Genomic DNA, 144,179 nt, shown 5'->3' with positions numbered 1-144,179 from the left:
TCTGAAAAGTTGGCATTTGATGTCCCCTAAAACAAATCAGAAAATAAAAAAAATGTGTTTTTTGCAAATTAAGTTTTAGTGACAGTTCGTCACTTTTTAGTTTGACTTTGGGGTAATTCTCCGCCAACTCACACAGCAGTTGCCCCGACCCCTCTTCGATTTGCGTGAAACTTTGTCCTAATGGGTAACTTTTGTCCCTGATCACGAATCCGAGGTCCGTTTTTTGATATCTCGTGACGGAGGGGCGGTACGACCCTTCCATTTTTGAACATGCGAAAAAGAGGTGTTTTTCAATAATTTGCAGCCTGAAACGGTGATGAGATAGAAATTTGGTGTCAAAGGGACTTTTATGTAAAATTAGACGCCCGATTTGATGGCGTACTCAGAATTCGAAAAACGTATTTTCATCGAAAAACACTAAAAAGTTTTAAAAATTCTCCCATTTTCCGTTACTCGACTGTAAAATTTTTGGAACATGTCATTTTATGGGAAATTTAATGTACTTTTCGAATCTACATTGTCCCAGAAGGGTCATTTTTTCATTTAGAACAAAATTTTTCATTTTAAAATTTCGTGTTTTTTCTAACTTTGCAGAGTTATTTTTTAGAGTGTAACAATGTTCTACAAAGTTGTAGAGCAGACAATTACAAAAATTTTGATATATAGACATAAGGGGTTTGCTTATAAACATCACGAGTTATCGCGATTTTACGAAAAAAAGTTTTGAAAAAGTTGGTCGTCATCGATCATGGCCGTTCATGGTCACCCGCGACAGACACGGACGACGAAACAAAGAGAAACGCAAAAAGTAACTTTTTCAAAACTTTTTTTCGTAAAATCGCGATAACTTGTGATGTTTATAAGCAAACCCCTTATGTCTATATATCAAAATTTTTGTAATTGTCTGCTCTACAACTTTGTAGAACATTGTTACACTCTGAAAAATAACCCTGCAATGTTAGAAAAAACACGAAATTTTAAAATGAAAAATTTTGTTCTAAATGAAAAAATGACCCTTCTGGGACAATGTAGATTCGAAAAGTACATTAAATTTCCCATAAAATGACATGTTCCAAAATTTTTTACAGTCGAGTAACGGAAAATAGGAGAATTTTTAAAACTTTTAAGTGTTTTTTCGATGAAAATACGTTTTTCGGAATTCTGAGTACGCCATCAAATCGGGCGTCTAATTTTACATTAAAGTCCCTTTGACACCAAATTTCTATCTCATCACCGTTTCAGGCTGCAAATTATTGAAAAACACCTCTTTTTTCGCATGTTCAAAAATGGAAGGGGTCGTACCACCCCTCCGTCACGAGATATCAAAAAACGGACCTCGGATTCGTGATCAGGGACAAAAGTTACCCCTTAGGACAAAGTTTCACGCAAATCGAAGAGGGGTCGGGGCAACTTTTCCCGATTTCGTGTGAGTTGGTAGAGAATTACCCTTTGACCAACCAACGGGGTACAAACTAAAAAAGTGTCAAAACGAAAAAGTGACCAACCACCGGGGGTTGAGTGTAGCCAAAACATTGGATAATCCAGGTTTCGGATAATTGAGTCTGTAATAATATCGGGGAATTTTTCTCTTCGATGATTTTTTTTCGGAAAGGTCTCGAGTTACAGATTTTCTCAAATTTTCATACCACTTTTGAATGAAGAAGCATGACATAAGGAAATGATGGACAAAAAATACAAATTTAAACATCACGAGAAAAATTTTTAGAAGGCTAGTGGTTAAAATTTCAAATTTGGTTCAGTTTCTAAAACGCGTCACGGAGAGATCTTATGCTGCGCAAAAAGGCATCATTGCCCTTCTGTATAGCTGTTCTTGTCCGGTCCGAAGATCGCGAGATGCTCGCTCGGTCTCTCGAGGCCCGGATGGAGAAAGGCATAGAAAGCATAATAATGGCATCACCAGCAGCAGCATCCCAGAGAGCGGAGAGAAGGAAGAGCACACAGGGCAAAAAAAAACGATCATCTTCGCATCTTTGCAAAGAAAGGAAGAGAAGAGTGAGTGGAAGCAACAAACAAAAAAAGAGCTAAAAAGTAACGGCTCCGCGGTTCAAACCCGGGCCGGGCTGGGCCAGGCCAATGTCGAAGATCTTGATGATGATTAAGGCCGAGAAAGGCAAAAAAAACTCCGTCTGCTTTTGGAAAAGGAGCGACCTGAGAGACGAAGAGACTGAATGAACTGAAACTAAATAAAAAATAAAAGAATTTATAACCTTGTGAAGGACACTTTCGGTCAAACTTGCTGCTGCAATGCGCCTATGTATTGTATGTTGCTGTAAGTGTACCTCACATACGTGTGCCTGTGTGTATGTGTGTAGGATGTGTGCTCGCAAAAAAATATCCATTTAATGTTGCGCCGTGATGGCAGTGGTGCGGATGGCGGATGAAATATTATACACGAGAAAAGATGGAGTCGAGATAGTTTTCGATTTCGACTTTGATTTACGATCTGTCGTTCACTTTTGCGAGGGTGAAGCTTCAATGGTCATTTTTCGTGAATGATGTCAACACCGAGCGCGCACAAGGTATTAGGTATTAGGATACTGGAAGATCAGTCGGATTGATGAAAGTATTGTCGATTTAAAAAAAAAAACTTTGAACTTTTGTAGTTTAGGTTGGTACTAAAAAATGTCTGATAATATGTCCGATCATATCCAGATTTTTAAACGAAAATGGCGTTACGAATGGTCTACGCAGGAAATGTCAGAATCACGCAGTGGTACCAACATTGCAAAAAAAAGTGTTCCATGGCATGACAGCCACACTTTTTTTCTAATGTTGGTACTTCGCTTACAAATCTGAATTATTTAAGAGTGAGTAGGTCACGTTTTCTTACTTAATTCATACTTTTTATTTAGTCAAGAGTTTCGAATGGCCTCACTTTAACATGAGTTCTAGAGTAAAGAATTAAAGTGGAGTTTTGTGAAGTGTGTGAAGTGGAGTTGTTGTTATCTGCTTATTCCAAAATTGTTGAACTTACGGACCCGATTCTGAAATAATGTGATTATAAAAATTGACAAATTTTGTTGTAAATGTTTATGGAAACTGTAGCTTAGATGATGAATAAAAAAAGTTGCGGTGGTAATGCTACAGGCATAACCATCATGACGAAGAACTTCGGACACAAAAGTAAATAATTTTTTTATGGTTATTAATATTTGCTTTTCTTGGCCACAAATTGCCTTCCTCACCTTAGCTGAGGAAAGGCTATAAAATCACTCGAAAAACTAAATTCTTAGTTTGACCTCCTAGACCCACCTTCATGTATACATATCGACTCAGAATCAAATTTTGAGCAAATGTCTGTGTGTGTGGTCCCAAGCATGGGTAAATAACAAGGGAAATGCAAAATAATACCATTCAATGGTATCAATACCAAATGTTGGTTTCGCGAGCCCTTGAAAAAATGTCTAAAGTGTAAGTTAATACCAATCTCTGGTATTATACCAAATTTTGGTATTGTTTTGTTATTGAGCAAATGTTAGAAAAATATCGAATTTTGACATACTGTTACTTACTTATATACTTAAAGACGCAAATCTACTCCAAATTAAAGCCAACTATTTTATTTTGGTCTAAAAAAGTCATTTGATGATCTTTATAAATTAGGGAATACCATACATTGGTATTGTAAAGGAATTTAAAAAAAAATATTATAAAATAAAGGTGATTCATAAAAAAATCTATTTTAAATGATGTTTAACATTCTTAAAATACATACATACATACATTTGAAATTGATAAGAAAAACTTTTATATTTAGACGATTAACTTTACGACAACAATAGGTTTAACGTGAAAAAATTCAAATTTTAGAATGGATTTTATTTAACATTGTGTGCCTTTTGCGTCATAATCGATAAACTCAAAAAAATAATGTCAATCTTTGTTAATTTGATGAAATAACTCTTTCAATACCAAAATGTTGGTATGCATGTGGTATTCGAACTTCGTTCTAAAATCCTTTTAATATTGAATTTGTGTTGAATCCTATTCAGTTGGAATCATGCATCCTCAAAATCTCACAAAAATGCCACGCTGCCTGGGCTATAGCCTTTCTCGTTCTGGTTTAGTTTGTTTCTCTTTCGTTGAATTTCCTGATATTTTTGCCTGCAGCTAAAACATGTTGATGCAGCAGCAGCTCGTTTTCAGCAAGCGTTGATAGCTCAGTTGGTAAACGGGTAGCTAAAATGGTGTCTGCACCTTACCTGTCATGAGTTCGATTCCAGTATTCCTCTAGTTTTCTTTACCTGATATTTTTTGGCTCTCCAAGCAAGACTTCGTTTTCCTGCCTGTTCGAAGAATTTAAATATAGCATCAAAATTCTACCCATATCTCATTGCAATCCCATTAGCCAAATTGAATTCCCGTTGTAATTCTATAGAGAATTCTCATTGTTTTTGTCCAACGAGATTTTTATTTACCCGGAAAGTTGTAATTTGTCTGGTATTCATTTGCCCTTGGAATGGCACGTTTTGGTATTGCTTTGGTCTTCCCCATACAGTTTTTTGGTATGATTTCATGGTATTATACCATCTATTACTGGGCAACCAAGGGCACATTTTGGTATTTGTTATTATGCCAAGTAATACCAAAATATGGTATTCCCGTGTTATTTACCCCTGCTCGGGGTGGGATGTTGATCAAAAAAATTTGCACTGAGTTATCTCGGCACTGGCTGACCCGATTTTGACCATTTTGGTCTCATTTGATCCGTCTTAGGGTCCCATAAGTCGCTATTGAAAATGATAAAGTTTAGTTAAGTACTTCAAAAGTTATGCTAAAAAAATGATTTTAACAAAAGTCCGGAAGATTGAAAAAAGGATGGTTTTTGTAAGAAACCTCGTCATGTTATGCATTTTTAGAAAGGTATTTGAAAGACCTTTTCAACGAGTTCAAAAGATTAAAGATCTGACAACCCTATCAAAAGTTATAAACACTTAAGTGTTATTTATTTACTTTTTAGAGGCCGGATCTCATATATTTCGATGAAAACGTTGTCCGGATCTATCATGCGACCTGTTGTTGGATAGGTAATCAAAAGACCTTTCCAACGAGTTCAGTAGATTAAAGATCTGACGGCCCTTTCAAAAGTTATAAGCACTTAAGTGTTATTTATAAACTTTTTGGAGGCCGGATCTCAGACATTTTGACAAAAATGTTGGCCGGATCTATCATGCGACCTGTCGTTGGATAGGTAATTAATTCAATTCAATTCGGTTTTATTGGTGAATAATCAAGATACAATTAGTTATTTTGAAGTGCATAACAGAGTTTTGGAGTTCCTTACAGCTGTGTGTTGCATCATAATCCATTTAGGAACAATTATTTCTTTAACTAAGGCACTAGCAAGAGTAAGAAAAAACTATTAAAAAAAACTTACAGAAATTGCAAAGGAAAGGGGATAGAGGAAGAGAAAGCTTATATCTAGATCACAGGTAATTTATCCTTTGTAGATGTGTTTGATCATCAATTCCCCAAGGGCCAGGAATTGTTCTGCCTTGTTCCGGCAGCTCCGAAACCGCGTCATCATCTCCCCCGCGAGAGCAAAGAACTCCGGCAGGGTGAAGAGATCTTCCCCGGTGACTTCTTGCTGGGCCGTACTGCAGCTACCGGCAGCGACCACGCTGGCGAACGAACGCCCCCAACCAGGAGGGAACGCTGAGTTTTCTGCTGGAACCGTACGCTGTCCAGCAGCAGGAACGGCTGCGCTCGTACTTCGCTGAGGAGGGTGGGACGCTGCTGCTTTTTTCTTCCTCTTTTCCTGCTCCTCGAGGTAGGCCTTGCGCGCGACGCATCCGCGGTAATTGCCGGTATGGTTGCCGTCACAGTTCGCGCACTTTACGCGCGGCTTGGTTTGTTCTGCCTTGTCCCCAAGTCCGCCTTTCGTGGCAGTGCGCACGCCTCCGAGAGGTGTGACTCACCGCACTTCACGCAGCGGGGCCGGAGGTTGCAGTTCCGCGAGCCGTGGCCGAATTTCTGGCAACGGTGGCATTGCGCTACGTCCGTCGGGTTCTTGGTGTAAAACCGCCAGTTTACCCAAAAACCGTCCAACGTTTTAGTACGCCGCAGGTCTTGGATCTTGACGGTGCCGCGGTCGAAGTACAACAGGCACAGTGTGTGTGTACCTGTTACCGTTGTCTTTCGCGAGAGCACTTTAATCTCCCGCGGTTTTATTCCGGCGTCCGAAAGGTGACCCTTCAGGTCGGAGATCGGACGGTCTTGATAACCCTGCAAGACGACCTTAACAGGGGGCTTCTCGGGGTTGAATGTGTAGAAGTTGAAGTTGCTACGCTTCAATTCTTCAAACACCAGGTCGAAATTCTTTTTGGTCAGTGTGATCACTTGCACTGCCGACTTACCGATTTTCAGACAATATCCGAGGCCTTCCAGCAACTCGTCAACATCGTCCGCTAACGTGTCCAAAACAAAAATTGAGGTGGTCTACGTTCCGCTGGAGAGTTGTTCTTTTTGACGTCGGCACTTTTTCCGTGCACGACCATCATCGTCGTCGTCGTCGTCGGTAGTGCTGCTACCGTCAGCGTTGTTATTTTCTTCGTCGTCGCTCAGCATCTGGAACTCGTTCCTGATGGGGATGTTGGCGGATGTTGATGTGCCACTGGTCGTGGCACCGGAAGTACCGGAACGGGTTCGCACTGGTGATCTCGGAACATATCCGGGATGTAGTAACTTTTTATCGATTCCATCTGCGCTGACGCTCCCCTGCGCGATGGCGGCCGACACGGCGTTGGTTTGTTTACCTTTTTGCACACGGCCGGTAGACGAACTTCGCGGGTTTTTCGAGGCCGCACTCGAACTGCCACGGCCACGGCCGGCCTTTGGCATGCTGGAGAAGCAAACTCGCGGGTAACCACAATCAATTACGGCGAAAAAAATCGAAAAAACGATGGAGCACTGAGCACTAGCTGCATGCTCTCGTGCGTACACGGAGGGAGCTATATAGGTAATTCCTTTCCAACGAGTTCAGTAGATTGAGGATCTCATGACCCTATCAAAAGTTACAAGCACTTAAGTGTTATTTATGAACTTTGTGAAGGCCGGATCTCAGATAGGGTAGAGTAGTCATCAATGAGACACGGGGAACAATGATAAAATGGCTCTCACAAGTCGTAGTTTCAACCAATCAGGCTCATATTTGGGGGAAAGGTGTGTTTACTGGATACACGTCTGCCATTATAGTGGCTTTGGTTACGGACGCTCCCTTGAAAAGTTATTCATAAATGTTTGATTCCGGGGTGTAAAAGTAAATTATGGACAAAAATTACTTTTTCGCTCGTAGGCTGCCATTAACACCAAAACTAATATTTCTTCAAATTTCTTTCAACGTTGCATAGGGATAGTAGGGATAGTCCATAGTTGGGCTACAATGTCCTTTCATTAGGTTTGGCCAAAATTTAGAATATACCCAGTATACAGGACTGTCTCATTGTTCCCCACTCATTGCAGCTCATGGGTAACAATGAGACACTTTGATTTTTCTTCATTAAACTTTTCAAAATCTATGGAAATCTTTCAAAACATGAATTAAATGTGATTTTTGGCATATTTATAGAGTTTTACCCAGCTGTCTCATTGTTCCTGCCAAGTGCGTCTACAATGAGATAGTTTAATAACTCTGGCTGAAGAGGTCGGATCGATCTCATATTTTGGTCAATGTTAGAACACATTATAAGAAAGAAAATGCAACAAAAAGCTCATTAAAACAGGCTGATGAAAAAAATAGAAAAATCGTTGAAAACCAAAAGTGTCTCATTGATGTCTACCCTACCATATTACCTAGCATTACTCTCAAAATGTGAGGAAGGCACCAACCACCTAATGGTGGATTAAGTAAGGTTTTTTTTTTTAAAATAAGGCCGATGCATATATTTAAAAAAAAATTTGTCAAATTTGTTTGCCGAGGTCAAGGGGGGGGGCAAAAAAATAAAAAAATATAAAAATTTAAATAACAAGCCATAATCTTCACATTTAAATGAAAAAAATGTTTTAAAATGCATTTTACACTAGTTAAGTTGTTTTGCAATCATAAGTTTTCAAAAAATCTAAGATCTGACAAAAACAAAAATTGTATCGAAAAAAAAGATTTTGCATCGAAAATTTTCAAAAAATCTTAAGATTTTTTAATAAACCCAAACATGCTAAAAATAATTTTAAACGCAGAAGAATGTATTTTAATTTGATTTCAGCTGGTTGCACTTGAATTTTCATTGAAATTTTGAAGTTTATTGTAAAAATATTTTTTGCCCCCTGATTTTTCGGGCCAAATTTGAAGGGGGGGGGGTGACAAAAACTTTCAAAAATATTTGTACCAGCCTAATTAGACAACGGAAAAAAAATATTTTGTGATTCGATTATCCAAAATTTTGATTATCCGAAGTGAAATTTTGCCAAGGCCTTCGGATAATCGAGCCTGGACTGTATATCAAAAAGAAGAAATTTGATAAAAGATAAATTTAAAAAAAATATATAATCGAGCTATACAAAATAAACTTTTCTTATAAAATTAAAACAAATAAATCAAAGAGATTTTTGTATGGTTTTTTTTTTTTGAAAATTAGGATAGTTAAATTTAAGTTGTAGCTAGAATGTGTAATAATTTTTAGATTTACGACATTCCATGACGAACTAATTTGTTGATTTTAATTTCTCCTAGAAAGCAGAAACATTTTTAATCACTTCTGTTTAAAAAATATTCAAAACTTCCACCACTACAAATTCAAATTCACCAAAGTTTTCGTCAGTGCAAGAACTGTAAATTATGCCAGTAGTACCTCTCCAGTTATTCCGAATGAAGCAGCACAGCCAGCTTCAATTTGCATATCAACACAACACCTCAATCGAGCATAATTTCCATCCGCTAATAGTTTTGCTTTATTCAAACCTACTACGGAAAGAGGCAGAGGCAGCTCGTCCGGCCGCCAGCCCCAGCACCGGGTTGGGCCGGGCCCGTAACCATCAGCCGTTGGCTATGGCAGTAGGTAGTAGTAGTACACATGGGCCGCGACGACGAGGGCCTATCAAAACCAAACAAATTTACTGTTACCAGCCGGATATTCCAACAAGAAGCAGCAGCAGCAGTTAAGGCAGAGCTTAGAGCCGACTACGTCAGACGGAAAAAAGCGAGATAGATAGCAACATTAACACATGGAATACCAAGCAAAAAAACATGGGCCAATTTTGTATATTTTTGGAGTTTAGAAATGTCATTTCATGAGAAATTTATTGTACTTTTCGAATCTTCAATAACGTTGAAGTGTTATTTTTTATTAATAACAATAATTTTTAAATTTCGTGTTATTATAACATTGCCGGGTTTTTTCTTACAGTGCAACCATGTTCTACAAAGTTGTTAAAAAATTTGCTGAATTTAACGGAAAAAATAGCACTATTCAAGGCACACGATTTAGTTATAGGGGTTAAACCTGGTCATTAATGGTCAAAATCATCACGTTTTCAACAATCTTTTTCGTTAAATTCAGATAACTTTCGAAGAATTCATGCAAACCACAAATGTTTATTAGGGTGGTCCAAATCCGGGCTTTCTCGGGGCTTCCCCCTGAATTCAAAGATTGACCCATCACTAGGCTAAATTCCAAACTTGAGCTCATTCTGACCACGGGAACCCCTCCCTCTAATCGCTCGAAGTTTGTACGGGAAAAATCGTCAAAACGTATGGAGAAAAGCAACTGTTTTACTTTTTTACCTGTGGAAGGCGCCATAGTTATCCGATTCTTACCATTTCTCAAATGTAGAACCTTTATTAAATTTAGAGCAACTTTTTCAAAGACACCATATTTTTAGGATTTTTTGCTGAAAAGTTATTAGCATTCGAAAAGGACCGTTTCACACAAGTTGTAAAATTGTTATTTCAGTAAATGAAATGAATTGAAAAAATTACATTTCTCTCTATTTTCAACAGTTGAATAACGGGAAATGAGAGTGATTAAAAATTGAATGTTATAATTTCGACTACTTAAATTTGTGTAGCAAAAAGCTGGAAATAACTCCAAACGCTGTTATGTACATAATTTTAACAAATTTGATTTTGATTTATTTTTTTATTCACAAATAAATTGAAAAATATCAGTTTGAAAACGTTCAAACTGATAACATAATGACTATAAAAACCAGTAACATCATATTTTTCTTAAGTTGGAAGATCAAGTGTTGAGGAGTGAGAAAGAGATAGAGACAGACGTACAAAGAAAAAGCAAACGATTAAGATAATAAAAAATGATAATGCAAAGAAACGATTAAGTCCCTTCTGTCTGCGAAGTGCAACACCTTTTAAAGATCCAAGAAGTTAAGGCCAAGACACGATCGCCTTTTTTCTTCAACTTCTTCTTCTTATCGTTGCTTTTCTTTTTCTTCTTCTTCCCTTGCACGAACCGATTATGGTCCTCGATGATGGTATTAGTGGACTACTGGCTACTGGTTTCTCGGCATGAGTCTCCGTTTAACAATCGCACACGCGGGTTGCCCCCAATGCAATCAATGGTCCGAAGCTGCCCGAGGATGAGATGCTGTGCAGAGAGAACGGGTCCCCAACCGAACTCCTGACTTTGGCCAGCTACTGGATAGTCACTTGTGTTGATCACAGTGGAGTTGCAACATTAAGGTTAATAAAAAACAACATTTTTAAGATGACAACAATTCTTATCAACTATTGATAAAAATAAACGCAAGTAAAATGTTTTTTGTCTTATTCTTCTTTCTATTTGGTTCCCTTTTTACACGTTTCTATTTTCTCCAGCTTTTCGTACTTATCCCGTCCCGCGTGCGCTGGCCATTTGGCTGGAAGTGTTCTTTTTCCGGCGAAACAAAACGCGTAACGCGGTAGCTTATATTTGATGTTTTCTTGAAGCAGTACGTAAAAAAACGAACACGCGGGGCTTTGGCTTTAGACCAGCCCAACCGGACTGGAAGAGAGCAAACGAGAGTGGCTTTATCGATCCACTTAAAACTGTGCAAATTTCCATAGTATTTTCAGAAAAGTTTGAAAAATATTTATTGAATAAAAATCAAATAAAATATTTATAAACAGCAATTCTCTACCAAAACCGAAAATGGGTTTTATGTTTATCTGATTTTTTTGATTTAACTTAAACTTTGTGGGGGCCTTCCCTATGACCAAATAAACTATTTTGTGTAAATGGTTCATCCATACAAGTCTCCATACAATTTTGGCTGCTGTCCATACAAAAATGGTATGTAAATATTCAAACAGCTGTAACTTTTGAGTGAATTTTCTGATCAAATGGGCGTAATATTCAATGTTTGGCCCTTTTAAAATGTTAGCCTTGATTTAAAAATTTTCAAAATATTTTTTTCGAAAAAATCGGAAAATTTCACGAATGTTTCATGCATTAACATTGATAATCGGACCATTAATTGCTGAGATATCATCATTAGAAAATGGTGGGTTATTTTAGTGAGATTAAGCAAACTTCAATTTTCGTGTTTCGTTTTCTTAAAGCGGCTCTATCTCAGCAACCCGAGGTCCAATTTTCAATGTCTCTCAGACAATTTTATAGCAAATTTTCTAGACTTTTCAAAAAAAATATTTTTAGAAATGGTCACTTATGGTCACTATTTTTAAAAATCGAAAAACTGCAAATATTTCGATAAAATCAAACTTTCGGTGGCTATATCTTGAAAACTTTATCAAAAAATCTGTTAAGTACTTTTCGATTGAAAATTCAATTTTTCATTAAAAAATAATGTCAAACTTGTTCTGCATGAAACTTCGATTTTTTCCAAAAATCAGTTTTTTTTTTCAAAAATTCATGACTCCGCGACAGATTTTTTGACCATGTTTCTTTATGACTCAAAAGTTGCGGATTTTGTCCCCTAAAACATATCAAAAAATCTCGAAAATCAAAAAGTTTTAGTGAAAAAAATTTTTTTTTCCGTATACCTATTTTTTCTCAAAAGTCCTCAACAATACCTACAACTTTGCCGAAGACACCAAATTGATCAGAAAATTCACTCAAAAGTTACACCTGTTTGAATATTTACATACCATTTTTGTATGGACAGCAGCCAAAATTGTATGGAGACTTGTATGGGTGAACCAATGACGCAAAATAGCTTATTTGGTCATAGGGAAGGCCCCCACAAAGTTTGAGTCAAATAAAAAAATACTAAAAATAAAAATGGTCGAAATCGGCCGATTTCGTAGAGAGTTGCTCAGCTGTGACATCCATGCGGCCTCAAAAAATCAAACCATCCACAGGTATTTTGTGGTTTTTATTGCAAGTTTCTGCTCGAACCTAGGGAGTTAAAAGGTTTGAATGGAGTGAGCACCCAACCATTATTTTCAGCTCATAAAAATGTGTAAACGTTTTGCTTCCATTGAGATTCAAACCGGAGCTCTTTGCGTGAGCGTAAATTTCTTTACCTCTGATGCACAAAGGCTTGGTAAGAGCGGAGAGGCAAAGGAATAATGATCCATGCCGTCGCACTTTGTCTATATTCTTGCCAAAGTTTTATTGGTGACCAGTTGAAAAGTCAAACTGTCACCGAAAGATTGGTTTGACGGTAGTAGAGTACCAAACCTTTTTTGTAGGATACGAATTGAAACATTTTATTTTTTTTCATGAAATCTTACTTGCTTGCACATTTAAGTTTCACTTTAGGAGGAATTACCCGCATTATTTCGTGTTTCCACAGTTTTCCAAACTCACAAACAAAGTAAAATGTTTGTTTGTCATAGTCTAATACCTCCTTTAGCAGGTCGAATCACCCCGAGATTTTGAATCGGTAAAATTAAAGCTCAGAAAATAAATTTAAATGCCTCTAATTTGTGTAAATTTTTAATTTACTCATTGAAAATCTTTTAGAGACTCAGGAGAAATTTGTGCTATCATGTTTCGCCACTTCTCGCTCTCGTTGTGTGGGAAAAGTTTGCTCGTAAAGAATTGTTTTTTTTTTAAGATAAATCAAGTGCTTTCAATATTTATCACAAGCCATTATGTTTTTTGCCAAAAGACATAATTTTTGAATGACGAGCTTTTGACCACCAACGCTTCACCCATGCCGGGTTAAGAACCGTCATCGAGGGAATCCGAGGGCGAAACTTGTGAGCGAAGACTGTGCAGGGTGCGCGAGCAAAGAAGAGAAAAAGCAGTAGAAGAGTCAGACGTAGTGATCAAGAAGAAGAAGCAGACCACGCAGGGCTAAAAAGACCTAAGAAAGAGGCTACAAAGCGGAAGGGTAGAAGAGCAGCAAAAAAAAAGTTGTTTACCTCTCATCTTGATGTCGAGCATGGAGAGATGCCGAGGCGTTTGCGTAGTCAACGACGGTCGTAGGTCGTTAGGGTGGCATTGAACAAAATATATTATAACATCAACTAAACTGAATCAATCGTTCCAAAATTGTCGAGGGGTTGCCAAAAACAATAAGCTGATTTTTTCTGATTCATTTAATATTTTCCCCACATGAAAAAAAATCCACCCTAGTGGTCCAGCTAGCCAGATGCTGAGGAGGCCTATAAGCCTGGTTTGGGTCTGCTGAGCATCTCGCGCAAGAAAGCTGCGCGCAGTAGAGGAAACGAACAAGTTCTGAAAGACTTCCCGTTATGTTACTCTACAAATATCGGGTATAAATGTTATATTTCTAGATGACTTTTTCAAAACAACCAATGCACCATGGGTTTTCTATAGATTAATTCCAATAAGGAGACATTCAATAGAGGCACTTGATATCTTGGGATGATTCCATAGCATTTATAACATTTTTTTTTATTATAGACATTTTACTACTTTTGTGGCATTCATGTCTTGATTTATAAATAAAATTTGTTATGTTTACTGCTGGATACATAATATTAAAATGTATTTCTGTCGATTGCAGTTCGTTCAAGGAGTTCAATTTTTACAAAATGACGAGAAATCGTCAGTGTTTTCTTCGGATATAAAGTGATAACGGCAATTTGAGTATCAGGGCCAGTACTAGTAATCTTCTAGGGAGTGTGGACAAACCATAAAAGTTGGGATAGGTTAAAAGTAGTTTTGGTATAATGGCACCGCCTTAAGTTCTAATATTTGAAGATTGGGAAATAAGGTTTTGCAGGGATTGTGTGGCAACAAAGTGGACCATTTTTGCTTGGACGATGTCTGAGATATGTACGTAGTTTTATTGTTATATCTATTGATGGACTTAAAATGTCAAAACACTCAAAAAGGAATGGAAGCAATGAGAACTTTTACAAAACCCTTAATTTTCTTTTAAATTTATTCCATTATTCGAATGGTTGAAAATCTCATTATTGCACATTTAGCTTTTAATGTTGTTTTAACATAATATTTAAATTTTAAGGCCTATTTACATTTCAAAAATAAAAAATATAAATCAATTACAAAACCAGGTTGAAGGACAAAAGTATGCTCAAAAAATCTACTGTTCAACTCATCCTTCAACATGTGACCAAATTACCCTCAAAAAGGTGTTCACATACCTCAAAACAGGTGTCCATATTACCTCACAAGGCATGTCCAAATCACCCCATAATTTGCACACTTTTTTAATTTTCGCAATAAAAATGATTATTGTCTTTTAAATTTAACGAAATGAATGTCATATGTTCATACAACAAAATCTGCAATATCAATGGTGCCATCCATATTCCTTTAAAATAACTATGCAGCCTGTGACAGAGCAATTTCATTAGGGTTTTGCCTTCCTCACTGAGGTAAGGCTATAATCCTGCTCTAAAAATGAACTTCGTATAAAAACGTCGTAGACCCACCTTCATGTATACATATCGACTCAGAATCGAAAACTGAACAAATGTCTGTGTGTATGTGTGTGTGTATGTGTGTGTGTATGTGTGTGTGTATGTGTGTGTGTATGTATGTATGTGACCAACAAACTAGCTCATGTTTCTCGGCACTGGCTGAACCGATTTGACCCGAACTTGTTGCATTCGACTTGGTTTAGGGTCCCATAGATCGAGTTTTATACAGATTGAAGTTTCGATAAGTAGTTCAAAAGTTATGTATAAAAATGTGTTTTCAAATATATTTGGATCTCACTTAACTGCATGTAAACTATGTCCGGGTCCATCATCCGACCCATCGTTGGTTAGGTTATCAAAAAACCTTTCCAACGAGTCCAAAACATTGAAGATCTGGCAACCCTGTCTCGAGATATGGCCACTTAAGTGATATTAATATACTTTTTTTAAGCCGGATCTCACTTAAATGTTTGTAAACTATGTCCGGATCCACCATCCGACCTATTGTTGGTTAGGTTATCAAAATACCTTTCCAACGAGTCGAAAACATTGAAGATCTGGCAACCCTGTCTCGAGATATGGCCACTTAAGTGATATCGATGTTCTTTTTGGAAGCCGGATCTCACCTAAATGTATGTAAACTATGTCCGGATCCACCATCCGACCTATTGTTGGTTAGGTTATCAAAATACCTTCCAACGAGTCCAAAACATTGAAGATCTGGCAACCCTGTCTCGAGATATGGCCCTTTAAGTGATATTGATGTACTTTTTTGAAGCCGGATCTCACTTAAATGTATGTAAACTATGTCCGGATCCACCATCCGACTTATTGTTGGTTAGGTTATCAAAATACCTTTCCAACGAGTCCAAAACATTGAAGATCTGGCAACCCTGTCTCGAGATATAGCCACTTAAGTGACATTTATGTACTTTTCTGAAGCCGGATCTCACTTAAATGTATGTAAACTTTGTCCGGATCCACCATCCGACCTATTGTTGGTTAGGTTATCAAAAAACCATTCCAACGAGTCCAAAACATTGAAGATCTGGCAACCCTGTCTCGAGATATGGCCACTTAAGTGATATCGATGTACTTTTTGGAAGCCGGATCTAAAAAATAGATGAAACTTGTGTACAGCCATTGTTGTGAGGAAGGCTCCAACCACATAGGTGGATCAAGTTAGTTTTTAAATTACCCCACACTTCCTAACAACTTTTATCAACCTCACGCTTGAAAAATTGGTTTGAAAAATCTAAATTCAAAAAAGAATATTTTTTCCCGTACAAATTAACATTTAAAATTAAATTGCTTTGCGCAATGTTGGAAATCTTCCAATCGTTCAAAATTTTGGGTTTTGTTTCAGACCCGAAAGGAAAATAATAAATTGCAGTGCAGCAAAAATGATGTTGTTATTACATCCAAATTCAATAAATGTATAACAAAATAAATAAAACATAACTGGTACGCAATATTAAAATAAAATTATAGGCAAAATACACGTGAAAAGTTCCAAACTCTCCCACTTCCGGCTTGGCGCCCCCTCCGAGTGGGCATCGTGGTCGCGCCACAAAGCCGATGGCCACCGGTGCTCTTCTCTTTTCAACGATTTGAGCTGGATTTATGCGTGGCGAAAAGGTGTATTTCTACTCTGAACCTTAGGCCTGAACGCTGATGGTCTCGCAGTTGTGGTGCCTTCCTGTGGCAGCACGCCCGATTCGCTCGGTTCACCGTTAGAACCGAGCTTTTAAAGGCACAGATACAAAGGGCAAGCTCAGAGCTCCAGAGTGGACTCCAGCACAAACCTGAAAGAAGCTGGAGATGAAGAGTGAGAGTTTGGTCGAACAAGAGACTGAAATATAGTATACGTACTTGTGGATGGGTATGTTTAATGATACCAAATATTACTTATGCTCAAAGTAAAATTAAGACCATTGGATGGTAAAAGGTGGGCTAGAGAATCATCGAGATGCTTCTGGGATGATCCAGACCTATTCAGTCAGAGAGCGCTTTGGGGTCTGCTGGAAGCCACAGAAGGGGATACTTTTCGTTAGAAAAACTCAAACACGACGGTGAACCGGGCCACCGGGCCATGTGATTCATCATCGTGGAATGTGAGAAATTTGAATTCTACGATGAAAACATTCCAGAAGAAGCGGAGAACTCTGTCTGGCGATACGTTCCCAGCCTTAGACCCCAGAATTGAGGAATAAATTACTGGCTGAGATGTCAGATGTATCCGTCCATAATTTACGATCTAGTCTAATCAGATAAATTTGAAGATAGAGTAACGAAAGGTGGTTTCATGTTTGGTCCAAGCCGAGGTTGAAAATATATTCGTAATTTGAAGAACAAGGTCATTCAAATCTACGGGAAAGGTCATCGTTACTCACACTGCAGTTTCAACTTGAAGTTTACGGACTCTGCACAACGTGATCGCTATTCTTAAATAATAAATTAGTTTATCCTCCCAGGATTTGTCATAAACATTGGCTAAGATTTTTATTGCACAATAATTTTGAAAAGCTCTCCAATCAAAAATGCATCATAAAAAGTATCAACAACGGTACATACAACAGAGAAACAATCTTGTTTATTAATGGAGATATTATCAGTTCAATTATTTGAATCATTGTGATTTCATTTCGGACTGGGCAAATTCGTGGTGAAGTTTGTTGCAAAAAAGTCGTGCGTGAAGAATTTCCGATCGAAACAGTTCGGTGTATCGGCACTATTTGAGGTTTACATGATAATGAACAAAACGTTAAAGCAATTCCAGCCCAAAACAGAATTTTTTTAGGTACTTTTTTCTCGACCCTCTCCGATTTCAATGAAACTTTGTAGATATGTTATTCTAGGCATATATAAGCCATTTTTGTGTATATGGAGTCAGTTACACTCGATAATGACATTTGAGAAGGGCGTAAGTGTTTCAAATATTTTTGTATTTCGTAATTTAAATATTTCTGTATCTCGAAGCCGTTGCATCGTATCAAAAAGTGGTCAAAGACAAACTTGTAGGAAATTTGACGGGCTTTCCGAAAAAAATACACTGAAATAAAATTCCAGTTTTATGAGATTTTTTGATTTTTAAGTTTAAAAGTCTAATTTGAAGGTGAGCCCACAATTTTTTTTCGTTCAAAATTTTTGTAAAAATAGCCTAAGATGTTACAAAAAGACTCACGAAAAATGCAGGATGGAGCAACTCACCTAAAAAATACAAAAATCATTTACTGAAACTGTTTTTTTTTTCAAAAGTGCTCTAAACATCAAAATTGACAAAATCCGAACACGAAAGTCGATTCTCCAGTCAATTTTACATAAAAGTCTTCATATTGATCATTGTCCTAAGTCCAATCCTTGTGAAGTTACAGCGGTTTTAAAAATAAAAATGTTGAAAAAATAGGTTTTTTGATGGTTTTTCGCAATTTCTATATGACCGACTTGACTTTTCGGTCTCGTAAATATTTTAACCGGAAAGCTCGTCCAATTTACCATAAGTTTGCCTTTGACCACATTTCAATTGGATGTATGGGCTTACAGATATAAGCTAATTACATTGCTCATAACTGAAAACATAATATTTTTTCAGTGTAGTATAGTAACCAGGATAGTAAATTAGCTTATATCTGTAAGCCCATACATCCAATTGAAATGTGGTCAAGTGGTCAAACTTATGGGAAATTGGACGAGCTTTCCGGTTAAAATATTTACGAGACCGAAAAGTCAAGTCGGTCATATAGAAATTGCGAAAAACCATCAAAAAACCTATTTTTTCAACATTTTTATTTTTAAAACCGCTGTAACTTTACAAGGATTGGACTTAGGACAATGGTCAATATGGAGACTTTTATGTGAAATTGTCTGGAAAATTGATTCCCGTATTTGGTTTTTGACAATTTTGACGTTTAGAGCACTTTTCAAAAAAACAGTTTCAGTAAATGATTTTTGTATTTCTTAGGTGAGTTGCTCCATCCTGCATTTTTCGTGAGTCTTTTTGTAACATCTTAGGCTATTTTTACAAAAATTTTGAACGAAAAAAAATCGTGGGCTCACCTTCAAATTAGACTTTTAAACTTAAAAATCAAAAAATCTCATAAAAGTGGAATGTTTTTTTTATTTCAGTGTATTTTTTTCGGAAAGCCCGTCAAATTTCCTACAAGTTTGTCTTTGACCACTTTTTGATACGATGCAACGGATTCGAGATACAGCAATATTTAAATTACGAAATACAAAAATATTTAAAACACTTATGCCCTTCTCAAATGTCATTATCGAGTGTAACTGACTCCATATACACAAAAATGGCTTATATATGCCTAGGATAACATGTCTACAAAGTTTCATTGAAATCGGAGAGGGTCGGGTACAACCGATTCCCTATTTGACATAGAATTGCTCGTTATTAAACATTTAATTTCGTTTTGAAAGCCTTTCCAATAGCATCGTTGCTCGGATGGCACGCCGACGGTAAGTAGGTATAGAGCGACAAAACTCTGTGTCTGATGAGTCTGCAACTTTAACTTTCGGACTCCTACCTTTGCAGATGCAGTTCAAATCTCCTTGGGGCGGTATTGATTTAAAGCAGAGATCTTCAGGGATTATACAGTGAGGATGATTAGCTCCTACTACTCATCTGTTGGTTCATTGTGTAACTTCAGCTGATCCGCCAATAACGGAGTATCAGCTCATTTGCAGTCAACCATGCCCATTTTCATTTAAATAACTTGAAAAGTTAATGTTTTATCTATTGATTTTATATCATATTTCTTCAGAACAGTAACAAAAAATCGATGAAATCATGTACATATTCGTCAAATTTCTTAGGAGTGACAGCAAATTACATATTTCAGAAGCAAAACGAGAAAAGGGCGGATAAGCATTTTGACAGCTGGAACAATTTCTTCAATAAGCATATTACAAATATGAAGCATAAAGATTATTTACTTGAAGTTTTGTTTACATGTATTTTCAGCTTATTTCTTACGTAAGATTAAAATCAACAATATTTTCAAGTTAGTTGAACTATTATTTATTTACAACTGTTTCAAGTTCCAATCAAACATGCAAATCTCCTACCACTCAAACTATGTTTCGACGATCACCGTCCATCAAGGAAGTTGACTTCCCGACGCCGGACGCATGATTCATCCCACCAGAACCCAATGGAAAATGGAATTGCTCGGCGTTCCCATGGAACGAATTCAATCAACTTCGTTATGCAGTTCCTCGTCGTCACCATCGTCGTCGGTCGCTGGTTGGTTCTATGCTACTGATGTCGCCTTTTAAAAATAATTCCAAGCATAATGTGTTTTAAACATTTTTTTTTTATTTCAAGGTAAATCTGATGCTAATAAACTTTAAATATCAGAAAAGAGTAATCAAATCGTGCTATTTTAATAAAATTAGCAAAAGTAGGAGTAAACAATTTCTATGCAATAAAAGTACAAAATAACCAAAGTGATTTTTCGAACAAATAAAAAAAATGAAAGTACTCCAAAGAATTAATGGACAACTCTATTCACTTGCCAGTGTCACTCAGGGAATAAGCAACAAGCAAGCGAAAAGCGAGAGGAAAAAAATATCACAGGAAACAAAAACCGTTCTAATATCCTTTTTCCTGCGCTGGGAAGCGTTTGCGGTTGCGAAAACGAAGGGGCGGTATGTTCGTCACTTTCTGCGGGATTATGGACGGCTTGTGGTTTCCGATCGAATTGGCAGTTCCTGTTTCCTGCTTAGGCAAGTTGTTGCCTCCCCCTTTTGAAATTTAATAAAAAGTGCCGTTTCTGTTGCTGTTGCTTTTATTGAATTACTCACACCTCTCGAATGGCTGGGCTTCTAAAATTTAGTTCGGATTTATTTTTAAGATTTTTTTTAGCTTTTCACACTTTCAACTAATGAATTAAATTATAAAGTTTTAGTGCTTGATCTCCTAAGGTCAGCAATACTTTTCTAAATATTTTTTTGGAATTTACTCATGTCGTTTTTTTTTTGTTTAAACAAATTGCTGAGAATGATCTTACTTGACTGTGAACTTTATGCTAAAATTTCTTGCAGCAGTGGGAAATACAGGTAAAAAAACTATCAAATTTTCAATCAATTAATTTGCCCGTGAAACCGAAGCCAACAGTTTGCAGTCGGAATTCTTGCACGTTTCAATTCGAAATTTCTTACGTTCCATACTAGACAATGGAGTCCATACAAGGGCCCCCGGCGATTGTCGCAATCCAATCCGGACCGGGCCGGACTTTGGTCTCTTTTGGTCGCGCAATGGCCCTCAGCTCAGCTCGGCTCAGCGTATTTGATCAAACTTGCAATTATGCTCACACATCAATCTGCCGTTCCAGGCCTGGCAGCCGGAGTTGCTACTTGCTGACGGTGACAACACACCGGATGTACACTTGGTACGGAGACGGTGAAACCCCACTGGTTGGACAGCACAATCATGATGAAACATGACTTGATAGAGTTTGAGATAGAGTGGTTTCAATAGTGACTCTTCAGAGCTCTATAGGTGTCAAACTGTCGGGCTTTCACTGTACCGTACATGAATGGCAGGCAGAGCCAATTTGCTGAGTGGCTTCATAAAACAAAACAATACACCGGATGCGCGTGAAATACGGTTACGAGTTTAATTGGCGAAATTCAAGAGCTTTGGCCCAATCCGACGACGGACGCCAAATGGGCGTGTAGCATGGCGGTGACACAAAGTGACATTAGCGAAACCGTCATTGGTCAATCGTGCCGATGAGGGACAAAACTCTATGCTAATTAATTGCCGCGGATCACTTCCGGTGGTGCCCCATCAGATATGAGGGCACGAAGCGCCTTCCGTCTCCTTAATTTGATCGATTTCCGGCGACGAGACGGCTAACTTATCTGAAGCAGTCGTTTTATCGACTTTATTAGTTTGCCTTGAAAACCTTCAGCACTGTCGAGTTCGTAAATTTTACAGCGAAATTGAAGGAGGCAATAAACTACTTCAGAATTGAACAAAAAACAAAGCCATAAGTCAATTAACGGCAGTGTCAGATTAATTGAAAATACCAGCTTTGTTAATTAATTAATTGATCAAAATTAAGTGCGAAAGCGAGTGTCTGGCATTTGCTTTTTTTGCACTCTCCAGTGAGATGCACGTTATTCGTCACGAACCTGATGTAAAAAGAAGAGCTTGGCAAAATAATAAAAAAAATGCGTCAATAGTTTTAAAAGCAACTTAAAATGGTCCTAAAACTTGAATAAAACTTCTTTCGAATCATCAATTCAGCATGTATTGATCAATTCATTGTAATTATATATGATCTCCTCAGAAAAAGAACATAAATTAAAAATATAAAACTTTAACCTTCAAAATGCTTTTAGTCATAGCAAATTTATTTCAAGATGTTTGTTCTCTGATTCTCTCCCCCCTCCAACATTTTCCTAAAAAATGAGAAAAAAAATATACTAAAAAATTGAATTTCCTCTAAAAACATATATATTTTTCAATGAAACTCCATGCATTACCCTAGGTCAAAAGAAGTCATTTTGCGTCATTTGTGTTTCCAAACAACGCTACATACAATGTTGCAGGCTGGTCGCACAAAATGAGCATGTGAATATTCGAAATAGGAATCTTAAGAAGGGATTTTCTGATCGAATTGATGCCACGATTTATTTTGGAGTAGAGAGCCTATATGGAGAGATGAAATGTTTCGCTCGTGTTCCAATCGAACTGTCAAAACAGGGTTCCAATCAAGGGACAGGACTTTGCAAGATTCAGGTAGGAATCAGCCTAAAATATCTTTTTTCATAAAATACACAATATTCTTAAAATGTGTAATGATTGAAATTTCGATTTTCGATTAAAAATATTTTAAACTTATGCCAACCATGTTGTTGCAAGGGCTTGTCGTTCGATTGGAACCAAGGCATGTAGATTAGATAAGGTTATGCGGGATTTTCCAGCTGTCAAAATAGTTAGCACGCAACCAAGATTTTATATGGAGATTTTCAGAAAAATGATATTTTGTCCATTTTCCCTGCAAATTTCACCGGATTTTTTTTTCTGTAGGGTGCATGCCAAACTGAAACGAAAAACAAGTAGTTGAATATATTTTTTTGAAAACATATTTTGGTTTGAATAGCGTATTTTGGATCAATTTGGCGCGCTTAACAACCCTACAGAAAAAATGGGAAAATTTTCGCTTTTCTGAAAATCTCCATATAAAATCCGGGTATCGTGCTAACTAACTATTTTGACAGCTGGAAAACCCGCCTTACCTTAATAATCTACAGTATGTAAAAAAAGTATTTACACCCCTTGGGCACTATGCACATTTTGTGATGAAACATGTAAAAAATTTAAAGTTTGACAGGAACCTAGTACTACGTTTTGTTCAGAAACTCATGCCAAACATTTTGCTACAAAAAACTCATGAAAAGATGATTTCTATAAAAAGTTATATAACAAATACTATTACGAAAATAAAAAAGGCGCAAAAAAAGTATGTACACCTTTCAAAAAAATAACATAAATAATGTTATTTGTTGACAAATCTCCATAAATCCAGTCTCCCAACTCCAAATAGGCATCCTTGACTGATTAAAAAAATAATTTGGATTGAATATAAAGTTTACTAACTACTTAGTATAAAAGTTTATATAACTCTGGAAATTCAATATAAAACTTATCTAAACTTAATTTTGCAAACTTTTAATTCAACTAAATGTCAATATATTACCATATAATTGCTAAATAAACATTTTGGAGTGGGTATAACACCGTTTTGGGGGTATTTGTATCGATAGAATAGATTTTTCGTTGGAATTTCGTACCAACCCGGAATTACGTCGTCGGAAAATCCGCCGGCATCCGAACCGGTCCACGATTCACAAGTCAACCTATGTGGAATCGGAAAGGGCATAAAATTTCCGATCTTTTGATACCCAAACATCTAGGTTTTCTTTAAAACCTACGTTTTTAAATACCTGGGCAAAAAGTAAGTTTGATCCACGAGAACAAAAATTACGAAATTCCATACATTTTTGGCAGATTGCTCAAACGAAACCATAACAACGTTTTTGCCTAGGTATTTAAAAACGTGGGTTTTATAGAAAACCTAGATGTCTGGGTATCAAAAGATCGGAAATTTTATGCCCTTTCCGATGCCACATAGGTTGACTTGTGAATCGTGAATTGTGAAATTTGGTGTCAAAGGGACTTTTATGTAAAATTAGACGCCCGATTTGATGGCGTACTCAGAATTCCGAATAAACGTATTTTTCATCGAAAAAAACACTAAAAAAGTTTTAAAAATTCTCCCATTTTCCGTTACTCGACTGTAAAAAATTTTGGAACATGTCATTTTATGGGAAATGTACTTTTCGAATCTACATTGTCCCAGAAGGGTCATTTTTCATTTAGAACAAAATTTTTCATTTTAAAATTTCGTGTTTTTCTAACTTTGCAGGGTTATTTTTTAGAGTGTAACAATGTTCTATAAAGTTGTAGAGCAGACAATTACAAAAATTTTGATATATAGACATAAGGGGTTTGCTTATAAACATCACGAGTTATCGCGATTTTACGAAAAAAAGTTTTGAAAAAGTTACTTTTGCGTTTCTCTTTGTTTCGTCGTCCGTGTCTGTCGCGGGTGACCATGAATGGCCATGATCGATGACGACCAACTTTTTCAAAACTTTTTTTCGTAAAATCGCGATAACTCGTGATGTTTATAAGCAAAACCCTTATGTCTATATATCAAAATTTTTGTAATTGTCTGCTCTACAACTTTGTAGAACATTGTTACACTCTAAAAAATAACCCTGCAAAGTTAGAAAAAACACGAAATTTTAAAATGAAAATTTTGTTCTAAATGAAAAATGACCCTTCTGGGACAATGTAGATTCGAAAAGTACATTAAATTTCCTATAAAATGACATGTTCCAAAATTTTTACAGTCGAGTAACGAAAATGGGAGAATTTTAAAACTTTTTAGTGTTTTTCCGATGAAAATACGTTTTTCGGAATTCTGAGTACGCCATCAAATCGGGCGTCTAATTTTACATAAAAGTCCCTTTGACACCAAATTTCTATCTCATCACCGTTTCAGGCTGCAAATTATTGAAAAACACCTCTTTTTTCGCATGTTCAAAAATGGAAGGGGTCGTACCGCCCCTCCGTCACGAGATATCAAAAAACGGACCTCGGATTCGTGATCAGGGACAAAAGTTACCCCTTAGGACAAAGTTTCACGCAAATCGAAGAGGGGTCGGGGCAACTGCTGTGTGAGTTGGCGGAGAATTACCCTTATGTTAATTTTTCGAAAGGTGTACATACTTTTTTTGCACCTTTTTTATTTTCGTAATACTATTTGTTATATAACTTTTTATAGAAATCATCTTTTCATGAGTTTTTTGTAGCAAAATGTTTGGCATGAGTTTCTGAACAAAACGTAGTAGGGGAACTATACCCTTTCTCAGCCTATTTCTATTATCGGCCTATCAGCACTTTGATCATGAATTACAGCTTATATAAAGTGTTTTTGACTGATCCAAAGTAATAAATAGCTCAAATAAAAGTGAGCAAGCAACTCTCCATTGTTGATACATCTGAAAATGTTGATATAATGGCAGAAACGGCAAAAGTGATGAGAATTGGTCGAACGGCTTAGTGTGATTAAAATGGGTATATTTCCCCTACTAGGTTCCTGTCAAACTTTAAATTTTTTACATGTTTCATCACAAAATGTGCATAGTGCCCAAGGGGTGTAAATACTTTTTTTACATACTGTACCTACCTTGAGTTGAAACTCTGTTTTGACAGCTCGATTGGAATCCGGAGAGTAACATTTCACCTCTCCATATATGGTCCGTTTAGTTTTTGGGATTGGCAGCCAAAACACTATTTCATGTGTGAAATCTAAGTTTTAGATGATGCATTGCATCATCTACTATCCAAAGCAAAAATATATATTTTTTACAAAAGTGGATAATAGCCATTTTTTTCAATTTTGTGCATATTTAGGGAACAATGATAAAATGGCTCTAAGGAATCAGGCTCATATTTAGGAGAAAGTGGCATCTACTGCTACCCTTGTGTCATTATAGTGGCTTTGGTTATGGACGCTCCCTTGCAAAGTTATTCATAAATGTTTGATCTGGGGTGTAAAAGTAAATTATTACTAAACATTAAATTAATCTCTCAAAGGCTGCCATTGATACAAAAACTAATATTTCTCAAAATTTATTTCGTCATTTCATAGGGCATGAGTTGGGCTACAATGTCTTTTCATTAGATTTGACCAAATTTTAAAATACACCCAGAATCCCTGCAGGGCTGTCTCATTATTCCCCTCTTTTTTCAGCCCATGGGTAACAATGAGTCACTTAAATTTTTGTTAACCCTCTACCGCTAAATTTTTTTTTTTCGAAAATATTTATTTTTCCCTTGTTTAGGAGGTCATTTTGAGCAACTTTTGTTCTACGAAAAACTTTACTTCTCTTGTTTTATGTTTTTCTTGTTTTATTTTTAGTATTTTAATTTGCATTTATCTTGTTTAGTTTATGTTTGTTTTTGGTAGTATTTGGCCTATTCTACCACCTTATATAATTACATTTTGCCTATCTAATTTTTTCACGTTTTTCCGTCACTTTTTCAATTTTTTGCATGTTTTTCACATTTTCTGCTATAGAATGGCACCATCATCATTTAAATTGCAAAAAATGCGTAGAGGCATAGTCTGGGGCACTAGAAAAATTACTGCATACTTCTTTTTACTGAAAATATAGGAAATGTTAGTAAAAAACACAGCTAAAGTTGACCCCTAAAAAAATGACATTTTTTAAATCATTGGCAAAGTCACATGAAACAAGTAAAACTTCCAACCCTGAAATTTTCTAAGATTTTAAGAGTTCTTCTTTCCAATGCATTTTAAAAATCAAAATCGGTTGGAAAATTGATTTTTTGGCGATTTTTTAGATCGAAGCCCGTCTAAAGGCGGGGTTAGGTTGTAGAGGGTTAATTAAACTATTAAAAATTCATGACAATATTCCAAAACATGCATTGGACCTGGGTGATGAATAGAGCGAATGCGTAACGTGATTTTCGAATGATCCTACTTTGTTTACATTTACAAAGTAGGAGGCTGTTCAAGCACAAGCATGACTTTTTTCTTACTGGTAAATGAGCTGTTTTATAATAATATAATGTCTTATTTTGTCTAGTCTTTGACATTTTTGGATGGAAAATTGTGTGTTTTCAAGTTTGGATCGATTAGAAGAGGTTTTTCTTTTTATGGATGACGTGTCATTCTGCGACGTCCCAGATAAATTCCCTGGCTTATTTCCAGCTCTTCCTGGTCCAGTGAAAAAAACGTCGCTAATTCTAGCGAAGCTGAACCTACAAACAAAGAAGATGTTCACTAAACCAGTAGATTTTAAAACGGAATCAAAATAAAATTAAGACAGCTTCTGGATGGATACAACCGCATCGACTCCATAAACAACTTCAATTCATAATTATAAAAAAATACGATCTTGCCTTCATCTTTTTAGAGATTTCTGGACTTCAACTCCAGGTTCTCAAGAGCCACAAATTTTTCACTCTTGAAAAAAACAACATTTTTTTAATGATCGATAACAATACTCTCTTCTTTTGGCGAACAGTAAATTGGTTCCACTTTGACAGTTCACAATTGAGGCCGTTTTGCGAACCACTGTTCAGCACCCAGCATTGGACGTAAATTTTTGGCACATGCATCGAGTTTTAAATTCATTTAACCAAGCATATAAAGTTGTTTGGTATATTTATAAGGATTTTATATAATTCAAATACTTTTTAGGTTACTTTTTTCAAGTTGTCAAAATAACTTTTGAATGACGAAGACAAGTCACCTGCAATTATACAACACAAAAACATGATGTTAAGCTCAAAAAGTATTGATTTTCGTGAGTGCTGTAATCTGGGGTGAATCGGGACTAGAGTCTGAATAGGGACAGCAGTTTTCAGAGCACTTAAAGCTTTTAAATTTGAAAATGGATGTACACATTTTGTTGGCCTGAGTCTGTTCTAGCCGAAACCAATCAGAAAAATCAAAATATTGTGCTCCAACATGGTTAAAACTGCTGTCCCAATTCGCCCCATGTGTCCCGATTGACCCCAGTTTACGGTGTCTCATTGTTCCTGCCAAGTGAGTCTACAATGAGATAGTTTTAATAACTCTGGCTGTAGAGGTCGGATCGATCTCATATTTTGGTCAATGTGAGAACACTTTTATATAAAGAAAATACAACAAAGAGCTCATTATAAAATGATTATGTAAAAAATACAAAAATCAATAAAAGTTGAAAACCAAAAGTGTCTTATTGATGACTACGCTACCCTACATAAGATTTTAGGGAAAACATAAATATTAGGGTGGGTACGGATTTTCAAAAGTTCTCAGATCAAGTTCTGGTGTGGTTCCCCTTGTAGGGCATACCCATAGGGACTCTCAGGCCAAATTCCAGCTTATTTGGTTGAAAACTGACTTGTCTCAAGCGAGTTCAAGTTTACATGGGATTTACTATGGGAAATTTTGAATTTTCATTCATTCGCTCCTACAGGCCTGGGGGAAACATGTAGAAACTTCTAGGATGGCCAGAAATGAGCGGAATCGTCTGGAGAACAACTTTCTCTAAGAGACCAGGTCGATTCGTTCAACCCCATCGAGCTCAACGGCAATACATCCGGGGTTTTCGGAACCAACGGTTTTCCCCAGAAAAGTATCAAATTTTCCTTAGCATGCTATGAATGTTTGATGAACACCGCGACGCCACATGTCAAACAGCTACCACGTGGACTAGCATCGCTTATAAAAAATTACTTTTTATTACTTTTTGAACCATAGAATTAAAATTTATGGCGATCCTAATGCTATTTAGCTGTATTCTAAACCTCCAAATAAGAAAAAAATGTTATGGTGCAAATTTTACAATCACGTGGTAGCTGTTTGACATGTGGCGTCGCGGTATTCATCAAGCATTCATAGCATGCTAAGGAAAATTTGTTGCTTTTCTGGGGAAAACCGTTGGTTCCGAAAACCCCGGATGTATTGCCGTTGAGCTCGATGGGGGTTAAACGAATCGACCTGGTCTCTTAGGGAAAGTTGTTCTCCAGACGATTCCGCTCATTTCTGGCCATCCTAGAAGTTTCTACATGTTTCCCCCAGGCCTGTAGGAGCGAATGAACGAAAATTCAAAATTTCCCATAGTAAATCCCATGTAAACTTGAACTCGCTTGAGACAAGCCAGTTTTCAACCAAATGAGCTGAAATTTGGCCTGAGAGTCCCTATGGGTATGCCCTACAAGGGGAACCACACTAGAACTTGATCTGAGAACTTTTGAAAATCCGTACCCACCCTAATAAATATTATTATTTTTTGTTTTCATGTCTGAAAGCTGAAATATAATCTGTAAAGTTTTTTTTTTTTTAGGAGCGAGTCCACGAACAGGGCATACCCCTTTGTATGGGACGTCGTTTGGACCTCACCAATCTGCCTGAAATTTTCAGGAGTTTTTTGTACATATAAAACTAGCATCTGGCCAAAATATGAGCACTCTAGGTCAACGGAAAGTGGGGCAAATCGGGACACAAAGTTTGAAGGTTCAAAAACGTAAAAAATCTTAAAATAGCTATAACTTAGGCAAAATTCAATTTATTTTCAAAATTCAAAATGCATCTTAAAGGGCTTCAAAAAGTCAACAAAATGCAGGGTAGAGCATCCAAATTGGTTATTTCTAAAGGGAGTTATTGGCATTTTAGTGAAAAAATAGCACAATTTTCAAACTCAAATAAAAAAGTGTTCCATCCAGATATCAACTCGGTTCGACCTGCAGCTTGTAGGGGACATCTGGAACTACCATCTGAGACTGAGAACGCTTTGGGTAAGGCAGTTTAGCATATTGAATAGACACTTTTACTTTTAGTGAATTTTTTGGTTGTAAATTTTTGCTCGGGGACCCCTTAGAACCCATTTTATGGTGATAATTTTATCATAATCGTGTTCCTGAGACAAATGTATATTATCATCCATTTTAACCCTTTAAAAAATTAAAGATAAAAAAAATAAGAAGCTGCTTTTTTTTCTGGTGCCATCTAGTATCCTTGGAAACGAACTTGATTTTCAATAAATGTGAATCAAAGTTTTTTTTTAACTTTCCTTTTTTAAAAGGTTAAAATGGATGAAAACAAACATTTTTATGCATGTTTCTAAAGTGAAATTGTCTCAGGAACACGATTGTCGATTATGATAAAATTATCACTAGAAAATGGGATCTAAGGGGTCCCCCGAGCAAAAATTTACAACTAAAAAAATCACTAAAAGTAAAAGTGGCTATTTAATATGTTAAACTGCCTTACCCAAAGCGTTTTCAGTCTCAGATGGTAGTCTCAGATGTCCCCTACAAGCTGCAGGTCGAACCGAGTTGATATCTGGATGGAACACTTATTTATTTGAGTTTGAAAATTATGCTATTTTTTCACTAAAATGCCAATAACTCCCTTTAAATTTAACCAATTGGGATGCTCTACCCTGTATTTTGTTGCATTTTTTAAGTCCTTTCGGATGCATTTTGAATTTTGAAAATAAATTGAGTTTTGCCTAAGTTATAGCCTTTTTAAGATTTGTTACGTTTTTGAACCTTCAAACTTTGTGTCCTGATTTGCCCCACTTCCCGTTGACCTAGAGTGCTCATATTTTGGCCAGATGCTAGTTTTATATGTACAAACAACCCCTGAAAATTTCAGGCAGATTGGTGAGGTCGATGCGAGATGGGTATGCTTTGCTCGTGGACTCGATCTTAAATCTTGGGACACTTGTAAACTTTTCGTATGTTAATATGAATTGTTGGAACACAGATTGGAATTATATATTTGAGTTATAAATATATTCTCATAAATTTTTTGTTATTTTATAAATTTAAAAAAATACTCAATTTTCATAATGAACTAACGGCAAAAATAAGTGATTCAATTTCTGACAAGTTGATTTACTCAAATGCTTTTAATCATGAATGAATATTTGTGAATGTAGAATGTCGAGACTCAATTGATGAATTAATGAATGAAATTCGACAGTTCCCCTTTCCTCTCAAGTAGTACATACCAATACCTATACTAAGTCTGTCGGTCTGTCCCCCTCTCTCTTCGCCCGCATTCAACATCCGCAATCACACACACGCACTGTCGTCGTCGTCGTAAAGGCGTGTACGCACGAGGGACGTGCCGCGTCCGCGCACATTTCCCTTTCCGCTCGTTGCGTGGCCGCGCACACGCCCGCGTTGGTTCTGATTTCTTTCTTCCTTTTAAATTTAGCTGCTGCTGCTTCGAAGAGGAGCACGCGGGCGTGGACCCACAGCGAAAAATGACGAAAAACAGCAGAAATTAAACGCGGCCTATGCCAAGACAACAAAATATCTAACGTTTTGTCGCTACGAAGGTGTATGAATCGGAAAAGGAAGAAAGCGACAATAGTTTCAAACGATGAAAACAACTTTATGCAAAACTCGAAATTTTGTGTAGTTTTTCTTCTCCGGTTTCGTTCTCCCTGTCCTCATTCACCCCCCGACCATCTCTAGAGAAGAGTACCTAAAAGCAGGGTGTCCACTCAAATTGAAATACTGAGAAAACGGTTCAAAAAATTCGCTCCGATGTTAGCGGGTTGCAGACAGGATTTCGCCATGTGATGCAATGAATAGAACCAATTCCTCCTGAACCAAATTCTCACCACCATGACAGCCGTCCATTGACGGCCGCTCCAATCTCAACCGCGCACCAGGGACAAGGAAAGGGATTTGGAAGACAGGAAGTGTTGATGCTCCACTTTTTTAAGGGATAAGGGAAAATCTCCACGATATCCCAAAGAAAGTTTCGCGTGGAGTTGGACGGTTTTGGGAAGGTATAGGGTCCAGGATACGCTACCCAAGTAGCGCACTTTGTTCACCAAGAGATTTACGAAATTTACGATTACTAAATTAGGAAAAGAGGCAAAATTCCTAGAATATAGGAATTTGGTACTTTTTTATCAGTGTTTGTTATCCCAACGTCCCTGAGAACTCACGTTTTTCTGTTCTTGAATATCTCTTCATCCGTTAGAAATGTGCGTGGTTTAAGTTAGTTTTGCAAGTGCAGGTCAAACTTGCATAGAGAACGTTTGTTAAACTTGTCATAAGAACTCTTGATTCTGAACCGGGTTAGGAAAACGTTGTTAGAACCGTTTATTACAACATCCTGCCTATATGAATCAGAAGTTAGTTAGACAAACGTTTTAAGAACCATTCTATAACATATCGTGGCTGACAAGAATGTTAAAGAGGCTTTTCTTAAAATACGTCCCAGGTGTTCTGTCAGAAGATTTTTTTTCTTTATTTAATACTTTATTTGTGAGTAATATCACTTTACGATACTTTAACTACTAGTTTTTGTGATTAATTAGTTGTCACAGGTAGACGTCATTTATGGATGACCCATTTCGCTTGCTACTTTTCGACTGATGCTGGTTACCGGTGCTGCATTTTCAATTTTCCCTTTTTTGATGAAGGATCCTCAGGGGCAAGTATGGAACGCAAGATCACTCCAAATGTCATGTCCGGGCGCGCCTCTGCATCTTTCCACGAGGGGTTATGTTGAATGAGCAGTTCTAAACGTCAAAAAGAAGTCTGCGGTCATCTAGGTTTAACCAAGTTCACTAACAGTTTGCCGAAACTTCTTTTGAACATAAGCTGTTTCTATTTTTAGAACTATCTGTGCTTGTTTCGTCAACATGTTCTTGCTCGGTTTTTAGAACGCGAACACGAATTACACGAGTTGTTTAGTTTACGAGAAATCCCAGCCGAAGCTAAAGGTCAAATCTACTATGTTATCATGTTTAGCAAAATGAAATGAAACATCATGTCTGCAAATTTCATTTTGCTTTTCGAGTTCTACAAGCATGTTTCATTTAAGTCAGAATAAACTTTAAAAAGAACTATTCGTAATGCGTTGCTAGATTTGGCATTTGTGTTACACAACCATGTTGAACAATGGTTTTTATTTATCAAAAAGTGAACAATTGACCAAATTTTATGACACTTGTTTAATAATCAACGTGTAAACACGCTTGTGCAGCAATTGTTTAACAAAAAATAAAAAGCGATGTTTTACTTGCTACTTGGGTATATGCTAGCGTTGCGACCAATGGCATAGTATGCTTAAGGGGTATAGGTTACAATGTGTAGCCGGTACATAAACCGCTAACCCTGATGTACATTTTCTTCTTTTATGTTTAGTAGTGGAACAGCTTCTAATTCCAGCATGCCTCTGGTGTTGCCATATCAGCACTTTGACATTCAATTACAGCTCATTAGAAGCGTTTTCAAATCAAATCGAGTGATAAATAGCTCAATAAGAAGTGAGCAATCACGTTTCAATCAAAAGTTTTGCAAAATTAGTTGTTTGAATAGTTAAAATCAGCTAATTGGATGGAGTTAGGAACGAGTGCTTAACCTCCCAAACATACGACAATTTCCCCTAGTTAGTTATATAAAAGTATAAATGTGTATATAAATAAATCGAGTCAAATAAATCGCTCTACAACATAGCTTTGGCGTTCTCTATAACAAGATTTCTACTCGTCCATAAAATTTTTGACAGTTGACTATAAGAAATTAAAAAAAATAAAATATCGAAGCTGATTTTCAAAAATAAAACGAAGAATGTCGCAATGCGAAATATCAATGAAGTTATTAATTTGTTTTTTTTTTTTCTTAATGGTGCATAACAATCTAGGAAGTTGTAGTATTTTTGTTCCAAAATTGTCAAAACACAAAAAAAGGTTAGTTAAAAAGACTTTAATTGAATTAAAAATACATAAATAACCATTTTACAACGTTTTCTGAATAGTTTACACTCGATTTTACAAGTGTTGTGATAAAAATTTAATTTTTTAAGTATTTGTTTGCTGCCCCTCGTTTTCTAGAAAAAATTGGGAGGGGAAGGGGCCAAAACTTGAAATAAAATTTGCAATGGCCTGGCCTTATGTTTTAATATTCATAAAACTAAAAGTTTGCCTTTATTAAAAATTTTAATAGCCATTTTAATTGTAAGGTAAGGTAAAAATTGGTTTTATTTATAATGGTGTCAATTTTTTCCTTATAAATTTAGAAAAAATGAGTTTGAAAACGCGACTTTCCTTAATTTGACAAGGTTCAATCTATTTTTTAACAAATTTTGAGGCATTTTGAAATTTTAATGATAGTGCTTAATAGTAGTTTATGCAACAAGTTGCAAAAAGAAGATTTTTTCGGCACGTGTCATACATTTATCCAACGAGGTTCACCGAGTTGGATAAATACGACAAGTGCTGAAAAAATCAAGGTTTGCAACGAGTTCCATACAACATTTTTTGCATTTCTGAAAAACACCCATTGAGTGAAATTATAAGTCGAATGTTCATGTAGGTTGTCAATGAATCGTTTAAATAAAAAAAATGTTGAAAAGTATTACTTTTCAAAACTAGTGCTGAAAAGTTCAACTTTTCAGCATCTTTTTCAGTGCTGAAAAGTAGAACTTTTCAGCATTTAATTTGAAATGTGTTTCTATTTGATTCTGTTATTTTTAGTAGATAAAAGTAGGCTGTTTCGTCACGCGAGAATGACAGAAAAAGTAGGAAGTTTCAAGACGTTATTGCAAAAAACACATTTTTGCAATTCCGTCGCGAAACTATTTACTTTTCCTGTCATTTTTGAACAACGTAATGGCCTACTTTTCTGTACCAAAAATAACAGAATCGAACAGCAACACTTTTCGAAATTAATGCTGAAAGTTCTACTTTTCAGCACTGAAATGGGTGCTGAAAAGTTGAACTTTTCGGCATTTGTTTTAAAAAGTAATACTTTTCAACATTTTTTGATTTGAACGATTTATTGACAAAATACATGAACATTTGACTTATAATTTCGGTTTTTCGGAATTGCAAAAAATGTTGTATGGAACTCGTTGCAAAACATGATTCTTTCAGCACTCGTCGTATTTATCCAACTCGGGGAACCTCGTTGGATAAGTGTACGACTCGTGCTGAAAAAAAAATCTTCTTTTTGCAACTTAGTAGTTTATGCAACCAATAAGCCAATATTTCGAGAAAAGTTCAAGAATCAAGTCACCACCCTGCTGGCAGTGTCTGCGTGTCTGTTGTATATATTATTGAGTCTCTAGAGCTGCTGCTGCTCTTTCTGTTGTTGCTATTGCTTGGCATGGTCTTATAAGTATACCGCCATAAATGCGCGCATGACCGGATGTACTTTCCGGCTTAATATTTTCGAGAAGTGGCGCGCAGCACACAAAATCAAGAAAGAAACGCCCGCGGAGCGACTGAACCGAATGAATGTTCAGCTCAGTGTTGCCGGTTTTTGCTACTGCTTGAGTGTTTTTCGGGCGTTGATGTTTGAGAGTTTGGCACACTGTGACAAAAAGAAACAGTTTGCATTGAGCTCTGAGTACAAATTACAGTGATAATAATATAACAATTGAAGAAAAGTTGTTCTTAGGAACAAAAAAAAATCAAAATATTTCTATCTTTTTAAAGCCTTTAAAAATTCATGAATAAATTCTTTTGTTTATATTCCAGTTGCTATGCCTGTACTTTAAAAAAATGGATACAAATTTATAATACATAAAAAAGGGACTGAAGATTTAAAATAGCAAGTAAAAAACCATTCAAAATTACAAAGAGTTGCTGACAAGGTACCAGGAACCAGGATTTTAAAAACTATATAAGAGAATATTCCTAAAGAAATTTCATTCATTCCGCGTAATTTTAACCCCATCTTAAATGATGAACAAACACGCAGAAAAATAATTAAGAAAATCAAGGTTTGTTTCAACGCAAAATCGGTGTTGATTATATTCAACAAAATTTTTGTTGATTCAAACCTCTTACAGGCTGATTCTACAAAACATTTTTCTGCGTGAAATTGTGCTTCCCTCATTCCTCCTCCTCAGCATCATTTCGATCTCAACTGCAAGCATCTCGAGCAGCCAAAGTCACCGTCGTCGTCGTCGTCGTCGCGGTCGTCGAATTCGTCCTCCATCATCGTTTTGTTGTGTTGGTTGTGTACAAACAAGTTAGCACGCCCACGCCGCAATGATTGACGGACGGTTTTTGTATCAATGAACTGCTGTTATTTTTAGAATTTGAATGAAAATGCTTTTACTATACACCTACATCGCGCGAGTCTGCCGCGCGTTCGGCTTCAAATGCAGAGCAAGAAATAAAAAAATAAAATCAAGAAAATTAATATGAAGATGGTGATGAAGAAACTGCACGACGCACAAGATATCACCAATAACATCAATTTGAACTCATTTGAATACAAGTGTTTGTGTGAGTAAATGCACTTAGGGTAAGAAAGTAATAACAAGAAAGAATTTTTACCCAGGACCACAAAACGTTCCAATTAGAGTCGGAAAAGTTATAAGCGATTCGACAGAGTTGAAATGTTATGAAAAATGCAATTGAACTCACAAAACAATACTTTTTGCAATTCCGTCGTGAAACTACTTACTTTTCCTGTCATTCTCGCATGACGAAAAGGCCTACTTTTCTGTACTAAAAATAAAAGTTTCGACAAGTGTTACTTTTCCACACAAGTGCTGAAAAGTTCTACTTTTCAATATTGTTTTGATTTTTTTAGTGAATTATCTGACATTGACAATGGACTTAAAATTCCATTCAAAGAGTTTTTTTTTCGGAATTTCAAAAAATGGTGTATGGAACTTGTTTCAAAACTTGATTTTTTCAACAATCGTCGTATTTATCCAACTCGGTAAATAGATAAATGTACGACTCGTGCTGAAAAAATCATCTTTTTGCAACTCGTTGCAAAAACTACTGTTAAAGCATTCTAAAAATTTCGGAGGGTAAGTTTTGTTTCAGCTCATCAAAAAGACTTTAAAAAAGAAACGGACCCTCAAAGCTCTGCTTGACCCTACCAGTTTAGGCTGCAACATGCGCACTCAAAACTTGGGTGGATCATGCCACCGAACCAGGACAAGGGGAAATAAACCGATTTTTGGGACACTGGTCAACCTATTCTAATCACTTTTTGCAGTTTTACACAAAACTAAATCTCTTTTTTTATTGACCGTCATCAGTGGTGACATTGAAATTTGTATGACCCAATGTCACCCCTGATGACGGTAATCAAGAAAGCGAAGTTGCTTGATGACTTAAATTTGATCTATTTATTAAATACCTACTTCAAGATAGTGTTATTAGAAATGGCATAAAAAAGGCATATTTCTCAAGCATGCTGAGAACAACACCCACCACATTAACTCTCAACAGCGGAGTTTCCCCATTCCAGACAGTTCAACAAACTTTCCGAAAAATAAAAATCCAAAGGGAAACAAAACCCAAGAATAAAACAAAAACAAAAAAAAACCCCAAAACAACAAAACTAAAACCTTAAAACATGACATAAGACAGCAATAGGGGGATGGTGTCGCTATTTTTAGACCACGTTTTCCACTTTTTCTCATCGAAACCGACTGCTTTATCGACTTAATTTTGCTGGGCGAGATAGGACGCCGTCTATTTTTAGACGATAACTCAGCACTTTTCCACTCTTGCACCTCAAAAAACCAGGTGGCAGCACGATGTAACGCCACGTCCCTATGGATGTGTTCCAAATACAAACAAAAATGGGATTAAAAATGATGAATGTTGCCACGAGTCGAATTTAGAAAGCACTTGGGCATTCCATTTGAAACGAAACAGCATTTGAAAATTACCTTCAAATTAGGCAGGGCTGTGTTGATACTATCAAAACATGCAAGAATCCCGAATTTCGTAAAAATCGGACCACCCTCTCAATTTTAGTACCTCCCCAAAAAAATAGACCTTTCGGCGATGTTTGAGCGAAACCCTTTTTTTAATTTATATTTATTCAGATTTTCTTTTCCATGTACATTCATTCAGTTAAAATATTATTGAGTGTCCAATCACAATCGATGACTTTTCACCTCAATTATAAATACTAGCAATTTTCATTTATTCATGAAATAGTTTGAGCGAAACCCTGAAATATGTAGCCCATCAGTATAGGGACGTGGCGTTACATCGTGCTGCCATCTGGTTTTTTAAGCACAAGAGTGGAAAAGTGCTGAGTCATCGTCTAAAAATAGACGGCGTCCTATCTCGCTCAGCAAAATTAAGTCGATAAAGTAGTCGGTTTCGATGAGAAAAAGTGGAAAACGTGGTCTAAAAATATCGACGCCATCCCCCTATGGGAAATCTACTTGACCGAAATGTCAAGCTGATGTATGCGTTTATCTTTACCTTTCTTCATCGGTCTGATGGCCGAGCGGGCTAAGGCGCCAGTCCTTACTATTGGTGCTGGGTTTGAATCCCGTCGGTTGCAACTTTTTTTTGTGTTTACAAAAATTGTACATGCACCGTATACTATTGAATGCCTTTTTTTGACGAAGCACAGCATGCACATCACCATGCTATTGCATGCGATTTTACCATCGGATGTTTTACTGTGTACATATTTGGAGTCGCGAGACTGGATTTATGGTGATTTGTCAACAAATCTACTTTATTTATGTTAATTTTTCGAAAGGTGTACAAACTTTTTTTGCACCTTTTTTGATTTTTGTAATAGTATTTGTTTTAGAACTTTTTATAGAAATCATCCTTTCGTAAGATTTTTGTAGCAAAATGTTCGGCATGAGTTCCTGAACAAAACGTAGTACATTCATCCCACATATTCGGAACACCCACAAATTCGGAACACTTTTATGATAATTTGTCAATAGCATGCCAAAAGTAGCTTTTCTGTCGACCTTACTATTTTTAGAACCTTCATTTGGACATTATCTTGCTATTTCACTAGTAAAAGTAGTACTTTTTGAACAAAAAACTTCATTCCAAGACTATTTTGTCCAGAGCAGCAAAACACTGCCTCCGAATGGCCTGTTTCATAATTGTGGGGCCTCCCACAATAATGGAACACCTGAATTTAACTGATATTTTCACAAAAAAAAAGTTATCAAACCATGTATAAAACATCACTAAGCTTGAGTTTCATTGGTTTCTGTGAGTGAAGTCACTATTTGGTAATAAATATGTACTCCTGGAGAGATCCAAAGTTTGTTTACATTCGTAAGAAAAAAGTGTTCCGAATTTGTGGATTTCAAGGGTCAAAGTAATTCTTCAAAAACTTCATATAAAAGTTAAAATTTGCAGATGTTCGATACAGCATTCGAAAGATCTCAAGAAAAGCTTTCAAATGAAGGTAAAAACGAATCATTAAGTTCAATTATCGATTTGCTATGATTTTTTGAACATTGGCCAATCTGGAAACCGTTCCGAATATGTGGGATGACTGTACTAGGTTTTTGTCAAACTTAAAATTGTTAACATGTTTCATCACAAAATGTGCATACTGCATAGTGCTCAAGGGGTGTAAATACTTTTTTTACATACTGTAAGAATCACTTATCGACATAAATGAATATGTTTCGTTCCAGAGACATCGAATTTTAAAGTTTTGAGTATTTGAGATTACCAAAATTAGCTTCATTTGCCGCATTTGCTAGAAGCACACAGGAGCTCATAACAATAATTACTACTTGGTGTTCTGGGAGATTATTTATTTATTTTATAATTTTAGACAATATAGAAAAACATAATACACTCCTAGTAGGTAGTTCTCGATGTTGAACTGGAGGAAGTTTAAAGCACCAAGCGTAGCACCATCAGCCTACACAGTCAGCGGGCCTTATGTGGGCCGGCTCGATGGATCAAGAATATAAAGTGGGGACAAAATATGAGGACGCGACAAAACCCGAAACCCCCGACGCGGGATGTGCCTTTCCGCATGCTTTGATTACTAATATACGATCGATCGATCGAAACTCGAAACCCATTCACGCGGGCGTTGCGTTGTTCATTGTAAGAAGTCGCATATCCCATATCTACAGGTTGTGAAGGTACGCGTAGAGATACAGGTGGAGGAGCCAACCTGTCGTCGATCACTACTTTGTAAAAACCTGCTTGGAATCGCTCAGATGTTATCCGGTTTCCCGTTAGCCATTGTTTTCTGTTATAAATTTCATTCTTTCGTGTTTTTAATGAATTGAAATAAACCGAACGCATGAAATCGTATATTGATTACATCATTGGAAAGTTATCCGCCGCTGCAGCGGTGTTTGTCAAATTTCAAATGACCTCAAAAGAACTTTTTTGTGCTATGACTGCCGATCTACACATGATTTTCCCATGTTCATAAAAATTCAACCTTGATTTCAACTCAGATAAACGCATGATTTTCCCGGGCGTCCCTATTCGCCATATATTTTCCTAATAGCCCCAGTTAACAGTTGATCACTCTTATTTGTAATCCTCTTCACAGCAAAAAATTCGATGGTAAAATCGCATGCAAAAGCATGCACATCACCTTCGTCAAAATAAACACTTCATATTACACACTGCATGTACAATTTTTGCAAACACAAAAAAAAAGTTGCAAACGACAGGATTCAAACCCAGCACCAACAGTAAGGACTGACGCCTTAGCCCACTCGGCCATCAGACCGAAGAAAAGACGTAAGGATAAACGCATATATGAGCTTGTTATTTCGCTCAAGTAGGTTTCCTATACTGATGGGCTACATATTTCAGGATGTAAAATCACATAAAATTGCATTAAATAATGCAATATTTATTTTACACCCAGGCCTTTTACACGCAGCTGGATTACTACTTTTTTAGCTGTGAATTGCTATACAAAAGCAATCAAGTTAGAATGCTTCGTAAAAGAAAATATTTGGTGGGCAATTATGCGTAAAATGTAACGATTGGACAATTTTCAATTGCAGTTTCTTGTTTTTTTGTTTAAACTTATTAAATTCAAAGAGCCAACTTATCTACATGAAGAACTTTTCTTTAGTAGATCACAACGTACACATAACATTCTAATTCCCACTCATCATACTAATTATCTGGGGAATTCATTCGTAGTTTGTGGCGCACGCCTGTGGAATGCTTTGCCTCATCGTCTGAAAAATCTTACTTCTATTAGTGATTTCAAGCAACAGTGTTTTGAAACCGCCTTGAGTCAGGGGTACTAAAAAACATTCAAAAAGCAAAAACTGAAAATTTGGTTTATTGGACCTTTAAAAAAAAAAAACAAATTTAAGGAACACTTGATAGAAACAGTTTCTTGACCAGTTCATTTTGTTACTTGAATTCTTCTTGTTGAAGTCATTTTCATTTGTTTTTTGTTTAAGTTATTTCTCTTTGTTTATACAATAATCATTTTTTGTACTCTATCCTAATTTTTAAATAGATTTAAGTTTTTTTTGTAGTCTTATCATATTCGAACTTAATGATGTCTCTGTATACGATAAAAGGCTTGCCCTTATGTATATTTTTGAAATAAAGATACAAATACAAATAATACTTGGTGTTGTTTCAAATGAATAACAGTCCAGACTCGATTATCCGAAGGTCTTAGAAAAAAATCACTTCAGATAATCAAATCTTCGGATAATCGCACGGTTTATTCCGTAGAACAAACTAAAGATACAAAATTCGGCAAGTCTGATATTTGACACCATAAAAGAAGAACTCGTTCCCGTCATTTTTCAAGGTTTACCAAAATATTGTCCGTAGAGCAACTTTTCTGTTTTTTTTTTCGATTTTATAAGATATTTCTTACGAAATGTCGCTGTAAATCTAGGCTTCATCCATTAAGTACGTCACGCTAAAATCAGCCAAAATTTACCCCCCCCCCCTTCCCCCCCTTTGTCACGCTTTTCCTATACTTATAACATGCAATGTCACAATTCCTCAGACCCCCCCTCCCCCCCTAGAGCGTGACATACATCAAATTTCTTTAGAATATAACTTGAGGGACAAACATATGACCTCCAATAAAAAGATTCCGATCCAAACTTACCAGATTTCTAGCTTTCTTTGTAAATATATTTTTTTTTTGTATAATTTGTATTGAAAATACAGCAACATATTGCCTGGATACAAATTTGAGTAGGGGAAATAAACCCATTTTGATCACTTTAACTTGAGCTATTTATTACTTTGGGACAGTCAAAAACACTTTATTAAAGCTGTAATTCATGATCAAAGTGCTGATAGGCCGATAATAGAAATAGGCTGAGAAAGGGTATAGTTCCCCTACTAAACAATGCAAACCATAGATTACACTGACCAACAAATTTCTGCGTAGGCTCACCTCGAGGGGAAGCATGATCTTTGGGGTCCCCAAAACACGTGCACTTTGAATTTTCAAAATTTTTTAGGCAGGGCCAAATTAGTGCTGTTTGATTCTCTTACATATTGCATGCAAGAGCGACGAACCGCCTTAAATCTTTAATTCCCATACAAACTTTGGAGAAAACCCATTCGGGCCTGCCTAAATATGTTTGAAAAATTCAAAGTGCACGTGTTTTTGGGGACCCCAAAGCTCGAGTTTAGCCTGCGCAGTTGTTTTTGACATTTTTGGAGGTCAGTGTTGTTTTATTGAAAATTGAGCAGTTCTCTAGGATTTCGGTCATTCGATTTTTTTTGTATTTTTTAATCCGACTGAAACTTTTTTGGTGCCTTCGGTATGCCCAAAGAAGCCATTTTGCATCATTAGTTTGTCCATATAATTTTCCATACAAATTCGGCAGCTGTCCATACAAAAATGATGTATGAAAATTCAAAATCTGTATCTTTTGAAGGAATTTTTGATCAATTTGGTGTCTTCGGCAAAGTTGTAGGTATGGATACGGACTACACTGGAAAAAATAATACACGGTAAAAAAATTTGGTGATTTTTTATTTAACTTTTATCACTAAAACTTGATTTACAAAAAACACTATTTTTAATTTTTTTATTTTTGATATGTTTTAGAAGGCATAAAATGCCAACTTTTCAGAAATTTCAGGTTGTGCAAAATCACTGACCGAGTTATGAATTTTAATCAATACTGATTTTTCAAAAATCGAAATTTTGTCGTAAAATTTTCAACTTCATTTTCGATGTAAAATCAAATTTGCAATCGAAATTTTGATAAAGTGCACCGTTTTCAAGTTATAGCCATATTTAAGTGACTTTTTGAAAATAGTCGCAGTTTTCATTTTTAAATGAGTGCACATGTTTGCCCAGTTTTGAAAAAATATTTTTGAAAAGCTGAGAAAATTCTCTATATTTTGCTTATTTGGACTTTGTTGATACGACCTTTAGTTGCTGAGATATTGCAATGCAAAGGTTTAAAAACAGGAAAATTGATGTTTTCTAAGTTTCACCCAAACAACCCACCATTTTCTATCGTCAATATCTCAGCAACTAATGGTCCGATTTTCAATGTTAATATATGAAACATTTGTGAAATTTTCCGATCTCTTCGAAAAAATATTTTGGAATTTTCAAATCAAGACTAACATTTCACAAAGGCCAAACATTCAATATTACGCCCTTTTAAAATGTTTGTCTTGATTTGAAAATTCGAAAAATATTTTTTCGAAAAGATCGGAAAATTTCACAATTGTTTCATATATTAACATTGAAAATCGGACCATTAGTTGCTGAGATATTGACGATAGAAAATGGTGGGTTGTTTGGGTGAAACTTAGAAAACATCAATTTTCCTGTTTTTAAACCTTTGCATTGCAATATCTCAGCAACTAAAGGTCGTATCAACATAGTCCGAATAAGCAAAATATAGAGAATTTTCTCAGCTTTTCAAAAATATTTTTTCAAAACTGGGCAAACATGTGCACTAATTTAAAAATGAAAACTGCGACTATTTTCAAAAAGTCACTTAAATATGGCTATAACTTGAAAACGGTGCACTTTATCAAAATTTTAGTAAAGTACTTTTGATTGCAAATTTGATTTTACATCGAAAAATGAAGTTGAAAATTTTTACGACCAAAATTTCGATTTTTTGAAAAATCAGTATTGATTAAAAATTCATAACTCGGTCAGTGATTTTTGCACAACCTGAAATTTCTGAAAAGTTGGCATTTTATGTCTTCTAAAACATATCAAAAATAAAAAATTAAAAATAGTGTTTTTTTGTAAATCAAGTTTTAGTGATAAAAGTTAAATAAAAAATCACCAAATTTTTTTACCGTGTATTATTTTTCCAGTGTAGTCCGTATCCATACCTACAACTTTGCCGAAGACACCAAATCGATCAAAAATTCCTTCAAAAGATACAGATTTTTGAATTTTCATACATCATTTTTGTATGGACAGCTGCCGAATTTGTATGGAAAATTATATGGACAAACTAATGATGCAAAATGGCTTCTTTGGGCATACCGAAGGCACCAAAAAAGTTTCAGCCGGATTAAAAAATACAAAAATTAAAATTGAAGAAAAAAGACCGATTTCGTAGAGAATTGCTCAATTGGTTTATAAGAGTAGCACGGGCAAAAGTGCGCATTAGCTTTTAAATACAGTAGTTGTTCGGTAACTGGGCGTTGTTTAACTGGGCTGCTTTTTAACTGGGCGCTCGATAACTAGGCCGTAGCCCAGTTAAAAAGCAGACAAACGTCAAAAAACCAAAACAAACCAAAATGACCGAGGGATTAATGGATGCAATAATCATATTCAATAAATAAAAAACTTTTTCAAACTTTTGTTTAATTTCAAGTTACAACTAAAGAAATATGAAAAGTAAGCATTGTAAATAAATTTGAGTAACTTTTATTTTTAAATTTCATCTGGAAAATATTATGCATCGGTGGTCCCCTCGTTATTTTTTGTTCAGCCCAGTTAACGAGCAACATTCGGTGACTGGGCTACGTTCTCAGCCCAGTTATCGAACAACTACTGTACTTAATTTCAACCTAAAAAGCTCATATTTTTGGTTTCGACTTGTCTTAGGGTCAATTTTATGTATTTAAAAAAAAATGGGAGAAAATTTAAGTTTGTGAAAGTTGTTGGGAAAAGTCACTTTTGGGCCATTCTGATCTAATATTTGTAGTTTACAAAATAAGATTTACACAACTTCAAAGTTTGGAATGCGTTTCCGCCTTTTGAGCGCGGTTTGCCTTATGAGATTCGGCCTTTTGACCATTCGGCCTTTTGGGATTCGGCCTTTTGAGATTCGGCCTTTCGTAGGAGTCCCAAAATTTGCATTTTTGTATGAAAAAAATTCAAACACATTGGATAACTTTTATTTCTGATGAAATTGATTCAAAATCATAAAAAAAACTATTTCTGCCGAAATAGAACCAAAAATATAACTTATGCGAAAATAGTAAGGTTTTAACCCTTTAATGAAACTATAGCTGTATAAGTACTACTAAGTTCAAATGCGGTGCAAAGGTGCGCTCTTAATTTTTTTAGACCAATTGCCTGGTTTTCGAGATGTAAGCGATTTGAGATAAATCCTAGTACTACGTTTTGAAGGCCATGGAAAAGGGAACCATTTGGTATATAGAACGAATCAAAAATATTGTATGGTCACCAGCGACAAAACGATTACCATTAGGTGCGCACCTTTGCCTCACTCTTACTCTACCCAAAATTATTTTTTTCAATCCTCTGCCATATTACATCACATTTAAAAGCATTTTCGAATCAATTACATTGTAATGAATAGTTTCCTGAAAATAGGGTTCAAAATAGGCAAAGGTATGGCCGATTTTGTAACTTTCTTCAAAAATTCTGGATTTTATTACCCTTCACATGACTACTTTTACGTTACGGCATTTTATTTAACACTACTTTTGGAAGCTCGAGTCGTGGCATCAATATGGCGGACCTTCCCGTATCTTCTTAAAAATATTATTTAGAATTTTTAAATCCAAGGCGGCCAAAATAGCCATGATTAAAATTAAAAAAAAATGAATTTGTTAATTTTATATGCAATCAACTATTTAATTGTGACTAAAATAAAGTTACAGAGGTCACATTTTATGTTGAAAATAGTAAAATAAAAAAATACTCTTGGTTCGATTATTCCAATTCCCATACAAACCTCGGGATAAAATACTAAAAGTGAAACAAGAATATCATAGAACAAGAGAACTAAAGTTTCGTAAGACAATAGTTGCTCAAAATGACCTCCTGAACACGGTGAAATGAAAATCGGTTCTGGATCGTTTTTCTCCAGTTTCGCTGCAAAACTCCCACGCAGGGATGGAATAACCGCAAAAAAAAATCATTTTCGCTTATGAACTATCTTAACCCGCGAAAGAAAGAGCAGGCAAATCACGCAAAAGAAAATCGCTCCCGAAATTCTCCAAGAAAATCAATCTGCTGATGATTTTTTTGTGAATTTCCTTATTTTTTTTTATTTAGCTTTATTTGCAACAATGTTCCATCCATGTGACAGGTCATTTTCGACGTGTGATGTTACACTTGCAAGTGTAGAAGTGAAAAGGATGTTTCGCCGAATAATCAAGATGATGATTTTTTCAGATTCCTTTTACAAATCTTTCGTGAGCGAGAGAAGAGAGCCATGCTCCCTTCGGATTTCTTCTCTTGATGACCGTCCAAAGATTTTCTTTTGATGATGATTATTTAATCGCTGCTCCCACGCTTTCCAAATCACCTTGCATGTTATTTCAAGAAAAGTGACCACACCCTAAGACCCTTGTGATGTCCGCGAAAGGCACGACTTCCGGAAATAATGCGCTTCCAATTTTGGAGACCGAAGGGACTCGGTTTGCTCTTGCCAGCAGCTACTGGACTTCGAACAAGTTCTACATGAATTTATGATTATCATTGATGGCCGTGATATTTCTGCAGACTGTTTCAAGCATTCAAACTTGTAATTCTAATAAAATTTTGCTATTGAGGCGCATTCAAGTAGAGTAAATGAGTAAATTGTAAATTTTGGAATTTCGGACTCACGCTAAATTTACACACAAACACAATTAGTTCGCCGTATTATTCCACCTGATTTTGGATTCCTATTCCATCGCACTCAATGATGAAGCTGCCGTTCTCCTGCTCTGTGACGGTGAATTTCGCCTGAAATTAGAAACTGCAAATTTAAATGCGCTCCAAATGTAAACGAACATTTATGCGAACTTACATCCGTCATCATTTGCGCCACGTGAATGGCCGTCTGGGTGTGCAGCGTGAGGGGTTCCGTTTTTATCCGGCTGCGGCCTTCCGCCAGCGCCATCAGCACCACCACCATGTCCTGCACGTGGCGGTCAACGCAGGCGCGAAGCTTATACGCGGATTTAATTACGTTCGCCGCATCTTCTCCGATCCGGAATGCGTCCTTTTGGCGACTGCCCAGCGCCGCTCCACCCATCACCACACCGGTGGTCGTTTGAATGCCCAAGCTAATGGAAAATGTGTGAATTATGAGAGCGGGGTCATTTTGAACTGCATATGCGTGCAGAACTTACATGATTCCGGAACAGTTGTCCGTCGCCATGTCGACACTCTCGCGGTACTCCTCTATGTCGATATCTTCACGATAGATTCGTTTGAGCATGTTTTTGGCACCTCCCGAAAGGTCTTTTGCCACCTTGATCGGAACGGCTCCGGAGACAAAGCTCCAGCCGTAGCATTTGTTAATGACTCCAAAGTCGACCAATGTGACCGGTCGCAACGATCGAATCGATTTGACGTGAACCACGCAATGGCCTCCCCCCTTCGGAAAGTAGCCCCGTCGGAACAAGTCAAAGTCAAACGTAGCGCCAAACTTTTCCATGTTTGGCCGAAAGATTTCTGTCATGAAATCAACCTGCGGGGCCATTTCCACGTTTGTGCCACCCTTTAGGTCCAGCGTAATCGCTCCTGAACCAAAGATCGCCACCGGCAGAACGGCCTGCATCAGCAAACTAACGCTCCCAGCCGTTTCGATGTGCGCCGTAAATTTCCCTCGCCCAATTTCCCCCGGATGAAATTCTATCTCAGTCGAACCTATCTCCAGCCCTTTGGCTTCGGCACTGCAAAGGTCTCGTAATAGTTCAATGCCCTTCATGTGTTGTGCCAACAGGCCTGGTTTCTTGCGGCCACCGCGAATGTTGAATATCCGAATGGGCTTCCGGCAGAGCACACTGAATCCGAGCGCCATTCGGAGAATTTGTCCGCCCTGAAGAAAAAAACAAAATTTAACGAGTGATTTCAACAGTTGAACCAAAAACAAATCTCCAAGCTTACTCCTTCTAGCATGCTTCCGTCGATATCCATGGGTTTGGCCATATTCAGATCGTATAAAACTAACACAATATTTCACAAAATAACGCAACTTTTAACTTAATCACTGATAAATTAAAATTATCAGTCCGGCCCGGTGTCTAATCGGGAAATTTTGCAGATTTGCAGTTGTTTACCCCAGAAACGTCAGTTTCTGACAGTGAAGTTGTAGCGATCATTTCGGAAAAGAAGGTGTGCATCTGCTATTTAGGGAGAATTCTTTTATTACGTAATGCAGGTAGGGGGGCAGAGTACAGATTGTCAAGGCAAACAGATTGGCCAATGTTTGACAGATTCAAACGCGCTGGACACCAACCGCCCTTTAAGCCCAGCAAAACTGGCAGTGTTGCAAGCGCAAAACATACGTTTTTTTACTGTGAACAGACAAGGACCACTGCGACACTTGCGTATCTATTGTAGTATGATCTGTTCCGAGATCTGTTCTCAGGTTTTCTATTTTGCTGCTGCTTACAACCTGCCGAACCATCGTCTTCCGTAGCGCTATTGTTTGAGCGAGACAGTTTTTGACGAATTATTCGAGCAGTTGCCCCCTCTCATTTCCCCAACCAATCCCCCAATGCCATGCCACATGAGCACGAGAGACCGATCCGAGGACGTGGAGATGAGCGAGATTGAGGGGAAATCTCGTTTATTTTTGACCTATCTAGAGATCGTTACCAATCATATAGTCCAATCTTCAGCTCGAATTTTGCCTGAGAGCATGTGACCGAGTCGAAAGCAGCATTTCAAGCTCTTCTCTGTGTATTGTTGCAGAGTTCTTCAACGCTCAGACTCAGTCGCCAACAGATCGTCCGAAAGATTGGATGGGATGGGTTTTTGGGGAGGCTTGGGACTTGACAAATCAATTCCCCCAGCAACCGAAATCCCCCGCGAAGTGTCATTCCCCTCGGGCTATCTGTTAGCTTATATAGTTCGCATGAAATGTGGCAACATGGTGCAAATTTTGCCTCGTCTCCTGCTTTCTTGGAACTGTCACGCGAGAATGCTGCACCATTGTTGCCACATTTCATTCGTTGCAGACCCCTTCCGCAGTACCAAGCATGCAACATTTTCGTAACGCGCGACATTTTTCGTTTTTCTGGATTGACACCTCACCAGAGTAGAGTCCTTAGGACAAAGTTCTTTGTCAAAAGCGCCATGTACATTCGGTGAAGAAAAACGAATCATAACAAAGCGCCCCCTCAATGACAGCAGGGTGATATAGACGTTGATGATTTCAAAAGAAGTTATGTTTGTTTTTCTCAAATAAAATTATGGAATTAATGTTTTATTGAATTTGGATGATCAAGTATTAATAAAAGCAAGTTTTTTCATCGTTTGTTATCATTAGAACATCTTATTTTGCTTTAATATTAAAATGGGAATTGAAAATGGATGCTCAACAATCAAAAATGCGTTTTTCTCAAAAAGGATGGTGTGTACATGATGCTTTTTGAAATGTTGGCATCGAAATGTAAGTACACTCAACCCCCGGTGGTTGGTCACTTTTTCGTTTGACACTTTTTTAGTTTGTACCCCGTTGGTTGGTCAAAATCAAACTAAAAAGTGACGAACTGTCATTTTTTACACGGCCGCGTCCACCGTGAACCACGTGGACCGTACCGGTTGCACCCTATTTCGTGTATAATCAAGAACATTTTGTAAAAATCATTCGACAAATGGTGACTGTATGGTTATTGTCTATGCGGGTTTTCATTTCTCGATCAAGTTCTTGATGAAAGAGGGTGAGGGGGTCAATAAAAGCAGCGTTACGTAATATAAGAACGCTTCTCAATCTGCAAGAAAATTGCAGCAAAAGTATCAGCCTCGCGTCAAACGTTCAACTGTCATTTGCCTTTTTTTCGCACTTCTTCTCCGTGTTCGTTTGTTCGGCGGCTTTTTTTATTCTCTCGTGCGCTTGCATGCATTTGATGCTCGGTTGGCGCTGGTGACTTTTTTTTATCACGCAACAAGAGAAGAAGCCGTGTGTGAGTCAAAAAGGCAGCAACAACGACAAGTCGCAATTTGCTGCTCATCGCCGCGCGCGTCACGTCAGTTCACTTCACGTTCACGCTCACCACACATTTTCGCTGTTCGAAGTTTGGCTGCGGAGCTACGACACACGGTAAGTCGCGGCGAAAAAGTCCACGCTCTTTCTTCTCCCGATGATAGAGTAGAGTGGCCGGCAAGTCCTAAAAATATCCCCCGATTTTCTCAAGTGGAATTTCCCAGCCCCCGGCAGTCTGTCGTTTTCCGTCGCCGTGAATCGATCAATAATTTGGGCCGACTTTTGTCTCCCCCTTTTTTCTTATACAGAATCGTGCGTGACTTGACCACAACCAGTTGAAAATGGCCAACAAAATTGACGAGGTGCGGACATCCATCGAGACGTCCCTCAAGGACGAATCCAAACCGTGGACCAAAATTTTCAACTTGGCCGAGGTGAAAACCGGCGTGCCGAGGCTCTACATTTTCCTTGGTAAGTGAAAAATGGGGGGTTTAACACTTCTGATAAGACCTTTAAACGATAAACAATAGAGAGGCAGCACAATAAAATGACAACATTGTGCAATAATGTAGGATTTTGAGGTTAACCGGAACCATTTCGCCAGTCATTGGGGACTTGGCTCACCTTTGCCCTTTGCTGTTGCATCAGGTGAAAAATTAGCAAATCTCTTTAGTAATTGATTTTCGTTAGCAATTCGCAATCTTGCAGACATTGTGCAATGTGATATCTTCGAAATTGTTCTGTTTAGTGTTACAAGCTGGTGTTTCCCCTAAAGAGCTTGAATCTAAAAGCCTTCAGAATCACTTAAATCGCGTATCGCACACGTGCCTGGTTGATTCAGCTTTCAACATTTACCCATACTGTTCCATGTGTTGTTACGGCGTACAATTGTGATGTGGCCGCGGTCGATTGATAGTGATGCAGATAATTGCATTCTGGATGACAATGTTAAAAATACAATCTTAAAAATTAACACTTGAAATGAACACGACGTGTTTTGTGACAAGGAGAGTGTGAACGCACGTTATTGCTGAAATTTTTTTATCTAAAACCGTCAGTGTGGGTGACTTTGGTCTAAAAAACTTTATGCATCTCGTGATTTTAAATTAACCCTCTAGAGCCCATTTGTCCTGCAGATCTGACAACCCTATCAAAATTTATAAGCACTTAAGTGTTTTTATGCACTTTTTGGAGCCCGGATCTAAGATATGTTCATGGAAACGTTGTCCGGATCTATAATGCGACCTGTCGTTGGATAGGTAAACCTTTCCAACGAGCCCAAAAGATTGGAGAACTGAAAACCCTATCATACGTTGTAAGCACATAGTGCCCTGAATGATCTGACTACCCAATCTGATGGTATGAATAATGAGTTGATTGAACACTGAAAGGTCCGCCCTTTGTGTCTATTTCAGGTAGCGTTACCCGCTAATTATGAGGAAGGCATCAACCATTTAAAGGTGAATTAAGTAACGTTTTTTTTTTTTGTAAGAAAACCTTCGTTCTAAAGCAAGGGTGTCCAACATTTTGGCCCTGCGGGCCTGACCTAATTTTTCTAAAGGAGTGCAGCCGCAACTAATGTTTGACAAAAATGTTTTCATTTGATTATTTATATTGTTTTGTTTAAAATTTTATTGTAATTGTTTTTGTCTGTTGCAATTAAATACCTCGATATCATTACCTAAAAAAAAAGTTCAAGATGGTATGTCAGAGACATAACCGAAAGACATAGGACCAAACAATTTGAATGTGTTTTTGGATTGCTAGAGAAATCTGAAATAAGATTATTTTATTTTGTTTCAGAGATTTGTCGGCAAAATTGTCATAAATGTTCTCCCAAGGTGAACCTTCTATGAGGGCACCGGCCACTCCAGGTTGTGGCCACTACGGTCGAAATGTCAATTTTCATGTTCAGTATCAAAACCATGAATTTTGATATCCATATTGCCACAACTCGTATGGTTGCGTTAAAGACCCTCCGGGCCCCGGGGAAACCTGCTTTGAGATCACCGGTCACTCAAGGTTGTGGCCACTACTGTCGGAATGCCAATTTTCATGTACAGTATCAAAAACCATGAATTTTGATACCAATATGCCTCAACTCGTATGTTTCTGTAAAAAGTCCTCCGGGCCCCGGGGGAACCTGCTTTAAGGGCACCGGCCACTCCAGGTTGTGGCCACTACTGTCGAAATGGCCATTATGTTCAGTATCAAAAACCATGAATTTTGATACCCATATTGCCACAACTCGTATGTTTCTGTAAATGTCCCCCCAGGCCCCGGGGGAACCTTCTTTGAGGACACCGGCCACTCCAGGTTGTGGCCACTACTGTCGAAATGGCCATTATTATGTTCAGTATCAAAAACCATGAATTTTGATACCCATATTGCCACAACTCGTATGTTTCTGTAAATGTCCCCCCAGGCCCCGGGGGAACCTTCTTTGAGGGCACCGGCCACTCCTGGTTTTGGCCACCACTGTCGAATTGGCCATTTTTCATGAGAACCGCCGCATCATAGCGACTTCCACGCCGTCCGCTTCGCTCGAATTTCCTCCTTCTGCTGCCGGTGGTTCTTCCTTCTGGTTGCTGGTCCTCTTCTTCTATTGGCCGCTGCTGCTGCTGCTCCGCGCCGGCCCGACGTGCACAGTTCGAGTGCTCGTTCCAAAGTGACTTGCTTTTGCGAAATTTTCTGCTTAAATAGCGGCACAGCCGGAGAACGGCACAAAAGGGGCGCGGTCTCGAATGCATACGCTCGCTCTGATTGGTCATCTGTCCGATTTGTACTGAAAAATTACTCATTTTGATTGCATGTTTTAAGTGCTTTAACTATGTTTAGTCAGACTATCTATGTAGTTAAACAATAGCTGAAGTCTTCCTCTTTCGATTGGTGGTCCAACCATAGGCAATCAAACGTCAAAATTACCCCCCACTAGAGGGCGCTCAAACTTGGGGTGATGTTTTCATTATAACCTACAGCGAGTAAATTGGTTTGAAATTTGAAATTGTTTTATTTCATCATAAAATCGACATTAATAGCAAATTATACCATTTTCAGGTAAGAAATAAATAGCTTAATTGATATAAACGAAAATATTTTTGTGATGGTCGATTTAACCTGTTCATTATCTGATTCAAAATAAGGGAATGTTTTAATCAACCAAAACATAACTAATCAATTGAGAATGTAGATTATTCAAGTGGACAATTATTTTTTAAAGTCACTTCTACCATAAAAGCAAAGATCTGCTTGAAAAATGATAATTGGATTGATTTTCAAAATTAGCAATCTAACCTCATTCTCGCGTTTTCAATCCGGATCTCAGAATTTTCAATGAAAAAGGCAACTTAGCAAAAAAATCAAAAAGTCAGTCGAAAGAACTTTTTATTTCTTACCTCCTGTTAACTTTATTTTATGCCAAAAGATCAATTTTCTTTTAAAAAATCTTAGAATAGTTTTCACTCCCCTTAGCACTTATCGCGCAAAACCGTAAACGTAACCTTGCACCAAAATTCTCCTACTCGAATGTAGGTGGCGAATAGAGTTTTTAGCTTTGGTTTTGGGGGCCTATCTGGATTGATTCACAGGGAAAAAAGATATAAGCGTTCAAAATGTCCCCTTTTTTAACGCTTAAAAGTGACGCTTTGGATCGAATTTCTGAACTGGCCCCCCAATATAGTAAGTAAAGACATAGTCCTATGTCAATATTCAAATTCCATTGCTCATTGCCAGTTTTTGCCTTCCTCACCTTACTGAGGAAAGGCTATAAAATCACTCGGAAAATAAACATTTCAATTAGACCTCCTAGACCTACCTTCATTCCTGGAGTTTTTTTTTTTTTTTAAAAGGTCCAATAAACTAAATTTTCAGTTTTTGCTTTTTGGGTGTTTTTGAAACCGCCTTGACTCGTCGTTTGGTTTATTGGACCTTTTCAAAAAAAAACTCCAGATTTGTACATATCGACTCAGAATCACCAGCTGAGCAAATGTCTGTGTGTTTGGCTGTATGTAGACACTGAAGATAAGAATTACACCAAAAAGTGTAGAATCCAACCATTTTCGCACAAGACCACGCTTGAACCATCGAGCCGTGTAAACAGCCCGGAACACATTGGCTGGATTCTGGGCCGAAACGCATCCAATTGAAGAATTCGACGACGTTTTTTCCGCTAGGTTCGCTGTTGTTCCAGCGGTGTTCGGAATGACAGCCAGCCCCCATACAGTTTGAGCAGTTTTTTGGGAAAAATCGCGTTTATAATGAAAAATCAAGCATTTTCAGAAAAGTGGGGTATTGCAAAGTGTGGCAATTTCGCTAACGATCATAATGCGTGGTGATTTGTAGTGATTAATTGTGACTGGTATTTTATTTAAACGATTTTTCTAAAAAGATGATCGATATTTTGGATAACTTGAGTTAAATGTTGCAAAAGTTAAAAGTAATGATGAATTATTATGTAAAAGTGTTTAAACTTTACTTTTCTTCTCGTTTGACCAAAATATTGACCTCAAAAATGCATTTTAATTATTTTTTGGAAATTTTTGGAAAAATTCGAATAAGTAGCAATTTTTTAAGAAAATTATTTTAATTATGCTGTAATATGACTCTTATAGTTTGTTCTATAAATAATACACACATAAGGAGCATTATCAATCAAATAAATCATATTTAAATCAATTTTTCAAAAGATCTTTTTGTTAAATTTGAGGAAAAAACATGAAAAATTAACTCAGCCCCTATGATTTATACATCATTCGATTTGTTTATGCGATTGCCACACTTTACAATGACTTTCATCGAGGTTAAAAAATATTTGAAGGAAATAAAAATCAAAAACTGCAAAAAAAATAATATTTCCAAGCACGCTGTCATTCCGAACATCGTTGCGTAGTGTTTCTACTCGCCACCAGGATGCGTGCACGTTTCTGTCGAATCTCTCAATGTGTAAATTTCGATTCGGCAGTAGCCCCCTGGTGGCAAAAATGGAAAGCTCTTGGATAGCGGGAATATTGTGCTGCCACCTGTTGTTGAATAGACCAAACTTGTTTTCTTTAGTTTTCATCAAAATAAGATTAAATTTCAAAACGTTTATTCGCGATCAAAAGCTCAAAAATTCCGACAGATGGCGCAAAGCATCGAAGGATGACGATTCAGATTTTCGCTGTTCGGTTACATAGGAATGCAAACTTAAAATTGAATTAGGGGGAGAGGGGGTAATATGCACCCCCGGGGCAAAATGCACCCCTGCTTTTCTCGGTTTTTGGAAGAATTTTCCGGTGTAAAAATCATAGAAATTGGAAGCTTAACATTGCTAAACCATGCTGGAAAAATTTGAGCATCGCAGTATCAAAACAGCTCAAGTTATTTGCAAAACTTTAAAATGTTGTGTTTTCATCTAATTTTCATTGAAGTTTCATTATGATTTTTGGACAATATAAAAAGCATTTATTGATATTGTGAGTGTTGATGTATATAGTTTTTGCCATAATCTTCCTTATTCTGTAGATAGATGAGTCCAAAAACATCAAAAAATGCATTTTTAATTTAATTTTCTGCAAAAAGCGTGGTCGGGGCAAAATGCACCGCTTTGAAGCTCCTTTGTAAAAACAGCGGTGTCATCTAGTGGTGAATAGTGAAAACTGATTTTACCCGGTGCATTTTGCCCCATGTTGCGGTGCATTTTGCCCCGTTGTTGTAGTGCATTTTGCCCCAATGTTGCGGTGCATATTGCCCCGCATGGTTGTTTGAAATGAATCAAAAATGTTTTTAGAAATTTGATGTTTTCGAACAATTTTGAGGTTTTTAAAGACTTTTTTCACATGGATGACGAAGAATAATAGTTGTTTTAGAACATCGAACAAAATTATTCCACAGTAATGCTGTAATGGTTGAGAAATCACAGTTTTCCCTTAGGGGGTGCATATTACCCCCTCTCCCCCTAACAGCTCATAGAACAACTTTTGAGAAAAAATTCAAGTAGTATGATTGTTAACTCTTTGCCCTCTATAAATTAACGCAATAAAAAAAAATTAAAAAAAAATAATTTTGAAAAAATAATATTGTTTAAAATGATAGAGCATCAAAAGTTAACAAAGTATCAGCTCGAATTTTTGCTCAAAAGTTGTTTTGAACGCTGGAATTTAACAAAACAGAATTCGCATACATAACCTCAAAGGGTGGAAATTTCAATCGACATTCTTCGTTCTGTTCTGCTACTCAACACTAGGTGTCGCATGTCGTTTGGCTCTTGAACGGCAATTTAGAAAAATTATATTAGTGCTACAAATTTTAATAAATCACGAGACGCACGGGTCCAATACGCTATCGAAGTTCAGCCAGCTGGTTCGTCGCCGGATGGTTTGATGAAGGCACAGCGCAGATTCTGGTGGGGACGGCGATTAAACGCGGAAGGAATCTACTTTGCAGCATATCCGCAGCCCACGGCAGCTTGGCTCCGGTTGTCGTTGTCATCTGGATGGGGACGCGGCCGCAGTTGACGTTCTTGCGCAGGTCTGCAATATCCACCACTTCGATTTTGCCGTAGTCGATGAACTGGACCTTGTAGCGGCGACAGCTGATGGCTTTGCGGTCAATCGCGCGGTAGAACGTGTTGTCCTGGTGGAACTTGGCCATGCACGGCTCGTTTTCCAAGTAGAACTTGTCGGTGGCGTTGCTGTCAACGAACTTGGCGTTGATTACCTTACGCAGGGTGTTCAACACCGGTTCCTGCTCCAGGTAGATGACGCCGTTGTTGTCCACGTAGCTGGGTTTGCCCAACGTCACGTACAACTCACCCGGATCGACCAACCGCAGAATCGACACCGCCAGTGACTTGGTCCACTGCTGGCCTTCCGAAGTCGCACTAAGACTGCCCAGCGTTCGATTCCCTGCTTCCTCAACTTTTGCTCGGCCGCCTCCACCCACACAACCACACCCATCATCATCCTCCTCCGGAATGACCTCCTAGATGCGCTCGATGACCGCCAACTCGGACCCACTCGACACGGCGAATCCCTCTTTCACCATCGACTCGTTGACGCAAATGTCGTGCCGCTTCATGACCTCATCTCGTAGGAGCTCTCCTCCGGCAGTCGGTCCCCGAGGTCCCCGCTGGCCGTCCAGTTAAAGTACCGCTTGGCTTCGTCCGTCCACCGGTAGCCGTGCTGCTTGGACGGTCGCACATGCATCAACGTATGCACGCTTCCGGGTTGGAGCATTCCGGCGGATTCACGTTCTGTTTGCTGGAGCCTTGATTACTCACGACGCCGTCAAAGTGATACTAGCTTAAACTTGCGATTCCGTTCAACTCGGTCCCGCACCTAATCGCATTCCAGCCGTAATTCGCACCGACATCGGATCAGTAGAGTATTCAAGGCAGAGAAAGGAACCAGAGCGCCGGCGGCCGCAGCGACTTTGGAGTTCATGGTTGTTGAAGGAGTTCCACTGTGCTTCCCGGTGATTCCGGTTATTTCCAGCGTTTAAACCGGATCGAGGAGGAAACCTACGGTGTGCTGTACTGGGCTAAGCACAAACAGACGGTGGAAATTGTGGGGCTTCTTCAATCTTTTCGAAGATGAAGAAATTTTCCCGATTAATTTTCTGTGGGTAATTGACAACCTACTCAGAGGTCAGGGTTCAACATTCGAAGCAGGTCTTTTGGCGGGGTGAGGACCACCGAAAGGCATCAAATTCCTTCCTGTTGCTGGAAGTGTCTATTCCCAATCGAGCTCAGGATCTTGGATATTATTCGACGGAGTAACATTTCCGCCGAGGAAATGGAAGTGTGGCAGCTGCCGACTAACCTACTCTCCCGGAACTTGAGCAATGTCGACCTGCCGCAGATTTGTTTTTTTTTCCTGCAAATTACGCAAAAAGAACAAGTTAATAGTTATTGTAATAAAATAAAGCTAAATCACCAAAAATTTGTGAATTTTCAAAAATTACCAAAAATTCCAAGCAAACAAAACCGCATGTTAATTTTCACTCCAAACGTCAAAGTCCAAGAATGGTGGCGACACCCACCGGCAACTTTGGCGAAACAGGCGAAAAGGAACTTACACATTGGATGGATTTTCGATCAAAAACCATCGCGATGTGTAAAAGCCACACATCGATTTAAAAACAACCCGGTTTACACGTTCAGTGTGTCGGATCGACACATTTTGGGCGTGATTTTTATCTTCAGTGGACATGTGTACCAAATCAATGTCACTGGAATATCTCGTCACAGACTCAACCGATTTTGGCCGGAACGGTTTTAATCGATCCGTCTCAACGTCCCCTAAGTTGCTATTTAAATCATGCAGTTTTATCATGTATTTAAAAAGTTATGTTAAAAAACTGTTTCATAATTAACTTAAAATTGTGGTAAAAAGGGTGGTTTTTTCATGAAACCCTCACATGTTATATATTTTTAGAAAGCATATGAGAAGACCTTTTAGTTGGAGTATGAATTTTCAAGATCTGACTTACTTATCTTAAATTACAAGCGTTTTAAAAAATGGTCTGAATTCATATAACCTCAACTGGTCGGGTCTGATCGCCACGAAAAAGCCGTGTAGAGGGATGCCATTTTCCTCAAAGGTGGTGTCTGTATAATCTTGACAAAAAGTCTGTAGGTAGTCTGTTTATTACTCATCACTTATTTTTATTAGGACCTCTTAGGTGCTGCGAACGTTAGGGGAGATCCATAAACATGTGGACACCTTAGGCGGGTTGGAATCACTATAAATGAGAGGAAGGCACCACCCACCTAAAGGTGGATTAAGTAAAAAAACGTTTCTTAATCCACCATTAGGTGGTTGGTGCCTTCCTCATATTTACAAAGTAATAATGAAAATAAGTTTATGAAGAAATATATACCTGATACAGACTTTTCCAGAAAACATGCAGACACTCATTTGAAGCAATGGTCCAGATCGCAAAATTAAGTGGAAAATGTATTTTCCGAAAAATGGTCCAGTTTTGGAGCTTTGGTGTCTTAAGAAGAGTTGTTGCATATGGAAAGGGGCAACTTTTGGTTTGGTTGAAAATTAGGGTGGTTCACGATTAGGGTGATTTTGGAAATCTAACTTTACAGGAATATTTTTGGGATTTTTTTCGTCTTCTAGAAAGTTGATGGGCTTGCCAATCCAAGCAACTTTGTCGAAGACACCAAAATTTTATCTCGTAATCTACGCCTTCTACGACCAAATTTATAGAAAGCATCTGAGCAAACCTTCAAAAATCAGTTTTTTTTTTTAACGTGGCAATTCAGGGTTAAGTTTTAGAGAAAAGTGGTATTCGGAGCACTTTTAGAGCTTTAAAAAACAAACATTTTTATTATCTGACAAGTAAATGTGGACTTTAGGGTCAAAAGTTACAGCGATTTTAAGGTAAAAATGATGCAAATTTAAAACGTAAATATCTCGAAAAGGCGCAAGCCAAATTTTAAGCACCAGGTTGCATTTGAAAGAGGAGATCCAGCACTACAAACGCTGAAAAAATCTCAGGGGTGTTTTTCTTTAAACACGAAATATCTTCATTTGAAAAAGTCTAATTTTCAAGGGAAAACCTTATGGGACCACCCTAACGAATTTCGAAAATTTTCCAAATATATGTTTTTCCATGTAATTTTGCCCGCTGAATCTGAATCTGCCCTCAGAATTGAGTCAAATTGTAATAAGGCTGACCCGGCCAAAATCGGTTCAGCCAGTTCTGAGAAAATCGTGTGGAAAAAATCATGTCTACACACATCCCCACAGGCATTTGTTCAGAATTTGATTCTGAGTCGATACGTATACGTGAAGGTATATCTAGAAGGTATATTTAAGAAGTTCAATTTTCGAGTGATTTTATAGCCTTGCCACAGTGAGGTGAGGAAGGCAAAAATTAGTTTAATTTCCTCAGCAATTTATAAAAAAAAAACAATGGATGAGATAGAATAAAATTTATTGAAGCGAAACATCTACGAAAAAATAGGTTGTTGTGCACCTTCATTGCACCAATCATTTGAAAATAGTTTCGAATAATGTTTAACACACAGAACATTTCAAATAAAAAAAAATATATTGAATAGTTTTCAATTCATTATTCTTCGATTTTTTATTTATGAATGTTTATGAAAAAAATATATTTTTGGCTTCCTGATTTTTTAATTAATTTTGAGAAATTTTAAAATGCGTGCTTGGATCTTAATTTTTAGTATAGTTATTTTGCCTTTTTAAGGCTTTTTATTTTAACAAAACTTTATCACTGAAAAGTTGTTCTGAAAAAATACGTTATTTTTGCTCACCCATTTTTTATTAAAAAAAATCAAGTTCCATAAAAAAGAAAAACTTCAATTTGATGTTAAATTGTAAGAAATTTAGTGTCTGTAACTTTAAGCAAAATTAAATCAAATTTCATCAAATTAATGGCTTGAAAATGCAACAAAATGAGGGGTGAAGCATCTTAATTGGGTAAATCTAAAGGGAGTTATTGACATTTTAGTGAAAAAACACTTAGTTACCAGTTTCGTTAGAGTGCAAGGGCGAGTGCTATGATTAAAAGCGCAATGCTATTCGCTAAAATAGCACGCGTGCTAACCGCGCGCAGTGCCAATGCATGTCTGGGTACAAACTAAAAAAGTGTCAAACGAAAAAGTGCCCAACCACCGGGGGTTGAGTGTATCGAGCTGTCAAATCTGCAACATGGAGTTAAACTTTCTGTGAAGTTGCTGTGAAGTTTAACTGCATGTTGCACGCACACACTCTCACTTTTAATTTCTCGATTGCTCTTAGGATTCGAACTTCGATGTGCCTATTTTCGACCTACCTTCCGATTGCTGTTATTTGCGACGAATTGGTTGTACAAATTAGACTCCTTTTGAGCAGCTCCGATTCTTCGTCGAACGGTCGCCACCACAGTTGAAGCATTTCGCTTCGATGTTCTCGTTGATTGTGTTGCATGCTTTGAGTTTTTTGCTCACCTCCGCAGGTCGCACAACGACTCTTCATAAAACAGTTCCTTCCACCATGCCCAAACTGCTGGAAATTTTATATGTTCCAGAGAAACTAACCAGAGAGTTGATCAAGATGGCGGCCAATACGGTGGGGAAATACTGAGAAAATGCATATGGTTTTGCAACAGGCAATCATGACTCAGCCTCAGTTCCTTGAATTGTTAACAATTGAACAGATTTCTTCAAACATACCAATAAATGCAGATTATGAATATGTCGATACTGAGAATTCCTGGAAATTTTTCAAAGCCCAGGTTGATAACAACCTTCAGCGGTATAAAATTTGTCTCGATATCAGAAAAAACTTTTGAGTCTCATTTCGCTGCTACGCTACGCAAATTTTTAATTTGGTTCAAGCCTTGAAATGAATTACGGCAGTGCATTGTGTAAGTTTGTACATTTACATTAACCCTTTTATGTTTAATTGATCAGACCCTGTATCAAGCGAAAAATAAATGTACCAACTAGCGTACAATTCTGAAAGTGTAACAACAATATAAGTATAATTTTAATTAATCAAATCAGAAATTTAACATCTACAGCATTGGTTTTTTTGTGAATCACAAATAAATCCGATACGAGACGCCCGGCCGGTAGTCTTCTCCCATTCATTCATTCGCAAGCGTGTGTGACATTGAAACCTTCGTTGTTACATAAGACCGAGAGTGATACTCGCATTAGCGATCGAACAGAAAGTGAGTGTAAGTCAACACTCTTAGTCTGTACTCTCAACCCCCAGTGGTTGATCACTTTTTACACCTTTTAGTTTGTACCCCGTTGGTTTGACAAAGTAAAACTAGAAAGTGATGAACTGTCACTTTTTACACGCACACTATCAAAACAAACGTTTGATTGACAACAGTTGGTGTCAAACCATCGGGGTTTGAGTGTAGCTAGTAGCTCTTAGTCTACAAAACTTGAGCAAAATCATTGACGCGTTGAACCACGTCGGCACACTACAGATGGGCTTGCGGAGCTGCGAGGGGTGGTAGAATTATTTTTGCACTGATTAGTCACTCGACTTTTTCGGAACGTGGGAAAGGTGGCTTCCAAGAAGCAGCTTGATAATGGTGACGAAAGTTGCTAGCTAATCTCAAAAATAAATTAATTTTAACAAATAGACATAGGGCATGGTCTAATCAATCAAAATTTGACGCTTATCGATCATATCAGAAGTTGTATTCATCAAATTAAAATGTTTAGTCAATCGATTTATATTTTACATTACATAAACAATCACATCGACAAATTTTAAGCCGTTGAGTTTAGTACACATTGCACTTCTTGAGATCAATCTCAATAACTGCGTTATTGGTGTAATTACCCCCTTCAAAAGGGCACATCATTATCATTCCGGTTTTGCTGCAATTACTACATACTTTACTATACTTCGTATACCGCTGGAATAAAGAATGTTTTTTGTTTTTTTCATTCGAAATGCTTCGATATCGGCAATAAGTGTTGGTGATAGAGCCCAACAGTGTTAAATTCCACTCAAACACACACCGCGAGTGCTCTCTAGTGATCCGAATCGAGAGAGAGAGAAAGAAAGAGAGTCACGTCGACACGCAGGTGATAGCGCAGCCCGATATGCCATTTTTTTCGGAGGGAGCCTCACTCTCAGCTGGCTCAGTTACGTTGGCACTTTGTCCACGGTGCTCTTTCAAGTACGTTTCTTCAAGTGTTGTGCGCAACGCGGCAGAACCACCGACCACGAAGAAGACTCAGCTTAACTTTCGCTTTCAATTAAGTGGGAAAGCTTTCGGTTTTTCGTTCGTTTCTCGTCAAATTTTCCCACCGAAACTATATCTTCTATCTTTAAGTGGCGTGTCAACGTTTGATGGCTTAACTGTTGTGAACATGTGTGCGAAATCAGTTTTCCGTAACCAACACCGTACACGTGTTTAAAATTGCATTAGTTACACATAGAGCTAAGAGGCACAGCTGCTGCTGGTCCACAACTACGTTTCGTTATCTCGCCCTGGGTCAGTCCGCCTTTGCTCCAGCTGAACGGAACAGGCAGTGTGCAGTGATTGGAAGAAATCAGTGTAACTTGAATGATTTGTTACGTTCACTGAGTTGGGAATCGGGAAAGTACTAACAGTTTCGGAATGTACAATGAATGAGGTACTTAGGTGGAGTTTTAAACGTTTCGTTTCATCAAACTTAAGCTGTCCCAGAATGGCTCGTTATGCAAAGCCGAAAGTATTGAAATTTATCTTTAAAATTGTGAGCTCTCATTATATTTTTAGTCTGTCTGTGTTTTTAGTGTGCCAAAATGCATCAAACACGCTTTAAAATTCGACGCTTTCCCCATATGAGTGATTGTCGCTGAATTTAGGAATTCGATTTTATTTGTTTTTTTTTTTCATTTTTTCAAAAAGATAGTAAAATTTCACGAATGTTTCATTTTTCAACATTGAAAATCGGACCATTAGTTGCTGAGTTGTTTGGGTGAGACTTAGAGAACATAACTTTTACTGTTTATTTTTCTATTATCCGATGTATCTCAGCAACCAGAGGCCCAACCTTAGACAATTTTATAGAAAATTTTCTGAACTCAAAAAAATATATTTTCAGATATGGTCACTCATGGCATTTTTTTTTTTAAATCGGTAAACTGCAAATATTTAGCTCAAACAAATCAAACTTTCGGTGGTTATATCTTGAAAAAGAGGCTCTTTATCAAAAAATCTGTAAAATACTTTTTTGCAATTCTGTCGTGTAACTACTTACTTTTCCTGTCATTCTTGAACGATGAAAAAGTCTACTTTTCTGTACCAAAAATAACAAAATCGAATAGTAATACTTTCCAAAATAAATGCTGAAAAGTTCTACTTTTCAGCACTGAAATGGATGCTTAAAAGTTGAACTTTTCAGCACTTGTTTCGAAAAGTAATACTTTTCAATATTTTTGCCTTCCTCACGTTACTGAGGAAAGGCTATAAAATCACTCGAAAAAGGAACTTCTTAACTAGACCTCCTAGACCCACCTTCATGTATACATATCGACTCAGAATCAAATTCTGAGCAAATGTATGTGTGTGCGGTGGGATGTTGATCAAAACATTGTCACTCGACTATCTCGAGACTGGCTTGACCGATTTAGTCTTTTGGCCTCATTCGATCCGTTTTGGGGTCCCATAAGTCGCTATAAAAATTGTGCATTAGTTAAGTTATTCACAAGTTATGCTAAAAAACGATTTTGGCAAAAGTTCGGAAGATTGAGACAAGGGTGGTGTTCGTGATACCGTCATGTTACACATTTTTGGAAAGGTATTTGAAAGCCCTAATCAACGCGTCCAAGATATTGAAGATCTGACAATCCTATCAATAGTTATAAGCACTTAAGTGTTATTTATGCACTTTTTGGAAACCGGATCTCAGATATTTGGATGAAAATCTCATGCGACCTATCGTTGGAATCAAAAGACCTTTTAACGAGCACGAATTGGATTGGAGCTCTGACTACCCTATATCTTAAGTTGTAAGCAATATGAAGATCGGACTACCCAATCTAGTGGTATGAATAATGAGTCAAATTGATAAAACACTGAAAAACACCGCCCTTTTGTGTCTATTTTAGATAGCATTCTTTAAATGTAAGGAAGGAACCAACAATCTAAGGGTGGATTTAGTCACTTTTTTTTATTCATAAAAAAATGCAAAAAATAAAATAAAAATGGTCGACATCAACCGTTTTTGTAGCGCATAAACTTCACGGACATAAATTCCAAAAAATATTTGCAACTTTCTTATAGAAATCCTAATATCAAGCTTAAATAACTGATATTATTGTTCACAAAAGGTCCTATAAGTTATGGGATTCTCTATGTTTATAGGACCTTTTCAAATGAAACTCTAAATTAGACCCTTTTGCTGAGCCTTACAAAGTTCAAAAATTAAATTGTCCTAAAAGTAGCTTTAGCCTTTATATTTCAACATTTCTAGAGAATTTTTTTGAATGGCTTCTATAAACAACAATAACTTATAGGACCTTTCAAATAACTCTAGACATATTTCGACATTTCGTTCAAGCAATTTAACATTTTTGGGCGAAATTTCCAACATAAAATTGAATTGGAACTTTTAAATTCACATCAGTTTCTGTTCAACGCCATGGGCTGTTACCCAGTTTAAACGCAAACGTCAAACAACTATAACAAAGCACAACGATCGAGGGGTCAGCAGATGCAAAAAATAACATCAGCAGTTACCGGGCTACGTGCTCAGCCCTTCTACCGATCTGGTATGTACTCATTTGGGAGTTTGAGAGAAAATTTCGTCATCTTGTCTCACTTTTGTCGGTGAGAAAAATCACCAGTGAAATAACGAAATTTTGAAATGATTCCATCACTGAACTCCTATGTGTCATGTAAGCCAGATCCCACAAACATTCCCAAAGATTTTGGCAACACTAATTTGAGCTTCAAGACGAGTCATGTGGAAGCATGAGGCTTAAGGAGGTATTAGAATATGACAAGTAAACAAACTCGTACTTTTTCGTGTTTGTCAGTTTGCTCGCAAACAAAGCAAAGTATATGCAGTAGGGTGGGTACGTTTTTCAAAAAGTTCTCGGATCAAGTTTTAGTATGGTTCCCTTTGTAGGGCATGCCCATAGGGACTTTCATGCCAAATATCAGCTCATTTGGTTGTAAACTGGCTGCGCGCATCAGGGTTAAAGTTTACATGGGGATTACTATGGGAAATTGGAACTTTTTGTTCAAACGCTCCTACACTGCCCCTGGTCGCATAGATGTCCCATATGCATTTTCATCGCTTTTGAGTTATTGATGCAGTTTGATTCGAAATTGTGTGCTCTTTCGAAAGAGCCTATAACATCCAGTACTTTGTTCTAGAAATCAGGAGGAAATTCAGTTTTTTTGCGAAAACTTAACACGTAACCTTATGTATGGGACAAAATTCAAATGCGTTTTTCTCAGCTTGCTGTTTTTGCATATGGGACATTTATGCGAACATGGGCAGTACAGGTCTGGGAAAATCACGCGCCAACTTCTGGTATGGTCAGGCCTATGGGGAATGGTCTGGAGAATACTTTTCCAGAAGAGAGCATATGGATTCGTTGTCCCTAGACCTGGCGCATCGGCAAACAATCTGATGTCTCCGGAATCAAAGGTTTTCCCTCAAAAAGCATCAAATTTTCCTTAGCATGCTATGAAAGCTTGATAAACACCGCAACGCCATACGTCAGGCAGCTACCACGTGAATATTTAATTGCAAACCTTCTTTTAACTAGAAAATGATGATTTCGAGTAATCCTGATATTATTTAGTCGCATTCAGAATCTTTGCATAGCAAATTTGTATTTTTTTTGCAAATATTTCAACCACGTGGTAGCTGCCTGACGTATGGCGTCGCAGTGTACATCAAGCTTTCATAGCATGCTAAGGAAAATTTGCTGCTTTTTGAGGGAAAACTGTTGATTCCGGAGACATCGGATTGTTTGCCGATGCGCCAGGTCTAAGGACAACAAATCCTTATGCTCTCTTCGGGAAAAGTATTCTCCAGACCATTCCCCATAGGCCTGACCATACCAGAAGTTGGCGCGTGATTTTCCCAGACCTGTAGGAGCGTTTGAACAAAAAGTTCCAATTTCCCATAGTAATTCCCATGTAAACTTTAACCCTGATGCGCGCAGCCAGTTTACAACCAAATGAGCTGATATTTTGCATGAAAGTCCCTATGGGCATGCCCTACAAAGGGAACTATACTAAAACTTGATCCGAGAACTTTTTAAAAAACGTACCCACCCTAATATGCAGCCTGACGTTTCTGCAAACAAATGCAGGCAAACTGTCAAAATGTGCGAGTTTGTTAGTCATTAGGTCTATTCCCGTACTGCAGAATTCTGCAATTCTGCACAAAAACGGCAGCAGAGCGTTCCCGTACTTTTCTGCAACAAAAGTAACTTTTCTCTCAGGCAGAACTTCTGCAGTGAGAGAGGTAGAAGTTGCAGCAAAACCGTTCCCGTACTTTTCTGCAAGCTCTCTCTTCTCTTTCTTGTTGAAAAGTTACTGCAATTTGGTGTGATGGATGTTGACTACACGCTTACATAAAATTTGCAAGTTGGGTGAAATTTAGCATTTTATTATAAGTTGTAATAATAAATGATTTTGGGGTAGTTTTTTTTATGTATGGTTTTATTGAGACCGATTTTTTTTATGCTAACGATTTCAGGCTTAGTTCATTTATGTAAATGATATAGCGATTTTTTTCAGTGTTATTATTTTTACCTGATCAAAAATTGATAACTTTAGCCATATTATTACAGCACGCTTAGTACCCCAACAAAAATTGTACTATAAACACAAATTGTTTTTAAAAACTTTTAAAAGACACATTTCTTTTGAGTTTCATAATTTCAAATAGATATTTGTTTAGGAACGAGTTTAGGAATAATTTTTGATCTTCAATTGTTTTCGAATATACCTCGGAATATACTAAACATGTGTGTTAAATAACAGGTAATTTGTATTGGCAAATAATTATGTATACCTTTAACGGTGCTACCAATATGTGTTCTTACATGAACCAAAAAAAATGTTATTTTGTCGAAATTAAAATTCTTAAATTGTTAAATTGTTAAATTCTTAAATTCTTAAATTCTTAAATTCTTAAATTCCTAAATTCCTAAATTCTTAAATTCTTAAATTCTTAAATTCTTAAATTCTCAAATTCTTAAATTCTTAAATTCGTAAATTCTTAAATTTTTAAACTCTTGAACTTTTAATTTCTACGCCATCTTGAATCATAATAAATACACATTATTTGAAGTCATATTTTAGGTTAGAAACTCAAGTTTAGAGGATTTAGAGATTGGAAATTTTGACTGTTCCTATTTTATTTATATTTGAGTTTTAAAAATTTTGATTTACAGAATTTTTTAATTTTACGTGTATTTGAAATTATTATTTCTTTAAGTTTCTTCCTTTTTATTTTTAACTGTAGCTTTTGAATTTGTTGTGTTCTGAGCTCATAAATATTAAAACAAAATGTTATTTTAATTCGAATTTTTTTTCAACTTTTTTTTATTTTGATTTTTTTAAATTAAGATTCTTTTGAACTTAAATCATTTTGAAATATTTAGTTTTTAATTATTTGATTTTTTGAACTCAAAGCTCAATTTATTGTTTTTTATTTTTCTAATATAATTATTTGCATTTTTAAATTTCTCAAATATCTGATTTGATGTTTTTTTTTAAGTTTCTTGATGTGGAAATATTTTTTTTAAATATTTTTAACTGTGGATTTCTTAATTTCCAGATTGCTTTATTTATGTGTATCAAAATTTTTGAGTTTTTGATCATTTCTATTTATCTATTAAACATGTATTTATGGTCCCTTCTATATAAAACTTTGTTTTTTTCTTTTTTATCATATTTATTAAACGTACCTGCCACTCTCATTTGTAAAATTGTTTACCTAATGTAAAATTTTTAAGTTGTTTCTAATATATGATTTCTACCTAAGCATAATTAATTTCTAGTTACTCAATAAATAATACATCCTTGATTTTTTAAATAAAATGTTGTGCTGCATAAAACAATAATGTCCCAGTTCAAGAGGTAACCTTCTTTCAATTACTTTTTTTGTCAACCATTTTTTTTTTTATATTTTGAAATAATTAAAAAAAATAATACCCAGTTTGAGTAAATCCACTCAACTGTGTACAATGTTGCAGAAAAAGTACTGGAACGCGCTACCCAGGCAAATTGTTTACCGCTTCTCTCCTAGCAAAACTTCTGCAAAAGAGAGAGATGAAGAGAGCGAGCTGAAAAGTACGGGAACGTGCTGCAAAAAAGTGACTTATGCTGGCTGCAGAATTCTGCAGAAGCTGCAGAAATTCTGCAATTCTGCAAGTACGGGAATAGACCTATTGTCTTATACAGCCATTCCACGTCAAACAGGAAGTCTCCAAATCAAAAGTGCTCCGATTTGGCTCAAATTTGGAGTGGGGGTTCTTTGACCCAAACAATTAGACCCTATTTTTTGTTTGGTGATTAGGGTGCTCCTCTCCTAAATAGGGCAGGGTAAAAACCCAGTTTTTATGTTCAAAAATTCATAACTCCGAATCTACTAATACTCTACTACTAATAATCTTTCTTTTAAGTTGAGGCGCTCTAAAATTGGTTCAGCCGTTCCAGAGATATTTGTGTATTTTGTGAAAATCAACGAAACATGCAATTTTTTGGACTACCCTATTTCGGAGAAGAGCACCCTAATCACCAAACAAAAAAATACGGGTCTAATTAGTTGGGTCAAAGAACCCCCACTTCAAATTTGAGCCAAATCGGAGCACTTTTGATTTGGAGACTTTCTGTTTGACGTGGAATGGCTGAATATCTATCACCCTTGTTGATTGGAAAGATTTTCAATCTCGATTTCGATTCAAATTTTTAATTGATGGATCAATCGCTTAAGACATTTGGCTACAAAAATGTAGCTTTTCCATAAAGTTTTCCTAAGCCTCAAAGATTTCCCAAATTCGATTCCCAGCTGTTACAGCGCTAATGAAATATTTTACCCAAAATCCATCACCGCAACAATAAACGCGCGCGCCAATCTCACGAGTTACGACAAGACCCGGCTTGACCAACCGGGCCGGCCGGTGAGGTAACCAGCCGGCCAGCAGAGTTCGCGAGCGACAGACCGAGACCAACGACGATGATGACGATGGACAAGGCAAGATAGATGACCACTTGTGCCGCCTTTTACTATGCCCAACAACCGGTCGGTTGGTGATATCAAGCTGGTTATTATTAGAAAACGGTGGCGGCCTGACGAAAAATTCCTTCCCTCCCCAAAGAATCTGGCGTTCTAAGATGCGAAACTGTGGTTTGGTCCCGGGAACTTTTGCTCCTTTTCTTTTTTCTTCGCGCTCAAGAGTCTCACCCAAATGTACCGAGAGGGAAATATATATGTATTTTTTTTAATAATGAGCCTTGTATCGTTTTGTCGTTGCCCAAGCGAGTTGTTACCGGCAGTAGATCATATTGTCCGTGGTCCGTGTGGTTCTGTGCGTCCGGAGTCGATCGTGTGGTGTGTCCCATCGGGGGAGCTACGTGGTTCCGGGTAGCAACACGTGTCTCCAGTGTCGTCTGCTTCAGCTTATTTATAGCTTCGAGGTGAACACAGTCTTTGGTCTAGGAAGAAGATCCCAGCATGTCGGACGAAAACGTGTCCCAGGACTCCGTCGACGGAGGTGGAGAAAAGAAGAACGACCTGCGAACGCAAGCAACAGTGATTGGTAAATGAGGTGGGATAGGAGTTGTGGGCACTGGAGAGGGGTCTAGTTAAGCTTTGCAAAATTTTGGAAGAGAACTCTGATCGGTAACTTTGGAAACAACATTAAACTGGAAAACAATCGTTATGTACGTTAATATTTAAAAACTCCAAATTATGTTCAATCTCGAATGTCATACAAAAAGCGAATGTTCTCTAGTGCACTACCTCTCAGAAAAAAATGATAATTCTATTATATAACTTTAATTGCTTTCGTTTGCTATTTATAAATGTACATTTTTAACGACACCAAAGCCACCTGTTGAGGGGTTTCAATGTCATTGGCGATCTTGTTCGCGCACTCTGCACACATAATGTATTGTACTTATACTCAACTACAGTATACTTTGTAAAACAATGAGATTTTGTTGTTGCAGCAGTCGTTAAACAGCAATCATTGAGAGAGTAAAATCGAAAAAGAACAAAACTCTCTTCTCTCTTCCGCATGATAGCGGTGAAATGATAATTCAAATCAAAGGCTTGTGGCTTTTACGGATCCACAGAGCTCGATAGGACATTTTGCATGGTTTTTTCAGCCGTCATTGTTCAAACGGTTTATACAGTCGACAGTCGACAACCAGAGGTCAATATCCAAGGGCCGTCGAGGAAGAGAATCATCAGTTTACAGAACGATGCAAAATGAAGACTCGATTGAAAATATATTTTTTTTGATACCCAGCTATGAAAGAGAATCATGGCAACGTCCATCAAACAAAAACAAACTAATGTCAAACACCCTTCAAAGCTTCGTTTCGCCAAGAAAAATGTCTATGCAAGCCATAAGAAAGTGAAATTATTGACAACCGGAAGAGATTTTTAAAGCAAACAGAATCCAAGGGACCGTCGAGGAAGAGATCCTTCAAGCAAGGGAACATATTGAGGAATGAAGATAATTGAAGTATGCAGATTGAAGGGACTGAAGAATTTATCGATAGATGGAGAATAATTGGCGGATGTTCGAACACAAACTCAAGTTCACGTTGAGTTTCAAACTTTGGTGACTTCGGATTTGAACCGTGGTTACAAAAAAATTAAAAAAAAAACATTTTTTGTCTGAAAAATTACATGGATTTTAATGAAATAAACTTAAAACATAATCAAAACTCCTGTTTTGCTTCAACCTTTTGTTTAAGACAAATGTTCAAGCAATTGTTCGTCGAACCCGACGAAACCTGTTTCAAACAGAACAGTGTTCAAGGTCAAACACGATTGAAGCATATATATTTTTGATAAAATCCACATAATGATTAAGTAAACAAACAAAACTTATTTGTTGTTGTATCCATTCCGTTGCTTGTTTAGCTTTGTTCAAACAATAAAACTTTTGTCCATTTGATCCAGAGTCTAGACTGATCTCAACAATAACAAACTTCACCCGCGAGAATCGTCCGTTTTGCTCAGAGGTTTGACCCAGAGAACAATATTCAGCTTGTGGAGCATGGTTTTGAACCAAAATCCCACATTCTGAGTACCCTAAAGGCCATCCATTCCATGCACGAAACCTGCTAGCAGAGCCGATTGTGGACAATTACTCATACAAGAACTAACTTAATCCATCGGAAGGCCATCGAGGGATCTGGCCACTTTGGGTCTTGTAGCCGGAATATTCCGGTGGCTCTCAATCATTCCGGCAGTCCTGCCTGCGCTTGGGCTGCTCCTTGCTCCAGGTCATCTGCTTTTCGACCAACTGTTCTGAGCCTCCAGGCCATCTGCTTCCAGGTCCAGGTTGATGTTTACTTCTCGGCGTCCAACAATAGACAACGGTTATCCCATACCTCATTCGCTTTTTGTTGCAACGCTCCCACGTAACATGATTTGTTGCGTTGCATACCACTTCCCAAACATGGACGGGTACTTCTAATCTAATCTAATCTAATCTAATCTAACACAAACGCAGCCAGTCCGATGAAAGCATGCTGGAAAGTCTTGTGATTAGATTACGCCCCAAGCACTTTTCTTGTCATTATTAATAATTGCAGTACATCCGAGAACACCCGAAAATGTATTGCAAAAATTAAAGCGGCCAGCCCTACTACGTTGTGTTTATCGCAGAGAGGATTCTGAGAACGGATCACATTTCACAGAATCTACAGGGGAGGAAGGATGCGTGGACATACCGTACCAAACGCTCCTGTTTACAGTTTCATATGTGTTTTGTATGATGTGTTTAGTGTAAAATACAGTGTGGTTATATAATCAAATAAATATAATAATGCAATATAATGATCATTTAATAAAATCCCTTCACCTATATATAAGAACCAAGCACTCAAGCACACAAACAGCGGCACAAAAGAAATGAAAATGAGCATGCAAAAACAAGACAGCGCGTCCCCGTGGTCAGCGCACTAATCCCAAACATGGACGGGTACTTCAAGTGCCTAAAAGTGAATGCAACACGGTAACGTGACATTTTCATAAAAATTGGAACGACACCGCAAATAGAGTTTAAGACAAAGTTCTTTTTCAAAAATATGACAGAACAAACTTATTGAGAATTCATAGGGTACTGAGATGGAAAATCAAGTAAGATGGCCAACACATCTTTTCTAACTATGAATAACTAAATATTTGAATGATTTGCATAAAAACGTTATATGAAACTCGATGCAAAATTCGATTTTTCAGCATTTGTCGTATTTATCTTACTCGGCAGTGCCTCATTGCACTTTGTTGCATGAAGTTCATTCTAGATTGTTTGTTTTTAGGTTCCCGATCTTTTTTCATGTTTATCACGTCCAGCTCTATCTGTTCGAGAACTTTGGCGTTGTTCACCGCCTGTTCAAGCGTCATGTCATCCGTACATTAGCTCATTAGCTCTCTTACTGGATCTTGGGACATACAATTTCTGCGCGATCCCTTACTGCTGAAGTTTCCGTAGTCGTAGTGCGAGCAAATTACACAAAATCAAGAGTAACGTCTTACGACATAATAGAGTTGTCTACCAATTTATCAATACCATTTCAATCATGATAATTAATTTGTATTCACGTTGGAGTTTCGGTTAATCTGGGACCAATTCCTGGATACCCGAAGAAAGGCCAAATTAAATATTTTGTTGAAACTCCATTGCCCATCATGTTGCATATCAACCTTCATTCAATTCAATTTCACGACTATGTAACAATCTACTATAAACGCCGTCTCTAATATATCTTGGCCACTCCGGTACCGGGAGATTGTTCAAAGTTTGGGGCCAAGAGGATCTCAATACCTAACATGTGACATTGTTAAGCAAAGGGAAGGTTAAAACATACAAAAAATACTTTCAATGCAGTAATAAAAATCTAATTAATGCCTCTCTCTCTCTTTCTTTCTCTCCTCCCAGGTGGTGTTGCCATTGTGGTTCTCTACCTGGCCTTCGGCTATGCCGCGCAGATCCTGTGTAACGCGATCGGCGTCGCCTACCCGGCGTACGTCTCGATGAAGGCGATCGAAACCCGCACCAAGGAGGACGACACCAAGTGGCTCACGTACTGGGTCATCTACGGCGTGCTTTCGGTGTTCGAGCACGTGTCGCTCTTCCTCGTCCAGGCCATCCCCTTCTACTGGCTGCTGAAGGTATGGGAATGCTTACTGGTGGTTTTGACTTGTTTTTGAACGTTTTGTTTTGTTAATTTCAGTGCGTGTTCTTCATCTGGTGCATGGTTCCGATCGAGAACAACGGCGCCAACTTCATGTACCACAGGGTGATCCTGCCGTACTTCAAGAAATACGAAAAGAGTAAGTAATCAAGCCAAATTTTTGCGTGCGCCAAGGGAACAAATCAAGCAATCAAGATCAAGAATTGTTTGGTAAGTTCCTTACATTCAGCTTACATTATAAGAAGTGAGCCCCAAATCAGACCAAATTCGTTAAACCTTTAATTATTCCACTAAGGAGCGGATGAACTGCTTGACCAGGCTGCCGGTAAGATCAAGCAAGTGGCCGGTGATGTGATCTCCAAAAAGCTGTCATAAACATCCAACCCTTAACTTAGCTTGTAGCAGCAGCGAATGCGTGTTTATGTGGTAGCGTTAAGATTTTATCCCTAGTTTAGTGAGACATTTTTACCCATAATTTGCTCTTCATTCTTCTTGGTTGAGGGGAGGCCACTTTTGCAAACCCTTGCGCACCAAAACCACGAAACTCTCGACCACAAACTTAGGCATTTTGCAATTATATTCTACAATTTTGGACAATTGCTTATCACTAGTAAAGTATTTAATTCGACCATGTGTGGCAAAAAATATTGTAAAAACGACAAGTAGTTCAGCTTACCAAAAAAAAGAAACAATGCAAAAAAAAATCGATTAGCATGGGAACACTGCAGCAAACAACAGAGAAATAAACATTGCCTTACTTGTCCACAAATTGTAAAACTCTATTCTCTGCACTCATCACACTGGCCTATGTAATAAACGAGGGTGAAACAGAAACAAAATGCCATGTTTTTTCCTTTTTAAAAACTTCAAATCAATGCAAATCAGCTGAGACAGATCGCGCGACTCACCGCTTCATTTGGGCGTGTGAAAAGAAAAAAAGACACTCGAAAAGTATGGTTTATATTTTAAAAAACACAAACAAACAAAAAATCTGTATGTAATAAACAAAAAAGGAGGAGGTAATCGATGACACACAAATCTGATTGGTGGTACTTTGTTTGAAAGAAAGCCTTGGTTGATCTAGCCTAACAAATTAGTGAGTATTTTTAATGACAGGCGAAATATCATCCAAATATCAAATATCGGCATTCCGAGTTGCAATGTTAAATAAAGTTCGCATATCTTCAGACAGGATTGCCATATCTTTGGTACCTTTCTATTCCTTCGGGAGGTCTTGAATTCGATATTTCTTTTCAGTTTTGCATACAAAAGCGGTATACGCACTTCGGAAGGAATCGGTCAAGAAAAATTTCAAATGGGCAACAGCGGCAGAGTAAGGAGCGGCCGTGGCTGACTGGTTACGGTGTTCGCTTTGTAAGCGAATGGTTCTGGGTTCGATGCCCATCTGCTCCCAACGAGAAAGTTAAGAACACATGAATTTGAAATGATAAATATGAACGAAAAATCAAAGTCGCTCGAGGCGGGGTTCGATCCCCCGTCCTTGGTAAGCAAAAATGCTAACCACTAGGCCAGGGGTGCTCAAAGTTTTTGAATGGCGGGCCAAAATTTGAAGCTTACATGAGCTTGCGGGCCAAATGTGAAAAAATGTTTTTTTTTTAAATTTAAATAGGCGATTGCAAATATTTTTTGAAGTTTACATCCCTCGACTCTGGCCAATGTCGAGGGTGGGGGCAAAAAAAAATATATGCTATGGTATAAAATTTGTAATGAAAAAAATGTTTAGAGATGCATTTTACACCTGCCTAGTTGTGTTGCAATCATTAGTTTTCAAAATATCCATGTAACGAAGAATTTTTTTTCGCATAAAAAAAGCTTTTTGCCGTACATTGGAAATGTACAAAAATTGAAAATATGTTTGATCGATCCCAGACATGCTAAAAATAATTTTAAACGTAGCTTTTCTAAATTGTTTTCAGTTGGTTAGACTTCTATTTCCATAAAAAATTGAAGTTTTTTGAAAAAAAAAAATGTTGCTCCCTTATTTTTCGATCTGATAAAAAAATATCTATTAAAAAAATATCCACAAGCTTTTAATAGCAATTTGCATGCCTCATAAAACATTTTTTGGCTGAAAACGATTGTAATTTCTCAAATATAATGAAAAGAAGGTATTTTATTGAATCCACCTTTTTTTTCTTAAAATTTCAATGATAATAAAAAAAATAAAAGGGGTGACACAAACTTTGCAAAATGGTGGAATTGAATTTTAAAATAAAGTGCAACAATTATGACAACGCAGGCCAAGTGCGAATGATTCTGATGATACCTCTTCAGTTGACGCTCAGGCGAGGAACATCCTGGAAGGAGCGTCACTGACTACGCCCGTAGTCCTGTTAGATCATTTCTTGATCAAGACAGTATAGCTCTGGTTCCTTGCAAGTGTCCTATTTTCTTACCTCCACGTTGGCTTGGTTTTCATGAAGACCTAGCTGGTGGCCTGTGGAAACGGATCGTAAACCTTTGACCACCGCGGGTCAAAGTCGAGACGGCTAAAAGAAAGGGGCGCGACAATGTGGGAAAGGGATGTAATTTGTGATTGTAGACGGTATTGTTTTGATTCGCAGTATGTTGAGTCAACTGCTGTGGATGTACCTGAAACATCGCACAACGGGGTTTCTCTTCATTCTATTTCATCTACCACCTATCTTCTGTTTATTTTGTTTCACTGATTTTCTAACGCGGCTTCTGTTAACTTATGTTTACTCCATTTGATTTCGATTTTACTCATTTGATTCTCTTATTTCTCAACGCTTTTCCACTCTATTTTACAAATTGATGCTGCTGTAACAAACTGTCTGTTTTTCCTTAATTTGGCAGCGATGTCAATTTTGTTTATCTTTATTTATCTATTTGAATAATTTTTCATCTGCCCTATAAATTGCACTTAACACCTTAACCACATTGTTACCTCTTGTTATTAACTATTGTTAATTTCATTATCTACTTAATAAATTACTATCTTTCTTTTACTATTGATTCTTTACATAGTATATTTCTTTCACTGTCCATTGTTTTCAATCTTCACCCTTTTCTTCAACCAAATGAGGTTCGAGCCCTTACTCAATTTTGGAATGATCAAAGAATTAACACAAATATTACTATTGTACTTTTGAAAAACTTTTATAAAATGCTTAGGACCAAAAATTGTAACAAAACACCGCGACAAAAGAAATACCAACATATAAACACGACTCAACACTAGGAAAGATTTCAGGAGAAAACAATACACAGTAAATAACAATTAGTTTTTGAATTCAAACTAAAAATAAAACAGTCTTTGCTTTAATGAAAGTTGTTAGGCACACTTTAAATGGTTAGGCGCTTATACTTACATCAAACCCTACGTAATGTACCACCCCCCGGCCGAGTTAAAATGCGTAACCGGAAAAGAAGGTGTGCATGCCTGGCACGAACACTCAAAGCGTGTTCTAGCGTGCTGCTCGTACTGACTCAGAGCAAGGGTGAGATGTAGGTGTAAGGGCAGTGCGTGTTCGTCGGGAACCTAGTGCATAAGATCGGTCAAGGCCCGTTCTTACACTGAAAATTGCGAATTGCGAATTGCGAAAGTGCAACAATTATGACAACTATTATTTCTTAAATTTCAATAAAAAATGAATAAATTTTGGAATGCTTAGTCAAATTTTAGTCAATCCAAATGTCAAGAGTTCTGGGTGGAAAGTTTCTAAGCAGTGAAAAAAGTTTGAGGCTCAGCTCATAAGAAAATGGTGCATTATATGTTTTTTTGCTATTTTAAAGTGTTTTCAATGTAAGTCAAATTTTAATGTTTTATAACTCCAAAACTTTCCAAAAATCTTGGCGGAATCATCTTTTCAACTTTCAATCTTCAACAACAAATTTGCGTTGTAAAGTCGGGATCAAAGCATGGATGAACCATTTCTTGAACACGAATAAAAAAAGCTTTTAAAGAACTATAAAATCATTTTACAGATGGGATAAAGGGCCATTTTTCATGATCTTCCAAAATTTGTCCGCGGGCCACGTTTGGCCCGCGGGCCATACTTTGGTCACCCCTGCACTAGGCCATGACGACTTGGTGAGCGTGGACTGGAATTAGGAATACTGTTACAGAGAGCGAGTTGTGGCGCTTTAACCACGGCAAATAGTGTCCAGGGCATTCGTGGAAATACAATGTCCCATCCCAGAGGGTCCCGGAGTACCAAACCTTCTTAGCATGGTGCTCCCAACGAATACAACCAAATCTCGGAGCGTATGGTGGTGTGTCCCCACGCTTCTTCCTCCCCTGTCGATTCAGAATTGTGTTGTTGTTCGAACACTCAGTGCTCAAACTCAACCCAATTACGAGTCATCTCTGCGAAACGGCTTTACGCAGTAGGCCTGGCCGCTTTAACGCTTGTGATGTTTCAATGCATGTCAATGCAATGGCGCACTACAAATGTTAATAAATGACAAGAAGAGTGCTAGGCGTCATCTAACCTAAGGCACTCTCCAGGATCCCTTCGAAAGATTGGCTGCGCTAGGGTCTGATTAGATTAGATTAGATTAGAAATGGGCAACAGCGGCAGAGTAAGCAAGCCAGAGAGGGTGAAGAAAAGCCCCAAGAAACCACTCCCTCTCCTTTGTTCTGCTGTTCGTAAAGCAGTTTCTTCACCCCTTTCCTTCCGATCAGCATACTAGCCTAAACGCTGAATCTGAACCGGTGGCGGCCCAACAAAAAGCCGTCGAGATGAAACCGAATACTTCACAGGAACATGAAGCTTCAACCCACCCGACCGAACAGGAGACGACCCAACCTTAAACATGCGTGATTAAACAAATTATCACTTCAGAGCATCAGCCAACCAATCTAGCAATGCCATTGTTAACGGGTGAAAATTCAAATACTTCTCCAGAAATTCCTCCCGCGTGTTAAAAATGATCTTCAAGACAATTCCATCTTTTTTTTTAACAATACTGCTGTAAGTACCTGAACTTCAAAAACACAACAATTTTATTGAAGTAAATTACCAGACGCAATAAAATTTCTGAATTAACTAGTGTAATCAATAGCCAGAAAAAAACATAATTTCGTCTGTTTGGAGAAGACTGAAAAAGATCCGTATTCCTATAGTTTTTACGATTTATATTTTAACTAAATGACTATGTTTCGGTCCTAACTACTAGCTTCTGCGGCATCTTCGGATTGCTTCTTGGCCGCCTCCAGCTGTGCCACCTTCTCTGCCGTTTGTCTGTTTCTCCAGGCGTTCATGTAGGTTCGGGGATGGACCGAAGTAGACCGGCAACACCTGCAAATTCAGAGATCAAATTGCATTAAATTGCACCAATAAATTAGGCTGACGGGTGTTACCTAACAGTTCCGCGACGGGCGTGGACAGATGGGCGCCGCTGCCTAGCCAGTAGCGCACGCGCTCAAAGTTGAACGAAACCAACTTCTCGTTGTGCTCGTTCGGAATGGGGTCGTACGTGCCGATCTGCTCAATTACCGGCTGGTACTGGCACTTCCGGCGCTGCAAAGAAAGCCTTCATGAGAACAAACGCAATCAAACCGACCGCGTGAACAGCACAAACCTCCATAACCACAATGTGAAAGAAGGGCCGGTTGGTGCAGCCTTGTCGGGCGAACCGGATGATTTTTGCCGATTTGGCCCAGAACCGACCCGTTCCACTGGCGGGGATTAGAGGCATTTTGTTTTAAACTGGCCCTGGGACAATTCCAGCAAAATTACCAAGATTTTAAAACACACTTGAATAACTTTGTTTTTGTTTTGTATCTTGACAATTGAGCAAAAAAATCGACTGTCAAAACTAAATTCTCTCGCGAGATCAGGGCTGGAATAGTGGAATGTCGACAATCTCTGTATTTATTCAAAAACAAATCTGCAGAACATAGTATTGCATTTAGGAAAAAAAAACAGATTTGGACTTTGAGTTTGGGGAACGGCACCTAACTCCATCGCACGCATTTATTTGTCATACTCACATGGAATGTTTTTCGAAAATTTAAAATCAAGACTAACATTTCAAACGGGCCAAACATTCAATATTACGCCCATTTTAAATGTTAGTCCTGATTTAAATTTTTTGAAAATATTGTATTCGAAAAGATCGGAAAATTTTACGAATGTTTCATGTTTTAACATTGTAAATCGGATTTATAGTTGCTGAGATATCGACATTAGAAAATGGTGGGTTGTTTGGGTAAGACTTAGAAAACATCAATTTTCCTGTTTTTTAACCTTTGCATGGCAATATCTCAGCAACTATGGGTCGTATCAACAAAGTTCAATAAAGCAAAATATAGAGAATTTTATCAGCTTTTCAAAAATATTTTTTTCAAGGGTGGGCAAACATGGGCCCTAATTTAAAAAATGAAAAACTGCGACTATTTTCAAAAAAGTTTCCTAAAAAGGGTTATAACTTGAAAACGGTGCACTTTATCAAAAATTCACTAGAGTACTATTTGATTGCAAATTCGATTTTACATCGAAAAATGAAGTTGAAAAATTGTTGTGATCAATATTTGATTTTTTGAAAAAATCTGTATTGATTCAAAAAATCATAACTCGGTCAAAGATTTTTGCCCATTCTAGAAATTTATGAAAATTTGGCATTTTATGTCCTCTAAAACATATAAAAAAAAAAGTTTTTTTGCAAATCAAGTTTTAGTGAAAAAAAGTTAAATTAAAAATCACCCATTTTTTACCGCGTATCATTTTTTGTTCAGTGTAGTCCATATCCATACCTACAACTTTGCCGAAGACACATACCGAAGGCATCAAAAAAGTATCAGCCGGATTAAAAAATACAAAAAAAATCGAATGACCGAAATCTCCGAAAATTGCTCAGTAACATTTCAATAGGGCGAATTTGCGTTTGTAAACAAGCAGTCTATTCCTTTTGCTCAAGTGACAGTTCACGTAAAGTAAGAGGGGCTGCTTGTTTACAAACGCAGATTCGCCCTATTGAACTGTTACTACGGAATTAAAGACTCCCCCTTTGGTTTGGTGGGTAAAACATACAGGTTGCTTCAATAGGGTAGAAAATATAAACGATGAGACAACGGTTTTGTTTTCATCAAATCTGCTTTCTCTTTCTAGCTAAAATTTTTTGTCATGCGACTTTTTGCAGTTTTTTTACGGACCACCCGAAATTTTAGGCAACATTTTTCGAAGGGACTGTGACTAGGGACCCTAAATAGGGAGACTGGTCGAAGTGAATTTAACGTTCCCAAACAGACACGAGTTTGACTTATCACTCAAAAAAATATCCATGTTGAAGTTACGTGAAAAGCTATGTGGTATTTTTCCACTAATGTTTTCACGTAACTTCTACGAGGTGACGCAAGTAGAAATGAAACTTGTTTTGCCTGATCATTTCACGTTGATTCTACGTGTTCCACACGTAAAAGCTAAATGAATCAACCGATGATTCATATATGTTTGTTGGAGTAAACCTTATATGTCTTTTTTTAGTTTAAGGAGGTTATTTCATCCTTTTTCGAATAAAAATAAGAAAAAAAAAATTTTTTATTTACTTAAACGAATAACACTTCTTATCCAACCAAAAATGCCACGACGATGCTTGACTGCAGTCATGTGTTCTTCTCACCGTCGATCTACGATTCGTCGAGTTATTGGCTGCTCCTGGTATTTAGTGCCACACGCGTGGGCATCAAACTTGTTCTGGCCGGCATGAGGGTGACCGCAAAGCACCCGGTGTAGATGATCGGATCAAAGACAACAGCTCCATTAGCACTTCTCCAGGACACACTCGGCGATGCCCACGTCCTTGACCAGATGATGGTGTCACCACGGTAGCACCGACGACCGTCGGTAGCACCTTGATAGCCATTCCGACTGAAGAAACCGGGATTGCCTTTTAGGGGTCCGTCAGGTCGCTAATTTTAGCTCCGGCCGGAGACCGGTTTCTGTAAAGATGGTAACCATGAAACATGAAGCAAAAAGAAACATTTTAAACTTAATATTACTTACCTACTTTTACATTATTCAAGAAATTTTACGAGCACAGTCCGGCAACAGGTCTTCACCGTTCGCAGTAAATTTTCAAACTTAAATAATCACGTAAAAATTTGGCGCACTCGAGACAAAAGGATTCGTTGAAGATACATTTCAAAACACATAACAGCTACATGAAAAAAACCTAGTGGAAAAATTCTATAAGGTTTATCACGTAACTTCAACGTGAAAACATTTTTTTGCCAGTACACTTTCACGCTCGCTATCACGTTATTTTTACGTTCGGGGTTCGGGGTTACGTGATTTTTCTCGTAGCATCAACGTGTAGATTATTTTGAGTGTATATCCAAACGAGCATTTGCTTTTAAAGCTGTATACGCACTTCGGAAGGAACCGGTCAAGAAAAATTTCAAATGGCAGCAGCGGCAGCGCAAGCACGTCACAGAGGGTAAAGAAGAGCCCCAAGAAATCGCTCCCTCTCCTTTGTTCTGCGGTTCGTAAAGCTGTTTCTTGACCCCTCTCCTTCAGAACTCCGTGCTTCCGCTGCCGCTGCTACCATTTGAAATTTTTCTTGACCGATTCCTTCCGGAGTGCATACACCGCTTTACGCCCAGCAAAACATGGCAATGTTGGCCAGTCTCTAACTGTGACAGCTCGGGCTCGATCATTGTTTTTTTTATAAAATTATATTTATTAGGTCCTTTTTGGTACTGGGACCTGGTTAGGACCGAGTCGGCTTTTGTAATTACATTTTTCTTATAGCTAAGAGTAATTACAAAGGATCTTGTGTGTAAATATTAGTGGGAGAAGAGCCGATTACCCGCGATTGATATTAAAAGACAAGGCGTGGAAAGGGAAAGGGTTGTTGTCCTCAGCCGTAACTCGATGTCCAGCTGCTTGGGCGATCTTGCTTTGCTTCCGGTGCAACCAGGAACGACGGCTTTGTGTGAAGGCGAGTTATACTAACTGAAGAAAAACTAACTGTAAGAAAACTAACTTCGCTTCGCTTCGATTTTCGCCATGTGATGTGATGATTGTCTGAGCACAAGTTGCCTAGGAATCGATAATTTGAAATACATAGAACCAATTCCACCTGAGCCACCATTCTTACCACTATGGCAGCCGTCCATTGCCGGCCGCTCCCATCTCCACCGCGCATCAGGGACAAAGAAAGGGATGCGGAAGACAGGAAGTGATGATGCTCCACTTTTTTCAGAGTATTAAGGGAAAATCTCCACGGTATCCTCAAGTAAGTTTCGCTTGGAGTTGGACGGTTTTTGGCAAGGTGAATGGTCTAAGGAGCCACCCTAGGTGAGTAGTAACGACCGTTTGCATTGTTGTTTTTAATTCTTCTTGTGTTCTAATTTTTAATGGGAAAGCTTTCAATTGGGTACTAAAGCCCTATGCCAATTTTTATGTACAACGGTAAAAAACACGATTAAAACCATTTCTGATCACTTTTTTTTCATTTTAATGCAAATTTTTTTTTTGACAAGACAACATTTTTTCGATGGATCAACTATGGTCCCCTTGGAACGACCTGTCAAGTAGGAGCTTTTCTGTCAAGAAGGACCGCGAGGTTAATTTTTCAAAATTGATTTAAAAATCCATTTTAAGCTCTTTATGGTCGTACAAAGGGTCATTGTACTCAGAAAAATAAGCTTTATCACTGTGAACAATAATATCAGCAATCTAAGCTTCATTTTAGGACCCAATTCTTCTCATCTCTTATTGGATGAATTCTATAAGTTCTGGCCTGGCCTTTTTAGCGAGGTAATTTAAGATTCAATTTCAGCTGCGGCTGCAAATTGCATTTAATTTGTATTCTTTGGCTGATTCTTGGATTCAACTAAGTCCTTCTCAAGCTACCAATGCTCCACGGTAAAGTGGAAAGCATTTTGTTTGCTAATCCTAAGGACAGGGGATCAAACCCCGCCATGAGCATCATGTTTTTTCATTAATGCCAAATTCAATGAGTCCAGAACTTTCCCCTTGGTAACAGATGGGTATCGAACCCAGGACCATTCGCTTATGAAGCGAATATCGTAACCATTCAGCCACGACCGATCCTTACTTACTGTAGGAAAACTAACTGAAGAAAAACTTAATGGATATTTTGGAATCTAAGAGGAACTGATAGCTCGGATGGAGAACACCAAGGTCTAGTTGAGATAACGCGTCTCGCATCGGGTTTTCTGGTGGTCTTCCTCGGGTTCAATCATTGTTTGTATCACGAGGAGTTCGTAAAACACTTCAATCTTCTAAACTCAAACTTTTCTAAAAAAAACGATACTTAAACCACCTCAGTCCTCGCACATGAAAAAGCTAGGACTAACGAGCTTTTTGCTGCCCCACAGAAATTTGCTCAGAAAATGATTTTGAGTCGATACGTATACGTGAAGGTATTATCTAGAAGGTGTATTTAAGAAGTTCAATTCTGGATTAAAAAAAAAAGATCCAATAAACCAAATTTTCAGTTTTTGCTTTTTGGGTGTTTTTGAAAACGCCTTGAGTCAGGGGTATTAAAAAACACCCAAAAAACAAAAACTGATAATTTGGTTTATTTCACTTTTTCAAAAAAAAAAAACTCCAGAATTTCAGAGTGATTTTATAGCCTGTGCTCAAAGAGGAAGGCAAAATTAACATTTCTTCTTTCCAATGCATTTTAAGGCTCTGGAAGGCATCACTCTCGATCGGCCATTTGGCGGCCATGTTTATTTAAAAAAAATCTTGATTCAGAATGTGTCAATCATAAATGTGTTGTTTGTAGAAGCATTTTACATACGTATAGTGATTATTTTTTCATTTCAATTTACTACACTCAACCCCCGGTGGTTGGTCACTTTTTCGTTTGACACTTTTTTAGTTTGTACCCCGTTGGTTGGTCAAAGTCAAACTAAAAAGTGACGAACTGTCACTTTTTACACAGCGCTCACGCACACTATCAAAACAAACGTTTGGTAGTGTGTGTGAACTCCGTGTAAAAGGGGTGTCAAACTAAAACGTGACCCCGTTCGTTTGACAACAGTTGGTGTCAAACCATCGGGGTTTGAGTGTATTTCTGGACCCTGAATTCAGAACTATCATTGAAAGTCATTGCCCCAAGAATGAAGGACACCTTCTACGACCTTAAGATCAAAAAATGATTTAAAAAATGATTTTTGGAACATTTTTTTTTTATCGAAGATAGCTCACCTGGAAGCCCTAGTAACGTTTTTAAACTGACAGGTTTTATCATGGTTCTTAAAACCCTCATACAACCTAAATAGGCATTTATGGCCTACTTCAAACCTTAAATGTTACTACACTGTGTCGTGATCGGGGACTTTCTTTTATAATAAAAACACAGATATTTTGCAATTAACAAACTACACGTCTTATTCCACAGAAATTAACCACAAAACTGATTTGACAATCTTCATTTTCTCTTTCGCCGGCCGCGCGCATCTCGTTGTTTTCTCGCTCGTTGTTCTCTTTCGCAGCTCGCTAGTGCGCTCTCGCACTCAATCCACAATCAGCTAACAAGGCAATATTCATGAAGGTGCGCACTTTTTGTTGCGCTCTTAACTCTTATTTATGAATTATATCAATCTTATAATAAATACTCATTTAATAATTTATTACATATTCAATCCTGCAACCCATAATCCCTACATTCTCCCTCTTTTCTACTCTCAAGATGACGAATATCAATCATAACTCCTAACAGAAAAAATGCATGAATGCTAAATCAATCAATGTTTTTTTTTAATTTCCTAAAAGATTTTCGTCGGGTTCCTCGGCTTTGTTTTCATGCTGATCTAAATACGAAAGCGAAGTCTTCGAAATGTTTCATCTATGTTGTCCAAGAGACTGACATCCGATCGCAGGAGTTGTAGAAAATGGAATGCGCTGATGCGGTTGAAAATTTAAACACCTGAAAATATAAGAAAAAGAAAAAAACGAGGAGAAAAACAAAAACCACAAATATTTCTCAAATAAACGCAGGTTTATCAATTTTTATGCAATACGAGATTAGTGATTGTTTACCTGATTTTCTTTAATTTTTATGTAATTTAAAATTAGAAAGCAAATTTTACTAATATTGCTGAAACAACACAACACGATTTAAAAAAATAATAATTCAAATTCAAAAGCAATTTTTATTTTTTTAACATTTCGAATTAAATTGAATCACATTATTTTTATTTATTATCATTTTGTGAATATGAAATATAAAATAATGTGTTCTAAATTCAAAAATCTAACATGTTGCAGACTTAAATAACAAATTAAGCATAATCCTGGCGTTTTTAAAGTTTTAAATTTATGTGTACCTTAAAAAAAAAACAAAGAATAAACATTTCTAAAAATATATACAATTTGGTAATTTATTTAACTTATTTTTAAAAAAAAAAATCTGAAACAAAAACTATGACAGGCACAGATATTGTTTTTACTCAAATTTACACTTTGAATTTATGTGCGCCCGCCACGGAGTTCAAACCGATCTATGGATTATGAGCCCAAGCCCAGTGCCACGTCCGATTGATCCACCAGACGGGACTTGAAGGTAAACATAAACTGATTTTAATATTAAATGCAGACGTGACGAAAAGTATATGTTTGTAATTAATACCCAAAAACACCCAAAATGGATCTACAAGCAAGCTTATTCCTTCCCCATTTTCAATATTTTTATCTGTACTTTTTTGTAATTTATTCCCAACCAAGGTGTACAGCTAAGACAAACAACATTTTTTTAATAAAGGCTAGTATGGAGATCGGAAGGAAAGGGGTCAAAAAACAGCTTTACGAACAGCAGAACAAAGGAGAGGGAGCGTTTTCTTGGGGCTTTTCTTCACCCTATCTGGCTTGCTTTCGCTTCAACTGCTGCCCATTTGAATTTTGTCTCGACCGGTTCCTTCCGATGTGCATACACCGCTTAACATTGTATTAAAAATTACCGCATTTTAACATATTTTGAAACTGTTAATAACGATTTTGTTCTGTAAATGCATGGTTGTATCAATATTTTTCAACTTTTATATTAAAAATTTGGAACTTTCTATTAATATTCACTTACGCGATCTTTTAACCAAACAAACGATAGTTTTTACCGAATAGTTTTTTTCTCTGTTGTGTCTACTTAATAATATTTTTGTTTATCTTGAAACAAAACATAGTTCAGAAAATATTATTCTAATGAATAAAACAATATCATGTGGTAAATTGTTGCAATAAAAATAAAATATATAAACTGAAATAAATGCCGTTCCGCTATATTCGATTTCTATTATATGTCAAATTAATTTTCTCTTCAAATTGTATTTATTGTAGATAAGGTATGGATTCAAGCACTTTTGATATTACCGTAGATTAGATTATTCAATGTTACATTTAATCATGATCAAAACAATGTTTAAGGTCATTTTCTTTATAAATACCTTCAAAATGTACTGTGCTTATCAGATAACAAAAAAAAATTATTCAATTGTTCTTGTAATGCATAGATGTGTAGATTGCAATCTGACTACTTTCTCAAAGGGTTCCAGCTCAGGCGAAACATTTTTCAAACTACCACCGCAGAGGTCTGTCAGGCTCCAACACGTAGGAGACAATATCCTAACCATAAATTCCTTCAAAACGTATCTTGCTTATCTAAAAACACCTGAAAGATTTTTTTAATGTTTTATTTTTAAATATTTTGTTTTATTTTTCTCGTAATGTAAAATGGGTTCCAGCAACTATGATATATTACATCAGTAGATTGTTCACAGAAACTTAATTTTTTTTAAATCACGATCTTTACGATCCCTGTCAATGGTTTCTTTTCTTATTTAAAATTTTAACTTTTTCTTTGCTGATAAACTCCTGTTATGTAATTTGAAAAAGTTTGGTTTCATAATTAAGTACAATCGATTAAAGAACCCCAAAGTTACTTTAATTTATTTCAAAATAATGTCCTGTCAAAAAAAAAAATTGCTTTAAAATGAAAAAAAGTGATCAGAAATGGTTTTTAATCGTGTTTTTCACCGTTGTACATAAAAATTGACTTAGGGCTTTAGTACCCAATTAACAATAACAACTATCAATATGGAATACTTAATCATTAACGTCTTTCAATTTAGAGGTTTATCTTTTAAGAGAGGACAACTCCAGTGTTAGTTATAGTGACAACCGTTTTAGTCCTATTCGATGAATTTAAAATCATTTTTTTTATGTAGTTGCCAGACATAACGCCAAAATACATATTGCTTTATCTGTGGATACCAAAAAGTGCTCACTTTCACATTTAAATTTATTTATTCATTTTCTTATGTCAATTTCTTTTGTGAAGTCAAAGACGGTCTTTAATTGATGAAAAGATTTGCTGAACAATATATTTTTAAAATCCATAAGGCTCCTTCTGCGAAGTTATTTAAAAAAAATATCACAAAAGTCTGTCGGGTTCCTTTATAGAGGAGATTGTTATCTGATTGCTTTCGCAAAGAACTCCAGCACAGATTATTCATTTTTTTAATCTGACTACCATCACACAGGTCTGTCAGGCTCTAACATAGAGGCGACTTTTTTGTGACTACGATCGCAGAGGTCTGTCAGGCTCCAACACAGAGGAGACTTTTTTTCTGACTACCATCGCAGAGGTCTGTCAGGCTCCAACACAGAGGAGACTTTTTTCTGACTACCATCGCAGAGGTCTGTCAGGCTCCAACACAGAGGAGACTTTTTTCTGACTACCATCGCAGAGGTCTGTCAGGCTCCAACACAGAGGAGACTTTTTCTGACTACCATCGCAGAGGTCTGTCAGGCTCCAACACAGAGGAGACTTTTTTCTGACTACCATCACAGAGGTTTGTCAGTCTCCAACACAGAAGAGACTTCAAAATTAATTATGACTAATCAATTATAACGGCAAAAAAACGTTGCTCAAATCAAGTTTCAAAGCAAAACATTGATTGTCAATTTCTGCATAAATCTATAAAATTTTAATTAGAATTCTAAAACGATAGTTTTCAATTTCCACAGCATCAAGTAACAATCTAATATTGCATCAAATTCACAGTAAAAATTTATCGTCAATAATAACAACAATCAAATCCTCATTCAAATGAGAACTTAACATTTTTCATTAACCATAAAATTAATAATCAAATTTTGTATCAACTTGAAAACAAAACATTGGTCATCAATTACCATATAAACAATCAAATATTGCGTCAAATTTGAAACTCAAAATTGCCCATCATAAAACCACAATCAAATATTGCATGAAATTTAAAACCGAAAAAAATACCGATCTATAATAACAAAACTCAAATTCAGAAAACAAATCTTGGCCTTCGATTGCCACAACAAAAAGCAAAACTATCATCATATTCAAAATAATAACTGGTTTTCGATTACCACAATATCAATCAAACCTCGTATCTTACTCGTAACAAAATATTGGTTTTAATTTATCGCAAAAATAAGCAAATTTGTCATCTTACCATAACAAAACATTGGTCTTTAATTCCCTCATCAGCAATCAAATCTTTCATTCAAAATTAAACCTGTAAATTTTGTAATTTGTGATTTTATTGGACTTTGCATCAAGTCATTGCCACAACAAGCATATCTTTCATTAAATTTAAAACAAAACTAACAAGAAGCAAATATTTTTCTTATTCAAAAATAAACATTGATCTTCAATTACCAAAATAACCAGCATCCAATCCAAAATAAAAAAATAAAAATAATGATCATCAATAATAACAACAATCCATAACAATCAAATTTTGCATAAAATTCAAAACAAAACATTGGTCGTCAATTATGATAACAACAATAAAATTCAAACAACAAATTTTATTTCAATTACCAACATTATAATAACATTATAATTATAACAACAACTAAATTAAAAACAATTTTTCTACCTTCAATCGCAAACTAATCCTCCATCAAATTCAAAACGAAATATTGATTTTCAATTTCCACAATCTTGTCAAATCTTTTGTCAAATTATAAACAAAATATTGATTTTTATCAATCACAAAAATAAGAAAAAAAAACTTGAAGTCTAATTCGTAACAAAACATTGGAGTTCAATTTCCACAACAACAATTAAACATTGCATCAAATTAAAAACAAAACATTGGTCGTCAATCAAAACAACAACAATCAAATCTAAAGCAAAAATGTGATTGTACAAAAACAATCAAATTTCGAGCAAATTATTTGCCTTCAAATTCCACCATAAACTTAGAATAAAACATCACAACGAAAAGCCAAACTTACTGCTTCAAAACAAAACATTCGTTCCCAAAATCACAACAACAACCAAATCATTCCTTAAATTCAAGACCGTCAATTATCGTAGACAGTTTTATGCCTTTTATCAATTTCAAATAACAAGTTCAAGCAAAAATCTACCTGTTTCTAAACACAGGCAAAACAACAAAGCGAAACTTTGGACCTGCATCCTGGCAAGTAAACAAAACTGTTGGATTTCACAACACAACAATTCAAGCAAAACAAATGATCTTTCATGAATCAAAAGGTTCGACTTACCGGACTGTGCCATTGTCGTGATCGGGGACTTTCTTTTATAATAAAAACACAGATATTTTGCAATTAACAAACTACACGTCTTATTCCACAGAAATTAACCACAAAACTGATTTGACAATCTTCATTTTCTCTTTCGCCGGCCGCGCGCATCTCGTTGTTTTCTCGCTCGTTGTTCTCTTTCGCAGCTCGCTAGTGCGCTCTCGCACTCAATCCACAATCAGCTAACAAGGCAATATTCATGAAGGTGCGCACTTTTTGTTGCGCTCTTAACTCTTATTTATGAATTATATCAATCTTATAATAAATACTCATTTAATAATTTATTACATATTCAATCCTGCAACCCATAATCCCTACACACTGAAAGCCCAACCATGGTAATTTTAAGAACATTTGCTAAAAATGCTGCTTATTAGCAATTACAAAATCATTATCATTCTCTCCATATTGGAGGGTTAAAATTACCATACTGCTCTCGACATAGTAAAACTGACTGTGTTAATCAGTCAATCTAACTAGCAATCTAAGCACGGAATGTTTCCAGCTAAAATCGTCGGTGCGTGTTCTCAACTTAACCTTACACCCTTACCAAAAATCATGATTTTTTGAGTTCCAAATCCCACTTTTCATACGATTTTTTGAGTTCAGGTACTACAACCATAAAAATGGTTATATGGGTTGAACTGAAAAATTCGTATGAAAAGTGGGATTTGGAACTCAAAAAATCATGATTTTTGGTAAGGGAGTACAATATGGTAGCAACTACCATGGTTGGGGTTTCAGTATAGGGAGATTAAAAGTCTCCCGCATAGTCAACAACCATACAGTCACCATTTGTCGAATGATTTTTCCTAAATGATCTTAATAATACACCAAATAGGGTGCAACCGTACATGGGTGGGTCTCGTGGCGCAGGGGTAGCGGCTTCGGCTGCGGATCCCGATGCTGCTATGAGACGCGGGTTCGATTCCCGCCTTATCCACTGAGCTTCTATCGGATGGTGAAGTAAAACGTCGGTCCCGGTTTCTCCTGTCTCGTCAGAGGCGCTGGAGCAGAAATCCCACGTTAGAGGAAGGCCATGCCCCGGGGGGCGTAGTGCCAATAGTTTCGTTTTCGTACATTTTCCATTCCCCAAACAATCCTACAATTTATTAAATAGGTCGTTAGGTAATGTTACAATACATTTTTACAAGGGATTTTTTTCGTGGATCATAGTCATACCCTACCCCAAACTGTTCAATTCTTATTTTATGTGAACCGTACCACAAATTATTAAAATATGATTTTAAATGGTGAACTGCTTTACCGACACTTACCGACACCATTTGAAAAGAGAGGAGCCAAAAAATAAACTTTACAAATGTTCTGGGAACTATGGATTTAACGGGAATTGTAAGTATATGATTATTAATGGTGAGCGTTTTTTTTTGTAATGTCCGGGATTTGTTACCGCTTGATGATGATGTCTCCTGTTGATTCTTCCGTGGTGCTGCCGCCTTATCTAATTGAGCTATCTCAGTTACATTACGTTTGGCGGTTTAAAATGCATTTTATTATGAAATGTGGCCTCAAAATTTATCATAAATATATCGTAACATGTATGGTAGAACCATACAAATATCACATGGCGAACAGTTATCGTTCTGATAATGGTCAATCAATTGATTAAATTATTTGGACTTATAAAAATTATCACGAAAATAAATTAGCTTTACATACAAACTATCCAGCTTTTTAAGCGAAAATGGCGTTCGAATGGTGAACGCCCGAAATGTCAAAATCACGCAGTGGTACCAACATTACGAAAAAAGTGTGCCATGGCATGACAGCCGCATTTTTGTTCTAATGTTGGTGCTACTGCGCGATTTTGACATTTCGGACGTTCAACATTCGAACGCCATCTTCGCTTAAAAACCTGGATATGGCAAACAGGTATATCGTTCCATGAATTGTTGAACAATGGTTTGAATTGTTGGGACTTAGGAAAATTTTCGCTGAATTCAGGTATATCGTTCCATGAATTGTTGAACAATGGTTTGAATTGTTGGGACTTAGGAAAATTTTCGCTGAATTCAGGAATATCGTTCCATGAATTGTTAAAGTTGTATTTGAATTATTCGGACTTAGGATTTTTTTTGCTGTAGTTCAATTGGCTCAATCATACAATACCTTGTTACGTCAGTAAATTTTGTAATGCGTTTTGAGTAAAAATCGGGGAAAATCAATTGTAATTTGTATTAAAAATATGTAATTAAAACGATAAACGCCCAAATTCTGCCCACCGTGTACCACGTGTTCGCCGATCCCACCCTCGTCGAGCAACATCTGTCAAACACCAAGCATACCAACGCAGACGTAATGCTTCCGGGACTGCAGTGTGAGAAGAGCACAAAATTTGGGGAGCAAAATGAGAGCGGAGCGTAAGCAGCAGTGGAGAGAGACGGTAGGTCTCGACCGTGCACAAACGTCAACGCTCGAGGAGTTCATCTTTGGCCAGCAAAACAAACGGTCTCGTTCGCCGGGTCCGCGGAAAAAGTTTCGGTTCCACGCGGCACGAGTTCCACTCGGTGGACGGGAACAACTCACGGCCGAATCCCGCTGCGAGTCTCCCCAATCACTCAGCCGGGTCGAGGCGAAATACGTCAACAATCGGACGAAGTCCGACGAGCGGCGGGAGGCCGCGCAAGATCTGCGTCGTCGCCGGAGTCCGGACGAATTCAACCGGAGTTCGTCGAGCTGGGGGCAGGACGACGCCAGCTGCCAAGGGGAAGCGAATCCGGAGGAGGACCTGCCACGACACCAAGAAAATCCGCGTCGCCGTTCAGAACAACGCACACAACATGCCGGTCCAGAATCTGCGCCGTCGCCGAAAGATCTGCGCAACAAAGAACCGGACTCTCGCCGCGGCGATGGAGATCGCGACGTTCCGGAAAAGATCGACGACGGGGCCGGTGATCCAGAAGAACCAGCCGGAATCGAAACGGCTGACGAGACGGCTACGTGGAGCAGTAGCAGACTGTGCGGTGAGAGGAAGAGGTGAGGCGAAAGGTGGAAGAAGAAGTAGAGAAAGGAGAGTTTAGGGCAGTACAGTGGGCCGAATCGCACAATAAATATTCCAAATTTGTAATGTTCTTCTTTTATTTGCGAGTTAGTCAGGTCTCACGTTTCAACCTGTTTCAAATAATCCTAAGCGTTTGGCGAACAGTTATATCGTTCCATGAATTGTTGTACAATTGTTTGTATTATTGGGACTTAAGAGTTTTTCGCTGAGCTTCAAGTTGGAAATACTACGTCGGCTATGGTACACTTATGTTTTAACAATAGCTGTTCCGAAAAATCCTTACCATATGGCGAAAAGTTATATTTCTCATTTTTGGCTCAATCATACAAAAACTGTTTGAAATAATACCAAACATATGAGGAATAATTATATCGTACCATTAATTGTTGTGCAATTGTTTCAATTATTAGGACTTAGGAAATTTTCCGCTTAAGTTTCTTTGACTAAATCATACCGAGTATCATAACTTTTATCATACCGGCTACAGTACTATTATGTTCTAACAATAGCTGTTTCGAACCATCCTAATCGTATGACGAATAGATACCGTTCATTAAATTGTAGGAAAAAAAAATCAACCATTCGAATATGTCAAGATAAGTGTAACAATTCGGGAAATAGTACCATTTTAATTTTGTTATATGGTCGTGACCTCGGTCGTGACATTATATCAACAATATCACAAATGGTAACCATACCAGAAATAATTTTCTTATGATTTCGACAGTTTCACCTTTGGTATTTGATTATGCGGGCTGCAAACGAATTGCAGCCCTGCAGCTAGATATTCACAAAATTCGCTCGCAAACCCCTCGTTTCGTATATGTCGACTGAAAAGGGAGCTGGGCGAGTTTTGTTGCCGCCGCCATTTTCGTCGCTCGTTTTCTCGGAAAGACAGAGCCAGCACGACCGGAGCGAGCCCTTCGTGAGTGGGTGCGAGAACGGGACAACGCTACATCTGTCACATAGCACTTCTTCGCTCACAGACTGCGAAAGTTTCGCCGTGCGCGTATTAAAGCGCATTTGCAGGTACGTTCGGTTCGGACATCATTATTAGTCAACAATTTTTTTTTACAATTTTAACGGTGAAAAAGTATATTTTCGGTACCGGAAATAGTGCTAAAGTATGCCGGAAGGGTAGTGCTCCACTTTGTGCTAGTTTGTGGCCGTGTAGGGTCGGAAAAAGTGCCAACTTTGGGTTCGCGTCCAAGCCCAGACTTTCCCATTTTTTTCTTTTTTTTCCAACTCCGTGGATCATCTTTTGTAAGGATTTTTTGTTCTGCGCTTGTTTGTGTGTGTGCGTGCGCTCTCCGGTTTGCCAGCCGTCCGACATCGGAATCGGAACTTGGTGCTGAATGGTGGTGCTGCACAAGAAGCAGATTGGTAATGTATGCGTGTGTGTGCGTGTGCGACAGAGATGATGATGGGGCGTTGTGTGTGTGTGTGTGTGTGTGTGTGTGTGTGTGTGTGTGTGTGTGTGTGTGTGTGTGCACTGCTAGACGAGGTAAGGAAGCCGGCGTGGAGGGCCAAAACTGGGGGAGGGTGAGAAATCTAATCTCTTTCTCTATGTCTCCCACTTCCTCTCTTTTTCTCGCTCTCAATTGCTTTACTCCGAGATCAATCATGGAAGTGTTGCCAGTGTCAGTGTTTAAAATTATCGATATCAAAACCTAAAAATTCAGAAAACTTCCTGTCTGTTTCTACCCTTTCGCGTCTTTTACTGTTGTGCATAAAAATTTATATAACGCTTTGGGGCCCTATTAGCAAAATGGTTCAAATATTCGATATACTTGTCCGCCTTTTTCACGTGTTACTCAAGCTTTCACAAATCTAGGCATTTTGAAAGGAAATTAATACAAGAAAGAAAAAAACATTCCCTGATGTCTTGTTTATCTATTGCATAGCAAGATGATAACAAATAAGAGTGATAATTGCGTTTTCGCATTGCATTTTTGCCTTCCTCACCTTACTGAGGAAAGGCTATAAAATCACTCGAAAAACGAAATTCTTAATTTGACCTCCTAGACCCAACTTTATGTATACATATCGACTCAGAATCAAATTCTGAGCAAATGTCTGTGTGTGTGGTGGGATGTTGATAAAAAAAATTGCACTGGATTATCTCGGCACTGGCTGAACCGATTTGGATCGTTTTGGTCTCATTCGATCCGTCTTGGGGTCCCATAAGTCGGTGTTAAAAATTATAAAATTTAGTGAAGTACTTCAAAAGTTATGCCAAAAAACAATTTTATCAAAAGTCCGGAAGATTATAAAAAGGGTGGTTTTGTAAGAAACCCTGTCATATTATACATTTTTAGAAAGGTATTGAAAAGACCTTTCCAAAAAATCAAATTATTCGCTCTACAGCACTGCCTTGACGTTCTCGATTGCGAGATTCCTCCTCGATACTAAGTGTCCGAAGGCTTAATTGTTGAGGCAATTGCAAACCTCTTTTTACACCTTAGCTTCTATCCACCCCGGGATTCGAACTGACGACCTTTGGATTGTTAGTCCAACTGCCTACCAGCGACTCCACCGAGACAGGACCCAGGGAGACGACTCCTGCACCTGGACTGAGCTTACCAGGGTGGCCACTCAAGTCGGGAAAAAGTCGGGAATTCGTCAAAATCCGCCAAAAATCGGGAAAAAGTCGGGAATTAATGATTTTTTGTCAAAAAGTCGGGAAGAGTCGGGAATTCTGAGCATACTTGTTTGAAAATTATTTTTTAACTCTTGAATAATTTTTTGATATTATCTACAATTTTCAAATTAAATTCACTCATTTCTACTCTAGTAACTTACTTTTAATTTAAGGTTCTCTTCACTATTTCACTATGCCGGGAACCGTGGTGTAGGGGTTAGTTTGATTGCCTCTCACCCAGTCGGCCCGGGTTCGATCCCAGACGGTCCTGGTGGCATTTTTCGAGACGAGATTTGTCAGATCACGCCTTCCGTCGGACGGGAAGTAAATGTTGGTCCCGGACTAACCTAAAGGGTTAGGTCGTTAGCTCAGTCCAGGTGTAGGAGTCGTCTCCCTGGGTCCTGTCTCGGTGGAGTCGCTGGTAGGCTGTTGGACTAACAATCCAAAGGTCGTCAGTTCGAATCCCGGGGTGGATGGAAGCTCAGGTGTAAAAAGAGGTTTGCAATTGCCTCTACAATCTTCAAACGTTTTGCTTAAAATAAGTGGGGAAACACAAAGTCATATCAAACTGAATTTTAATTGAAAAAAAAACAGTTAAATACTGCAGACCATACCGAAAAATTGATTAAAAATTTAAAAGATTAAAAAAATCAATATCAAAAATTATAAAATTAAAAAGGGAACTTGGCAAAAACATTTTCTTTTATGAATTCCTTGACATTTTTCTAAATCCTTTTAATGAATAATAACAGCAATTATGTTAAAATGATGATGAATTTAAACAAAAATATCAAAAACTATACGTTTGCCAATTTAAAAAAATACCATGGAAGTTATAAGTATTGTTGAACTTTTGATTATTTTTTCAAAGACTAATTGTTTGTGTTTCTACTCTGAATCAAAATAATGAAATTACATTTTTGAAGTTTTCTTTATTTGTTGTTTAGTTTCTGTATTTACAAAAAAAAATCCTACATTTGGGTTTTTTAAATTCATTAAGTTTTTTTTTTCGGTGGTTGATATAAGGCTTTCTAGTCAGAAATTTACCAACACATTCAAAGTATGTTTACATGACAGCTGGACGTTTGTTTGCATCAGGTTTCCTATCTCTTTCTAGCAAAATTTTTTTGGCAGGCGACTTCTAGCTGTTTTTTTTTGACTGACTGCCTGATATGTCAGCCAACATACTTCGCAGGGCTGTGACAGCTACAGCTCGATCATTGTTTGCATCAGGACACTGTGACGAGGAGTTCGTCATTTTTGAGTTAAATTATATTTTTTTCACTGGGCCTAGAAAGCCTTATAGACTTTTCTTATAGATTTTTTTTTGTTTGAAATCACTCTTTGAATAAGAAATACCTATTTTTTAGCATTCTGGAAAAGTCTGGAAAAAGTCGGAAATTTGAAAATGGAATTTGAGTGGTCACCCTGCTTACGATCTAACCTTGTTAGGTTAGTCCGGGGCCAACATTTACTTCCTGTCCGACGGAAGGCGTGATCATACAAATCTCGTCTCGAAAATTGCCACTGGGATCTCCTGGGATCCAACCCAGGCCGACTGGGTGATAGGCAACCACGCTTACCCCTATACCACTAGTGCGCTAAAACGACACATTCAAGCTTAGTTAGATTTAGTTTTGAGATTTGTTAGTTTATTTTGGATCAAATGTAAATTTCCGGCTAGTTCTCTCCTTGACCTGATACATAGTTTAACTAACAAGTTATCGTACCCAATAAAACAACAAATTACAAATTATCACGGGACCTTTCCAACGAGTTCAAAAGATTGAAGATCTGACGACCCTATCAAAAGTTATAAGCTCTTAGTGTTATTTATGAACTTTTTAGAGGCCGGATCTCATATATTTCGATCAAAACGTTGTCCGGAAGGGCAACTCGAAAGCAACCACCTAAGGGTGGATTTAGTAACGTTTTTACATTGTAAACATTGTCAAGATAGTGGATTTTTCAAGGTCAAGTAAGTTTTCAATAGGTCAAAAAGTGACGTGACAGATATCACGATTTTGACAAGATGTACTCTATCTCCAGAGTGAGCAGTTGCATCGTTTCTTCAAAAACTTTTATTTAAAGCAAAACAATGTACATCGTTTAATGATAAATGTAAACAAACGGTCTGTCCTGCTCGTTCTTAATGTAACCATCAACAGTTGAAGACTTAAGTGAGCAGGACATGTTTGTTTACACTTCGCAAAAGCAAAGCAATCCACTTTAACTCGGTCTTTTGTGGTCTCTTTTGCAAATTTGTGCTCATTTCTAAGCGTTCGAAGGTTATGTGTGGTGAGTCACCCAAAATCACCTTTTGCGCAAATGGACCGACGTTTCACTTCCCCATCCGATAGAAGGCGTGATCAGGCAAATCTCGTCTCGAAACATGCCGTCTGGGATTGAACCCAGGCCTTACTGGGGTGAGAGACTGCCTCGCTGACCACTGCACCTGCTGGACCAATTGCATTGTTTTGAACAAGATGATCTTTCTTGAATCTATCTTGACTCTTGACCTAAGTAATCCTTAACCGCAAATAAATAAAATAAATTGAAAATTTCATAAACACTATTCTGGCACACCTGGCAACTCTTGACTACAGATTGTCAAGGCAAACAGATTGGCCAATGTTTCTGGACACCAAACGTGCTGGACACCAACCGCCCTTTACGCCCAGCAAAACTGACAGTGTTGCAAGCGCAAAACATACGTTGCCAGTGCCGATTTATTTTGCATCGGCCAATCTGTCTCCCTCGACAATCTGTACTCTTGACTGGTATCTCTGCGACAAGGTCCAAAATCTTCTCGCCGTGTTCTCTCCCCCTCTCTTGGTTCTCTCGTGCGAGAGTTCCCCCCGAAGAAGTCGCCGGAGCCGTGTGGTGTGGCGGCGAACAACAGCAGTAATGGCGTCCGGGGTTGTTGGTTTGCTTTGCTTTCGATGACGATGATGGTTTGGCGTTTTTGTGTTGGTGTGTTTGTGAGCGAAAGAGATGGAGAGGGAGAGCGCGCTTCGAGCGAATGAGAATGAGTGTATGTGTATGTGGGAGAGAGCGAGAGAGAGCGAATCAGCAGAAGAACAACAAGAAGGTGCAACAAGGGGCAGCAACTCGCGAAGCAAAGAAGCAGCCTCAGCAGCAGCAGAAAGTAAAATTTGGCACATGGTCCATTTTCTCCGTGGTTCGTCGTAGTTTTTCCCCCGACGAGAGTCTCCTAGAGCCTCTAGTGTAGTGTATGCGGATTGTTCCGGCGACACCCCTCCCGTTAACGGCGTAGATTTCGCAGGTGACACAGTGACAGTGAGTGTGGTACATGTTGACCAGCCGCGGTAGCAGTACCGTTTCTGCCATCGGTAATGCGAGGCCTTCCTCCGTTGCCCCTTCCGGGAGTTTTGCGTGATGACAAACGGGGCAGACGCCGGAAGAAAATCGATTTCGCAAGTGAAAATCAGCAGCACGACGACGACGACCCGTCTTTGTCCAGGGCAGACCAGTCGCGGTCGCGCAGCTTCTTCGCCGTTTCTTCCCGCACCACCCTTTTGGTGGCACCACATTCCGAGACCGTACACGAGGCCACAAACCCGGCACACTGTGCCGCTGTCCCCCCCATTTCCGTGGGAGATGTTTTACGGTTTTCCGGGAGACTCATCACCGACGTCGTGTGCGTGTGTTTTTATCCGTCCCAACATCACAACACACGCACACTGAAGGAGGAGGTGTTATGGGTCGAAGGCGGCGGGGGTGAGGAGTAGCCGCCGTCACCCCAGCCCGCTCGATTGTCCACAACAGCCGCAAAGGGGTGCGGCGACGTCGGCCCATTTCTCACACCGCCGCCGAGTCGTCTCAAAGCGCCCCCGGAAGACCGGAAAAACACCTCAGAGCTAGATGCACTCGCCGCGGGACGGAACGGACCACGTCGACGGCTGGGAAAGAAGGGGAGTACGAAATTAATTAACCGTACATCGCTCTGGAGTACGGCTCTTCCCCCGCCGCTTGCCACCGACCGCGGTCCGTTCCCCCTCCCGGGCACCTGATTACTGTTACTTTTTAGTTAAGACTCGCGCGAGCAAAGATAAACTAGCCAGCTACCTACATAGAGATAGTCATGTTTAAGCCACTGACTGTGCGATGCGGCGAAAGCTCAACCTTTTCTGATGCGGTTTGGGGAAGGTGATTGGCACCGATAGTACATACAATGTTGTTGTGAATTCTGGTTGGGAATGGGAAAATTACGTCACTTGGCGTGCAAATTATTTAGTAATCAGTAAAACAATATTACGAATTTTTTTTCTATATATTTATTAATAGTATCTTTTTAGATTTTACATGTAAATTTGTTAAACTATCAAAATATGTATTAAGTGCACTGCGGTTTAGCGATGTAGTGCTAATTAATTAGTTGTCCAACTGTTTACTGCCTGTCAGAAATAGATAGCAACGATATACAATGTTTAAATCATTCAAGAACATAATTCTATCATGCAGCTACTTTCAGCTCATCACTTTGTCATTTAAATTTTGTCTTGTATTAAATCATAGTAAAAAGTCAAAGTAGTTATGTCACAGACATAACCGGAATGGCGTAGACTACGTAAAGTTTTGAGATGTGGACATTGAGTTTTCCATATCTTAATTTTGAAGAATTAGCTAGATACTTGAAATACACTAACGGAATAAGATCGTAAATGGGAGATGGATCCCCCGACAAAACAGAACTTAACACTCCAGTCAACTCAACTGTCATGTAACCATACTTTGAATGTGTTGGTAAATCTTTGACTAGAAAGCCTTATTTAAACAATGGAAACATCGAATGGAGGAGAGAAAAACGAAAAATGATTTTTTCGCGAATCGAATGAAAATTTGGTACCATAATGTGGGGGAGAGAGGGGTTCAGAAAGCTGTACAATCCGTCACCCCCGAAGACCAACACTAGTTCCTGAAAGGCATTTCACCGACTCATCACGGGTGGGACGAGAGACGGGGAGTTAGGCAACTCTTTCAACAGTTTGGAATTGGACACGACGCAATTCTTTCAGAAGCGCTCGCCGCGAATGCGACGAGCTAGTTGTTGTTTCACAACCACGGCTTGGCCCACGAGAGGCTCTTCAGCGGAAGGCAGCAGGCGCGCGCCTCATCTCGTTGATGCCTCGTCCCGGGTGGGACGAGGGACGGGGAGTGAGGCAACTCCGAACCACGGCAACCACGAAAGATCCAAACGGTCCGGCCATCGAGAGGCAACTGGCTGACGGTGACGACGAGAAGGCGATGCGCGCTTCTTTTCCAGTTCTGGTCCCTCTCTCCTGCTGCTGCTGCTGCCGGTCCGACGTCTGAGACGTGAATGATAGAATGGGCTCTGACGCGCGTTCTTATATAGCCTTTCGGCCCGCTACTTCCCCTCCTTTTTCGCGACCGACACTCGGTCGCGTTGCTCGGATGATTTTCCCCTCAAAATAGGTACTTGACATTCCCGTCCGTGAGTGGGAAGCGCTCATTTTGCTTGCAAAATCTGTGCATTTTGAAAACATTTTAAAACATTCAATTGTTTCAATAGTTAAACTATTTTGCCAACAATGAAAGTTTTATAGCAAATTGCTGAATAATTTTCGAATCGAATGGAACATAAATCGTGTCGATTCGATTAGAGGGAAGGAAGATATAAGCGTTTGACGGATGACGCAGTAATCCAGGGCCTTCGGCCCGGGTTTTTTTGGAATGACACCTCAGTACCTTCGACAAAGACGTAAGTCTACGTCAAAAATCACATGTTCAAAGTTGTGATGTAACTATAGGGGCGGGGGGGAGGGGGGGGGGGGGCAGAATGGGCCACCCTTGGTTTTAAGCTTTAGAATGGATTTAGACCAACTGTAAGGCAAGGGTCTTATAAAGGACGTCAAATAACATCACCATACCGAAAACGGCATCTGAATTCATTGTATTTTTCGAATTATGAGCAAAAATGTAAATTTATTGACAAAATCACGCAAATGTTGTTTATTTCGAGGTTTTTAAATGAGCTTTCTGAAAAGTTGGATTGTTTGAAAAAGTTCATTCAATGCTTATAATGTTACTAGATGTTACTACCAAGGTAAACAAACAACAACTGAACCTTAAAATCATTTAGAGGCTTGGTGGTGGAAGTCTTAAATTAAAATCCACTTGGGGGCAGAATGGACCACCCTTTTCCTGCCTTATAAAAACAATCAAAAGTTACGAAATTTGGAGTACATTGATTATTTCACTCCTAGTAGCCTCACAAATCACGTTTAATGCAACATTAGTTGATTTTTTACTTGTTTTGATGATTATTTGTAAAAGTAGTGTCTTTATTAACACTATTTTTAAAAATGTTTTTTTTTTGTAAGTGACTATTTTTATAAAAATGATCTAACTTCATGGAAACTACGTTAAAAAGGTCCCTTAAGTCATTTCTTATCTCCCTTCAACATTGTATTAGACGAAATGGCTTGTTTTCTAATGTGGCCCATTCTGCCCCGCACCCTGGAAAAGTAGCCGAAAAAACATTCTTTAAATTGCATCAAAATTATTTTTAAGCTAAACGATTTCCTCAACCAAGTATACAGCATTGAAGGGAACATTCCAAAGCATAAGCCTACTAAACTGAATTCATATTTTTTACGTTTTTCTATGTTTTTTGCGCATTTTACTTAGGCGGGCCATTCTGCCCCCCTGCCCCTAAAGGTTTCATAAAAAAAAAACTTGTAAAACTACTAACTTGTCTTGTCTTTTTCTAATGAAGAAATGGCCCTAATTAACTATATAAAGTTGAACTTTTCAGCACTTGTATCATGAAGATTTCACTTTAAATCCCATTGAAAGGTTGTTTTTCGTAATTTTATAAATAAATAGCTTAAATAAATAATAAGTCAAGATCCTTTTGAAGGGGTTATATACAATTAATTTAAAAAAAAATCCCATAGTAATTTACATGTAAACTTTGAACCGCTGGGGACAGGCCAATTCTCAACCAAATGGGCTGATATTTGGCATGAGAGTCCCTATGGGTATCCTCTACTAGGGGAACCTCGGTTTGCCTGATTCTGAGAACTTTTTTGTTTGGATGAAACACCCTAATGAGCACACACATCAACTTATTTTTAATTCTTTTTTCATGGCATTAAAATATACATTTTCGCCTACTTTCAAAACAAATTTGAAGATATTTGGTTGCATCGTTGCCGAGATATAGCAATGTCAAGTGAGCAATTTCAAAAAACGGGTGCCACGATATCTCCACGATATCTGTTTATTAGATCTTTAAAAAACAGTAAGGTGAGGAAGGCAAAACTCCGGAACTATAGAACTTATGTTCTATTTTGGACATACCATACCTTGAACCCACAAACAACCCGCCCAGCTAGAAAGGTTGAGGTTTCGCCGTATCGCAAAATGATCCGAATTGTAATCTTTAGCAAGTTCAAAACATATTCACCTTATTCTAAACCACCTTCCACTCCCTTCCATCCTCCACCCCGCAGCTACATTGTAAATACATCTGTATATATAGCGGAGATGAGCACACAGGTCCGTTCCGGAGGTGGTGGTGGTGGCCGCACCAAGTCCAAGGCCGGCAAGGAGAACAAAGAGAATGCCGGCGGTGAAACCGACGACCAGAAGCAGCAGCAGCAACAGTTGCAGCCGAAGGGCGGTAAGGCCACCAACAACAATTCGGATGGCGGCACCGGTGGCGACAAGCCACAGAAGGGCGGCAAGGGCACAGATAACAACAGCAGCGGCGGCGGTGGCTCCAAAGGACAGCAGGACAAGCAGCACCAGCAGCAGACGACCACACACACCATCAAGACAAAGCAGCCGACGGCCGAACAGATTCGCATTGCTCAAATCACAGACATCAAAAGCGGCATGGACGATCCGAAGATCCAGGAGAAGATCCAGAAGCTGATGGAGACAACGCAACGTTCGGAGGAGGATGTTTGCTGCGCCTTGCAGGAGTGTGACAACGATCTGGACCGAGCGGTCATCTTTCTGCTCGAGACACTTCCGGTCGGGGCGTTTGCCACAACGTCCAAGAAGAAGAAGAATAAATCGCAGAACAAGGAGCAGAACGAGTCCGCTCCGGGTGATGGCGATTGGGACAATGTTGGCGGCAACGCTGGTTCAGGTTCCGGCGGTGGTGGCGGTATGAACTCGAACGATTCGAAGGATCGCCGTGGCCCCCGTACGGGTGGACCCGGAGGTCAGCGTCTCGCCGGAGGTCCTGGTGGTGCGGGCGGTCCTGGTGGTCGTGGAGGTCGTGGCAGTTTCCGTGATGGAGATCGTGGCGGTGATCGTAACGGTTTCGATCGGGGCGCACGTGGCCCGCGTGGTCCTCCGCGGGATGGTCGCGACAATGGTCCGGGACGTGGCAGTTACGCTGGTGGTTCGCGAGGTGGACGCGGTGGAGGTCCTCGGGTCGGAACTCGTGGTCCCGGTCCGCGGGATCAAAACCGGGGACCACGAATGAACGACCACCAGGAGATTGACGCCTGGGATCCGGTGTCGACGCCCAGTGCCGCCAATGATCTCACCAAGCCGGAGGAAACGTCTGCATTCACCGACACCTGGGGAGACTGGGACAACGAGGAGTACACCGGGTCGTTGTCGGATACCAAAGTTTTCACACCGAGTACGCAGGCGGCCGGTACGACGCAGCCAGCGCAGCAGCAGCCGCAACAGCAGCAGGCAGCCTCCCAGCTGCCGTCTACGCAATCTCAGCAGCAGTCGCAGCCGCAGCAGCCTCAGACGGCGGCAGCAGTCGTGGCCGCCTCGCAGCAGCCTGTCGCGGTCGTTCCGGCTTCGGTGACGAATCCTACGGAACTGTCTGCCCCACCGGGTTTGGAACAGCAAATTCTGAATCCACCCCAGCCGAAAGAGACTGATCTGGTGCAACAGTACAGCACCACCGTCGTGTCCAGCACGGCGACGGCGGCAGCTGCTGCCAGCAACACGGTTCAGTATCCGGATCTCCACCCAACGCCAACTGCGGCGCAGCATCTGCGACAGGCGCTGGAGATCCCGCAGATCAACCCGTCGGCGTCGCTCTCCGCGGAACAATCACAGTATTTCAATACACTATCTTCGCAGAATTCCAATCTCCAGGCGAGTGTTGTCAACTCGTTCCAACCGAGCACCGTGCAATATCCCACCACGTACGGTACGACCAGCAGCTACAGTGACCAGGTTACAGGTTCCTCCCAGCAGCCTCCGGTTCGACGGCAGCGGGCGCGAGTTCCACCGCCGTCGAAGATTCCGTCAAGTGCCGTCGAAATGCCGGGAGACAGCCTCAACAACATTGGCTATCTGGACGTGCAGTTCGGTGGTCTCGACTTTGGCACGGACGATTCGTTCGATAGCGTGTCGGCCGTTACGGACAAGTTCAGCACCAGCAGTCTGGAGCAGAACACGTCCGCGTCGGTGCAGCTTCCGTCGGCGGTCCAACCCACCGTCGTCCAGCAGCCGGATGTCAGCGACTACCAGAGCAAGTCTGCGGCCAGCGTCGTCAACAACCTGCAGCCCAAGTCCAATCTCACCAGCAGCTTACAGAGCACGCAGATTTTGCCCGGTCAAAGCGATTCGCTGTCGGCGTCCCAGAACGACAGCCTGTCCAGCAGTTACTCGCAGCGTAACGCCTCCACCGTTGTTCCTTCGTCCGTGAGTGCTGGGGTGAACGTCAACTCCATCAACAGCACCACGTCAAGTGAGTTTTCAACTAGCTGTCTCCACGCAGTTTCCCACTAACACGCTCACTTCTCTTTGGCAGCGCTAGAACAACTCACCAAGACTGATCCCTATAGTCAGTCCACCGGAACGAACGCAGGTTCTGGCGGATATCAAAACGTCTCGTACTCCACCTCGTCGCAGGCGAACAAAACATCCTCGTATCCATCGTCGGCTGCGCCGCAAGGATACAACAACTCCAGCTATTCTAGCACACAGGTAAGTGTGCGCCTCACGCAACGCCACAACAGCGTAAGAGTGTGAATGACCTTCTCCCTGTTCCAGGTGTCCACCAACACGTATCCCGCATCGTCCAACAACTACAGCTCGTACAACCAGAGTGGCGTCAACTCGTACCAGCAGCCCAGCAGCAACGTGTCGAGCAGTGTCGTGCCCAACAACAACTCGAGCAGTTCGGTGGGTGTGTCCACGGTGAACCAGTCCAGCCCGAACCTGCCCGTCAACAACAACAATGTTAGCAGTAACAGGTAGGCACTGAGGTCCAGCGTTGACCGCGTAGATAATTATTAACCTGGAGTTTGATTACCGCAGTTCGAACACCAACACCGGCTACCTGTCGAGCCAGTACCCGGTCAGTCAGACGTCGTCGGCCTTCCCGTCGCAGCAGAGCTACCAAAACAGCTCGCAGAACGTGTACGGAAACTCGGGACTCAACAGTAATACCGGGTGAGTGACAGTTCGGAGTGTTTTTGTTCAGTTTTGCACTACCCTTTGTCTGTGAGTCCGGTGTATCCGTTTGTTGTTTGAGAAATTGACAACGCATTCGTAACAGATCACTACGGGGGATAATGATAAACTTGCAGTTGTAAGTTTTTAAATTAATCGCAATTTAGGAATAAGTTTTGATGAAATGCGATGATTGGAACAAGAGAAAATTAATTTGAACCAAATAAGTTTTACGCCGTGACGTCATTTGACAGCTTGTGCGCACTGTTTACCATGTAAACGTCGATTGTCGATGAATTTCCCCGAACAAAATCGACGACCGCATCGAACTTTGCTAAGTTCATGTAAACATAGCACCTTTTTCTAACCTTCAAATCGAGTAGGCGGTGTACCTAATTGATCAAAAGTTATCCCTTTAATGCAATTTTAAGACTTAAATATCTCTTAAAAACACAAGCCATTTTTGCCTTCCTCACCTTACTGAGGAAAGGCTATAAAATCATTTATGCATCGGGTTACGTTCGAAAATAGGGATTTAGCACTAGAAATGCTGGAAATCAAAGAGTCCTTTCCTTGAAATCGAGCCAAACATTTCATTAGGGCACAAAACCAAAACTTAAACATTTGTAATTATTCCACTATTCCATTCATTAGTACACTCCCTACATGCCCTCCAAGAATCAGATTGATAGCAAACAATTGGAGCCTAACATTTCAAAAGGGCACAAAACTTTTGTAAACAATAGTGTATCCCTTTCACTCAAATGACAGTTTGCATAAGGTGTGAGAGGGATACACTCTTGTTTACAAAAGTTTTGTGCCCTAATGAAATGGCAAGCACGAATTTTCTATTTAAAAAATCAAAAACAAAAGGGCACATAACAATGTTCACTCCAAACCAGAAAAAAAGTTCAATTGTGCCCTTTTCTTTTTCGTTAGTTTTTCGTGGTTAAGGAACTTTCTATGTTATAAAGTGAACTTTTCATACATTCTTAACACTAATTCACTTCAAAACAAAGTTTGGTTTACGTTTCACCAAGGATTTTTGCAGAAAAAAACTTCATCGAAATACAATATTCAATATGGCCCCGCGGCTGCTGTTCAGTACACATTTGAAGATTTTTTATGTTTCACATACCTTATCTACACCATTCGATCACAAAACTTCACCAATTATCAAAATTTCCGCTAAATTCCTCATTATTTCTAACTAAACAAAAGGGCCCATAAACATAATTCAAAACAACAATCGGGTGACAGCGCCTTAGTGCCCTTTTAGTTCTCTTCGAAATTGCATTCAGAAAGGGCCCATTATGAACAACAGTTGGAAAGTTAAAAGGGCCCAATAACGAGATTTTTTTTAAAAATTATGAGTTTTATTGCGAAAATCAACATAAATTAAGAAGCATTAAAGCAGAGTTGAGGATAATGATGTGTTTTATCGTAGCATCAGTAAAAATACTACCAGTCAAGCTTTCTTTTAAAATAAGAATTGAAACAAGTTGTCCACTTTTTGCGAGCGATTTTCTCGAATCGCGGTTTTTGGTTTTGTTTCCTAATGAAATGTTTGGCTCGAAATGTCAAAATTTCAAAAGAAAGTTGACTGAATCTGGATCTGACATCAGAGCCAAAAGCCAAAATATCTAAAAAAAATCTGGGGAAATAAAATTGGACAGTCGTAATCCAGGGCGTTTGGTACGGTATGTCCACGCATCCTTCCTCCCCTGTAGATTCTGTGAAATGTGATCCACTCTGCGGTTGAAGCAACGCGGTAGACCTGGCCGCTTTAGTAAGGATGATACAGTTTCGGGACTGCTAACCAACCTACCCCCTCCTCACCCCAGAAAATGTTGGGGAAATTACTTCCAACATTCTTCTTCTTTTCTAAACGGCCAGGCCTACTGCGTAAAGATAACCTCAGAGAAGATTCGGTAAAATGGATTGAGTTGTATAAAGACCAAGACACATAACCTAGTTTTACTGTGCAATTCCCAGGAAGCACTCAACAATAGAAATGATTCTTTGCATGACAAGTGTCCATCGCTTCCCAAATACCCACAATCATTGTTAAACCTTGTTCGAATAACATCTAACAAATTTTATTTTTTTTTCTTCGTTTTCCATGTTTGTTTCTGCCGTTAATCCCTACCGAATCGGATATCTCTCATACTACAAACTCACTCATCTCATCACCTAATCAAACAAAAAAAAAATGTTTTTTTGATGCGTGTGCAAACCCGCTAACGAAACTCACCCACATCCCCAACACGTACGTAACAACAGCTACTCTGGCAGTACGAGCACCTCCTCCGGACAGTACAGTAACTTTAGCAGTTCGAAGCTAAAGGACACGCCCGTGTCGACGCAGTTTGAAAGGTAAGCCACCTCCACCACCGCTCACCACAAGAGAGAGAGAGAAAGGTCTTCGTTGCTTCTTAACCCATCTTAATCCAAGAGAGGAAACCAACTTGCGAAAAGTGTGACGCGCGTCTGAACTGATGAAAGCTTTCTTTCCAGTGTGGCCTCCAGCACGGCGGTTTCGAACCAGCAGAACCAGAACAGCGCCAACAACAACAACAGCAACAGCGTGTCGAGTTCGTCATCGTTGCCCAACAACAACAACAGCTCCGTAGTATCCACGACAAGTATGGCTTTTGATTCGAGTTGGTTAGAGTTGTGGAGTTGGACTAACAAATTCTTTTTTCTTTTTCTTTTGCAGCTAAATCGGGCAGTGGCGGTGCGGGTAGTGGTAGCGGTAGTGGCACTGGAACCGGTGGTGTTGTGCCCAACATACCGATGGTCAGCCCGTACATTCAGCCGGGCGTGCCGTTCTACCAGCAGCCCGTTTACTCTTACGAAGAGCTGCAAATGATTCAGCAGCGTATGTCACATGTGCCTGGATACTACGATATGAACTACCAAACGCCGACGAGTCTCGGTGCGGCCGGTGTGCGCGACGCTAACCTCGGTTCCGTCGCGTACTCGACCATGTCCGATGGTCGGTTCACTCGGACCGACAACAACTCGTCTCCTGTTAGTAACGTCCCAAGTACCATGTCACAACAAACAGGGTCTGGTGGTCCTATGTTGAACCTGCCATACGCTTATTTTTACGGCGGTAATGTGATGCCCGGCGGCTTCCAATATGGCACCCCAGCAATATATCCTGTTAGTAGTTAGTTTGATTATTAGTATTCGAATCGTAGAAATTTTACTCGTTGTCTTTTTTGCATGTACTCTACTTCTCACCTTGTAACCTCGTATCAAAAACCAAAAAACAAACACACAACCAATGCCAATGCCAACAAATAAAAATACCAATACCAAATCTTCAACCAACCTCCATAGCAACAAATGGCGACGAATGCGACGTCGGGAGGACAGTTCCAGAAACCGGCGTACAACAGTGGCTACGGAACAAGTGGATATGACACGCTGAGCCAAACCGGCGGCCAGGATTACAACAAAAACCCGTACCCGTCGTCGGGCGGCGTTGGCCAACAGTCCAAGGGACAGACTGTCTCCAATCCACAATCGGCGGGAGGAAGTGGCTCTGATATTGCGCCCTCGATGTATGGCAAAAGCCATGTTGCGCTAAATAAAGTCAATGTAAGGTTCCGAAGCTAAAGGAAAAAAAAAACAATACGAATACGAATACGAGGACAAAACCAGTACCACCAACATCAAAAAAACATGCAACTATGCTACACAATTACGCCCCCAAATTCCCGGCCCCCCCGTCAAAATTAACCACCTCTCATTTGTACTATTTTTTAGTCGTACGAGAAACAATCGTTTCACTCTGGCACACCGCCCCCCTACAACATAGCCGGAACACAGACTGCGGGTGCGACGTCCGGCCAGCCCTACGGACAGCATCTCTATATTCCGACGATACCGACGCACCACAACATCAACATGCATCAGGCAATGCATCAGGTAGGAGAGCGGCGAGATCCGCGCTGAGGGAAGGATCGCATTTGACTGCTTTTTTTTTTCTTAGTTCGTTAGTGCAAGCACACACCGCACTCGCAACTAGTGCCGAATGCGTCGTCACGTGTTCTTGTCGAGTGATTTGGAGTTGTGAAGAGTTATGAATGAACGCAATCTAGGTCAAGTTTAACTTAAAACCCAAATGGGGCATATACATATGAGACGGACTTGCTCGAACAGCAGGACAAAACCGCTTATAAAATATTGACAGCAGATTTTTCAGAATTAGTCGTCAAAAAGATCTTTCTCATAAGACCTTCCGTAACTGGGAAGGCTCGGCGACCTCTCCATAGCATCGCAGCTCGGGAGGCATCCGCCATTCAATACAAATCAAATAATTGCTCCTTCATTGTGCGGAAACAAGATAATCTCAATTTAAAGATATTTTTACAAATAAATATAAGTTGTAAAAGCAAACTGAACGTTTCTAAGCGCTTATGTTTCCAAAAGCGTAAACTGTTTACATACCTATCTCCACGACCACTTTGTAAGAATTTCACAAAAAATAAATGAAAATTTCAAGATTTTCTGAAAGTTGTTGCAGAACGTTGGTAAACTATTTGATCTTCAGTTTCCTCAACGTTTTGCATTTCTCACCATACTGAGGAAAGGCTATAGAATCACACGATAAAATAACTTCTTAATTCGACCTCGTAAACCCACTATCACGTACACCTATCGACTCAGAATCAAATTGTGTGCGTGTGTCTGGTTGTGAGTTCGTGCACAAATAGAAAAATGCACTCGATTATCTCCGGACCGTTGATGGTCTCATTCGATCCGTCTTGGGGTCCTATAAGACCCCGAACGCAGTTCCATTTGGATTAGCGAAGTTATGTTTGACTAAATGTTATCGCAAATGTGTGATTTTGTGACAAGTATGTTGTAAAAAGATAGGACGTGTCACAAAATAGTACACAAGGGTGGTTTGAAAAATGGCCATTTTCGTAAATTTTCGCAAAAACCACTTTTTCAAAAAATCAGATCTCCGCGCCATTCAATCCGATTTTAGCTGTCTTAGACGCAAAAGAAAGGTGATTAGTTTGGCTATTTGGAAAAAAATAGTAAGTAGTTTCAAAAATCTAGCTTAACATTTGAAATCGTCGTATGAAAACTTAAATGCCTATGTCTGAAAATATTTTTACCTGATTCCTCGGAAAATTTTACATAACATATCAAAAAATGGTAAAGTTATGTTTTCAATTTTTGCCTTCCTCACCTTACTGAGGAAAGGCTATAAAATCACTAGAAAAATGAAATTCTCGATTTGACCTCCTAGACCAACCTTCATGTATACTTATCGACTCAGAATCACATTCTGAGCAAATGTCTGTGTGTGTGGTGGGATGTTGATAAAAAAATGTGGATTATCTCGGCACTGGCTGAACTGATTTGGACCGTATTGGTCTCATTCGATCCGTCTTGGGGTCCCATAAGTCGCTATTGAAAATTATAAAGTTTAGTAAAGTACTTCAAAAGTTATGCTAAAAAAACGATTCTAACAAAAGTCCGGAAAATTGTAAAAAGGGTGGTTTTTGTAAGAAACCTTGTCATGTTATACATTTTTAGAAAGGTATTCGAAAGACCTTTCCAACGAGTTCAAACCTATCAAAGTTATGCGCGCTTAAGTGTTATTTATGCACTTTTTAGAGGCCGGATCTCATATATTTCGATGAAAACGTTGTCCGGATCTATCATGCGACCTGTCGATGGATAGTATATCAAAAGACCTTTGAGCAATTCTCTACCAAAACCGGAAATGGATTTTATTTGTATTTTTTGATTTGGCTCAAACTTTGTGGGGGCCTTCCCTATGACCAAAGAAGCCATTTTGCATCATTAGTTTGTCCATATAAATTTCCATACGAATTTGGCAGCTGTTCATACAAAAATGGTACGTAAATATTCGAAAATATGTAACTTTTGAAGGAATTTTTTGATCAATTTGGTGTCTTCGGCAAAGTTGTAGGTATTGTTAAGGACTATTTAGAAAAAATAGGTACACGGAAAAAAATTTCCCGATTTTTTATTAACTTTTCACAAATACTCAAATTCCCAAAATACGTATTTTTGATTTTCGAGATTTTTGATATGTTTTAGGGGACAAAATCCGCAACTTTTGAGCTATAGAGAAACATGGTCAAAATCTGCCGCCGAGTTATGATTTTTGAAAAACTGGTGATTTTGGAAAAATCGAAATTTCATACATAAAATTTTTGACCTCATTTTTATGCAAAATTGAATTTGCAATCGAAAAACTTTACAGATTTTTGATAAAGGGCCCCGTTTTCAAGATATAGCCATCGAAAGTTTGATTTCAGCGAAATATTTGCAGTTTTCGATTTTTAAAAATAGTGACCATGAGTGACCATCTCTAAAAATTTTTTTGAAAAGTTCAGAAAATTTGCTATAAAATTGTCTAAGAGACATCGAAGATTGGACCTCTGGTTGTTGAGATACAGCGGAAAGACGAAAATTGAAGTTTTCTAAGTCTCACCCAAACAGCCCACGACTAATGACGATATCTCAGCAACTAATGGTTCAATTTTCAATGTTAATACATGAAACATTCGTGAAATTTTCCGATCTTTTCGAAAAATATTTTGAAAAATTAAATCAAGACTAACATTTCTAATGGGCATAATATTCAATGTTTGGCCCTTTTAAAATGTTAGTCTTGATTTAATTTTTCAAAATATTTTTTTCGAAAAGATCGGAAAATTTCACGAATGTTTCATGTATTAACATTGAAAATTGAACCATTAGTTGCTGAGATATCGTCATTAGAAAATCGTGGGCTGTTTGGGTGAGACTTAGAAAACTTCAATTTTCGTGTTTTTCTTTAAGCCGCTGTATCTCAACAACCAGAGGTCCAATCTTCGATGTCTCTTAGACAATTTTATAGCAAATTTTCTGAACTTTTCAAAAAAAATATTTTTAGAGATGGTCACTCATGGTCACTATTTTTAAAAATCGAAAACTGCAAATATTTCGCTGAAATCAAACTTTCGATGGCTATATCTTGAAAACGGGCCCTTTATCAAAAATCTGTAAAGTAATTTTCGATTGCAAATTCAATTTTGCATAAAAAATTAGGTCAAAAATTTATGTATGAAATTTCGATTTTTCCAAAATCACCAGTTTTTCAAAAATCATAACTCGGCGGCAGATTTTGACCATGTTTCATAGCTCAAAGATGCGGATTTTTGTCCCTAAACATATCAAAAATCTCAAAAATCAAAAATACGTATTTTGGGAATTTGAGTTTTGTGAAAAGAGTTAATAAAAAATCGGGAAATTTTTTTCCGTGTACCTATTTTTTCTAAATAGTCCTTAACAATACCTACAACTTTGCCGAAGACACCAAATTGATCAAAAATTCCTTCAAAAGTTACAGATTTTCGAATATTTACGTACCATTTTTGTATGAACAGCTGCCAAATTTGTATGGAAATTTATATGGACAAACTAATGATGCAAAATGGCTTCTTTGGTCATAGAGAAGGCCCCCAGAAAGTTTGAGCCAAATAAAAAAATACAAAAAATAAAAATGGTCGAAATCGGCCGGTTTTGTAGAGAATTGCTCCTTTCCAACGAGTTCGATAGATTGCAGATCTAACAACCCTATCAAAAGTTATAAGCACATAAGTGCCCTGAATTATGGAGATCTGACTAACGAATCTGATGGTATGAATAATGAATCAAATTGATAGAACACTGAAAAGACCGCCCTTTTGTATCTATTTTGGATAGCATTACCCTCTGAATGTGAGGAAGGCATCAACCACCTAAGGGTGGATTAAGTAACGTTTTTAAAAATAAAAACCGGGGTTTTCGACGCGCCAAGCGCACAATTGGGAAAATGACGAAAACGGCAAAATATAGACTTTTTCACTAAAACTGCGATAACTTGAAAATTTCAGCGATGACCTGTACATGTTAGGGTATCAAAAGTTGCGTATTTCGCAACGTACGTCGCTTTTTGACGTTCCGGGAAAAACGCGTTTTAATGTTTGACCTTGAATAAACAAAAACGAGAGCACGCAGTGTAAACAATAACAAACACGTTTTTTTTTTACTTGGTTGAATTTGGTGGCCGGAGTCACGAGTTTGTTGAGTCCACTGGCTCGACCGAACATCGACTGATTCATAGACTGCCTTACTGGCAGCCCTGGTTTGATCGACATCAACGCAGTTGTGCCAATACACGTAGCAAGTAAATCATTCTTCCCTCTTTTATCACACGAGCAAGTTGTGTTTCCCTTTTTACTCCGAGACGTTCTAATTCCACCGTGTAAGACCCTGCAACAGAGTTATAATTAAAAATGTTTACGCTAGTCGAGCTTGTATCGGTGTCAAAAGCGTTCTGACCTGAAAACCTTTTGGCCAATTGCTACACTTACATCAATTTTCAGGCTGTGTCAAGATAGCACGAAAAGATTGGAATTCCTGTCATATGAAAAGTGACAAAAAATTTCGGAGCTTTTTTGGTTTTTATTGAATATCTCAGGATTGAAATCGAATTTTGGGGATCTGTGAAGATCAAAGGAATGGAGTTCTTAACTCAATTTGGCTTAAAATGCACGTACGACAAGTTAGCACGACGGCGACGAGTTTTCGAATCATACGATTATTCGAAGTTTCTTCGGTGTACACTTTCAAGCAGTTTTTGTCAATTTTCCCAGTTTTTCTTAGGTGGACACAGTATGGACGAGCGTATTTTTTAACTTACTGAAAAATGTTTCCCAGATATTTAAAATTATAACCAACATTTTAAAAGAGCTTAAATCATTGTAGGGGAAATAACCCCATTTTAAGCCTAATAAGCAATCGTGTTTGAATGATGCTTGATAATCTGGAGTGTTCCTTGAAATTTACTAAAACCAAGTACACCAACGAGTAGAGCAACTTTTTGTGAACATTTCTGTTTATTTTCACTTATGTAAACGTTATTCTATTCCTTTTACAAGCATTTGAAAAAAAATATTTCCAAAATGTATTCTAATCAAACGAATGCATTGGGCCACGCCCATCTTCCTATTTTCAACTTATTTTTTTTACTTCCACCGCTCTTTTGGGTCTGCCTAGTGCTGCCAAAATTGATGAAATTTTAAGCGAACACTCACGAAAAGTAGCATTTATAGAGAAAATTTCCTGGCATCACTGGCTCACTCCAACCCACTGAGAATTTTGGCTCGAGCCTCGACTCGATCTGGCTCGAGATCGAGCCTGAATCGAGTCGAGGCTCGAGCCAAAATTCTTAGTGGGAACAGGCGCTGCGGTGGTGTTGGAAGCCACCCTTTGTTCTTTACTTGCCTTCGCTTCTCGCTCGGTTTTCTTCAGCCTTCGATTAGAATGGGTACCGTAAAACGGGGTGACTTTGATAGCCGGGGTGACTTTGATATGTTTGCGATTTTTCCGCAAAATGAAGAGTACATTTAAAATACGTAAGTAATGGTTCAGAAACATACTGACCGTGGTAGAGAAGTGTTCAAAGTACCTCAAGAAGAACTTTTCATAAATTTTTGAAAGGTTTATAAAGTTAGTTAACTATAGTTAAGAAAATGTTGATGGAAGTCATTATTTTAAACTTCTCAAAGTGTCATGATTTTCTCAATGATCATGATTTTTAATCGGAAAACGGAATGCATTTTCGGATTCTTTGGACAATTTTCCACTAGGAGAAGGTTAAACAAGTTTGTAAATAATAAATAATATGTGTTTTTCAAACACGGTTAAAAAAAACTCAAAATTTATAGGCATTTTCAGTTGAACAAATTTCATGTAAAATGTGAAAACTTGTGATTCGTGCTTCGAATTCAGTATAAAATGCAATAGAAATCGATAATTTTGTAAACAAAACTAGTTTTAGCAAATTTCAGGCAAAATTCCGACTTTTTAACAATTTTACCTAAAATTTATATGTATTTTGTTAAAAAGCTTATAAACTTAGTTAACTTAACATAAACATTGATTTTTTTCTTACAAACTATATCAGCTACTTTAGTGATGGTACATTTAACGTACAAATAAAGTTTGAACATCTTAAATATGATTTTAACAAGAAAAACTATGACTATCAAAGTCACCCCGGAATTAAAACTAAGAATTTTTAACGTAACTATTTTTCTAAACACTTTTGAAAAAACTTTTTTTCCAAAATAGTGCATGGACTTTGTGTGGCCTACCCCAGTACATGTTTTAAAAATAATAATCTTGAGAAAAACCTTACCTGTTGGAAAATATTCTAAAAACAAATTGAAATCCTATCAAAGTCTCCCGGTTTACGGTAGTCAAAATTGAAACGTCAAAAGACTTGGCGCGTTTGTTTTATATTCATTAAGCGTTTGAGGGTTTCTCGCGTGTGTCACTGTGTGTGCCACCAAAATGACGAGAAATGGTCTCGCAAAATGAAAATTATGATCAAAAGTGCATTAAAATGGATCTTTTTGGACAGTAAATGGCATAAATTTGCGTGCATACTTGAGGCGGTGCAGTTGCAGATAAGTTTATAGCCTAAATAGTATTTTTGGAGATAGGTGTTTGATTGGACATGGTATATTTCCCCTATTTGGCTTTGTTGAAATGTGAGTCGTGATCACATAAATCTGAAAATATGGTTTTTAAAATGTTTAAACATTAAAAATTTGATCAATGGTTCCATGATATCATCATCGATTGAAAACTGAATTTACCGAAGGCACAAAATCGATCGGAAAATTTCTTCTCGAGATACAATTTTCCCTGTGCTTAACAACAGGTCAAAATGAGTAAAGGTAGATAGTAAAAAAAATAATAAAATCCATCCTAGTTTGAAATTGATTCGACCTTGACCTAGATTGCGTTTATTCTCCTACAAAAATCAATTAATTAAAGCAAAACTATGCATATTGTTCGTTTTGCCCCTATTATGTTTTACTTGTATTCACGGTTTCTCAGCCTGATGATCAACGTGTCATTTGTTTAAAAAAAATATATAATAGAAGAAGAAAGGCTGAAATGCAATCAGTCATGTTGGTCTCTCCAATCTATAGCAATAAGGCAGGGTGGCCACTCAAGTCGGGAAATCGGGAAAGTCGGGAAAAAGTTTGGAATTCGCCAAAATCCGCCAAAAATCGGAAAAAAGTCGGGAATTTATGATTTGTTGTCAAAAAGTCGGGAAAAGTCGGGAATTCCAAGCATACTTGTTTGAAAATTAATTTTAACTTTTGAATAATTTTCTAATATTTTGTTCAATTTCAAATTAAATTCACTCAATTCTGCTTTTGTAAATTACTTTAAATTTAAGGATCTTTTCACAATTTCAATATATTTGAGTATGGAAAAGCTGTTTAAGACAGTCAAAATCTTAATAAATATTAAATGCAGTTGACACAGATTTTCATAATTTTTCAGATGAATCTAATGATTTCTATTCATTTTTGTTTATAAACAAAAGATAAAGGTAATGAAAACTAGTATAAAAATAGAGCCTGATGACCAGCTTAGAGTAATGATTCTATTTCATTTTGTCACATAGATTGAATATTTGAAAACTGATCCCAACTTGAGTTTGGCAATAATATTTTTTTTAATATTTTGAATTGTTCATTGAGCAATTTCAAATATATTTTTTTCCAAATGTTGTCTTTGAACTTATTTTGTGAGTTTAAGTAAATTATTTTCTATAAATAAAACTAGCTGTTCAGCAGGGTTGTTAAAATATCAAAATATCAGCTCTCAGCAACTACAATTATCCCGCCTGAATATTCATGCCTCAAATATAACTGCCCTTCTCTCTTCATTGAAACTCTCAGCGCCGAACATAGCCGAACACGTTTTCGTGTTTAGCCACTCGCGATTGACATTTTCCTTTTCTCTCCCATTCCCGCTTCCACGATCATCCTACCGCAACAGCGTTCAACCACAAAAACCGCCACAAAACCAATTTCGCAAACGCAGTTTAACGGGACGTCATGCGTGGTCGGTTCCTAATCGCTATCTCGTATTCGCTCATTGCAGTTTTCGGAGAGATTGAGAGACTCAGCGGTGAGAGCGCATAGTCGAGGAAAAGGGAAGTAGTAATAGAGAGAGAATGACATCGCTGGGAATCACGAGACACAAGAAGAGATCTCACAAGCTATAGTGACGGCCGCTATACTCTCGGATATTTTTGGTGCAGAGATAATCTATTGATAGCTTTTTTATCACTCATTTGCAACACTGCTGTTCAGTTTTCGGAAAACTTAAATATCGAATAAAATCTGACATTGAAAAACTTTTTTACGTTTTGAAAACATGAGGAAAAAATTAAAATAGTGGTTATTGCAAAATTGTTTAAACTTTTTTTCTTTTCATACATTTTGCTTAAAATAAGTGGTAGAAATAGGAATAAAAGTTTAAACTTAGTTATCATTAACTTTTTGCCATTTCCAGTTGAAACGAAGTATCAAAAACTGTTTTTGTTCAGTTTCTGTGTTTACAAAAATTGCCAATAGTTGGATGTTTTTATATTAATTTATAATTTTTTATCTGTGGTTTATATTGACTTTTCTTTTAGAGAGTTTTTGTTTGAAATCATTATTTAGATAAGAAATGCCTATTATTTGAGCTTTCTGTAAATGTCTGGAAAAAGTCTGGAAAATAGTCGGGAAAAAGTCGGGAATTTGAAAAAGGGATTTGAGTGGTCACCCTGCAATAAGGTCTAGTCTAATCTGCGACATGTGATTGAGTTGGCATGCACAGTTGTGATTTCGTTATAATTTCCTACGTTTATTTGATTTTTAATTTATTTTTCTTTCTTTTTTTCCTTTTCAAACCACCCGCAACACATCTGCAAACCGCAACTCAAACAACCACCTGCTCATAAATCTAACACACGCACAACAAACAAAATATTGCACAACATCAACAACAAATGCACTCAAACACGCAACAAAACACGTGCCCAATCAAATGTGCGTGCGTGCTTCCGTCCGTGCCTGAACCTCTCTCTCCCCACATTTGCGTGCAAATTCCCGCGCTGAAGATGGACAATAGAAGTTTTAATAGTGGTAGTGGTGTGATGAGGGTAAGTAGTTTCTTCTTTTTGTTTGTTTCTAATTTTCAGTTCAAAATTATTATGTTTTATTTAGTATGTGCAACTTTTGAACTAGAGTTAAACTTAAGTTGCTGTTCGACTTGTGTTTACTGTAAACTGTACGAACTTTGTGGATAACCGAAACCATTTCTGTCTGCCTTGCAGGATTCCAACAGCAGTGGTCAAAGACCACAATCGAACAGTCAGGGCAAGACTGCAACTAAGCAAGGCTATTCACCGTCTACTTATTGGACTGCGCAGAACTAAATACATGTCTACATTAAAATTAACACTAAAAACCACACCCCAAAACACACAGCTCGTGTACTGTATTTGAAGCGTAATTTGAAGAGTATGCTGCGGCGAAGCGAGCGCGGAACAAAGCTAAAACAAAAGAAAAACTCTGTGTCAAGCAGGTACAACATCCGAACACACACACACATATACATACCCCCTCTTCAACATCCCAAAAACCAAAATTCATAGACACAGACACACACACAGAGGCGAACGGCGACCGGTTGAGCCAAACACATCCACACATTCAAAACTTTCTTCAGACCACAAATTTTACCCCTCAAAAAAAAAGTCAGCAGCAGCAGCACGTTCTCGCGGATTGGGAGATTGATTGGACGATGTTAGAAAGATGGCAAAAGGGAATATTTCTGAAAAACTAAGCGAAAAAAGATCTACTTAAGAGTAAAAGCTGAAGTCGAATGAATTAAAATTTACAACACTTAACTTATTTAAATTTAGAACAAAAAACAACGTCATTGAATGAATTTCATAAGAACCACCCCCGCAAAAACAAAAATCATTAACAAACAACACGCAAACTATCCTTCATCAGCTGCAACAGTGAGTATTGTCAGTTTTCGTTTAATTTTTAATAAAAATGAGGAAGTCTTCTTTTTTTAAACTCTTTTTTACGTTACTCTGGTCGAAAACCGTTCGGAAGGGCAGGGAGGGACTAAACTTTTTTTTTGTAAGGGAATAAGCAAAAATGAGTAAAGCAAACTACACAATAGAGAGCGGTCAAAAAAGAAAGCTATGCTGAAACAAAAGGAAATAGTATACAAAGAAGGCTCGCGCGCGCGCGTTCGCGAATGCAACAAGAAAGAAAGAACACACCACACACACACACACATAAAATAATAAAAATGTTCTGTAATAATTTAATTTAAATGTAGAAACGAAATTTCTAATATACCTGTAAACATTTTATTTTTGAGTTGTTTTTGGTGATGACAGTCCGTAACTTGTTGAAAAGCTCGAGATTCTGGCAAACATTTTAGAATCGAAACCGTCAACACAGAGAGTAAACATAATATCGTACCATTTAAACGCGTGTAATAAAAGGTCATAAGAACAATGCCGTACCACCCCTTTCAAATGTTGCTACAGATATGATGTAGGCAATGATCTTTAGTTAGGCGCCACCCATAAATGATGTGACGGAACGGATGGTTCGACGAGGAATGTCAGAGACGATTTTGGACCGGAAGCAAGCTGCGCTGGAAAAGTGGCTGTTGTATAACACCCGGGTGAACAAGGAGACGTACAAACAGTTGCGAAAACAGCAAATCCATCTCTTCCAGGATAATAAGCCTCTTGGAACTCTTGGAAGAGATGGAGTGCCAGGACATGCAACAATGAAACGCGTAAGTTCTACATCTTCTGTTCATCTTCTGTCGTCTGTCGGAGCGAGCAAAGGATTTCGTTGGGCCGTACCAAGCCGGTTTTGTGGAGGGGAAATCGACGACGGACTAAATCTTTTTGCTGCGCCAAATCCTCCAAAAATGTCGCGAGTACCAGATCCCGACGCACCACCTGTTCATCGATTTCAAAGCCGCGTACGACTCGGTCGATCGCGAAGAGCTATGGAAGATCATGTACGAGAACGGCTTTCCCGGGAAGCTGATCAGACTGGTGAAATCAACGATGGACGGGGCACGATGCAGCGTGAAGATTTCGGGGGCGATGTCCGACCCGATCGAATCGCGCAAGGGACCACGGCAAGGCGACGGTATCTCCGGCCTCTGTTTCAACATTGGGCTTGAAGGTGTAATGAGGCGGGCGGGCTTCAACATGCGGGGCACGATCATCAACCGGTCCAGCCAGTTCATCTGCTATGCCGACGACATGGACATTGTCGGCAGAACGTTCGAGGAGGTGGCCAGGCGGTACACCGAATTGAAGCGGGAAGCAGAGAAGGTTGGATTGAAGGTGAATGTGGCGAAGACGAAATATCTGCTGGCAGGAGGAACCGAGTCCCTTAGGGCTCGCATAGGACCGAGTGTGACGATCGACGGCGACGAGTTCGAGGTCGTGGAGGAGTTTGTGTACCTCGGATCGTTGACGTCTGACGTTGACGTTTGGGCATGATTGGTTTAGTCCTCACTTTGCGCAAAGCGATTCAATTTTCCATATAAATTTGTATGGGAAAAACCATTTTTTTGAATTTTGATATTTATAAAATCCACGTTTCAAGCTGTACTAAATCCGGATTCATATTCGGATGCTCTGAAAGGTGCTCTACAACTTTCCCGAAAAGAGTATGGTGCTAGCATGTCCCTGAAAGAAGATACAGCGTCCTCAAAACTCGTCTAAAACGTGATTTTCGAGCAAAAAACACGTTTTAGACGAGTTTTGAACACGCTGTATCTTTTTTTAGGAGCAAGTTAGCACCATACTCTCTTCGGGAAAGTTGTAGAGCACCTTCCAGAGCATCCGAATATGAATCCGGTTTTAGTACAGCGTGAAACGTGGATTTTATAAATATCGAAATCCAAAAAAATGGTTTTTCCCATACAAATTTATATGGAAAATTGAATCGCTTTGCGCAAAGTGAGGACTAAACCAATCGTTCCCAAACTTTGGGGAGTTGTTTAGGACCCCAAAAGGAACTGAAAAATTGCTGTGCTCGCTAAATTTGGACAACTTTATTTTTTTCCATACAACCATATTACACCCTAGTGCACCATGTACGAAACGCTGATAAGACCGGTCGTTCTCTACGGGCACGAGACGTGGACGTTGCTCGAGGAGGACCTGCAAGCACTTGAAGTTTTCGAACGGCGAGTGCTTAGGACCGCCGGAACAAACCGGAGATGTGGAAAGAGGGAGTAATATGCTCGATCTACAAGAGGGGGACAAGTTGGAATGTGAAAACTTTCGAGCCATCACCATTCTCATCGCGGCCTACAAAGTACTGCCTCAGATCATTTTCTGTCGTCTGTCAGAGTGAGCAAAGGATTTTGTTGGAACGTACCAATCCGGTTTCGTGGAGGAAAGATCAACCACGGACCAAATATTTTTGCTACGCCAAATCCTTCAAAAATTTCGCGAGTGCCAGATCGCGACCACCTATTCAATGATTTTAAAGCTGCGTATGACTGAATCAATCGTGAAGAGCTATGGAAGCTTATGCACGAAACGGTTTGCCCGGAAAGCTTATGAGAATGGGGAAATCAACGATGGACGGGGTACGGTGCAGCGTGATGATTCCGGGTGCGATGTCCGACACGATCGAATCACGCAAGGGCCTGCGACAATGCGACGGCATCTCTGGCTTATGTTTCATCACTGGGCTTGAAGCTGTTATAAGGCAGGCCGGCTTCAACATGTGGATCACGATTATTAAAAGATCCACCCAGTTCATCTGCTTCGTTGACGACATGAACATTGTCGGCAGAACGTTCTAGGAGGTGGCTTGGAAGCATACTGAACTGAAGCGTGTCGGTCGACGGGGATTAGTTCGAGGTTGTGGAGAAGTTTGTGTACCTCGGATCGTTGGTGACGTTGAACAACAACTGCAGCGGGGAAATTCGGAGGTGCATCATTACCGGTATTCGTGCTTACTATGGACCCCACAAGACCTTACCGTCTGGTCTTTTTCCTAGCGTACAAAGTGCACCATGTACGAAACGCTGATAAGACCGGTCGTTCTCTATGAGCACAAGACGTGGTGCAAGCGCTTAAAGTTTTCGAACGGCGAGTGCTTAGGATGATCTTTGGCGGCATGCGTAAAAACAATGTATGGAGTAAAAGGATGAATCACGAGCTGGTGCAAAACTAGGGAATGTCAAGTATTCGGAGGGTCGCCAACGCTGGACACGTCGCAATAATGCCGGACGTGCTGGATACGCGTCAACTGAACCAGACAATCAACCCGGTAAAGTTGGTGTTCAATTCAAAGCCTATCGGAAACTGACGGAGGGAGGCGCTACGTGCACGTTGGTTGAACCAAGTGCTTGCAGATCTGGAGACAGCTCGTCGTCCGGGGTATCTTCGAGCAGCAAAAGTGAGTAAGTGCTCCGCCATCATCTTCTCCAGGAAACGCAACCCTAATCTGCGTTTTTTTTTTTTTCAAAGACCTCTACCGCCTAAAAAGGTGATGCAGGTTGATTTACCAGCCCAAGTGACTATCAACAGAGACGACATTGAAAATGCGGAGAAGCAGAATCATCCAGCGGAAAGTTTCAAGTATTTTTTCGGACATCTAGTAAATTGTGACGTTTTCCAAACCCATGTTTCTTTATTCATCGATACATCAAATTCCAATGGTTCATCCTGTAGGATTCCTAGTGTTGAGTAGTTGTCTCATATTTTTAGCCGAAGTCCTCTGGAAGACATAATAGAAGAATCAATGGTTTCAATCACGCGAGAACTAGTCCTGTAATCACACACACTAAAAAAAAACATCAAATTAGCAAACGACGAGCAGGAACAAAAAAAATATCAAGATTGGATAGGTTCGACGGTCGCGATACGCACAGAACGTACAGTGTGACACACCTTGTGCCACGCTACAATTTATCTAGCCGCGCGCGCTTCTATCTCGCGATGATCGCCACTATTACGCGTGAGCAGCCCATCAGTAGCGAGGTGAATCTTGAATTGTCCGCGCTGGGCCCGTCGTCGTTTCGTCGTTCGTGTACCCATCAGAGCATGATGATAATTACTAGTGATAACATGTGATCGCGCGCGCCATCACCGGTCTGATGTGTGTTTTTATCTCTCTGTGGTGCAAAATTGGATAACATCTTGTGCGTTACTGGAGGAAAACGAGTGCAGCAGTTTTGTTCTGATCGATTACACTTGCCCCGATTGCTAGACCTCTGGAGCCGGGACCCCAGACCAAGGATAAGGGACAGATGGAGGAGACCAAGATTAAGCGGCCGGAAATTGTCGGCGATGATTCGCTGGTGCTGTACTGCAACCAGTACAGCTATTACTGCCAAAAGGTAAAGTTTTACACGCACACACACTTTAATGGAGAAAAAGGTATGATCTGGTCACGGGTTGACGATTTGGTGAATTGTTAACAATGCTGGTAATATTTGGCATTGTCGAGTCGATGAATTAATGCAAATAGAGTTTCTAACCGTTTGAATGTTTCGTTTTGTTTTTGAAGTGAACTAAACAGTAGTTTCTGGACAAACTGAAAAAACTGTTCTGCAATCGTTAATCTTTTTATGGGGCCCAAATTTTATGTAAAATATTTTCATAGCGTGCTGGTTCTGTGGAGCATGCAAATTATTTTCCATTTTTGATGGCTGATATAATTAGCAAGATCCAAATGAGGTAAAATTGCTACGTTCCAATTCACCCATTCACAGCCACTTAAAATCACAAACAAAATAGAGCGCAAAGCTACGTGTTAAGTGCATCTCCAGCGCTGGGTGCAAACATCGAAGCAAAGCTAATTTGCACCCGACGTCAACCCCATCGCGGTAGCTGTCGCGGTAGCAAATTTGCTCTCAGTTCTTCGGGATTTCACTTTGCTACCCGGTATTCAGTCTGTTTGCTACCGCTTCAAATGGAATTATGAATGGAAAAATCAAATCAAGCACGGCAAAAAATATAAAATCTAAAAAATTTAATTTTTTTTTAATTTAAAAAATTTAAAAAATTTAAAAAGATTGAAAAAAATTAAAAAATAAAAAAAAAAATTTTTAGAATTTTTATTTTTTTAAAAGTTTTAAAAATTTTAAAAAATGATTTTTTGAATTTTTAAGTTTTTAAATTTTTGAATTATTTAATTATTGAATTTTGGATTTTTTGAATTATTGAATTATTGTATTATTGAATTATTGAATTGTTGAATTATCGAATTATTGATTTTTTGAATTTTAAAATTTTCGAAGTTTTGAATTTTTGAATTTTTAAATTTTTGAATTTTTGAATTTTTGAATTCAAAAATCTCCGAAAGACGCATTCAAAACTTTGCCCCCGGCTTGCCGGTACTTGTCGGGTATCAGAAAATGAGTACCAGACAGGTACCGACACATATTTTTCTTCTACAGATGAACTTGAGATCAAATTTGATACCTGCTTTGCTACGCGCGGTGGGAGACTCGGGGGCAAACTCGAGAGCAAACTATCAGGGAATCAAATCGGGTAGCAAATGGTTTAACTTTCGACATTTTCGAAAAATAAAATTCTTTGAAATTTTCAATAGGATTAAAAAGTTTAATAAACTTTTAGCATTTCTAGGCATGAATCAACACATAATTATTGATTTTGAAGGTAAACGAGAGCAAAAAATGATAAAAACCCATTTTGCCCCCGCGGTGGGCTTGTTTCGGTGGCAAATTTGCTACCCTAGCGGTGGGGATGACGGAGTTTTTTCAAGGTGGCAAATTTGATCTCGGTATTCATGAGCCGGGTGCAAATTTGATTTGCACCCCAGCGCTGGAGATGCCCTAATAACTTCCAATCCGATGACTCATTCGAAAAGTAGACAAAAAGCATGTATTTCTATATGGCATCTATTGTTAGTTTATATATTTGGCACTTTAACGTTTGGCTAAACTTCTTAAATGCGTTTTCTACTGTACATATTCAAGAACATAAATCTGGACTAACATGAGGAAAGAGCGGGAATGAATTGTGATAGCTCGACCTGTTTTGCAAATTCTGAGACAACTAATTAGAATTCTTAGTTCTTGTTTACAGTTTATGGATGGGCCTTTTACCAAATAATTGATTTGATGAACCAAATTGTTAAGAAAAATGATTGAGCTCTTATAATAATTTTCCTAATCCTGGGTGGTTACAACTTCCAAAATCAAATCTGCGAAAACCGCGCCAAGCTTTTTCAATCTGCATGATTTGTGGATTCGGGTTTGGGGACCATCCACAAACCACACCCTTTGGGAATTCTGATTTTTTAATAAATGAGAATGCAAAAAATAACGTAATTTTTCAGAACATCTTTTCAGTAATGAAGTTTTGTTTAAAAAAAGGCCTTTGTAGCAGCAATTATTCATACTGAAAATAAAGATCACCGCAAATATTTTTCATTTATGAAAAATAAAACGAGTCAAGTAATCAGGGTGCAAAAATATATATTTTTACATAAACTTCAATAGTTTACAGAAATTTGAAGAATAACGAATTTCAAACTACTCTATATAAATTTTTCAACACTTTTAAAATTTGGTTTATGTTTAAAATCACTTTGAAATATGTCTGCCTGTGTGGATCAATCGGACCGCGCGCTGGACTCACAATCCAAAGGTCGCTGGTTCGAATCCCGAGGCGAACGCAAAAAAATTCTAAGTGTAAAATAAAGGTATTCGGTGCCCTCTCCCCGTGCCATACCTTCACACTTAGGAGACCCGGGAGGAGGATTCTTGTCGCAAAAAGAACGATACACACCTGTGGATCCGTTGACGAAACCGCAAGGTTTAAGAGGGCCACATTATAAGGTGTTACGTCGATTCCGTTTTTTTTTTTTGAAATATGTTGTAATATATTTGAATAAAGGTGCACAACAACGCAAAAAGTGTTTTTTTTTTTGTGCAAGAAGATTTGAACCCATTTTTTTTGTTAATAATATTCAATATTTCGCCGTTTTAATATGTTAGTTTTGATTTAAAATTTTTGAAAATATTTTTTCCGAAAAGATCGGAAAATTTCAAGAATGTTTCATATTTTGACATTGTAAATCGGACCAATAGTTGCTGAGATATCGACATTAGAAAATGGTTTTGTTTGGGTGAGACTTATGGTACGTTCGTTTGATGGTTAGTTCCACACTGAGTGCCGCACTCAGAGCTGTCAAAGTGTTTCTTTGAAGAAACTCGCACTAGTTCCGCACGAGTTTCGCCGCCATCTTGGAACTGAAACTCTAGTGCCGCACTCGATATTTTTTCAGTTTCATGCGAGTTCCATGCACACTGAAAAAGAATGTTCGTTTGAACCAAAATTGGCACCGACGAGTGTGGCACTCAGCACATCCGTGGAACTCTGAACAAATTTCTGATCAAAAAGTGTGACGAGAAATCAGTTCATTAGTGTTCTACGATAAATTTGTCCTGGATGATTTCTCAGCACTCGTGGCGCAGGGGTAGCGGCTTCGGCTGCCGATCCCGATGATGCTATGAGACGCGGGTTCGATTCCCGCCTTATCCACTGAGCTTCTATCGGATGGTGAAGTAAAACGTCGGTCCCGGTTTCTCCTGTCTCGTCAGAGGCGCTGGAGCAGAAATCCCACGTTAGAGGAAGGCCATGCCCCGGGGGGCGTAGTGCCAATAGTTTCGTTTTCGATTTCTCAGCACACTACGATTTCATAAAAGAAAATGTATACCAGTTAGACTGACATTCGTGGCAACGAATCAAAACAAACAAGCTCATCACGATGTGCATAAAAATCAACTAAAAATTGAGTGAAAATGTGTTTCCGTTAAACTGGTCATCCCACGCAATGTTAAGCGTTTTGCGTTTTGAGTCTTCCATAAACAACCATCTTAACAAGAGTACAGATTGAAAGTTAAAAAAAACTTGTCCTGGTGACATCAACTAAGACAACAGAAATGATCACTTGGAGGCACATTTAAAATTGCTTAATTGAACCACTTGTTTTCAAATAACTACCGTAGCGTAATGATTATTTCAGTTCAACTTATGTCTTCTTTGTACAAGATTCATAAAAATCCAACTATCCCCAACCACCGGAAAATAATCCATTCAGATAGCACTTCGACGGTTCTAGATCAAGTGATGTTCACACTAAACATTTTTCATCAGATTTTTTTTATGGAAATCCGTTTCTTTTAGGACGCAATGGAATATGAACGAAAATGGTTCCTGAAGACGGACGAAAATTTGTAAATATTAGAAAATTGTTTTTTTTTTTTTTGCATGGCCAGCTACGATGTTGTTTTCTTTTATGTGTATAACAGTTTATTCCAGTTTCTATCAGTCAAGGGGTTCTAAAGTTGTGTTTCGAGTTATTTGCTCAGGCTGGAGAAAAAATCGTGCAGTTGATCAACCCCTCGGTTAAATCTTTTATAAAATCTGTTATAAAGGTTGGAGCTCTCCACCGCTAGAGGCAGCACTGTATAAATCCCTCTTTTTGAATCTCAAGTTCTACCGATGTGCACTCAGTGACGCACTAGCTGTTCAAACGAGCGTACCATTAGAAAATATCAATTTTCTTGTTTTTAATCCTTTGCATGGCCATATCTCAGCAACTAAGGGTCGTATCAACAAAGTCCGAAAAAGCAAAATATAGAGGATTTTTTCAGCTTTTCAAAATTATTTTTTTCAAAAGTGGGCAAACATGGGCACTATTTTAAAAAAAATCAATAACTGCGACTATTTTTAAAAAAGTAATGTTAAAAATGGCTATAACTTGAAAACGGTGCTCTTTATCAAAAATTCACTAAAGTACTTTTTGATTGCAAATTTTACATCGAAAAGTGAAATTGAAAAATTTTTACGACCAATATTTCGACTTTTTGAAAAAAAAATGCATTGATTCAAAAAATCATAACTTGATCAAAGATTTTTTGCCCATCCTGGAAATTTCTGAAAACTTGGCATTTGATGTCCTCTAAAACATATAAAAAATAAAAATAGTGTTTTTTTTTTTGCAAATCAAGTTTTAATGACAAAAAGTTTGCCTTTGTCGAAAACACCAAATCGATCAAAAAATTCCTTCAAAAGATACAGATTTTTGAATTTTCACAAATCATTTTTGTATGGACATCTGCCAAATTTGTATGGAAAATTATATGGACAAACTAATGATGCAAAATGGCTTCTTTGGGCATACCGAAGGCACGACATAAGTTTCAGCCGGATTAAAAAATCTCGAGAGTTGAGAGAATTGGGTCCTAAAATGAAGCTTAGATTGCTGATATTATTGTTTACAGCGATAAAACTTATTTTTCTGAGTACAATGACCCTTTGTACGACCACAAAGAGTTTAAAATGGATTTTTAAATCAATTTTGAAAAATTAATCTCGCGGTCCTTCTTGACAGAAAAGCTCCTACTTGACAGCTCGTTCCAAGGGGACCATAGTCCATCGAAAAAATGTTGTCTTGTCAAAAAAAAAATTTGCATTAAAATGAAAAAAAAAGTGATCAGAAATGGTTTTTAATCGTGTTTTTTAACGTTGTACATAAAAATTGACATAGGGCTTTAGTACCCAATTGCTCTGTAAGCAACTTGTTAATTTTTTTTCAACTCTGGTCAAACATTAGTTCCGGCCCGTCACTCCTCCAGAAAAAATCAGATCAGGGCCAAAAGGTTGGGCTCCCCTGCGTTCAAGGGCTTAGTACTCGGAGTTGAACCAACCTTCTGCGCAGTCATCCCGAGGCTTGTTTTTTTTTCTTAACAGCAAATTGTTAGGAGAATAGCCAAGAAGCTCCAAAATAAATAACACATGCACCTTGGTCACATTGTTGTCTCTTGCGAAAATCGAGTACGTACGTTCATCGGATCCATCGTAAATCAACCTAAAACCCCCTCAGCTTTACCGTTAGAAACTTACATACGGATATGTACGTACCGTACGTAGCCTTCACCCGTGACACCAGATTACATCTCTCTCGCTCCGTTCGCGTTATCAGTCGCCGAACGTGACGCCAAAAAATCTGCAACAATCTGACGACCTTGCTTGGGAAGAGATGCGTACACATACACACACTGTTTGATCTGTTTTGTTATCTTTCTTTTTACCGCAGGTGCTGTGGGCACTCGCCGAAAAGGACATCAAGTTCACCAAGTACGAGGTTGACGTCGCAAATGACGAGCACTTTTCGGAATGGTTCCTCGAGCTGAACCCGCGGGGGGAGCTGCCGGTGCTGCAAAAGGGCCTCATGATCGTGCCGGGTTCGGGCCGGATTCTGGACTTTTGGAGGAAAAATTCCCGGCGAGTATGTTTGAGGGGGTTTGGGTTTTGAGATTTGGGTAATTTTGTTGATCTATTTTTGTAGGTAAATCATTGCGGTTGCCGCTCACTGCTGACAAGAAGCTGGCCAGTTTGAAGACAACGCTGGACAAGTTGCCGATTGGAGTGCTGACGGTGGGTTCGTTTCTTCATCCCAACTCGGTGGTTTCGCCCAAGTCACCGTTTGTGCAGCCGGTTCGCTACACAATCCTGGAGCGTGACGAGTCCGTTAGTAGTCGATTGAGAAGCTACGCCGAATCATTTCCAGCGTTCAGCAACGTGCTACTCAAGAAGGCCGAATTTCACGAACGAAAGCGCGAAGTTCTCGCGAGCAGCCAGTACTATGCCAGTTTGTTGGCTGGAATCGATGACTTCCTGGCGGAGGTTGAAACACTGCTGGCCAAAGTGAGCACAACCGAGTGGATCGCGGGAGATTCGTGCACGCTGGTCGACATTGGGCTGGGTTGTCTGCTGTACCGCTTGTACGTGCTAGGGCTGGAGGATCGATTCTGGACGGGGGGCAAGAAGCCAGCGCTGGAGAAGTACTTTCGCAGAATTTTGCCCTCGGACAACTTCCAGAGCACGCTGCCGACCAAGACGACCCTGTTGAAAACGATCTGGCTGAACACACCCTCGACGTACAAAGCAGGAATCGCGGCGTTTTCTTTCTCATCTATGATCATTGGATCGACGCTGCTCAAGAGATAAATGGACGCGCGCGCGGGAACGCAATAAGAGAAACTTGATTAGAAACTTTGGTAGATTTTATTCACTTAAACCGTTCGTTGATAGCCAATCACCGCAAGATAAGGCTTAGGAAGGAAAATGTCCTGATTGAATCTGATACGTTTCCTTGCTTACATCGATAATTATGGTCATCAAATAGCTTCGCTTCTGTTATCACTAGGTGTTACAAACTTTTTGATTAGACTCATTTCTTCTTTCGAGCGTTAACAAAATATTGCATCAGTTCAATAAACTAGGAGGATTAACGGAAATATATAAATAAATAATAAAGTTTAAAAAAAACACAACAAAACTAGTAATTCTACACTAAACATAACAAGCACTTCCATTTCCCTGCAACAGTCAACGGGTGGTGTTTTAGAGCCAATTATAAAGAATCATGCCGGGACGGGGACAGTACGGGGGGGATTGGTGTTAAATTTTGAATGCATTCATCGCCAAACAAGAGACATAATTTTTGGATATTTCGAGAAGAGGTCACGGACGACAGACCCCTGGGAGGTGGTTCATTTTTTGATGGTCAACAACGCTGCGATGTGAACGGTGTGCGATTCGACGTGGGGGTCACTTTATCTCAGTTGGGTAGAGCGGAATTTCAATTAATCAATCACGAGCAATTGGGTCGATATATGGAAGTTCTCATACACTGAAAACCCAACCATGGTAGTTGCTACCATATTGTAGGGTTAAATTGAGAACACGCACCGACGTATTTTTGCTAAAAACATTCCGTGCTTGGATTGACTGATTAACGCAGTCAGTTTTAGTATGTCGAGAGCGGTATGGTAATTTTAACCCTCGATTATGGAGAGAATGATAATGATTTCGTATTTGCTACCATGCAATTTTGTGGAAGCATGGTACATTTTACCATATTTGCGTTTACTTTCACCAAAAAGCCACAGTTAATTTAATAAGCAGCATTTTTAGCAAATTTTCTTAAAACTACCATGGTCGGGCTTTCAGTGTACGTTTGGCAGGTTAATGATTCCGTCCAATTTGATGATTTTCACCAATTTTTACTATTTGTACACTTATTTGCAAAACTATTGGAAGAAATTTACTTGCTCAAGAAGCTATTAAACTATGGCAAGCAAACAAACAAAATCGCACTTTTTTTTGTGTGTTGACAGTTTGCCAAACTAGCAAACAAAAACAAATTATGCAGGCCGACGTTTCTGCTAACAAATGCAGGCGAACAAACAGAGCAGTAAAACTGGCATAAAGCATGTTTGTCATAGTTTAATACTTCCTTCACTTCCATCTCCAGCGTGGGTAGCAAACATCGAAGCAAATCAAATTTGCACCCGACGTCAAAAAATGCTATTCTGCTGGTTTGCTACTGCAGCAAATGGAATGATGCACGGAAAAAAATAAATTGTTTTTAGGCCGTTGCAAATATTTTTCAAAGCTTATGTCCTCCCCCCTTCAAAATTGGTCCGAAAAAATAAGGGGGCAATTTTTTTCCGAAATCTTCAAAATTTTAATGAAAATAGAAGTCAAATCAACTTAAAACAATTTAAAATGCATATTTCTGCATTGATAATCATAGTTAGCATGTTTGAGTTGGATTAAAAATATTTGGATTTTTTTATGAAATTCCAATGCACAGCACCGCAAAAACTTTTATTTTGCAATTCCGTCGTGAAACTACTTACTTTTCCTGTCATTGTTGAACGACGAAATAGCCTACTTTTCTGTACCAAAAATAACAGAATCGAATAGCAACACTTTTCAAAATAAATGCTGAAAAGTTCTACTTTTCAGCACTGAAATGGGTGCTGAAAAATTGAACTTTTCAGCACTTGTTTCGAAAAGTAACACTTTTCAAATTTTTTTTTATTTAAACGATTTATTGACAAAATACATGAAAATTTGACATAAAATTTCACTCAGTGTGTGTTTTTTGGAATTGCAAAAAAATGTTGTATGGAACTCGTTGCAAAACTTGATTTTTTCAGCACTCTTCGTATTTATCCAACTCGGTGAACCTCGTTGGATAAATGTACGACTCGTGCTGAAAAAATCCTCTTTTTGCAACTTTTTGCATAAACTACTATTTTCGTCAATACTTATAGATTTTGGAAACCATTATTGCAAAATAACTGGACAGGTGTATAATGCATTTTAAAACACTTTGTTAATTCAAATGTTAAAACCATGGCTCGTAAATTGAATATTTCAAGTTTTTTTTTTATTTTTTTATTAAAAAAAATATATAAATTTAAAAAAAATTATAAATTAAAAAAATGACAAAATTTAAACCAAAAATTAAAAAAATTGTAATTAAAAAAAATAAAGAAAATTAGGCCGATGCAAATATTTAAAAAGTTTTGTCCTCGGCCCTGGCCGAGGTCAAGGGGGCAAAAATAAAAATATAAAAATTTAAATAACAAGCCATAGTCTTCACATTTAAATGAAAAAGTGTTTTAAAATGCATTTTACACTAGTTCAGTTGTTTTGCAATCATTAGTTTTCAAAAAATTTGAGATCTGACAAAAACAAAAATTGTATCGAAAAAAAAGATTTTGCATCGAAAATTTTCAAAAAATCTTAAGACTTTTTCATAAACCCAAATATGCTAAAAATGATTTAAAACGCAGGAGAATATATTTTAATTTGATTTCAGCTGGTTGCACTTGAATTTTCATTAAAATTTTGAAGTTTATTGTAAAAATATTTTTGCCCCTGATTTTCGGGCCAATTTTGAGGGGGTGACAAAACTTTTAAAAATATTTGTACCAACCTTAAAAAAAAAATTAAAAAAATACAAAAAATGAAAAAAAAACAAAAAAAAAATAAAAAAATTCAAAAAATTAAAAAAAAAATTAAAAAGATTTATAAAAAATCATTTATTTTAAATTAAAACAAAATAAAAAATAAAAATCATTTTTTAAATTAAAAAAAATTAAGAAAAAAAATAAAGAATTAAAAACGTAAAAAAAAAGAAATTAAAATTAAAACAAAAAAATAAACAAATTTAAAAAAATTAAAAAAAGTCAAAAATATTATAAAATTGGAAAAATAAAAAAAAATTAACCGAAAAAAAATAAAAAGACATAATAAAAAAAAATTGCTATTTAAATTTAAAAATTAAGCTATTTAAACGCATTTTTGAATTTTAAAATTTTTGAATTTTTAAATTTATATTTTTTTAATTTTTTTAAATTTTTGAATTTTTTAATTTTTGCAACTTAGGTACACAAGAGCAGCCATACACAAATCTCCAAAACACGCATTCAAAACTTTGCCTCCGGCTTGCCGGTACTTGTCGGGTATCAGAAAATGAGTACCCGAAAGGTACCGACACATATTTTTCTTCTACAGATGAACTTGAGATCAAATTTGATACCTGCTTTGCTACGCGCGGTGGGAGACTCGGGGGCAAACTCGAGAGCAAATTTGGTGGGAATTAAATCGGGTAGCAAATGGTTTAACTTTCGACATTTTCGAAAAATGAAATTCTTTGAAATTTTCAATAGGATTAAAAAGTTTAATAAACTTTTAGCATTTCTAGGCATGAATCAACACATAATTATTGATTTTGAAGGTAAACGAGAACAAAAAGTGATAAAAACCCATATTTGCCCCCGCGGTGGGCTTGTTTCGGTGGCAAATTTGCTACCCTAGCGATGGGGATCACGGAGTTTTTTTCAAGTCGGCAAATTTGATCTCGGTAATCCTGAGCCGGGTGCAAATTTAATTGGCACCCCAGCGCTGGAGATGCCCTGAGCCGGGTGAAAATTTGATTTGCACCCCAGCGCTGGAGATGCCCTAAGCTATTTATCGCTCAATTTCAGTTTAAAACTCTTTTTGGGATCTGTATATGAACGCCATTGTAGGCGACGAGCGGCCCAAGATCTAGCATCCTGGAAATCTTCGATTAGTTCAGCGTTGGGTCGTGGCAAAAATGTAAACAGTACACGCGAGCTGTCAAATTCCTAACCTAAAAACCAGAGCCGCACTGAATTAAAATAAATAATGAATGAATATTATTGAATTATTGAAAAATTTATACACAAACATTAAATTCTGTAATTATTAAATATCACATTAAAAAATTCTTAAATCTTGAAATTTTGAAATTCTTTGATTCCCAAATTCTTGATTTTTAATTTTTCAAATAAATACTTGAATTGAAAAAAAAAATCAAATTCATGAATCCTAAAATTCTTAAATGTCACCATTTTAGCAGCCATCTTAAATTCTCGGAGTAGTTTTCAAAAGGACGTAAGAGCCATTGGTAAACAAGGCCCTTTTTGCATCGGTAGTAGAACTACTTACGAAAAACCGAATTGAAAAATGCTTGAGATTGTTCATCTACCTACACGTCCAACAAGTGTTCTAAACTTAAAATAAATGAAATTTTGTTGCAACCTGTAGAAAAACGAAAACTAGTGTCGGAGGTCACGATGGCTCTTACGGCTTTTTGAAAACTCACCCAAGACTTTACTGTAAGTCAGATAAAGTCAGATCAGATAAAAATAAAAATCTTTGAAGCATTTTGAGAGAATGATAAAAAGCCGTGATTCAATTATCCGAAGTAAAATTTTGCCGAAGACTTCGAAAGTCTTGAAATCCTTTATCCTGATTTTTGAGCAAAGATTGCGTTACGAATGGTGCACGCCCGAAATGTCTAAATCGCGCAGTGGTACCAACATTAGAAAAAATTGTGGCTGTCATGCCTTAGCACATTTCGGGCGTGCATCATTCGTAACCAGCCATGCCAGATATACAGATAAATCTGTATCCAGGTTTTTAAGCGAAGATGGCGTTCGAATGGTGAACGCCCGAAATGTCAAAATCACGCAGTGGTACCAACATTAGAAAAAATATGGCTGTCATGCCATGGCGCACTTTATCCGCAATGTTGGTACCACTGCGCGATTTTGACATTTCGGGCGTTCACCATTCGAACGCCATCTTCGCTTAAAAACCTGGATAGAATAATAAAATCACAAAAAATAAAATGATTCGATTTAAAAATTTCAACAAAATAGATATTGAATTATACTTTGATATGATTTAAAAGCTTAAATCTGCTGTTAAAAATTCAAACAAATTTCTCAAATAAAAAAAAAAATCAAACCATCCACATTAACGACCCCCGGGTCTTTTGTGGTCTCTATTGCAAGTTTCTGCTCGAACCTAGGAGTCCGAAGGCTTGAATGGGGAGAGCACCCAAACCTCTTTCTACTCCAAGGAACCTTCCACCCTAGTGTTTGAACTGACGACCTTTGGATTGCGAGTCCAACCGCCGCCAGCGATTCCACCGGAGTAGGCTTGGTTTGGTGTGTTGTTTGTACTCATGGCATGGAGACGACTCCTACACCTGGAATGACTTAACGGCCTAACAACCAAGGCCGGGACCGACATTTTACTTCCTCATCCGATGGGAATTGAACCCAGAATCATCCGCTTACAAAGCGGACAGCGAAATTTCTGTTGCTTCGAATTTGACACGATACAGATAAAATACAGATTTATTTTTAAGAAAATACAGATCTCCCATAAAATAATCTGGCATTGTTGTTCGTAACGCAGTCTTCACTTGAAAATCTGGATAATTTAGACATTTTTCAATATTTTAATGAGTTTTTTTTTTGCTTATTGGTCCATTCGGTCCATTTTATTTTCGTTTCGAGGTTTTTGCTTGTTTACAAATCCACATTAGCCCAAAACTTCACTATAACTTATTTTGCTTTTCTTGGTATTGATTCATTAATATTCCATTAAATTTTATCGTGACCAGTCGATTTTCAATCTCTCCGCACACAAGTGAGACAAAGTGACCAGCTATAGTTTAAAAAAACTTTCTTATTTACAGTTAAAACAAAGATTACCCCTCAACATCCCCGCAACTATTCGTACCTTTGCTCGTACCGGCTGCGTTGGGCGCTCGCCGAAAAGCGCGAGTAAGTCGCCGCGTTGCTGCCATCAAAATTACCCCCACCAAGGGCACCACCGCCTCCCCCCAGCCGGTTGATGTTGAAGGAACCGGAAGTACTTACAAACGCTGCCGACGATGCAGCGGCCTGTGCGTCCTGCTGGGCCAGTCCGCCAAAGTTTGCGGCGTTCTGCTGCTGCTGCTGCTGCTGGCGGGCGGCGTACAGCGGCATACCCATGAACTTGGGTACGTCCTGCTGTTGGGACGATCCGGCTTGGAGTAGACTGGCCCTTCGCCGGAGTCCGATTTCGGGTTTGGCTAAGGTTGCGTAGTTGAAAAGACCTTTGCCTACCGGATCGGGAAGGAGAGATTGGGTGGGGTACCAGGCTCGGTACGTGATGAACCACGTCAGGACGGCGATGATTCCGCTGATGACCTTTTCGACCATGCGATGGTAGTAGAGCATCGTTCCGACGAGCATAATGTCCCACAGCAGCTGGAGCATGGTCATTCCGATGAAGAGTAACCGAATGGTTGGGGTGAATCGGTTGTAGAAGTACTTGAGGGCTTTCAAGTCATCATCTTTCAGGCTTTTCAGCGGGTTGATTCCTTGCGAGTTGTCATTCCTGGCTCGGTTGAACTCCTCGTTGCGGAGATGTTCCTTGATGTTCTCCCAACCGATTATGGTTCGTGCTTCCTCCATCAGCACCAAACTGGAATAGATGAGGATGAAAGCGTGTCCGGAGATGTCGAATCCGCTCCACAGATGACCGGCCTTCAGACAGCTCGACTTTGAGTCGAATCCCCGCACACTGCAGCGTCCATACGAGGATTCAATGATGTTGAAAAACTTGGTCCACACGAACCAGAACCCGGTGGCGATCCCCAACCGTGGCAGATGGTTCCGGACCAGTCGCTGATGATCCCCACAGCAGATCGTAACCGACGACATGGCTAGGAAGGGCAACGAGAACAGTAACGTCCACGCCCAGCCCATTTTGACAAAGTACACGTTAAACAGATTGTCCGACCGGGCCAGATACGTCTTGGGATAGGGCAAAAAGTCTCCGATCAACGAAACGAAGAACAAACTGCCCAAATACAGCGGCACTTTCAAATTTGTGTCGAAAAAGATAATCTTCTTGCAAACGTGTAGCACCATCATCGTGAGCACCTCACGGATCGATGTCGGCGTTGCCGTCGGACGGGTTCCTTTGGCCTCCGCTCGGGCCGTCGTATCGTTCATCCCGGGCCGGAAGTTCATGTTTGGTCGCGGTGACGCGTTCGGCTGTGTGTGGATCGGCTTCCGCTTTGAGGCCATGCTTGTGCGCCGTCGTTTGGGTTATTCCGTCGCGATCTGCAAACAAAAGAAAGATCAAAACACGGAAAATCGACAAAGAAAGTCGCGTGATTAATCGGAAAAATTTCTAATAACGCGAAAGGAAAAGTGAAATTGCGAGAAATTAAAAATAAACATCAGCCTTTTCGCGACTCGGGCGAGCCCGCACGGGTGCTAGAGCAGGACGGCAACGTCCAGCCAGCTGGTTGATGAGGTTCCAAAAATAAAAACGCAATGATCGCGCGACCAGCACCGAAGTAGGCCTAATATCGAAATAATTCGCGCGCACAAAAGCCTACTTACATCACTTTGTTGACGCGTTCCGGCCAAAGGTCAGCGCTTGTGGCATAAACAGGCCAAGTGTTGAGCGGTGCTGCGGGTGGACAATCGTGGTTAGACTCCCTTTAATCGAATGCAAATAAATGCCGTGCGTGGACAATCACTTGAAAAGCTACAGATTCTACGCTACGTTTCTTTCATTTCCGTACTCGCGACTGCACTCTCTCGCAGAAAATGAAGCTCACAAGGCACGATGACTGACGTTTTCGTTCGCATGCAAATCGCCAATTTTCACACAAACGTCGGAAAAAAGGAAAATCACGAGCTCGCGACTCGAGGGGTAGGAATGTTAACACTGTCATGAATTAAATTGGGTACTAAAGCCCTATATCAACGCGTTTATCCAGATTTTTAAGCGAAGATGGCGTTTGAATTGTGAACGCCCGAAATGTCAAAGTCATGCACTGGTATCAACATCACGAAAAAAGTGTGCCATGGCATGACAGCCACATTTTTTTTCTAATGTTGGTGCTACTGAGCGATTCTGACATTTCGGACGTTCACAATTCGAACGCCATCTTCGCTTAAAAACCTCGATAGAGCAATCTACGTGCGTATGTATTGCGTGTACGTGCACGAAAATAAAGTGAGGTTAAATTTTGTCAGGCAGCAAAATCAAATGGTGCGCTAGTGTGCGTACGCGAAACGTCATAAAACCATAAAACTCTATTCGCGATTAAAAGCTCAAAAATTCCGACAGATGGCGCAAAGCATCGAAGAGAGACGATTCAAATTTTCGCTGTTCGGTTACATAGGAATGCAAACTTAAAATTGATTTTACAGCTCTTAGAACAACTTTTGAGAAAAAATTCAAGCAGTACGAATGTAAACTTTTTGCCCTCTATCAATTAACGCAATAAAAATAATTTTGAAAAAAAATAATTTTGAAAAAATAATATTGTTTAAAATGATAGAGCATCAAAAGTTAACAAAGTATATCAGCTCGAATTTTTGCTCAAAAGTTGTTTTGAACGCTGGAATTTTACAAATCAGAATTCGCATACATAACCTCAAAGGGCGGAAATTTCAATCGACATCCTTCGCTCTGTTCTGCTACTCAACACTAGATGTCGCATGTCGTTTAGCTTATGAATGCCAATTAACGACGTGCTCCGTTCACGTTAAAGTTAAGATCAACGTAGGCTCCGTTCGCGTTCACGTTTACCCAGTAACGACGTTCTAGCAAGATTCTAGTAGAATTCTTAGAGAGCTGGATATTCTTAGAGCATTCTAGCAGAAATGTTCCACCATTCTAGCAGGATTCTAACAGAACCAGCTCTGCTAGAATATTTCGTGACTGGGTAGGTTAACGTTTAATGATTCCGTTTTACGCTGGTAAAAATCACGATTAAAATCCATTCATGATTTCTTTTTTTTCATTTTATGTAAGGTATGCACTTGGGAAGAAACCTCGTTCCATCTACAAGTCGCTGAAAAGACTGGTCGTCCTCTACGGGCACAAGACGTGGACAATGCTCGAGGAGGACTAACAAGCGCTAAACGTCGAGTGCTAAGGACCATCTTTGGCGAAACGACGGATGGTGGTGGAGAATAAACCACGAACTTGCACTACTCTATAACGGACCAAACTAGAGGGACCAAACATCCGGAAGGTCGCAAGGCTGGCCGGTTGCACGATTGTCTAAAAATCTTTGCAATCTACAATAAAACCAAAAAACTTTAACTGGCACCTAGACTGGCACTAAACCGAATCTGGTATAACTCGATCAGTGTGTCAGCCAACTTTGTTGTGATTCCTCCATATTGTTTTGATTGACGAAAATTTATGTCGGTGTATGAACCAACTTTTTTTTGTTTATTTAATGAAAAACAAAATAAAATATGCACCAAGATATGCACTATTTTTACCTGCAGAAATGGTCAACATCAGCATCCAAAATTTCCAACGGCTATTAAGCTTGACAAAAAAGGCGGAGATAAAAAGTGCGGCGAGAGTGGAAATCGCTCGTTTTGATTTGGTGCCAGAGCGACAAAATATTTTTTCAGTGACGTTTATCCTCGCGTTCAACACAACTTGTTACACTCAGAATTAAAGTTAATAATTTTACGAAGCGTAGCGTCAGATGAGTCGCCGCGAAAATTCGATTTATTTCCGAAACCACTATAACAAGGATATTTTTTCGTTGCTATATGCCTATTGCTATGCTAAGTTTAAATTTGTGATAACTAGACTTTTTTTTACTAGGTCCTACAAACATATGAAACATAATAGTTTATTGGACCTCTTTAAAAAAAAACTCTGGATATTATGTTTACAACGATAAAGCTTATTTTTCTGAATACAATGACACTTTGTACGACCCCTTTGGATTTTTAAATCAATTTTAAATACACTCAAACCCCGATGGTTTGACACCAACTGTTGTCAAACGAACGGGGTCACTTTTTAGTTTGACAAAAGGCAAAAACTAAAAATTTGGTTTATTGGACCTTTTCAAAAAAAAACTCCAGACATTAGAACATTTAAAAAAAAGGGAAATCCACATTTCCTATCCCACGCCTTCGGTAAAAGTCGGTAAATTTTCCGAACATTTTACCGAGTTGACAGCTCCTCCAGCACAGGTAGCGACATTCGCTAAAATTTCTCTTCGGTCCTACACGTACAGCAAAAATCGCTGCGTGTCCTCAATTTCCGTAGTTTTTGGCCAATCTCGTGGTGAAAAAAGAGTGCCGCAGCTTCCAGGATGTATTCCAACGACGACTATGCCGAGGGGGTAAGTTTTGAGGGTGGAATTCCGGGCGGATGGTGATAAAAACATCGATGTTTTGCGGCCTGGAAAATACCAACCCGCGTTCTAACCTCACTTTTCTGCTTGGTTGTTTCTTCCGACAGGGCTACGAAGAGTACGGCTACGAAATGGCCGCGGACGACGGATACGACCGGTCCTTCTATCCGATGCATGAGGACGTTAAAAAGTTCCTGGTGTACTTTTGCAGTGTCATCAAGGGTGGTGTTGTGTACGAGATCCAGAATCTGTACGAGAATACCTTCCCGAAGCTGAGCGAGCAGCACTTTGAGAAGAAGGCTTGGCCAAGTGAGGACGAAGTGGCCCACCTGGTGGACAACGACAATCTGTTCATGATCCTGTACAAGGAGCTGTACTATCGTCATTTGCACGCCCGGATTCAGGGAGGACCTTCGCTGGAGCAGCGCCTGAACTCGTTCTACAATTATTGTAACTTTTTCAACTACATTCTTCCGTCGAAGGAACCGGTTCAGCTCGAGCTGCCGGACATTTGGTTGTGGGAGCTGATTGATGAGTTTGTGTATCAGTTCCAGAACTTTGCCCAGTACCGGGCAAGGTTGACGGACAAGTCCGACGAGGAGATGGACATGCTGTTGAACAACAACAGCAAAGTCTGGAATATTTTGTGTATTCTGAACGTTCTTCATTCGCTGGTTTCGATGTCCAAGATTAAGGATCAGCTGGAAGCGGCTGCCGCTGGGCGCGACCCCGAGGAAGTGGCCGGTGAGTTTGGACGGCACTCGTTCTACAAGATGCTGGGCTACTTCAGCTTGGTGGGACTGCTGCGTGTGCATTCGCTGCTCGGAGATTACCACCAGGCCATCAAGGTGCTGGAACCGATCGAGCTGCACAAGAAGAGCCAGTACTCGCATATTCCGGCTTGCCAGATTTCCACCTCTTACTACGTGGGATTCGCTTACATGATGATGAGACGCTACTCGGACGCCATTCGCACCTTCTCGTCGATTCTGCTCTACATTCAACGCACGAAGCAGCTGTACAGTGCCCGCTCCTACCAGAATGACCAGATTAACAAGCAAACCGACCAGATGTACCACCTGTTGGCGATCTGTCTGGTGCTGCACCCGCAATGCATTGACGAGTCGATCCAGCAGGTTCTACGCGAAAAGAACTACCACGACAACATGTACAAGATGCAGTGCGGCGACCTGGACACCTTCCGCAACTTCTTTGTGTTTGCTTGCCCGAAATTCGTCTCTCCCGTTCCGCCGCCATCGGATGCCCCGCTGGATGACTACGTGAAGGAAGCGCTCGAGCACCAGACCAACGTCTTCATGGACGAGGTTCGCCAACAGCAGGAACTGCCCACGATCCGCTCGTACCTGAAGCTGTACACGACCCTTCCGTTGCTGAAGCTGGCCTCGTTCATGGACCACATCCCGCAGGACGAAATTGGCGAGCAAAAGATTGAAAACCTGCTCACCCATCTGCTGTGCTTCAAGCACAAAATGAAGAACATCGTTTGGACCAAGGGCGCCAGCGGGCTGGAGGGCAAGTTCCAGTCCGGTTCCGAGCTGGACTTTTACATCGACAAGGACATGATCCACATCGCTGACACTAAGGTTTCGCATCGCTACGGCGACTTTTTCATTCGTAAGATTCTGAAGTTTGAGGATTTGAACCGTCGCCTGCACAATCTGAAGGGTTAAAAAAGCGAGAGTCATAAAAGTAAAGTTTTCTTTGAATTGAATAAGATACAAGCGACAGAAACACAAATTTTGGGCAGAACCATATTTTAATTGCAGATAAAGTAACCATTTACTACCATATTCAGATTCACACAGTTGTAATTCATAGTCCCTTAAATCTGGTAAATAAAATCATCCATTTCCTTCGGGAAAGCCATGTTGAACTTTTTAAGCCGAAATATCCTTATCCTAGAAAAATATTTGTTATGGTCTTTTAAGCAAACAAAGATTTGAAAAAAAAGGTGCAGGTGGTTATGTTCTACATGACCAATAAGACAAAGAACTTTGAACAAAACTCTAAAAAATCATTTTATTGTTATTTATATTTTTTAATTCTCTGCCAATTTATTTAATCCTTAATAATTAATACTAATGTAATGTCTTCAATCATTGACATCTCTGTGAAAATAAATTGCCAGAAAACGAAACTATTGCCAAAACAAGTATGGTTCGGAAAATGTCTATTACCCCCAGAAAAAACGGCATCCGGAAATCATGGACCTTACAACCACAATCGAAATGCCAAATTTCATGTCCAGTCTCAAAAACGATATTGCTCCAAGTCGCATGGTTCGATAAATGTCCCCGGTAGAACCTTCCCTCAGGGCAATGGCCACTCCGGGTATGGCCAATCCTGTCAAAATGGCCATTTTCATTACCAGTATCAAAAACCATGAATTT

At 38.5% G+C, this 144,179-nt stretch overlaps 7 protein-coding genes and 1 long non-coding RNA gene across 15 annotated transcripts; 5 read left to right on the top strand and 3 right to left on the bottom strand.

Annotated features, from left to right (window-relative positions):
- Window positions 1-46,570: 46,570 nt before the first annotated feature.
- On the bottom strand, window positions 46,571-48,100 carry LOC6041970 (RNA 3'-terminal phosphate cyclase). The gene is made up of 4 exons (XM_001851092.2): window positions 47,925-48,100; window positions 47,165-47,856; window positions 46,840-47,098; window positions 46,571-46,775 (listed from the first exon to the last, which is right to left on the bottom strand). Exons 1-4 carry the CDS (start codon window positions 47,964-47,966, stop codon window positions 46,692-46,694), a joined length of 1,077 nt encoding a protein of 358 aa, XP_001851144.2. The 5' UTR covers window positions 47,967-48,100; the 3' UTR covers window positions 46,571-46,691.
- Window positions 48,101-49,831: 1,731 nt separating this feature from the next.
- LOC6041964 (receptor expression-enhancing protein 5) lies at window positions 49,832-74,871 on the top strand. Of its 2 annotated transcripts, XM_038262562.1 has the most exons (5): window positions 49,832-50,085; window positions 50,277-50,439; window positions 73,578-73,810; window positions 73,873-73,972; window positions 74,129-74,871. In XM_038262562.1, the coding sequence occupies exons 2-5, from the start codon at window positions 50,310-50,312 to the stop codon at window positions 74,206-74,208; spliced, it is 543 nt and encodes a 180-aa protein (XP_038118490.1). In that variant the 5' UTR covers window positions 49,832-50,085; window positions 50,277-50,309; the 3' UTR covers window positions 74,209-74,871. The 2 variants fall into 2 exon arrangements, with proteins under 2 accessions (XP_038118490.1, XP_038118491.1); XM_038262563.1 differs by lacking the exons at window positions 49,832-50,085; window positions 50,277-50,439 and adding an exon at window positions 69,964-70,214.
- A 4,063-nt stretch (window positions 74,872-78,934) lies between these two features.
- Window positions 78,935-79,624, bottom strand: LOC6041972 (probable 28S ribosomal protein S16, mitochondrial). The gene is given in 4 exon segments (XM_001851095.2): window positions 78,935-79,101; window positions 79,104-79,118; window positions 79,181-79,340; window positions 79,402-79,624. Coding segments are annotated over 4 exon segments (408 nt in total). The 5' UTR covers window positions 79,519-79,624; the 3' UTR covers window positions 78,935-78,985.
- Window positions 79,625-94,359: 14,735 nt separating this feature from the next.
- LOC6041974 (protein lingerer) lies at window positions 94,360-120,744 on the top strand. Of its 6 annotated transcripts, none has more exons than XM_038266374.1 (12): window positions 94,360-94,434; window positions 103,546-105,764; window positions 105,828-106,003; window positions 106,070-106,272; window positions 106,337-106,471; window positions 108,755-108,847; window positions 108,989-109,116; window positions 109,191-109,639; window positions 109,820-110,080; window positions 110,249-110,410; window positions 119,472-119,513; window positions 119,688-119,795. In XM_038266374.1, exons 2-12 carry the CDS (start codon window positions 103,580-103,582, stop codon window positions 119,787-119,789), a joined length of 3,936 nt encoding a protein of 1,311 aa, XP_038122302.1. In that variant the 5' UTR covers window positions 94,360-94,434; window positions 103,546-103,579; the 3' UTR covers window positions 119,790-119,795. The 6 variants fall into 6 exon arrangements, with proteins under 6 accessions (XP_038122302.1, XP_038122300.1, XP_038122303.1 ...); XM_038266372.1 differs by lacking the exon at window positions 94,360-94,434 and adding an exon at window positions 94,517-94,542; XM_038266375.1 differs by lacking the exon at window positions 94,360-94,434 and adding an exon at window positions 99,161-99,332.
- A 2,882-nt stretch (window positions 120,745-123,626) lies between these two features.
- On the top strand, window positions 123,627-124,049 carry LOC119769513. Its single transcript, XR_005278394.1, has 2 exons — window positions 123,627-123,829; window positions 123,897-124,049. It is a non-coding gene; the product is annotated as an uncharacterized LOC119769513 (long non-coding RNA).
- On the bottom strand, window positions 124,040-139,234 carry LOC6041976 (fat storage-inducing transmembrane protein). Of its 2 annotated transcripts, none has more exons than XM_038262249.1 (3): window positions 138,986-139,233; window positions 137,468-138,700; window positions 124,040-124,146 (listed from the first exon to the last, which is right to left on the bottom strand). In XM_038262249.1, exons 2-3 carry the CDS (start codon window positions 138,662-138,664, stop codon window positions 124,090-124,092), a joined length of 1,254 nt encoding a protein of 417 aa, XP_038118177.1. In that variant the 5' UTR covers window positions 138,665-138,700; window positions 138,986-139,233; the 3' UTR covers window positions 124,040-124,089. The 2 variants fall into 2 exon arrangements, with proteins under 2 accessions (XP_038118177.1, XP_001851151.1); XM_001851099.2 differs by lacking the exon at window positions 124,040-124,146 and having other exon boundaries at window positions 136,992-138,700; window positions 138,986-139,055; window positions 139,126-139,234.
- LOC6041975 (ganglioside-induced differentiation-associated protein 1) lies at window positions 124,334-131,702 on the top strand. The gene is given in 4 exon segments (XM_038262251.1): window positions 124,334-124,768; window positions 130,504-130,669; window positions 130,672-130,695; window positions 130,756-131,702. Coding segments are annotated over 4 exon segments (942 nt in total). The 5' UTR covers window positions 124,334-124,678; the 3' UTR covers window positions 131,418-131,702.
- Window positions 139,235-141,596: 2,362 nt separating the features above from the next.
- LOC6041977 (eukaryotic translation initiation factor 3 subunit L) lies at window positions 141,597-143,651 on the top strand. The gene is made up of 2 exons (XM_001851100.2): window positions 141,597-141,756; window positions 141,876-143,651. The coding sequence occupies exons 1-2, from the start codon at window positions 141,727-141,729 to the stop codon at window positions 143,457-143,459; spliced, it is 1,614 nt and encodes a 537-aa protein (XP_001851152.1). The 5' UTR covers window positions 141,597-141,726; the 3' UTR covers window positions 143,460-143,651.
- Window positions 143,652-144,179: the final 528 nt, after the last annotated feature.

This window comes from Culex quinquefasciatus, chromosome 3 (assembly GCF_015732765.1).
Source record: "Culex quinquefasciatus strain JHB chromosome 3, VPISU_Cqui_1.0_pri_paternal, whole genome shotgun sequence".
Lineage (NCBI taxonomy): Eukaryota > Metazoa > Arthropoda > Insecta > Diptera > Culicidae > Culex > Culex quinquefasciatus.
This window is presented reverse-complemented; position numbering and strand designations above follow the sequence as displayed.

Excerpts from the sequence above, each read along its gene's own strand:
- LOC6041977 (XM_001851100.2), top strand. The coding sequence starts at position 141,727 with ATGTATTCCAACGACGACTATGCCGAGGGG. Across the intron at positions 141,757-141,875 it reads ACGACGACTATGCCGAGGGG|GGCTACGAAGAGTACGGCTA; the intron begins GTAAGTTTTGAG and ends TTCTTCCGACAG.
- LOC6041976 (XM_001851099.2), bottom strand. The coding sequence starts at position 138,664 with ATGGCCTCAAAGCGGAAGCCGATCCACACACAGCCGAACGCGTCACCG.
- LOC6041964 (XM_038262562.1), top strand. The coding sequence starts at position 50,310 with ATGGCCAACAAAATTGACGAGGTGCGGACATCCATCGAGACGTCCCTC. Across the intron at positions 50,440-73,577 it reads GAGGCTCTACATTTTCCTTG|GTGGTGTTGCCATTGTGGTT; the intron begins GTAAGTGAAAAA and ends CTCTCCTCCCAG. Across the intron at positions 73,811-73,872 it reads CCTTCTACTGGCTGCTGAAG|TGCGTGTTCTTCATCTGGTG; the intron begins GTATGGGAATGC and ends TGTTAATTTCAG.
- LOC6041970 (XM_001851092.2), bottom strand. The coding sequence starts at position 47,966 with ATGGCCAAACCCATGGATATCGACGGAAGCATGCTAGAAGGA. Across the intron at positions 47,099-47,164 it reads GACAACTGTTCCGGAATCAT|CTTGGGCATTCAAACGACCA; the intron begins GTAAGTTCTGCA and ends ATTTTCCATTAG. Across the intron at positions 46,776-46,839 it reads TGGCGCAAATGATGACGGAT|GCGAAATTCACCGTCACAGA; the intron begins GTAAGTTCGCAT and ends TTCTAATTTCAG.
- LOC6041974 (XM_038266370.1), top strand. The coding sequence starts at position 100,152 with ATGTTTAAGCCACTGACTGTGCGATGCGGCGAAAGCTCAACCTTTTCT. Across the intron at positions 110,411-119,471 it reads TGCATCAGGCAATGCATCAG|ATGGACAATAGAAGTTTTAA; the intron begins GTAGGAGAGCGG and ends CCCGCGCTGAAG. Across the intron at positions 119,514-119,687 it reads GTGGTAGTGGTGTGATGAGG|GATTCCAACAGCAGTGGTCA; the intron begins GTAAGTAGTTTC and ends TCTGCCTTGCAG.